This window comes from Schistocerca gregaria, chromosome 1 (genome assembly GCF_023897955.1).
Source record: "Schistocerca gregaria isolate iqSchGreg1 chromosome 1, iqSchGreg1.2, whole genome shotgun sequence".
In the NCBI taxonomy this organism is placed as follows: Eukaryota; Metazoa; Arthropoda; class Insecta; order Orthoptera; family Acrididae; genus Schistocerca; species Schistocerca gregaria.
The window spans coordinates 1,147,731,882-1,147,876,060 of NC_064920.1; positions in this window are offsets into that span (position 1 = coordinate 1,147,731,882).

The following is a 144,179-nucleotide window of genomic DNA, read 5'->3' on the forward strand; positions in this document are numbered from 1 at the left end:
GTAGTAACTTATATGTGAGAACATTCTCATACCTCTGACAGTGGAATATATGTGCGGTATTCCTGTTGCTAAGGTTATAGTGTAGGCAAATTTCACAAGTAGTAGCTTGGAACAAAACAAGAAGAAATGGCTAGCAAACATCGGCTCTGAAACTGTTACCTTACTGACGATAAGCACTTGTTCATCTTGGATACTGTGATACACACCTAATGCAAACCCTTTGATTTCCATATCATTGCAGGAGGCAGTATAGACCTAAATAAAAAAAAAAAAGTCAGTAAAGAAAGGCTCTAATGTGTGTATCTTAAGAACAAGCACTTATTCGACTTCGCCACTGTGACACACATCTCTTCTACTCAAAAAATGCTCACAGTTGTTAAGGAATGCTCTTCTGAGCGCTTGTTTACTGAATTCCTGTTTTTTTATTAGGTCCATACTGCTTGCTCCAAAAGTATGGAAACCAAAGAGCTCGCGTTAGAAGAGATGAGTTTCACATTACCGAAGACGAACAAGTGCACATAGATCTGAAGGTATATGCCTATACTAAAATCTTAGCAACAGCAGTCCCTGTACATGCATTCCACTAACGGACGTACTACATCGATATTCACTTATAACTTTCGACTCGGTCGTTACTGGACCAGAGTCCCTTACCTAAAACTGATAAATTTCCCATTCTCCATCAACACCGAAGGTTCTTACAATAGTCGCGGAATCATCCTGTGTACTGAGGCGAAATCTCTTAAAAATTCTGAACTGTATTTAACGTTTTTTTCTTTCTTTTTTCAAAGTATCGTAACTGGTAGTTGGCTAGAAACCATTTATTTATGTCCATGAAATTGTCACCTGCGCCTGCGCCTGTTACTGGTCGAAGCTTGTTGAAAGCTCGTTCATATACACAAGAAAAAGCAAAGGCCCTAGCAGTAGAGAAATGGAAGCCACGGGGCATCTCGCATCTTCGGTGTTCCTCAAACAACATTGGAATGGATGATTTTAAAGCTGGGACAGTCACAGCTAAAACAGTTATACGTAATTGACTGTCAATTCATAAACTGTATTAGCACAGATGCCAACATAGCATGTTTTAGAAAGGTGTATAGCAACTTGCCTACGGACGAAGTTCAGTATATTATTGCTGAAGATCTGTGTACCCATAGCAGTTGTCTACTGGACGAAAGTAATGAAATGTTGAAGTTGTTACAACTCGTAGAAATACTTGCTTGGTTTCGTTATGTTGATGACATTCACTTACTACATGGAGGTCTCAAAGAGTTCTGAAGTTCCTTAGTGGACTACCTGACTTCGAAGCAGTCTGGTATTCATTTTACAATTTGACTCAATGTTAATGCACACTCCCTTATATTGAATTCTTAATTACATTAAGAAACAGTACTTTAGTTTTCGACATTTACCGGAAACCTACAACCACTGACCTCGTGCACCTTCAAATCATCCCATGAACCATCAAAAGGCTGCCTTTCCTTCGCTTCTCTACCACCTCCTCCAAGTTGAAGATTACATTGGTCGGTCACATAACTAATGAGAAAGTGTTACGTAGAACTGGGGAGACAAGAAATTTGTGGTACAATTTGAAGGAAAGAAGAAATCGGTATATGGGAAACGCTCTGAGACATCAAGGTATCACCAGTTAAGTACTGGAGGGAAATGTGTGGAGTCAAAACCGGAGAGGGAGACGAAGAGTTGAATACGGTAAGCAGATTCAAAAAGATGTATGTTGCCGCCGGTATTCGGAGATGAAAAGGCCCGCACAGGTTAGAGTAGCATGGAGAGGTGCATCAAACCAGTCCTCGGACTGAAGGCCACAACAACAACAGGAGAGTGGGGATTTATTAGCGGAACTAATGTTGTGAGGGTCGGTGCAAGTCGTGACTCAATAGCTCAGTCAGTAGGATCAAAACACTAGTTTTCCCAAAACACTAGTTTCCAGGTACGAATACAGGTCTGGTGCATTGTTTTGATTTGCTGTGAAGTTTCAACTAAGATTACCGTTGCAGTAGTACAGCATAATGGCACTGGCGCATCCAAGTGGTGGTCCACTTGCAGATGTCCTAATAACGCTGCACGATCCGACCGGCAGCTATTACGCGTGGTAATATTCTAAATCCCGGAATGGTGGGTACAAGTGGCGGGCTACTGCCCTCGCACTGGCCATGAATCACTGTGCGGGTGTCGGCGCAGCGCCGGATTAATTCCGCCGCCAACCGCCCCCGCCGCCCCCACGCTCCGCTTCCTCGGCACGGTCGACAGGCTATAATGGGAACAGCGGCCGGACTGCTGGGAACCCCACTTGTTCCCACACGCCTGGCTGAACCCACCCCCTAGCGCTGGGGAGGCAAGCTACCTGCGAGATCTCATTAAAGCCTTAAATCGCCGCTGAGATTCAGTGTAATTCCTTCGAGTGGCAGCATTATTATCGGACCAGAGTTTATATTAATGCATCTCTTCCTCTCCCACAGAGATAATAGCTGTAGAGTGTAACACGTAGATCCTGCCCAGGCTCGCCTCATGTCGGGATGCATACATATACACTCCTGGAAATTGAAATAAGAACACCGTGAATTCATTGTCCCAGGAAGGCGAAACTTTATTGATACATTCCTGGGGTCAGATACATCACATGATCACACTGACAGAACCACAGGCACATAGACACAGGCAACAGAGCATGCACAATGTCGGCACTAGTACAGTGTACATCCACCTTTCGCAGCAATGCAGGCTGCTATTCTCCCATGGAGACGATCGTAGAGATGCTGGATGTAGTCCTGTGGAACGGCTTGCCATGCCATTTCCACCTGGCGCCTCAGTTGGACCAGCGTTCGTGCTGGACGTGCAGACCGCGTGAGACGACGCTTCATCCAGTCCCAAACATGCTCAATGGGGGACAGATCCGGAGATCTTGCTGGCCAGGTTAGTTGACTTACACCTTCTAGAGCACATTGGGTGGCACGGGATACATGCGGACGTGCATTGTCCTGTTGGAACAACAAATTCCCTTGCCGGTCTAGGAATGGTAGAACGATGGGTTCGATGACGGTTTGGATGTACCGTGCACTATTCAGTGTCCCCTCGACGATCACCAGAGGTGTACGGCCCATGTAGGAGATCGCTCCCCCACCATGATGCCGGGTGTTGGCCCTGTGTGCCTCGGTCGTATGCAGTCCTGATTGTGGCGCTCACCTGCACGGCGCCAAACACGCATAAGACCGTCATTAGCACCAAGGCAGAAGCGACTCTCATCGCTGAAGACGACACGTCTCCATTCGTCCCTCCATTCACGCCTGTCGCGACACCACTGGAGGCGGGCTGCACGATGTTGGGGCGTGAGCGGAAGACGGCCTAACGGTGTGCGGGACCGTTGCCCAGCTTCATGGAGACGGTTGCGAATGGTCCTCGCCGATACCCCAGGAGCAACAGTGTCCCTAATTTGCTGGGAAGTGGCGGTGCGGTCCCTTACAGCACTGCGTAGGATCCTACGGTCTTGGCGTGCATCCGTGCGTCGCTGCGGTCCGGTCCCAGGTCGACGGGCACGTGCACCTTCCGCCAACCACTGGCGACAACATCGATGTACTGTGGAGACCTCACGCCCCACGTGTTGAGCAATTCGGCGGTACGTCCACCCGGCCTCCCGCATGCCCACTATACGCCCTCGCTCAAAGTCCGTCAACTGCACATACGGTTCACGTCCACGCTGTCGCGGCATGCTACCAGTGTTAAAGACTGCGACAGAGCTCCGTATGCCATGGCAAAGTGGCTGACACTGACGGCGGCGGTGCACAAATGCTGCGCAGCTAGCGCCATTCGACGGCCAACACCGCGGTTCCTGGTGTGTCCGCTGTGCCGTGTGTGTGATCAATGCTTGTACAGCCCTCTCACAGTGTCCGGAGCAAGTATGGTGGGTCTGACACACCGGTGTCAATGTGTTCTTTTTTCCATTGCCAGGAGTGTACATATACCTATACATCAATATTCAAAGCATATTACTGCAGATTGTAGATCCTTTCTTAATTTACTAATACTCCCTGGAAAGTATCATCACTTGATCTGCAGAGTGACCCAAAAAAACCGTTAACATTTGAAAATTCAATAATTCACGAAATAATGTAGAGAATGTGGTAAAAATTGGTTGAAATGACATGGAGTTTCCTCTAAACCGAAATAATTTGCACAAAATGACCAACAGATAGAGCTTCATATGATACAAAACAAGTAAGTGGTACGACAATCGATATTAAGTAAAGACGACGTTGAAAGTGAACTATAAAGTGCCAGAGACATTTCGAAGAAACAGCTATGATGTCTATATGCAGACTGAAAATTGGTAGTACACCTATATCTACTACATCTGTATGGATACTCTGCAAATCACAGTCAAGTGCCTGACAGAGGGTCCGCCGAACCAGCTTCACAATTCTCTATCACTCCAATCTCTTTAAGCGCGCAAAAAGAATGAACACCTGTATCTTTCCGTACCAGCTCCGTTTTCCCTTATTTTATCTTTGTGATCGTTCCTTCCTATGTAAGTCGGTGTCATCAAAATATTTTCGCATTCGGAGGAGAAAGATGGTGATTGGAATTTGGTGAGAAGATTCCGTCGCTACGAAAAACGTCTTTCTTTTAATGATGTCTATCCCAAATCCTGTATCATATCTGTACCACTCTCTCCCATATTTCGCGACAGTAAAAATCGTGCTGCCTGTCTTTGAAGTTTTCCGATGTACTCCGTCCGTCCTATCTGGTACGGATCCCACACCGCGCAGCAGGATTCTAAAAGAGGACGGACAAGCGCCGTGTAGGCAGTCTCCTTAGTTTTTCTAAGTGTCCTGCCAATAAAACGCAGTCCTTGGTTAGCCTTCCCCACAACATTTTCTATATGTTCATTCCAATTTAAATTGTTCCTAATTCTAATACCTAGGTATTTAGTTGAATTTAGGGCTTTTGGATTAGACTGATTTATCATGTAACCGAGGATTAACGAATTCCTTTTAGCACTCATGTGGATGACCTCACACTTTTCGTTATTTAATCTCAACTGCCACTTTTCGCACCATTCAGATATTTCTTCTAACTCGTTTTGCAGTTTGTTTTGATCTTCTGATGACTTTGCTAGTCGATAAACGACAGCGTCATCTGCAAACAACCGAAGACGGCTGCTCAGATTGTCTCCCAAATCGTTTATATTGATAAGGAACAGCAAAGGGCCTATATCACTACCTTGGGAACGCCACAAATCACTTCTGTTTTACTCGATGACTTTCCTCCAGTTACTACGACCTGTGCCCTATCTGACAGGAAATCACAGATCCAGTCACATAACTGAGACGATATTCTACAAGCATGGAATTTCACTACGAGCCACTTGTGTGGTACAGTGTCAAAAGCCTTCCGGAAATCCGGAAATATCGAATAGATCTGAAATCCCTTGTCAATAGCACTCAGCACTTAATGTGAAAAAGAACTAGTTGTGTTTCACAAGAACGATGTTTTCTGAACCCATGTTGACTGTGTGTCAATAGACCGTTTCCTCTAGGTAATTCATTATGTTCAAACACAATATACCTCCTAAAATACTGCTGCATATCGACGTTAACGATATGGACCTGTAATTTAGTGGATTATTCCTATAACCTTTCTTGGATATTGGTTTGACCTTTGCAACCTTCCAGCCTTTGTGTACGGATCATTCGTCGTGTGAACGGTTGTATATGATTGTTAAGTATGGAGCTAATGCACCAGCATACTCCGAAAGGATCCTAATTGGTATCTAGTCTGGACCAGAAGACTTTCTTTTATTATGTTATTTAAGTTGCTTCACTACTCCGAGGATATTTACTTCTACGTTACTCACGTTGGCAGCTGTTCTCGATTCTAATTCTGGAATATTTACTTCGTCCTCTTTTGTGAAGGCATTTCAGAAGGCTGTGTTTAGTAAATCTGCTTTGGCAGCACTGTCTTCGATAGTATTTCTGTTGCTATCGTGCACAGAAGGCATTGATTGTTTCTTGCCACTAACATACTTCATATACGACCAGAATCTCTCTGGATTTTATGCAAGGTTTTGACTGTGATTCGGGGATTACCAAGAGGGCTAAGGCGTGAATGAGGGGTACTAGGCTACTCCGGGCACTTGTGACAAACCATTCAATCCGAATTCCATTTGGCGAAGTATTTTCTACATCTGCCCAATGAGCTGGAGACCCGGATTCGAATCCCAGCCTTTGTACAACGTTTCATTCGTCCCTTCAGTCTACATACGTAAATCAAAGATAATGTTCTTTATAAAAAATTCTCAAGATGTTAGCCGTCATTCAACAACAATACGTGTAGTCGAGGAACGATCATGTGAGCAGCACTGTACAGCTTGTAAGTAGATATAGTGAGAAACTGCCGTCACGTGTCTTTTAGCGTCCTTAATGAAGTCGGACGATCGCTGTAGCCTTGTCATTTCAAGCAACCCCACAACCAATAACCACACAGATTGAGGTCCGGGGTCCTGAAAGGCCAAACATGAAGAAAGTGTCTGCTGAGCGCCAAGCGATCCCCACCAAACGACGTGCTCAACAGATCTTTCTTAAGTGTTGCGATATGAGATGGAGTACCATCTGTTACGTCGTAAATCACAGTAGAGCAGCGATTAGCAGTCTAACAACACTTTATTACATAGTCACAGATCATACAACACAACAAGTCAAAGATACATTGTCCTAAGAGTAAACAAACAGTCTCTCACTTTCCCGAAGTACATAACTCTGTGACATCCTCCCCACCCTGGTCGACCTCCAAAGGTACGGCCAGCCGCACAGGGCGACTAATGATGTGACCTTCTGGTGTACGGAGTATTATCGTCCTTACCCTGCCGTCCCCTCCTGGTAAAACCTTTTCTATCCTGGCTTTCCTCCACATATGTCGTGGACGAAGGTTCTCTTGGATCAGCACGATGTCGCCAGGGCGAAAGGAGATGACTCGTCCCGATGGGCGTTTAACTTCATGGTAGTTCCGGTGCTCCAATAGGTAATCTTTAATCCAACGGTTCCAAAAACTGTCACAGAGTTGCTGTCTCAGTCAGGATTCCTTTGCTAAATTCCTGGTCGCTGAAGGCTCTGGTCCCGTCGGAATAGTCGTAAGTTTTTCTCCCGTCAGAAAATGGGAAGGTGTGAGTGCATCACAATCATCTCCTCGTGTGATGGGCCTGGAGCTCACCGCGGCTTCAATACTGATCAAGGTGGTGTTCAGTTGTTTCTCAGTGAGCTTTGCGAGTCCCAATACCTTCCATAGGCAACGCTTTATATTGCCCACCACACTTGCCCACCATCCTCCCCAACAAGCCGCCCGGGAGACAAAAAATTTCCAAGTAATACCGTGATGGGCGAGGAACTGATAAGTTTTTGCGGTAGTTAATGCCTTCCAAAGTTAGGCTAGTTCCATATTCGTGGCGTGGAATGTTTTCGCGTTATCTGTATATATCGTATGGGGTAGTCCACGTCTTCCGCCGAATCGCTGAAGTGCGTGGACAAGTCTGTACTGAGTTCGAGGTGTACAGCTCGTGTGGTAGCACATGTGAAAAGAGTGATATATGACTTGTGCGTTTCCTTCCCCACTTTGATGAATAGTGGGCCAGTAAAGTCTATTCCGGTTACAGCAAATGGTTTGGCAGGTGAAACTCGTTCAGGGGGCAGCGGTGCCTCGATCTGTTGCCCTCGTGGATTCTTCAAGATCTTGCATGCGAGGCATGAGTGTAGGATTCTTTTGATGGCCTGACGAGCTCTAAGGATCCAAAATTCGTTTCGCAGTTCGGAACGAACGCCAAAGTGATGGAGGCGGGTATGTGTCTCTCGAATAACCAATTGTGTGAAGTGGTGGGAACCGTCAAGGAGTACAGGATGTTTTTGTTCCCTATTTAGGCTAGTGCACTGCAGTCGCCCTCCTAGACGTATCAGGCCATCTTCTAGAAAGGATTGTATCGTGCGATTTTTGACTCTTTTGGCCGTGGTATGTTATTCTGAAGTGCATGTAATTTGCTGGGGAAGGAATCCCTCTGGCCCACTCGAATCCAATACATTTTGGCTGCTGATAATTCGGTGGCTGTAAGTTCTCCTGAAGATTTGTTCTTCTGACGAATTTTGTGTAGGAAGCGCAGAGTCCATGCTGTGATACGAATGAGCTTCCAGTAAGGGCTGAATTTAAGTAAGTCCAGAAAGCTGGTTGGCGTAGATATCGACAAGACTTGGCTCTGGGTTTTCTTCCTCTTTTCTTCAGGAGGAAGTCGTACTATCGTTGGAGTATCGTTTGGCCAGCATTCAGGAGGCCCATGCCGCCAAACATCCAGAGAATTAATTTGGTAGCCGAGGAGTCCACGTGAGAGGTGGTCAACAGGATTGTCTGGTCCTGGGCAGTGTTTCCATAGCGTGGGAGTCGTGTGTGTTTGTATCTCAGTTACACGATTACAAACGAAGGTCTTCCATCTGTTAGGATCACAGCAAAACCAACTTAGTGTTATTGTAGAATCCGTCCACAATGTCGCATGGGCAATTTTAAAGTCTATTGCGCTGCAAAAGTAACACAATACTCTGGTCCCAACTACTGCCGCTAAAAGTTCGAGTCGAGGCAATGTTACCTTTTTAATAGGAGCAAGTCTGTTCTAGTTGCAGACTAAATGGGCTACGACGTCATCATCTAAGACAGTACGAATGTACAAAGCTGCTCCATATGCCTTTTCCGAGGCGTCACGGAATACGTGCAGCTGAAAGTCTCTTCCATTAGCTGTAGCTATCCATCTAGGGATACGTACATGTGATAATGAAAGTAAACTAGATATCCAAGTGCGCCATAGTGCCCCTAAGTCCCAGAGAGTAAGTTCATCACAGCCAATTCCTCGGCATCATGTGTCCTGGAATAGCAACTTCCCAACAAGAGAAACAGGGGAAACAGTCGTAGTGGGTCATAGAATTTAGCCGTACAATGTAAAAGAAGTCGTTTGGTGGCTGGCTCTTCTGACGAGCTTCTGACGATTTCGCTAGGATCGATACAGAAGTAGTCACCTGCGGTGTTCCAGTCTACCCCTATAACTTGAGTCTAGGTGTGGAGTTCTCGCCCTTCTGCCCTCCAGATAGTGTGGAGTTGTTCAAAGCTGGTAGCCCATTTTGATAAGGGGAGACTGATCAATTTCATTAGGGTTACAAGTTCATAGTATATAGCTATCACCACATATCACCTTCTACTGAGATCACAAAGTAGTCTATTTATGCAGTCTTGTTTATAAGTGGCGCTACGGTGGGAAATGCTGTCATACACTTGTCGGCAAGTTGTCTTAGTGTTGCAGAAAGTAAAAATGGGCTGCAGGTCAGGCCGAATGGGAGTCTGTTAAAACGGTATTCCGTTAGTTCGTCCGTCGTTTGAAGATTTCCTGTTTGGTCCTGGCTAATTTTGAACCAGAAAAACCTGGTCAAGTCTTTGTCATTTTCGTTCAAGGTTAGCTGAAGGAAAGCTTGTGTGATGTCCGCGACGATAGCCGTAGAATATAGTCTGAAACGCAGTAAAATTTCCAGAATCCCTGGTAATAGGTTCGATCCTGCTTCTAATACCTCATTGAGAGAAGGTGCATTGTTTCCGTGAGATGAAGCGTCAAAGACTATTCTCCACTTAGTGGTTCCGTGTTTCTCCTTCCTCACTGCATGATGAGGGAGATAAAATAGCTCCTTTCCTGACAGTGGGGCGGGAGCGACCGCTACTTGCCCTTCGTAATGTAGTCTAGCATAAGAACGAAATACATTTGCTTAAAGGTCTCTTGACGTTGAAATCTTTCCCTAAGGTGCTTGAATCGTTTTTCCGCGATTGGTCTGTTACTCGAAAGCACTGTATGTTGCCTTTTGGGAAGTGTAACCACTGCTCGATGATCCTTTATAGAGAAAGACGTTCTAAACTCTTCATGAAGTCTCGTATCCTTGTTTCTCACAGGTAGATCCTGATCGGCAGTAATCCCTACAGTTTCCAAGTCCCAAAAACGTCTGAAATCATTGTCCGAGTGCAGACGAGATCGGTCAGTCTGAGCAAAATTTACCACGGTTGCATGCGCACGGGCTTGTGACTTGTTACCACTACGTATCCAGCCAAACAGAGAAGGAACTAACACTAAGGTCTCAGAGATGCGTATGGGTGAATCTTATCTTCCAATAAAAATTGCCTCCTACAAGAATCTCCACGGGAAGATGTGTTGAATTGGTTTTCGGATCTACTAGCGTAATCTTACGGGCATCTGGTAAACTCTTTATATGTTGTGGAACTGAAGGCTGATGAGAAATAACGTGAGTACTCTCCAAGGCAGTAAGTGGCACTGAAGAATTCTGCCAAAGCCCCTTCATATTAAACTGAACAAGCCTGCGGTGGCGTGGGCGTGTAGGGTTTGATTCAAAGGAACAAACGGTTAGTTCTTGTTGGTCTACCGTTTGCAGTTTGAGATGATCAATCAGCGATTTTGCTATGAAGCTGGACTGACTACCTGCGTCCAGCAGACATCGCGTTGTCCTGCTCAATCCTGTAGGTCCTGAGACGCGTACTTGAGCTGTCTGAGGGTACGTGTATCCGTGGGGAGCGACAGATACCTTTCCCACGGAAGTAACGTTTGTCTGACCCGCAGGACCCATAATATCCTTTCGTTCCTCACAAATGGACTTATTATGCAGTCTTTTACAGTTAACACACCGAGCGTTTTCTTTCTTTTTGCAATTTGACACTTTGTGGCCACGTTGAAGGCAAAGAAAACATCTGTTTGCTAGGTTCAATTTATCTATTCGATCATTAACGCGTACGATCTTCTTATAGTCTTACGCCCAATGACTGTCAGATTCGCAAAAGACGCAGAATGGTTCCTTTACGCTGGTATCCTTCGGAGTCGATATTTTTGATTTCGCGTGTACGTGAAGTGTGGAGGCCGTGGCAAGTTCACTAGAAGTGCTGGAAAATGCACCGCGTATCTTCTGCATCGTAAGTGCCCCGTCGACTTCCTCGTTCAAAAACTCCATCAGTTGCAAAATGTTCCCTTCGGATATTCCCGTACACTTGGCGTGAATTATCCAGCGGCGGCATATGTCATCCGGAAAAGCGCGTAAAATTTTCGGGGCGAGGACTCGGCCGTATCCGTTCACGTCTTCCCCAAGTGCCCGGAGAGCTTGAATACGTAGCTGGCATTCAATGAATGTTGAATTAAGTTCCTCTGGGGTGGACAGTTGAAATGGTTCTATGGCTTCGAGATAATCTAAGTGGGCTTGAATTATTCGATTCTTGTTTCCATAACGCGCTCGGAGAAACCTCTTCGTTTCTGCGTACGTCTCGGCTGTCACCGTCCACTAAATGTTTTGATTCTACCGAGAGATAACCGCGAAGAAAAATTTGTTTATTAATTGTAGCTACCGTCGGAACGTTGTCCACCGATTGCTCAAACTGCTCCCAGAATCGTGCCCATGTCTCGAGATCTCCTGAAAAAGGCTCAAGTTTGATCGGCGGAAGGTTTACTGAAGCTATGGGTACACTCATTGTTACTGTTTGTACCGGTGGATTGTCGGGAATCTTTATGTCTGCTACCGATTTCGCAAGCTGTTCCTCTATTTCGTGAGACAATCGAGAAATTGTGAGTTTCGCAGTGTCTGTATAATCTTCGCATTTAAGAACATCTTATTCGTATTCGTCATCGTCTAACAACTCGTGAATATCTTCATCTAATTTAACAAGGCGGTCCAGAACACTTCCCAATCTGTCATTGTAATATTTATAATCCGCGATTTCCGATGTGTCTGACAACCTTGCAACTTCCGCTACGAGCCGTGTAATGTTTGCTCTTTCTCTCATACGTTTTCTCTTTAGAGAGTGTAACTGTGCTTTTGGTTTGTGGTCTGGCATGTCCATTCCGTCCGATTACTCGAAAGTTTAAAGCACTGTCGGCTAGCAATCAGCTGGTCCTAGTAAGGCGTTAACTTTGGATCGCTAGTCGAAGTAGTTCAATTGATGGTCGCTAGATGGCAGCACTAGTCATAAACAATCTACAGGCGTAGCGTAGGATCTGATAATTCGTTAAAGCGCTAATCGAACAGCTACAATAGCAGTACACAGCGGCAATAATGTGATCAGTAGCCTTTACAAATGGCACTACAAAACATGTTGCGTGGTAATTCAATTGAACTTAGCTGTATGCAAGAGGTTGTCGAAGAAGAGCTGGTTGCGTGGTATGACAAACAAAGCCCCGTCGTAGTACCGCCGCGTGACCTGCGTCCAGAATTCGAGGATATTGACTCCGGCAAAGTCTTTCCCGGGTTTCGGCACCAAATTCTTACGTAGTGAATCACAGTAGAGCAGCGATTAGCAGTCTAACAACACTTTACTACATAGTCACAGAACATACAATACAACAAGTCAAAGATACATTCTCCTAAGAGTAAACGAACAGTCTCTCACTTCCCGAAGTACATCACTCTGTGACACCATTGTGCATAAAAATCGCACCATCCAGCAGGTGTCTATCGGTCAGGCCAGGGATGATGTGACTCTGTAACATACCGGTGTACGTCGCACCCGTCATGCTGACAGTTTGAAAAGCAGCATTTGGCATTTCCTCGTAGAACAAAGGGGCGATCACTACTCACCACACCACACCGTGACTTTCTCATCACGAAATGGCGTTGCAGCGGCATCACTAGAATTTCGGGAGGCCAGATTCAGCAATTCTGGATGTTGACAGAACACTGGAGTGTGACGTGGGTTTCCTCCGCAGCACTTTAGACAATCAGTCGCTATCGTCTCCTATTTTTTTTAAATTCAGGCACACTTTAAATGCAGTCAGTTTCACAAAATCTGTGGCAAACAAATCAGTTTGGGACGAGCCCTAATTTTGTGTGGATGGGGTTGGAGGGTTTCCTTTAGTGCTCTCCAAACAATAGAGCGTTAATTATCATTACAAATAGAGACTTCACGAACGCTGACTTGCCATTCGCAGATGAACCCGCCAAAGTCTCCGTTTCTTCACAACTGCACTATTAGCAGCAGCGCTTTAGTCTGGTCGTCCTCCACGTTGCCTCTAAACAACCTTCGGCTTCGAATATCGTCATCATTTTCAGCACAGTGACACTTGTTACAGGACATTTACGCATTCGAATACCCTTCTTACGCGGATATGATTGCAGAGCAGCAGTAGCGGATTCTCCGGTGTGATGGTAAAATTTCATTAGCACTGCCTTTCATGGTAAAATCAACATGCTGCAATTGCTGCTGCATCTAAATTTGTGTTTCATTACAGCTCATTTTATACACGATTGTCATGCAGCGTCACTGACTGGTTGTTATCCAGCGCCATCTCATTGTCGCTTTTTTTCACTTGTTTGCGGTTTCAATAATACCAGAGGTAATTTCAGGAATTTGTGTAAAGCTTTACTTCCCTACCAACATTATTCCGTGAATTACATCGTTTGCGAATGTTAACGGACTTTTGGGTTACCAAGTACAATGAAACTTCCTGGCGGATTAAAACTGTGTGTCGGACTGAGACTCGAACTCTGGACCTTCGCCTTTCGCGGCCAAGTGTTCCACCATCTGGTCTACCCATGCACGAATCACGCCCCGTCCTCATAGCTTTACTTCTGCCAGTACCTCGTCTCCTACCCTCCAAAATTTACAGAAGCTCTCCTGCAAACCTCACAGAACTAGTACTCCTGAAAGAAAGGATATTGTAGAGACATGGCTTAGCCCGAACCTGGGGGATGTTTCCAGAATGAGATTTTTCACTCCGCAATGAGTGTGCGATGATATGAAACTTCCTGGCATATTAATACTGTGTGCCGGACCGAGACTCGAACTCGAGTTATTGGCAGAAGAAAAGCTATGAGGACGGGCTGTGAGTCGTGTTGGGTAACTCAGACGGTAGAGCACTTGCCCGCGAAACGCGAAGGTCCCGAGTTCGAGTCTCGATCCGGCACACAGTTTTAATCTGCCAGAAAGTTTCATATCAGCGCACACTACGCTGCAGAGTGAAAATCTCATTCTGGAAACACCCCGTACTATATTTCAACGCTCCCGGTACTTTAAATGGAATTTCACCCGTTACTAGCGACGTACAGAAATGAGATTTACTGAGGAACAGTATTCTTGAATCGGATTCTCGACGCGATCATTCTGTGAGGATTTAATTACAATTTGTTTCCTTAAGACGTCCACACTCGTTAAATTCAGGCAAAACATGCATATGGCTCCCTTCTTTTTCTTTCAGGGGGCACAGTGATACTAAGAGGACTGCGTTTCGACGGTTGGTGCCAAGGCAGGGTGTGAAACCTCTGTGGACAGAATATGTTGTTTGTGCCAGCAGGTAGTCGTTGGCCACTGCTCCTCCAGTTGATACTGTGCTTATTTTTGGAGCGTGGTAGCTCTGTATCGAGTGAACACTGCAAGGTCATATAACACTAGAAGATAGTTGCCCTAGCGCCAATTTATGCCACCTCCTTTCCGGACCGGCGCTTGCAGCCAGAAGTCTCCAGTACAGAGGAGTTCTGTTCTTGGCAATTGGCGCTTTGAGTCAGTTTCAGTCAGCCAGTTCCTTACCCTGAACCAGAGGATAGTTGTGTTAGATAGAGGCAGGACAGCCTTCACTCTGCCTGTTGAATTACACCGACTGTTGTCATGGTATTAATATCTTCAGCGCTGTGGTAAGGCGTCTCAGCTACCACCATATCTCCTGTCCCTCATCCCAGTCCCCTCACCACACTTCTCTCTCCGTCTCCCTTTCTCACCTCGATAGTTGTCTCATGGATTCCGTCCTCTCCTACATGTTACGATTCCCTGCATTCAACTCTTTCTAGCTCGTTACTACAGGAGGTGGTGGTTAAGGAATTTTGTAGTTTCATTTATCTATTATTGTATTAAACGGTTCGTATCTCTGTCGGTGTTCCTCCTTCTTGTAAGCAGCATTAGGACATTAGTCATGGCTAGTCTAGACTTTGCGTTAATTCGGGTAGAATACATCTCACTTTTAATCTTTAAACTGTGTGACTTGCGTGAAGCGTCCTGTGAGCTCTAATCTCTAAATAATTAGTAACCCAAGAAGTTTCGATTAAGTGAACAAGAAAGAAAAAAAGTCATTAGGAATGTTGAAGAGCAGCAACAGTGAAATTAGCTACAAACCTAATGTCAAAATTGAGGCACAAGTAGCAGGCGAAGTACTTGTGCTCAGTTTGAACAAAATAGTTGGTGATGCAAGAACGTCATCGTAGCAGACAAGCGCAGGCATACAGCCTTCTGTATCAAGGAACCTGCAAGCCGTCTATTTAGAAATATTTCTAAGAACATACTTGCGGAACTCAATGTTCAGTGGAAGCGAATCATGAACTGTGGAAGAGGAGAGAACAGAGGCGCTTGTGATATGATGTTATTGAAGAACACAGAAACTCCCATGGACATATCTGTTAAGAGATGTGGAGATTCTGCACAAAATATTTGAAGAAATTTCTACGTAGAAAACACTGATTAAAAGACGGTACAGAATACGTTAACGCTACAGAAATGAGCTTTCATGGCTGTAACAGCAAACATGTTATGGGATGGCGGATAATGAACTATGTAGATCAAATCATTGAGGATACTGTGCATAGTTGCTTCAGTGATATGTAGAGTTTGACTCAAGAGAGGAAGTAATGGCCGGACATTGTGCTCTAAAGAAACAGAGCCATTCTGATTAGAAAACGTAAGAGCAGACATATATCTCACTATTGTAAATTCTCCTGTGTTCGTATTCCAGAAGAGTGAACTGAAGTTCATCATCGTAGGCAGTTCAGGTCCTTCCAGTCACCCAGATTAATATTTTCTATGGTTTTGTAGAATAACTGAAGCATAGCTTTGAAAATGGACGCTATCGACTTTCCTCCATATGCTTTCCTAATTCGAACTAGTCTTCCGTCTCTAATGACCTCGTCGCTGGAAACAAGACCTGAGGTTCCTGCTAGGCTTTAAACACGGATTACCTACGAAAGTAATTCGGGGTATGCCCTGAATTAACAGAAATAATCTCTACTCTACAATGTTTAAGCCCAGAAAACAAACTAGTAATGCGATCTGACTGCTAATTTTCTAGAATACAATCTATGCAGTGAACTCTTACATTGCGTAACGATTTACAGAAGGCATAGCAGAGAGAAATCGAATTTACGCGATCCTGAATAGATGTAAGAAACAAATCACTTCGCGAGGAAATATGTAAGCTAGGTGGCTTATGTCCTAGCGCAGCGCTGATGACGTGACTGACATTCCATCAGAATCGTTCTCCCAAACACATACCTCTTCTTCTGAAAGAGCGTGCATAGAAATGCTACATATAAAATCTACTTTGAATAATATTAGTTTGGATATAAATTGCAGTACGATGCCATTTCAGATTCTACTAACTGCTGAAGCGAATATCACACTTCGCATTAACTGATCGGATACTGGATGTTTTATGGGAGGTGGCATAAACTTGTGTAACCAGAAACGCTATTGGCAATTAAAAAATTTTGAACGTAATTTCAAATATAGTAAAACCAGGTGAGTGCATATAACATTATGTTCGAAAGGCGCTTGGTACACGATGTTCCAACATGGGAGAGAGTCGGAAAAAAGCAAAATCAGTACAATTAGCGAAACTTTGCCCAATGTTCTTTGATAGGGACTGTTCTATCAGTGGGATAAATGGGAAACTAACAGTATCTGTGCCAGGTATTGGCGTCTACTCCCGTCAGGAAAGCATAAAGGACACCTCCCCACTTGGGAAACACGACTCAAAGCCATAAAAGTTTCAGTCAAGTTATCTGTTTCATGGTTCAAACTAAGGAAATAACTACGCATGATCTACGCGATTTCTTCGAAAAACCACAAATGCATACTCTATGTCCACAATGTACATCTTACCACAATGAAAAGTTATAAATAGCTAACCCCTCTCTCAGACTGCATAACAGGTACCTCTGCTACGCTCGTCAGAAGGCGAAGTACTTGCTACAACCACTCAACTAGGCGCTCAGTGGCACGACTATTCTGCTGAGCTTGAGCTCGATAAATAATTTATGAATACCTACAAACTGAACCAAAGAAAAACTCTATAATATGCTCTCGATTACAAAGTAAGAACTGTATCTTTGCGGAAGAACTGCGTTGACTAACACTTAAAATACTAATGTGGTGAAACTTGTAAATTGATTAACGAAGATTGTGGATGTGACAACCAACTCTCAGTATTACATCACAATGTTGCTTCCTTCCTTTCGATACTGGGAGTTTATGATGTGATATCATACAACAAATCGAATTCAAGAAGATTACTTAGCTACGCTAGGTGGTAAGAATGGCTCATTGCAGTACGGGAGAATCATGTGGCTCTTCAATTCCAGCCAGCTGTCGAACGCTTTCCAGCCAGCTTGTGAAGTGTATGACTCAGTGGAGATTTCCATAAAATCCATAGTTGTCAGTAGGGTGATTTCCATAAAATCCATAGTTGTCTGTAGGGTGATTCAAGTTTCGAGCATTTCACTGCCCAACAAATTGCATTGTTTGTTGAGTGGCAGATAGAGGACGAAATGGTCGTAGAACACAACAACTGGATAAGTAAAGGAAAAGGCTGTACTGTGGGACAAAACCATTGATATTGATGAATATAATAGTACTACTACGAATTGTTGTGAGGAAAGTTGCACATGTCTTATCGAAGATTTTGAATCATTTGCACAGAAAAACTAATTCCACACGGTAAGATTTTACAGATTTATTAACATTCATGAAACATGCAAAACAGACGAGAAGTATCTCAGGCTCTCGGAGTGTGTTCTCTTACAAGAAAATACAGAATGTCTCAATAAATGCTTTTTGTACCTAAATAAAGTGCGCGTAAGGTGTCACTCAAAGACCATATAGTATGAAACCGAATGATATATGCATCACAGTTTTCCACAAGTATTAAGGCATCGACGAAAGATTTCAGTAGGCATTATGTCATCAGTTTCAAAAAGGAATATTACGTCAAATTATTAACAGGCAGAAACATTCCTCATATAATCAAGCTCAAGACAATTCAACACCTTCAGTTACCAATGACGATTTTAAATTTTGCTAAAAATATGGGGTTTTCGGCGTCTAACTGTTTTTTGTGCCCTGATCGAGCCACGGCTAGCCGTTGAAGATCTTGGTCATTGTATAACTCGGTTTCTTGCAGTGCAATGCCCCAGGGCTATGAATGAGGTAATTTGGAAATAGAAGGCTTGCACCAGGGGATTAGGCTGTTTTTAATTTAGTTCTGTAATAATTTTGTATCATTATCCATCTGACAATCTTCATACGGTACGCTACGACTTCTTCTACTGTATGAAGTAATTGTAAATGCTTCAGGTACGTTTTACTGTTATTTATTAGCACGAAGCATTTCAGCAACATTCTGCCGTTATCAGGTGCATTAGAATTACACATACATTCAGCTGAAGTGTGATGAGGATTATTTGTTGTTTGTGCCAGTGAGGTTACGTATCGGAATTTAACCTTGCACAGAACGTCACTGGCACACGCAGCAAATAATGATCATAATACTTCAAATTAATGTACATGTAACCTGATGATAGCAGCATGCTGACGAAACACACTGAGCTAATAAACATTAGTAAAATATGACGAAAGTAGTACAATTATTCCATAAACTTATGATGTAGTCACTGGCCTCCAACAGTTTCACAGAACATGGTAAACTTCAAATTCTTCTACTGTGACAATTTCTCAGAGAGACACAAATAACGTTCTCAGTTATTTGTTGGATGTCTCTGTCTGTCGCTTAGAACAAGTTAAATATTTCTTTGACATCTTACAATACATAAATATTGCCCTCCGTTCGTTAATTCTAGTCAGTATTTTTCAAATATTCGTATTCTTGGCGATTATGAGGAGGAACGTTTCATTTCTCATCCGCCCATTCAATTTTCAGCTTCTTTCCCTAACACTTATCTCGAAAACTTCGATTCTCTTCTTCTTCGGTTTTTCCACCATTAACGATTTACTTCCACACAATTCTGTACTTCAGATGTACTTTCTCAGATACTCAAACTGCGCCCTGTGTTTGGTAACAGAACACATCATTCAGTGTGGAACGCTCTCCCAGACGGACCTAGTTCGCTTCCTGTTCTGAATAAATATACGAGCGGAATTGCACGACGAAATGAGGCATTTATTATTGCGACAGTTTGCAGCCAGAGCCTCGGTATCAATAATTTAACATACAATATCCATGTGTGACGAAGAAGATTAGCCGGTAAAGTTCGTCGGTGCACGAAAATAAAAATAAAATTTTTGTCGACAACTCAAACGCATTTTCATTTGAAATATTGTAGCAGGCTGGCGCTTTGAAATGGCGAAGCCGGTTGCTGATGAAAAAATATAGAAATATGAACGCATAATAACGACTCCCGGTGACAGATGGCTAAAGCCGGGATCCGAATTCCCTTTCCATTCGTTATTAACTCCCGGACACTTCGGCATTGAACAAAAGGGCAGATGAATACATTTGTATCGAGTCGTTGCTTTCCTGTGCCCTATGATCTGTAGAGTCTGTGAGATCAGATAAGCAATGGCTACTTTTCTTAGTAGCAATAAACAGAGCTGACAGGAAAGAATGCGGATGTGTGTTTAAAGATGGTCTCTGATTTAGGCGATAGGTTTGTCATCGATACATCTTCCGTTATAGCTCCACGTCCTCAGATCTAATTATGGAGTGGAACTCCAGCATGAATTTTATTTCTTTTGTTAAATGGTATCTGTAAACCTCTATTATATCTAAATCTTATTATATTTACTTAAAGGAATGCATTATCTTCTGAGAAACCTTCAAATCGTGAGCTACGCCCGTTATTTTTCTATATGAAATTAGTGAATTTACTCTTGGCACATTTGTTGTCTACATCTGTGGTCACTTTCAGAACTCAGATTAATATTCAGATTAATAAATTTAATAAGACTAAACCTTAAATTGCTGGTATGCCCAAATACCACCATCACAAAATAAAAAAAACACTGAATAAAGTTTTTAACATGGCTGTCAATCAGCTACGGATGTATAATAGAAAATTTTCAAAAATACGGACCTCAGTCGCGAAAACAATTAATTTGTGACCTAGATTTCAGTGTCACAAGGGACACCTTCTTCGGACAAAATTAAAACTAAATGTTACAGCAAACGTGCCAAAAAATACGAAAGCTGTGGTCATACCTGACAGCGTCAGATAGCCAGAAATTAAAATAAAATGCAGCAGAGGTGCAAGCCACTAGGGGCTGCCTCTGCTATAATCAACACAAAACTTGCGACAGAGGGCTGTGTTTTTCAATATTTTGAAACACTGAATAGTTGAGGGAGCGTGAATGAGAACAGTGACGTGTTTAAGTTTAAAAAATAATGACCAGTTTTATTAATGATTTTATAGCATCAACGAGCTGATAAATCTTACACAAAAGCCAGGAAAGGGATAGTATACAAATTCTCCATTGAATTAATTCCTCTTACAATGCGATCTGAGATTGTTTACATGAATCCACTGTGAGGCTCAAATGTATTCAAATGGAATCAACTACAACCAAGTATAACACAAACAATGGTTCACCTGTCAACAGTGAGCTGTGAATATAATTTAATAACGCTAGGCTCTAGCAGCTGTATGTTACACTTTCACCTTGATGCAGGTACCAGCAGAAAACGGCGAGCTGTAGACGGGGAGCCGGCCGGAGTGGCAGAGCGGTTCTAGGCGCTACAGTCTGGAACCGCGTGACCCCTACGGTCGCAAGTTCGAATCCTGCCTCGAGCAAGGATGTGGGTGATGTCCTTAGGTCAGTTGAGTTTAAATAATTGTAAAGTTCTAGGGGACTGATGACCAAAGCATAGTGCTCTGAGCTATTTTGAACCATTTTTATTTGTAGCCGAGGAGCTATGCGCTGCGGTAGCTTCAATGTTCTGATGCGTCCACGGAAATTTTCAAACTACGCGGTCTGGTTCGCTGATTATCAGAACGCGGGAAACGTCCCTATCAGAAGACTCAAATTCCAACTGATTTCAGTTCACTGATCTGGTCAAACCAAGGCACTTGAGCCGGCCGTTATGACAGAGCGGTTCTAGGCGCTTCAGTTCAGAACCGCGCTGCTGCTACGGACGCAGGTTCGAATAGGGCATTGATTTCTGTGATGTACTTGGGTTAGTTAGCTTTAAGTAGTTCTAAGTCTATGGGACTGATGACCTCAGATATTAAGTTCCATAGTGCTTAGAGCCATTTGAACCAAGGCACTGACGCAGGTTCGAATAGGGCATGGATTTCTCTGATGTACTTGGGTTAGTTAGCTATAAGTAGTTCTAAGTCTATGGGACTGATGACCTCAGATATTAAGTTCCTTAGTGCTTAGAGCCATTTGAACCAAGGCACTTAAGTCAAAGGCATGACGGTACTTGTTGGAATTGTCAAACGTCAAACGGCCGATGCAGGACGAATAAGTTCACACTTGTGACACACGGTATGTCTGAAGTGATATGCGATTCCACTGTTGGTACAGTTGGAAATTGCTGCTGGCTCTTAGTCCACCACAAATACAGACCACAAGTCTTACCCACCAGGGAAAGACCAGAAGTTCTCCACCAGGGGAGGACCATAAAACGAAGAAGGTAAAGTATCGCCACGAATTTCCACCAAGCTTTGATATCAGAGCCGAATTAGCAAAAAAGATATCACCCCACAGTGTACAAACCAATGGAACTACTCTCTGCTCATTGACTGTTCTGTTGGCTTGGTAACCAATGCCGACACAGCACTGGGGGGTTCCCATGCTGGGAAACAAGTCTCCACTTTGCATATCCTCAGAGGAGACAATCATCGACTCCAAATCCCTCTAGTCTGAAAAATGGAGGCTTTAGATTAGGGAGGCGTTGTTCACACAGTAAGCATAGCCATGCGTTTGGCCAAAAAGTCAACTTCGATGGGACCACACTCCCCCATTTATGGAGAGATCTAATCAGTCCAGGCCGACAAATTTATGAAACAAGGCTGTTGAGCTACCCAGACAGTTATTCCAGTGAAATATATAAGCTTTCGAAACACACTAAAATAACGTGGCGATTTCCATGTGTCAGTGTTGTTACAGTCTTGCATCCACTAAACACGTGCACCAGCCACTCCGTCCACATCGCCAAAGCCTTTAACTTGAGAATGCCTGGAGGTTTATGACCTGCCTACTATTTGTAAAAATTCCCAATTTACAGTAGTCTTTCTGCCAGCTGATCGCCTTGTGGATGAATGCCGCCTGGCCCAGGTAAAATGTATTTCGAACCAGCGTTCTCCTGTCTACCGCTAAATGGAAGGAGGAGAGTGCTATGGCCAGAAGTCCGTCTGCAGGTACGATCCATGTGGTGCTGCTTTCCACAACCAAGCACACAGCCTGGCCGCTGAACTGAGGATTTATGGCCTCATTCCATCCCTCTCTCCCTGTTCTCTGTCGCCTCCACTCTGCCCTCAAAAATGGTTCAAATGGCTATAAGCACTATGGGACATAACATCTGAGGTCATCAGTTCCTTACAACCACTTAAGGGTAACCAACCGAAGGACATCACACACAACCATTCCCGAGGCAGGATTCGAACCTGCAACCGTAGCAGCCGCGTGGTTCCGGACTGAAACGCCTAGAACCGCTCGACCACAACGGCCGGCGCACTCATTCCTCTCAGGTATAAATTCTCTACTGGTTACACATGCAGTTATCAGAGAATTCATGCAAAAAAGTCATAAACCATGCGTACTAAATGTAGTTCTGGGTAATACTAAGATCATGCCCTAAAATTGGAAAGTTAATTTGACTGACGAGGTTGTTAAAATGAGAGTGTGACATGCCATCTCTCAAACAAACTAAAATATAGCACACGAATACTAAAATATAGCACATGAATGAGTAAATGAAGTAAATAATAACTTATATATACCATAAAACGAGGAGAAGCTTCAAATGTGGAGAAACCAACATACATCTACATCTACATCTACATGACTACACTGCAATTCACATTTAAGTGCTTGGCAGAGGGTTCATCGAACCACAATCATACTATCTCTCTACTATTCCACTCCCGAACAGCGAGCGGGAAAAACGAACACCTAAACCTTTCTGTTCGAGCTCTGATTTCTCTTATTTTATTTTGATGATCATTCCTACCTATGTAGGTTGGGCTCAACAAAATATTTTCGCATTCGGAAGAGAAAGTTGGTGACTGAAATTTCGTAAAAAGGTCTCGCCGCGACGAAAAACGTCTATGCTGTAATGACTTCCATCCCAACTCGTGTATCAAATCTGCCACACTCTCTCCCCTATAAAGCGATAATACAAAACGAGCTGCCCTTCTTTGCACCCTCTCGATGTCCTCCGTCAATCCCACCTGGTAAGGATCCCACACCGCGCAGCAATATTCTAACAGAGGACGAACGAGTGTAGTGTAAGCTGTCTCTTTAGTGGACTTGTTGCATCTTCTAAGTGTCCTGCCAATGAAACGCAACCTTTGGCTCGCCTTCCCGACAATATTATCTATGTGGTCCTTCCAACTGAAGTTGTTCGTAATTTTAACACCCAGGTACTTAGTTGAATTGACAGCCTTGAGAATTGTACTATTTATCGAGTAATCGAATTCCAACGGATTTCTTTTGGAACTCATGTGGATCACCTCACACTTTTCGTTATTTAGCGTCAACTGCCACCTGACACCATACAGTAATCTTTTCTAAACCGCTTTGCAACTGATACTGGTCTTCGGATGACCTTACTAGACGGTAAATTACAGCATCATCTGCGAACAACCTAAGAGAAGTGCTCAGATTGTCACCCAGGTCATTTATATAGATCAGGAACAGCAGAGGTCCCAGGACACTTCCCTGGGGAACACCTGATATCACTTCAGTTTTACTCGATGATTTGCTGTCCATTACTACGAACTGCGACCTTTCCGACAAGAAATCACGAATCCAGTGGCACAACTGAGACGATACCCCATAGGCCCGCAGTTTGATTACAAGTCGCTTGTGAGAAACGGTGTCAAAAACTTTCCGGAAATCTAGAAATACGGAATCAACTTGAGATCCCCTGTCGATAGCGGCCATTACTTCATGCGAATAAAGAGCTAGCTGCGTTGCACAAGAGCGATGTTTTTTGAAAGCATGCTGATTACGTATCAATAGATCGTTTCCTTCGAGGTGATTCATAATGTTTGAATACAGTATATGCTCCAAAACCCTACTGCAAATCGACGTCAATGATATAGGTCTGTAGTTAAATGGATTATTCCTACTACCCTTCTTGAACACTGGTGCGACCTGCGCAATTTTCCAATCTGTAGGTACAGATGTACAGATCTATCGGTGAGCGAGCGGTTGTATATGAGTGCTAAGTAGGGAGCTATAGTATCAGCGTAATCTGAAAGGAACCTAATCGGTATACAATCTGGACCTGAAGACTTGCCCGTATCAAGCGATTTGAGTTGCTTCGCAACCCCTAAGGTATCTACTTCTAAGAAACTCATGCTAGCAGATGTTCGTGTTTAAAATTCTGGAATATTCCATTCGTCTTCCCTGGTGAAGGAATTTCGGAAAACTGCGTTCAATAACTCCGTTTTAGCGGCACAGTCGTCGATAACAGTACCATCGGCACTGCGCAGAGAAGGTATTGACTGCGTCTTGCCGCTTGTGTACTTTACATACGACCAGAATTTCTTCGGATTTTCTACCAAATTTCGAGACAATGTTTCGTTGTGGAACCTATTCTAGGCATCTCGCATCGAAGTACGTGCCAAATTTCGCGCGTCTGTAAATTTTAGTCCATCTTCAGGATTTCGCGTTCTTCTGAACTTCGCAAGCTTTTTCCGTTGCCTTGTTGTTGTTGTGGTCTTCAGTCCTGAGACTGGTTTGATGCAGCTCTACATGCTACTCTATCCTGTGCAAGCTTCTTCATCTCCCAGTACCTACTGCAACCTACATCCTTCTGAATCTGATTAGTATATTCATCTCTTGGTCTCCCTCTAGGATTTTTACCCTTCACGCTGCCCTCCAATACTAAATTGGTGATCGCTTGATGCCTCAGAACATGTCCTACCAACCGATCCCTTCTTCTGGTCAAGTTGTGCCACAAACTTCTCTTCGCCCCAATCCTATTCAATACTTCCTTATTAGTTACGTCATCTACCCATTTAATATTCAGCATTCTTCTGTAGCACCACATTTCGAAAGCTTCTATTCTCTTCTTGTCCAAACTATTTATCGCCCATGTTTCACTTCCATTCATGGCTACACTCCATACAACTACATTCAGAAATGACTTCCTGACATTTAAATCTATACTCGATGTTAACAAATTTCTCTTCTTCAGAAAGGCTTTCCTTGGCATTGCCAGTCTACATTTTATATCCTCTCTACTGCGACCATCATCAGTTATTTTTCTCCCCAAATAGCAAAACTCCTTTACTACTTAAAGTGTCTCACTTCCTAATCTAATTCCTTCAGCATCACCCGACTTAATTCGACTACATTCCATTATCCCCTTTTTGCTTTTGTTGATGTTCATTTTATATCCTCCTTTCAAGACACTATCCATTCCGTTCAACTGCTCTTCCAAGTCCTTTGCTGTCTCTGACAGAATTAGGATGTCATCGGAGAACCTCAAAGTTTTTATTTCTTCTCCGTGGATTTTAATACGTACTCCAAATTTTTCTTTTGTTTCCTTTACTGCTTGCTCAATAAACAGATTGCATAACATCGGGGAGAGACTACAACCCAGTCTCACTCCCTTCCCAAGCGCTGCTTCTCTTTCATGTCCCTCGACTCTTATAACTGAAATCTGGTTTCTGTACAAATTGTAAATAGCCTTTCGCTCCCTGTATTTTACCCCTGCCACCTTCAGAATTTGAAAGAGAGTATTCCAGTCAACATTGTCAAAAGCTTTCTCTAAGTCTACAAATGCTAGAAACGTAGGTTTTCCCTTCCTTAATCTAGCTTCTAATATAAGTCGAAGGGTCAGTATTGCCTCACGTGTTCCAACATTGCTACGGAATCCAAACTGATCTTCCCCGAGGTCGGCTTCTACTAGTTTTTCCATTCATCTGTAAAGAATTCGCTGTAGTATTTTGGAGCTGTGACTTATTAAACTGATAGTTCGGCAATCTTCACATCTGTCAACACCTGCTTTCTTTGGGATTGGACTTATTATATTCTTCTTGAAGTCTGAGGGTATTTCGACTGTCTCATATATCTTGCTCACCAGATGGTAGGGTTTTGTCAGGACTGGCTCTCCCAAGGCCGTCAGTAGTTCTAATGGAATGTTGTCTACTCCGGGGGCCTTGTTTCGACTCAGGTCTTTCAGTGCTCTGTCAAACTCTACACGCAGTATCGTATCTCCCATTTCATCTTCATCTACATCCTCTTCCAATTCCATAATATTGTCGTCAAGTACGTCGCCCTTGTATAGACCCTCTATATACTCCTTCCACCTTTCTGCTTTCCCTTCTTTGCTTAGAACTGGGTTTCCATCTAAGCTCTTGATGTTCATGCAAGTGGTTTTCTTATCTCCAAAGGTCTCTTTAATTTTCCTGTAGGCAGTATCTATCTTACCCCTAGTGAGATAAGCCTCTACATCCATACATTTGTCCTCTAGCCATCCCTGCTTAGCCATTTTGCACATCTTGTCGATCTCATTTTTGAGACGTCTGTATTCCTTTTTGCCTGCTTCATTTACTGCATTTTTATATTTTCTCCTTTCATCAGTTAAATTCAATATTTCTTCTGTTACCCAAGGATTTCTACTAGCCCTACATGATCCTCTGCAGCCTTCACTACTTCGTCTCCCAAAGCTACCCATTATTCTTCTACTGCATTTCTTTCCCCCATTCCTGTCAATTGCTCCCTTATGCTCTCCTTGAAACTCCGCACAACCTCTGGTTCTTTCAGTTTATCCAGGTCCCATCTCCTTAAATTCCCACATTTTTGCAGTTTCTTCAGTTTTAATCTACAGGTCATAACCAATAGATTGTGGTCAGAGTCCACATCTGCCCTGTAAATGTGTTACAATTTAAAACCTGGTTCCTAAATCTCTGTCTTACCATTATATAATATATCTGATACCTTTTAGTATCTCCAGGCTTCTTTCATGCATACAGCCTTCTTTTATGATTCTTGAACCAAGTATTGCATATGATTAAGTTGTGCTCTGTGCAAAATTCTACCAGGCGGCTTCCTCTTTCATTTCTTTGCCCCAGTCCATAATGACCTACTATGTTTCCTTTTCTCCCTTTTCCTACTACCGATTTCCAGTCACCCATGACTATAAAATTTTCATCTCCCTTCACTATCTGAATAATTTCTTTTATTTGGTCATACATTTCTTCAATTTCTTTTTCATCTGCAGAGCTAGTTGACATATAACCTTGTACTACTGTAGTAGGTGTGGGCTTCGTATCTATCTTGGCCACAATAGTGCGTTCACTATGCTGTTTGTAGTAGCTTACCCGCATTCCTATTTTCCTATTCATTATTAACCCTACTCCTGCATTACCCCTATTTGATATTGTGTTTATAACCCTGTGGTCACCTGACCAGAAGTCTTGTTCCTCCTGCCACCGAACTTCACTAATTCCCACTATATCTAACTTTAACCTATCCATTTCCCTTTTTAAATTTTCTAACCTACCTGCCCGAATAAGGGATCTGATATTCCACGCTCCGATTCGTAGAACGCCAGTTTTTTTTCTCCTGATAACGACATCCTCTTGAGTAGTGCCTGACCAGAGATCCGAATGGGGGACTATTTTACCTCCGGAATATTTTACCCAAGAGGACTCCATCATCATTTAAACATACAGTAAAGCTGCATGCAGTCGGGAAAAATGACGGCCGTAGTTTCCCCTTGCTTTCAGCCGTTCGCAGCACCTGCACAGCAAGGCCGTTTTGGTTATTATTATAAGGCCAGATCAGTCAGTCATCCAGACTGTTGCCCCTGCAACTACTGAAAAAGCTGCTGCCCCTCTTCAGGATGCACACGTTTGTCTGGCGTCTCAACAGATACCCCTCCGTTGTAGTTGCACCTACGGTACGGCTATCTGTATCGCTGAGGCACGCAAGCCTCCCCACCAACGGCAAGGTCCATGGTTCATGGGGGAGCTGGTATACAAGTAATGAAAACACACAAAATAACAAATATTGAAATCGCTAATTAGTATTAAGCTACATATGTCAATTCTAGTTATCGATTTAAATCATTTCGTGGTTAATTATGTAGACAGTTTTTGCAGCATGTGTATGGATTGATATGTAATAAGATTTCTGTATTTGTAATTGCTGTCTGAACAATTGTGATAAAGTAACAAATATTGGACTTGGTAACTAGAACTGACCTATATAATTACAGATTCCAACCACTCATTGTTAGTTATTTAGATCGTTTTCTTTCGAATTTTGGATTCGTAATTGCTATCCGAGCTACTGTGAAAAAGTAACAAATATTGGATTTGGTAACTAGAAATGACCTATATAGCTACAGATTCCAACCATTCATGTTTAGTTATTTAGGTCGTTTTTGCAACTAGTGTATGTTCTATATTGTTACATTTCTACATTTATTATTACACTCTCCGTTATTATTAATGAAAAACACTGGAATAGTGACCTACAATAATTGTCACTTCTTCGCATTAGCTCCAAGAATAATTAAAGCTCTAGAGATCCTACAAATCAGAGTTCACACACATACTGCAAACGTGTCCACAATCATGAACCATCGAACTGTTGGTAACTAGAATTTACCTACATAAGATATTAATTGTAGTTACCGTTTACTATTATTGCTAGATTCATTATTTAGATCTCTTTTGCGGTAGTTTTGCACACAAATGTAATAGAATTTTTGCACTTGGTGGTGGTGGTGGTTAGTGTTTAACGTCCCGTCGACAACCAGGTCATTAGAGACGGAGCGCAAGCTCGTGTTAGGGAAGGATTGCGAAGGAAATCGGCCGGGCCCTTTCAAAGGAACCATCCCGGCATTTGCCTGAAACGATTTAGGGAAATCACGGAAAACCTAACTCAAGATGGCCGAAGACGGGTTTGAACCGTCGACCTCCCGAATGCGAGTCCAGTGTGCAAACTACTGCGCCAACTCGCTCGGTTTTGCACTTGCACTCTCTGAACAGTGGCGAGAAACTATTACTGGATTCGGTAACTCCAATTAACGAATAAATGTCTATTCTAGCTATCGATTCCAATATTTCAAACTTTTTGCGAAATTCCATTATTTTTTTTAGAATTTCTTTATCGATGTTTCCAAGCTCCATAATACAGTTTCATATACGTTATTATTAACCCGTTTAGCCATTGTTGTGTTACATTTCAGTTTCTCCCTCCGCCAAGCCCCCACATTCCCGCGGTAGTAACATTATATTCAATAATTTTTTATTATAAATTAAGGCTATTTTATAATATTACGACTTCGCCATATGCTACACTGTAATATCGAGTTTTCTCTATCCGTTCTTTTTCTTGCACAAATTAAGACAAAATTTATTCCACATTCATATAAGTTTTCTTTTGTTTTCTTCTTATTTATTCTCGTTATCTCATTCCTTTACGATACAATTCATGGTTTAGTAAATAATGGTGTAAATTGTGACTGTAATTTTATCGTATGCTACTTTCCTTTGTTTACGAATACCCTCCGCTGCTTTCAGAGATTGCCTCTTAAGTAATGTGCTTGCCTCTGGTATGACGTCATTGTTCAAAGCCGACGCGTGGCATCGGACACCAGAATTTGTCCCTGCTACTCCAAATCTCTCGGTGTTACCAAACGACAATTTGTCTTTTGTTCCTTACGTCGGGGTTAATAGTTCCGCAGTACAAGCTCCATGACAATATGTCGCCGTTACTCCACGATCTCAGGCAGAGTTTTAATGACGTCACGAATCGACCGTTGCGCAGCTGCCAAATAACGAGTTCGGCTTGTCCGCGTGTCTAGATGTCACATAGAGGCCCCGGTTTCGATTCCCGGTATTGTCAGCGATTTTTCCTTGGTTGGAGGGCTAGGCCTGGGTGCACTCAGCCACGTGATGGCAACTGAAGAGTTACTTGGCTGAGAAGAAGCTATTCTTAGGACAAGGAAGCCGACAGCTACCAGGAGTGGGGCGTGCTGACCACATGATCCTCCATATTGCATTAGCGGAGGATGACATGACGGTCGTTCTGTTCCGATTCACCTATTACTCCCGAACACGTTTTGCTTGTTTAATTTTGAAACTGTCGTCTGGCAGCAGTGTCAGGAGACGAAACGTTAGGCACAGAAATGTGCCTTGGACCAAGGCCTGATACCCATAAAACTTCACCAAGGACACTTACCATCAGACGAGAAAGCCTGCATTCCATCGATGTGACATTCTGATTTTTCGTTGGTTGTGAATGGCCGGAATAATAGTTAAGTTCTGCCCTACTTATGCGTAGATTTCACCATTACTACTTGAGCACTTTCTTTAATTCGCTTCTTCACAGTTAGACTCACCAACTCCTCTTGGATCACTTAGAGGATGGGTTTCATTGATTATGTTATTCTAAACATATATTCTGTAGATATCCTCTGCATTTAGTTTATTATTTGCATAATATTCTGCAATTTTAGTACTGTTAGAATATCTCTATTTCTTCTCCTATTTGTTCAGCTGTATACAACTACTTTTATACGAATCTTTTCTGTAAAACAAAACTGTCATAAAGCAAAACTTTATAAAATTGCTTAGTGAAATTTCAGTCGATCGTGCTTTTGTTTTCTATGTTTATTGAGGAGTTCCTTAGAAATAATTAAAAGCTTCCACTCTGTTCCCTATTTCTTTGTCTGAAACTGTGTAGTTAAATTTGAAGTGCAGCTATCCACAGACTTCCGGTGTAGGCTATAATTATCGTGAGGCAACTTAATAGATATTCCAATGCATTAATGCACAACTAAGTTATGCTGGAAAAGAAATGTTTCCAGTTTTGGCTACTAGGTGAATATCAGGCTCCATCGTCTTAATCTCCGGTCCTAATACTGACAACGTTGTGCGTCTGACAGTTGATAACCAAATCGAGATTCTGCCTTTCTCACTTGTACGACCTTTCCCGACCGTCACTCTCCTAATCCATTACATAAGGAAACAATTCTATACGTCTTTTTTTAATTCGCAGCGCCAGATTTGCACCTGGTGGCCCAAAACATTTTTCAGCGTAAATTTGTTTCGCATTAGTGAATCTCGCTGCTAAACGAAAATTATAGCCGACGAAGGACCCCTGTGAGTAATTGTCCTTTAATTACAAACGCGAGGTACAGATGTGATGTTGCAGCCTATGCATCTCAAATTACTTACTTGTACTTCAATCATTGTTGGATCAAGTCCTCTAGAGCTCATATTCCTCACCTTAGTAACAAGATATGCAGGTAATATTGTGTAGTTGTTTCATTCTACTTCAAATTGACTCTCTAAAAACCATCAAAAAGGGCATGATCATTGGCTTTCCAGCCGAGAGTTGAAGCATTACTGAAATGGCTATGTTTGTTAACTGTTACTGTGCCGCCCTGCTTAATATACAGGGTGTTACAAAAAGGTACGACCAAACTTTCAGGAAACATTCCTCACACACAAATAAAGAAAAGATGTTTTGTCGACATGAGTCCGGAAACGCTTAATTTCCATGTTAGAGCTCATTTTGGTTCCGTCCACCTACGCTCAATGGAGAACATTATCATGATTTAATACGGGATATTCTACCAGTGCTGCTAAAACATAAGCCTTTACGAGTATGACACAACATGTGGTTCATGCACGATGGAGCTCCTGCACTTTTCAGTCTAAGTGTTCGTACGCTTCTAAACAACAGATTCAGTGACCGATGGATTGGTAGAGGCGGACCAATTCCATACCCTCCACGCTCTCCTGGCCTCAATCCTGTTGACTTTCATTTATGGGGGCATTTGAAAGCTCTTGTCTATGCAACCCCGGTACCAAATGTGGAGATTCTTCGTGCTCGTATTGTGGACGGCTGTGATGCAACACGCCATTCTCCTGGGCTGCATCAGCGCATCAGCGATTCCATGCGACGGAGGGTGGATGCATGTATCCTCGCTAACGGAGGACATATTGAACATTTCCTGTAACAAAGTGTTTGAAGTGACGCTGGTACGTTCTGTTGCAGTGTGTTTCAATTCCATGATTAATGTGATTTGAAGTGAAGTAATAAAATGAGCTCTAACATGGAAAGTAAGCGTTTCCGGACACATGTACACATAACATATTTTCTTTCTTTGAGTGTGAGGAATGTTTCCTGAAAGTTTGGCGGTACCTTTATGTAACACCCTGTATAATGTGCATGGCAAAAAGGTGCCATCGAGAACAGGCGCCAAATGTACTGCGATGCTCTACGAACCCTAGATGACAGGGGTGAACAACGGAAGGGGAATATGTACAAGCGCATAAATTTGCAACTGCAGAGCAATTTATCGACCAGATGAACCAAGACAATATCAACGACTCTTAAGCAAAAATTGCTGCGTATGGACCTCCGAAGCAGGCGTCTGGCCCATTCACCAACGGTGACTGCTGTTCATCTGCCACGATGGGTGGAAATTACGCGCCATTGCCGCAACTGACGTCCACTGAGCGGCGACAGGTGGTCTTTTCAGATGAATCGCGTTTTCTGCTCCATCAGAATGTTCCCCGAAGACGTATACTGCCCTGCAACAAACGTCGAAAGGGTTCAGCGTGGAGGAGGTTGCACTTTGATCTGGGGAATATTTTGATGCCATTCTTTGTGTCACCTCGCCATGCTTCCTATCTATCCTTGGGGACCTCGTCCTCTCCTACATGCAATCTGGTTTTCTTCGGCACGATGGCATCTACCAGATGGAGTATCCAATGTGTCACTCAGCTCTCACTGTACTTATGTGGTTCGAAGAGCACCAGAATTGGCTTACCGTACTCCCCTGGACAGCAAACATTTCGCGATTAAACCCAATACAGAGTCTACTGGACCACCTCGATCCGCCTTTCGCGCCATGTATCCTCAAGTGAGAAACGTAGCATAGATGGCGACGCCCATTTATTTTATTGTAATCAGATTCATGCCATTAACTGCAGATCAAATTGGGTATCCTAGTCTAAATCTTTGCTTTATTTCTGTCAACATAATTGCGCTAGTTGCTTGTCAGTTCGTATGTGATAGGGTCTTCAATAGTCAACCCTACTGCCTATATAATTGATAAGGGGTCGTAATGAAACAAGAAATCTATAACTTCCACCGGTTCCTCGGTACAATGTATACATTTCATGATTGACATACAGTATAATCACAGCAAGGACGGGTTTTTATTTTTGACCGATGATAACAGCGATACTGAAGTCGCACTAAGCTTAGTTCAATCACATCGACGAAATATCGTTTGCCGAATCATGGCGATTTATGCAGCTGGAGATGATATGCGTTCTGTCTTCTCGTGACTACATGTACGCAGCGGGGTACGGTAAAAGACAGAGATTGTACAGACGTTTCTTGAAGTAGATGTAATAGAGATTCAGGTGGAGTTGTGCTGGTTTCGATTCTCCTTGAACGTCACTGATAGCGAATATTGTACCTTATTGTAAGCCCTTCTCAAAATTCTGAAGCATTATTGCTATTCACTTTTTCCACAGTTCTACGTCTGAAGCACTAGCACTTTGTAGGGAAATGTCAGGTAGTTTGCCACAACGACTAACTCTCCAACGTGGATGGCCTTCATAGACAAAATAATTACAATTCCGTTTGCTGAACATAGCAACGTGCCTTAATCGTACTGAGGCGGAAACGCTGTTAATGTCTGTGGAAAGACTTTACAGTTTGCATCATATGGTACGGAAAAATGTGATTGCTTCTTTCGCAGTATAAATGTTCAGTAGGGAAGTCAGTGACGTGGTATTCGATAGCATAAATATTTTGGAGAGCGCGGTGAGTATTGCAACAAGTGCGCGAACGAATGTTGATTTGCCGAAAGAGAAAACATGCGTAACGTTACGAGAACAGCCTCGAACTGGACTGGATGTAGTTCCTGGTGTGTTTACTGTTTATCGTTGCTCGGAGAAGCACCAAGGGTTACGGTCACCACTACACAATAACCAAAAAAGTCTTTTCTTGTATTTTTGCAGTCTCACGCAACACAAATGTTGTCAAATACGGTTTCGACTCTTACAAAGCTATCCCAAATGATCTGTCTGAGTTTTTCGAAAAAAAACTGTCAAACGTTTTGCGAAATGATTTGTCTAAATGTAAGATAGTAAGTAGATAGGAGAAACATTCAACGCACCTTTAAAAAAATGTTCAAATATGTGTGAAATCTTATGGGACTTAACTGCTAAGGTCATCAGCACCTAAGCTTTCACACTACTCAACCTAAATTATCCTAAGGACAAACACACACCCCAATGCCCGAGGGAGGACTCGAACCTCCGACGCGCCTTTGAATTATGCTTCGTATCATGTACAACAGATGATACTATACGTTATACATAATCCACCACATAAATGTCGTCTAGTACTCTTTGAAATTCTGCGTATTTAAGTTAAACATTGAACTTTACAGGTAAATTCTCAATAGGATATAACTTCCTGTAATGGACTTCGAGCATCATTCAAAGATGCATTAAACTTTTCTAAAATGTATGTTATTTCTTACTTTTAGGCTAATTATTTTATCTCAAATTTTAATATTTTCATTGACAGCTAAGTATCAGACTAATGTAACTTTTTATGAGCGGAATACCTAGGCCATAAAGTGATGACCTTTAGACACCCTTTTCATGCACTTTGCGGCAATTATTCATGTATTTCAGTTTTCTCTCAAATAACTAAATAAATTTTTATTGATTATCCAGAGTAGTTTCAAGCAATTTCAACATTCTTTGGAAAGACAGACCTTACTATGTTCAGTTTCATACCCCTATTATTCCATTTCCCACTCTTGGTTTTGCTATATAAAATCGGACTACAACGAACTGTGTGAGTTCTAATGCCTCTTATTTTCCCTTTGGTCAGATGTTTGAAAGAAACAAGGGAATTGTAAAATTATGAAATTCAATTCCAAACTCAGACTTTGTATACGCTACACTGTATAAGTTTTAAGCTTTTAACGATGATATCGTTAATTTAAGCTAAAATATTCACAACATAGAGTGTAGATGCACCGTTCTCTACGTAAATATTAAAAAACTATTGGTGAAGGTAAGCTTTCTTCATCGGAAGTTATTTGGATATTAATTTTCTTCATATATTACAAGTTCAGCTAAATTTCGTTTGGGTCCAGGCCAGTTACAATACTTTTAATGTTTCTGTAAACACACCCAGTCTCAAATATATTTTACAATCGATTGTAAAATGAGGATTGTAAAATGAGGATAGTTTTTTCAGTGGAAGCTGTATGTCTGTAGATTGTTCTGGGACTGTCAATAGATTGCACTTTTTCGTGGTCTTATAGGGAACGTCTTGCTGGCCTTCAAATACTTGCATAATTTTTACTAGGTTTTATTTTGAGAAGGGTATATCTTAAAATCAGGTATTTATTGTGAAATATTTTTCCTTGTATCTGTGATTTAGGAATCACTCTCCTTATACTAAAATCCTTATAATTATTTACTTCTGTGTCACCAATCAGAGCGCAGACATCTTTCTGCTGAGGAAGCGTCACATGGCCTGATCCATTGTACTTTGAGTTACTATGTAAAATAGGAAAGTACTTGTAGCTGTACGTAGAACTTCATGTAAGCAGTTATTACCCGTTTATCGGTTTTAAGCTTACTGCAGTCAAGGAGTGTTCCACATCAATCGCATTTCACTTTTATTTGTAAACCATTCTTTGTAGTCCTCCTGGAAATACGCATACATTAGTACATGCGTACATTTCGGTCATTAAAGATTAAAAACAACCTTTCAATAACGTTGGCGTGCAGTTTACTTACGGTTTCTCTGACTCTGGTTTACATACCTTGCAAACTACTGTTTCTCCATCGTTCCTAGCGAAGGATGAGACCGAAAGAATGTCGGCTGTACGTTCACTCTAGGCAGTTAGTAAGAAAAACTGGTTTCAAAAAGGCGAAAAATTGCTAAGAATTAATGTATTCCCAAATTTCTTTTGATCTCAGCTTCCACTAACAACGAAGGAAGAAGCAGCTGTTTGAAGTATATACGGACAAGAGGCAGAAATACTATAAGTAAAACGTGCGGCAACTTTATGGAAAATATAGTTTTTAACCTGCATTGACGAAAATGCAAAGATATATTATGTCCCCATATTTCCACAATGACCACAGAAGAAGTTTTGTAACTAAAAGCGAAAAGAGTCTGGTGTAAAATACTTTCTACCTCCAGTACGCTTAAGATAAAAATACCAATAACAATTGCTGTTGTAGGTGGCCATAAAAACAAAATTAATTGGTATGTGTATGTAATTTAGTTTCTCGGTAGTGTGCCATTTCTCTTTTCTGTTTTCGAACACATCATCTAGAATAACTATATGCAGTGATTATTAACAAATATGGATGTAGTAAAAGAGAAACTAAGAACTACATTGGCCAAGGAAGACAAGAAACCAAACAGTTAAATGATTTTTCTATTCCGTAGTTTACACACAGCTCGGGGAAACGGCTGTTTTGGAATTTTTGTTCTCTTTAATCTCCTGATAGGGAGCCTTTGTTCCATGACAACAGTGGGGTGGGGATGATCTCAGATGACGAAGTGACTTTATATTTAACCCAAGTTAATGGAAGTTTAGACGGTCGGGTACTCCACAGAAAACTTGTGGATTAAGGAACTGCCAGGCGGTTTTCTTCACTTTTCAGAGTTGTATGGAGAACAGGCATTACATCAGGAACGATGACATTTAAATTTGTTGTAGAAAGTAAAGCAAAGTATGGAGCACAAACATGCGAACAAAGTGAAAGTGTTGGGAGGCACTTACTGTCAAAGGAGATCGGAAGTTGGAGAATTGGCTGTAGGTGGACACTAAAGGATAAAATGCCTGCCCGCTTAGCCGAGCGGTCTAAAACACGGCGTTCCGGACTGGGAATTAGGGTCTTGTCCCCAGCACGAATCCGCCCGGTGGACCTATGTCGAGGTCCGGTGAGCAGGCCAGTCTGTGGATGGTTTTTATGTGGTTTTCCATCTGCCTCGGCGAATGCGGGCTGGTGCCCTTATTCCGCCTCAGCTACACTATGTCGGCGATTGCTGCGCAAACTAGTGCTCCAGGTACGCGTACACCCCCATTACTCTACCACGCAAACGTAGGGGCTACATTCGTCTGGAGTGAGACGTTCCCTCGGGGGCCGAACCGCACAATAAGCTTGAACGAGTGGTTCGGTGTGGGGCTGCGGAGGGGTGAAGTGGACTGCGGTAGTCGTCGTGGGGTTGTGGACCACTACGGCTTCGGCGGGAACGGAACCTCTCCGTCTTTTCTGGGCCCTCAGTTAACATACCACACAATACAATACAAGGGATTAAAACACACGTATTTGAATGATAGTGGGCAGCACTGTGATGGAAACAATTAGGGTGAAACGATTTATATGACATTGCAACGTATGCTGTTTCGGTGAGGAGGCCTAGGAAGGTCACAGAATGGATTCCAACTTACGGAAGAAGTAGACGGTTCTCGAACACGATACAGAGTGTCGGAAAAGCCACGCCAGAGAGTAATTTTCAGGCGGAAGATTGAAAAGACAGCCGGCCGGTGTGGCCGAGCGGTTGTAGGCTCTACGGTTTGGAACTGCGCGGTCGCTTCGGTCGCAGGTTCTAATCCTGCCTCAGGCATCGGTGTGTGTGATGTCCTTAGGTTAGTTAGGTGTAAGTAGTTCTAAGTTCTAGGGGACTGATGACATCAGAAGTTACGTCCCATAATGCTCAGAGCCATTTGAACCATATGAATTGGGAAGACAGGATACTTAGGAGGCTAGGATGCGAGAAATAACTGTACTATCCTATTAAGCCGCAATAAAAAAAATTAAATGAATTGTAAGAAGATTAGAAACTATTTGCGCGACGTGAGACTGGATAAAACAACTTGGTTTACAAAATGGATACTGCATTCCCCGATTTTCAGATGAAGTGCTACGACTAGAAATCATCCCGTAAGTGCATCTCTACAGATTGCTATTAAATTAAACGATAATATAGGACGCCAGTCACGTTTGGAAACTTGCACTTGGTATATGTTCGTGTAAGTAGCATTACTGCTGTGTAAAAACTGAAAAGTACCGTCTGGTGGCGTTGCGAGTAACTCGAGCCGATGCAGAAAGCTAACGCGGCCTGTATTTCTGGCGTTACCACATTGATTTCGGTAGAGTGCTGGCCATTTACAGTCATCCGTTTCACCTGGATTACAATTTTTGACAATAAATCAGCTGCATTTGAACATTAACGCCAATGTTAGCGTTTGATGTAACACATGCTACTCGACATCACGACAGCACTTTGTCCGTGCTGATTGATTTCATACCGGCTAATTTTTGTTCATACGGGCGAAGTTAAAAAACAAAACCAAAAAGGCTGAAAATATCTGCGACCAACTTTGTCAGTTTTACTGGGTGCTTTGTTTTTCAACTGCCATAAACAACGGCACATTAAAACTGCATATTTATGAGAGCGCATTAACACTCGAAAGCATCTGCTTTCACGCAACGTGCGAACGAACGTAAACCAGCTGGCAGTGACGACAGAGATTCACTGAAAGTGCCTGTCTATTGTGCAGATACTTCATATATTGGAGGAGAACATATGATACCAGTTATAACAGCTGCACTGTTTATACGACAAGTATTTTATTTACGGCACCAATCGTAGACCCCAAAATATAAAAATGAAAAAGAGATAATACCTGTGGAAATCCTACAACTGCAGAATTAACATAGAATATACCATATAAAAAACTGGATACTTAGTAAATTTGTAAAATACCTCTTTACCATTGCTAAATTTTAGCACCAGTTTAAGTACACTATCAACATATCAGAAAACAAGAATATGCAATGTTGTTTCAAATCATCAGTCAGCTTCTGTAAGATGAAATTTATGAACTCGCTGCCCTATGATACTGTGTAGTAGTGCACAAGCAATTTAAATATCGCACTCAGTATATCTCAAAATTTCTAAAATTTTTACTACCCGTGGAAAGAGGCAACCAGACCTGAAATTTTTGTTTCTAATTGACACACTGCTCTGGAATGTGCAGGTAAGAGTTAAGTGTCCAATATGAAGACCTGTGGGTACAAGGTTTGTTCCTGAGCTGTTGACAATCTACGGCCTTCATCTGTTCATAAAAGGAATCCAAATTTTCCATCGGTTCATTGATTACAGCTATCCTTATGCAATGTTTAATGCTTAATTGTTGTCCAACAGAACTACGAATTCCATACTCTCGCGGAATATGACATATACCTCCTTTTTTGCGATCCTCTTCCCTTGTTTTCGGTAATTTGTGGTATATTCTAGAATGATTTTAGCTATCACTGTGAGGCTCCCTGAAGTGTTTCGCAGACGAAGTTGTCGTACATAGCGAAGACGAAACGCTAGAGAGTTGTAACGAAATGGAGACAGATCCTCTGTAGGTCGACGCTTGGTAAAGTACGTCATGTGCTTAAACACTTGCCACATATTTGACGTAAATAGGTACATCGCTGATTTCTGTTTCAGTACATTCTTCGCAGAAAGGTGTAAGGAGTATATAGAGGGTCAATGCAGGGTTGATGATCTTGAGGACAATGTTATGGAAATGGATGAGGAGGTAGATGAAGATGAGATGGGAGATATGATACTGCATGAACAATTTGACAGAGCACTGAAAGACCTAAGTCGAAACAAGGCTCCGGGAGTGGACAACATTTCATTAGAACTACTGACAGCCTTGGGAGAGCCAGTCCTGACACAAATCTACCATATGGTGAGCAAAATGTATGAGACAGGCGAAATACCCTCAGACTTCAAGAAGAATATCATGATCCAAAGCCCAAAGAAAGCAGGTGTTGAGAGATGTAAAAATTACCGAACTATCAGTCACAGCTGCAAAATACTAACGCGAATTCTTTACAGACGAATGGAAAAACGGTTAGAAATACTTTGGGGAAGATCAGTTGGGATTCCGTCGAAATGTTGGATCACGTGAGACAATACTAACCCTACGACTTATCTTAAAAGAAAGATTAAGGAAAGGCAAACCTACGTTTCTAGCATTTGTGGGCAATGAAAGCTTTTGCAAATGTTGACTGGAATACTGTCTATCAAATTCTGAAGGTGGCAGGGGTGAAATACAGCGAGTGAAAGGCTATTTACAATTTTTACAGAAAACAGATGGCAGTTACAAGAGTCGAGAGGTATGAAAGGGAAGCAGTGGATGGGAAGGGAGTGTGACAGGGTTTTAGCCTCTCCCCGATGCTATTCAATCTGTATATTGAGCAAGCAGTAAAGGAAACAAATGAAAGGTATTAAAATCCATGGAGAAGAAATACAAACTTTGAGGTACACCGATAACATTGTAATTCTATCAGAGACAGAAGAGGACTTGGAAGTGCAATTGAACGGATGCTGAGAGAATTAGATTAGGAAATGAGACACTTAAAGTAGTAAAGGAGTTTTGCTATTTGGGGAGCAAAATAACTGATGATGGCCGAAGTAGAGAGGATATAAAATGTAGACTGGCAATGCCAAGGAAAGCCTTTCTGAAGGAGAGAAATTTGTTAACATCGAGTGTAGATTTAAGTGTCAGGAAGTCGTTTCTGAAAGTATTTGTTTGGAGTGTAGCCATGTATGGAAGTGAAACATAGACGGTAAATAGTTTAGACAAGAAGAAAATAGAAGCTTTCGAAATGTGCTATTGCATACGAATGCTGAAGATTAGATAGGTAGATCACATAACGAAGGAGGAGTTTGTGGCACAACTTGACCAGATGAAGAGATGTTCTAAGGCATCGAGGGATCACCAATTTAGTACTGTAGGGCACCGTAGCTCATACAACTCACAGAGGGAGACCAGGAGATGAATACAGTAAGCAGATTCAGAAGGATGTAGGTTTCAGTACTCGTACGTACTGGGAGATGAAGAAGCTTGCACAGGATAGAGTAGCATGGAGAGCTGCATCAAACCAGTCTCAGGACTGAAGACCACAACATCAACATTCTTCACAATCACTGATAACACTTGGAATAAAAATATGTAGAAACGAAAGTCTGGAGCGATCAAAGGTGGAATAGTTATATAAATCTCCTGTAAACGGCATACTGCAGACTGAAATTTACTGGGAGAATTCTAATGAAGGGGCTTTTACAAAGTAGGAATATCTCACACGACCAATTTTTGCCCATGAGTATTCAGCCTTAAGAATTGTCATTCATCTCGGATTTGTTTTATTGGGAGGCAGAATAGTTTTAAGTGGAAAAAAGAGGCATTCTGTATAAGGAAGGTAGTTATTGTTGAGATTTCGAAGGAAGGAAGAAAGAAATATAAGGTTTTAGTGTCGTTTCGACATCGACGTCGTTAGAGACGGAGTGCAAGCCGAATTGTTTCAGGGATGTGGTATGAAAACGGGCGTGCCCTTTCAATGGAAGCGTCCTGATATTTGCCTGAAGCGATTTAGGGAACTCCCGGAAACCTAAATCAGGACGATCGGACGCGCTTATGAATCGTCGTTCTTCCGAATTTAAGATTCCGTAAGATCACAGTCTAATACAAAGTGTATCACAATAAATGGTGGAAAGTGATACGGGTGGAAATGTATGGTAATAATACCAAAAAGATTGCAATGAAAAGGAATCCACGAAACGATCCGCTTGCGAGATACTTTCCATGGAATATACTTCACTGTTAATGGTCTCCTTGTTAGTTCAAATGTATTTGAAATGTACACTTTTCGGTTAAGGAATTTCCAGTATGCAGCGGCATGTACGCTGATCTTAAACTTCCTAACATACTGAAACTAAGTGCCTCACCTGAATTTGCCTTTCTCGATAGACGAGAAGCTGTGACACAGGGTCGTGAATCAGCAATTGATAACTTTGTCTGCACATCATTTTCCCGCTAAGAGCGATGGTTAAGGATTCTTCGTTCAAAAATGGTTCAAATGGCTCTGAGCAGTATCGGACTCAACATCTGAGGGCATCAGTCCCCCAGAACTTAGAACTACTTAAACCTAACTAACCTAAGGACATCACACACATCCATACTCGAGGCAGGTTTCCAACCTGCGACCGTAACGGTCGCGAGGTTCCAGACTGAAGCGCCTAGAACCGCTGGGCCACACCGGCCGGCGTTACGAGTGTCACTCCGTGTGGAGAACACAGTTTTAGTTTGATCCGAGGTTACAAGTGGATACATAATCTAGGACAGAATAACAATTCACACTGGATACAATCCCTAAGGCTTAGCCTAATCCACTTAACTGTGGTATTCCTTCGTCGAAGAGTGCTTGTCCCATAAGGTATACAGGCAACGTCTATAATGTCTTGAAAGGAGGAAGGTCCTGGTTAAATTAAACCCTTGACAATGTGACGGGAGTTGTATATAGATAGCTCAGTCGTTAGAATACTCTCCTGCAAGAGTCCCTCTCAAGTATACAGTCTCTTTGGCCATGAATTTTGAAGTGCCTATCTGTTTGGGCTCAAATGACTTACTTGGACAAGAAATATACAACTGCAATGTTTTATATGTATTTATTACACACTTGTACTGGTTAAGCGTGACAGCCTTACATTTTTCTGCAATGTTCCATTCGTCCTACAGTGAGTTACAGGTTTTTCTAACTTCTCCAGATCATCTCGTAATATGCTGCTTCATTTCTTCTTAATTGTTTCCGCTTAATTATTGAGACAACCCCAAATAGAAAAATCCAGAAGATTTAAGTCAGGTTACATTGGAGGCCAAATTACAGTCCCTTCTCGATCTAATCTACTTGGCCCACAGGTGGGCGTAAATGCCTAACATCAGCAGAAATATGTGTCGGTTCCTTATCACGTATATTCGTCGTTCTCCAAAGATGTCAGAGGAAACGTCCTTACTCAGTCCTGGAAGATTCCGCAGCAGAAATGGTACGGAATCAAGTTCCCTTGGAATAATGTACTGCCCCATGAGGCGACCACTTAGTACCCATAACCAAACAGTCAATGACAAACGATGCTAATGTGGTCAGTTGTAAACAGTATATGGGTTTAGGCCACTCCAAAGAATACTACCATCATCATCATTCGTCATCATCATCATTTAAGACTGATTATGCCTTTTAGCGTTCAGTCTGGTGCATAGTTCCCCTTATACAATTTCTCCATGATCCCCTATTCAGTGCTAACATTGGTGCCTCTTCTGATGTTAAGCCTATTACTTCAAAATCATTCTTAACCCAATCCAGGTACCTTCTCCTTGGTCTACCCAGACTCCTCCTACCCTCTACTGCTGAACCCATGACTCTCTTGGGTAACCTTGCTTCTCCCACGCGTGTGACTACTACGTCTATAGAGTTCATTCCCAGATTTTCTTTGATTCCCTCATTGTGGACACCCTCCTGCCATTGTTCCCATCTACTTTCATATCCGTAACCTCAACCGTTTTGATAAGGTAATCTGAATCCACCGAGATTTCGCTCCCATACAACAAAGTTGGTCGAAAAATTGAACGGTGCACAGATAACTTAGTCTTGGTACTGACTTCCTTCTTGCAGAAGAGAGTAGATCGTAGCTGAGCGCTCACTACATTGGCTTTGCTACACCTTGCTTCCAGTTTTTTCACTATGTTGCCATCCTGTGAGAATATGCATCCTAAGTACTTGAAACCGTCCACCTGTTCTAACTTTGTTCCTCCTATTTGGCACTCAGTCCGTTTATATTTCTTTCCCACTGACATTCGTTTCGTTTTGGAGATGCTAATCTTCATACCATTGTCCTTACATTTCTGATCTAGCTCTGAAATATTACTTTGTAAACTTTCAATCGAATCTGCCATCGCAACTAAATCATCCGCATATGCAAGACTGCTTATTTTGTGTTCACATATCTTAATCTCACCCAGCCAGTCTATTGTTTTCAACATGTGATCCATAAATAATATGAACAGTGGAGACAGGTTGCAGTCTTGTCTTACTCCTGAAACTATGATCTCAATTTACCGTCAACTCTAACCGCTGTCTGACTATATATGTAAAGACCTTTAATTGCTTGCAAAATTTTGCCTCCTATTCCATAATCTTGTAGCACAGACAATAACGTACTCCTAGGAACCCGGTCATATGCCTTTTCTAGATGTATAAAGCGTACATACAATTCCTGTTCCACTCGTAACGCTTCTCCATTATTTGCCGTAAGATAAAGATGTGCTCCTGACAACCTCTAAGAGGCCTAAACCCATACTGATTTTCATCCAATTTGTCCTCAACTAATACTCGCTTTTTCTTTTCAACAATATCTGAGAAGATTTTACCCACAACGCTGATTAAAGAGATACCTCTGTAGTTGTTACAATCTTTTCTGTTTCCATGTTTAAAGATGGCTGTGATTACTGCTTTCGTCCCGTCGGTTGGAACCTGTCCCGACTCCCACGCCATTTCAGTTATCCTGTGTAGCCATTTAACACCTGACATTCCTCTGTATTTGATGAGTTCCGACTTAACTTCATCCACCCCAGCTGCTTTATTGCACTGCAATCTATTGACCATTTTCTCCACTTTCTCAAATGTGATCCTATTTCCATCATCATTCCTATTCCATTCTACCTCGAAATCTGAAACATTACTGATCGTATTTTCACCTACATTGAGCAACTCTTCAAAATATTCCCTCTATCTGCCCAAGGCATCCACAGGATTCACCAGCAGTTTTCCTGACCTGTCCAAAATACTTGTCATTTCCTTCTTACCTCCTTTTCGAAGACTGCTAATTACACTCCAGAATGGTTTTCCAGCAGCTTTACCCATAGTCTCCAACCTGTTTCCAAAGTCTTCCCAAGATTTCTTCTTGGATGCTGCAATTATCTGTTTGGCTTTGTTTCTTTCTTCAACATAACCTTCTCTGTCTACCTGAGTTCTAGTATGTAGCCATTTTTGATACGCCTTCTTTTTCCTTTTACAGGCTGCCTTGACTGTGTCATTCTACCAAGCTGTTTGCTTCATCCTACTTTTACACACTACTGTTCCAAGACATTCTTTAGCCACTTCTAGTACTGTGTCCCTGTACCTTGTCCATTCCTTTTCCAATGACTGTAATTGAATACATTCAACTAAATGGTACATTTCTAAGATCACTGTTATGTACTTGTGCCTGATTTCCTTATCCTGAAGTTTCTCCACTCTTATCCTCCTACATATGGACCTGACCTCCTGCACTTTCGGCCTCACAATCCCAATTTCACTGCAGATTAAATAATGATCAGTGTCATCAAAGAATCCCCTGAATACACGTGTGTCCCTCACAGCCTTCCTGAATTCCTGATCTGTTATTATATAGTCAATGACAATCTGGTTCCCCCGCTTTCCCAAGTATACCGGTGAATGTTCTTATGTTTAAAAAAAGGAGTTTGTGATTACTAAGCCCATACTGGCACAGAAATCCAAGAGTTGTTTCCCGTTCCTGTTGGCCCCAAATCCTCTCCAAATTTACCTATAACCTTTTCATACCCTTCTGTTCCATTTCCAATCCTCGCATTAAAATCACCCATGAGCACAACACTGTCCTTGTCCTTTACTATAACAACTACATCACTGAGTGCGTCATAAAAACTATCCATCTTATATTGATCTGCCCCTTCACAATGCGAATATGATGACACAAACAGCCCGCAACGTTGTACCTGGTCCTCATAGATCATGAGCGAGATTTTTGTATTCTGCTTCTCGCTACGTGCAAACTGCCGAGCGGTCAAAAAAATGTGTCCACTGTTTAAAAGTCCCTACCTTGCAAACTAAATGATGGAGTTGTCTCATTTTTGGTGAAAGTGCAGCCTAAAGTCCAACGTAAAGATATCACTGTAGGTGTACGAAATGGTCACCATTGACATCCACACACAAACGATGCCGCCGAAGTGCAGCACGAACTAATGACTGCACTGTGTTCAGTTGGATATTTGCACATGAACGTACGATGGATTCTCGATGTTCATCCAATGTGCGTGTCTTCTGTCGATAAATGACATCTTTTAGTGATCCCCACAGGCAATAGTCGAGAGGAGTTAGGTCTGGGGAACGTGGTGGATACTTGATAGCACCTCTACGGCATATCCATCTTTCTGGTAGATTATCGTCAAGATACACCCTACCACGATTTTGGTAGTGGGCTGGGGCACCATCTTGTTGAAAACAAACACTTCCGTCCCCATGCAGTTCTCGGATGGCAGGTAAAATGGATGTCAGAAGCTTCTGATGGTACATGTCACCGGTAACTGTACCGTCTAAGAATAATAGCCCAATCAAGCCCCGGTAAGACAACCCACACCACACATCTACTCGTGGCAAATTCACGACTTTTTCTATACGTACCTTCTGATTTTCGGCGGCCCAGTAGATGCAATTGTGGCGATTTACTGTACCATTGAGTTTGAACTGTGCCTCATCAGACCACACAATGATCTCTGCAAACTCTTCATCGTTGCGCATCATGTTAGTAAACCACTTGCAGTCTCCATTCTACGATCTGGGTCGTCCTCGTTTATAGGTTGTAGCAATAGTTGGATGCAGCACTTACACTTTTCTGTCTTCAAAATTCGCCGAACACTTGAGAGACTCACTCGAATTTCACGGGCACACTGTCTCACATACTTATGTGGTGAAAAATATGTTGAAATGTGTGTGAAATCTTATGGGACTTAACTGCTAAAGTCATCAGTCCCTAAGCTTACACACTACCTAACCTATATTATCCTAAGGACAAACACACACACACACACACACACACACACACACACATGCCAGAGGGACGACTCGAAGCACCGCCGGGACGAGCCGCATAGTCCGTGACTGCAGCGCATAGACGGCTAATCCCGTGCGGCTTCTGTGGTGAGTGAGTGAGTTGTTGTAACACACGACGGGAGTTAGCTGGACTTGTTGCTGTTACATGTCGTCCAGATCTTTATTTATGTACATATTTTACACAGCCTTCGGCTTCAAAATTTTCTCGAATGCGAAAAATTGTTAAACGTGTTGGTGGCTCTGTTTGATACTCATTTCGACATTGCCGTTGAGCGTCATTAATGTTTCCGAACTTAAAATACCACTTCAAAACTGACTTCCTTTCATCGAATGTAAGCCTTGCGCCAGCCATGTTTACTCGAGTAACTAGGTGCAACTAAGAATAAAACACTGACTATCTGGCGACTGTCATCTGACAAAACAAAACAACGCAATACAACGCTTTTGTGGCGATTGCCGGATCTACAAACTATTACACTACCAAAGATGACACAACTCTGTCAATTAGTTTGCCAGTTTTGCAATTTTGGTCCCCTCTGTGTTAGTCCTATAGAAAATAATGAACGGGACCTTCTTGTAGGAAATTTAATGTAGTTGAATTTTGTACTGGAATACATTTCAGTTATCAGTCGTTAGCTTTAGTTATTCAAGAAGAATGTACAAAAGTGGGCTACAAACGCAAGCCAATTTTCCACCCCCATCCCCTATTAATCAGGATTCTTAGTATGTTGTTCATGGTACTCACTCCTACCATTGTACAAACATTTGCTACTGTTCGAATTGTTCCTCACAGTCGACGTTTTTTGGTCGCTATAGGCTCGGCTTAGAACGCCATCAGCTTAGTCGAGAGCTAACAAATTGTAAAATTGACTTTGGTGTAAATTTTCCTAATAATTTTGTGAATTGTATCAGCAAAGAATGAACAATTAGATCATTGTACTTGTGAGGCTTTCTGACAACGAAACTACAGTTTTTGTAAAGTTTATGTTAGGATCGAATTTTTGATAGTTTTGACGTAACATTTACAAAAGTTAGTTTTCGTTCATTACGCTTACAAGCTCATTTAAATTAAAAGTGTTAACGAAGTAGCAAACTATGTTGATGGCGTAATAACCCAATCAATGGAGAACAATCGGGAAATGTGGCCAGAATTTTTTATACACTGATAGGAGGGAGTGTCACGAACGAGATACTAGAACTCTCGACTGATGAGGGCTGAGTGTGGTCGAAGGTTTCTTCTTAACTTTTTTCTTAATACTTGAAAACCGTGGCCTCCAGGGTAAACGTATCCGAATAAAAAATTTTAATACTTTAAATGTCCTACAAAAAGGCCCGTTCATTATATTATAACACTAATAGACTGCTCCGAGCGCGGGGGGGAATTTAGAAATCTCAAGCATGGGTTATGAAGGCCAGCTATAACACTGCGGGTTACGTAAAACGACATAGCATCTCCGCAAATTTTTCGTTGCGGCTGCAAATGACTGTACAGAGGACATGACTGTGCTTTGTATCAATCCTATTCGTCTTGTACGGCTGCTTTGATTACTACTCTTTCTCTACACAGTGTTCACTTCTGTAAACAACATCACTTCGCGGAATGCGCCGGCCCTGGTAGCCGAACGGTTCTAGGCGCTACAGTCTAGAACCGCGTGACCGCTACGGTCGCCGGTTCGAATCCTGCCTCAGGCATGGATGTGTGTGATGTCCTTAGGTTAGTTAGGTTTAAGTAGTTCTAAGTTCTAGGGGACTGATGACCTCAGAAGTTAAGTCTTATGGTTTTCAGAGCCATTTTTTTTTCGCAGACTGCCTATTGTGTACATTTAGTACAACATAAAGATATTTTCGATGATTAAACGTCGAGGGCAATAGATAATCACTTATTCGCAGTCATCTTGCAAATAAATCGTTTGCGAGCCTATGTTTAATGGGACGTTTTTGATTCTATTGGCGTATATTTCCAACAGTGTTCTTTCGCTACTAATAATGGTACATCTTTTATATTAATGGATCCTTTATTACATTATTAAATCTTACTTGATCTCCTTCCAATTATGATTTCACACACATTTGTTTCAACAACCTCACCACATAATTTCAGTTCTCTTGTTATTTCTGCTTTCGAAGTGTTCTATCAGAAGCTAGCAACATATGTAGCACTACGCAGTTTATTGTTAGCTGAGCACAATTCTGTATTATCCACATTATAAAAACGTACCACATGATTCTTCTCCATTACCTTTATTTGGGGATATTTTAGAAAATTGCTTGTTTCTTTATCCCAAAGTTTCTACCTACTTTATTCATGACACTTGGAGCAACAATATATCGCCTCCGTTACTTTAATTATACCTTTGTCTATCCAAAATGAATCTCCAACTGCAGCAAAGTCTGCGTTGTGGCGAATCTTCGTAGGGGATAAAATGTCTCGGCCACACAGTTCCTCGAGCCCAGAACCCTGACTTCCGCAGGAAATTTTTCCTGCAGCACAGATGAATGGTTTTGGAATTCATGATGACCTTCGTACTCTCTGTTTCGTGTTCGAAGGATCACTCGATACACACGTTTGTCCTCGTTGGGACTGGGCAGATGATGTTTGTTCGTTCTCCCTGTACGTGGTATAAATCTTCGATATGGTTCCTGTCGAAACACCAAACACATCCGGGTCGTAGAGTGGAATGTCAGAAGTTTGAACATGGTATGGACGCTAGGAAATCTGAAAAGGGAAATACAGAGGCTCAGTCTAGACATGGTGGGGGTTAGTGAAATGAAAAGAAATGGAGAAAAGGATTTCTCGTCAGACGTATATAGGGCTATATCAACAGCAGTAGAAAATGATCTAACGGAAGTAGGGTTCGACATGAACAGGAAACTAGTCAAGAGAGTGTACTACTGCGAACAATTCAGAGATAGGATTGATTTCATCAGAATGGACAGTAAACTAAAACGGACAACAGTGGCTCAGGTATACATAGCAATGTCACAAGCAGAAAATGAAGACATAGATATAGCATATTACGATATTGAACGGCAGCATGTGAAAGTAGGTAGTACGGAAATGAATCGAAGAAAGAGTTACTGGAGAATATGGGCTAGGCAGTAGTAATGAGAGAGGTGAAAGACTAATCAAATTCTGGAATAAATTTCAGCTAGTAATAGCGTATACTCTTTTGAAGGATCATAAGATGAGGCAGTAACAATGATAGAGGTGAAAGCTAGATTGAGTTCTGTAATAAATTTCATCAAGCAATAGCGAATACACGGTTGAAAAATCACAAGCGCTGGCTGGTGCCAGTACATTAGCGCGGGGAAATTTGTGCCCGGAGTATCATCTCCCTCACCGCGCCGTCATTAACTGAGACCAAGATTTGCATTAAGTTCGTCGCGGGGTTCCTCTTCTCCACATCGCCGAGTTCGCACTCTGTGTCCTCCGGCACAGAAAAGTGCTTTGTTACGGTGTAAATAAAACCCAGGGACGGCCGGTGCGGTGAGAACGTGCTGGTGGTGTTGGCGCAGAGGGGAAGCGACGCCGGCGCCGGCGCGGATACGAGCACGACCGCCCGCCGCTGCCACGACCACGGCCACAAGCGCCGCCGCCGCCACCACTCAGCGGGTCCCTGCCCAGATTCAATTAATGCCCGCCGCGAATTAATTTGGAACGGCGCGCGCCGCACCGCCCCTCATCCCACGAGCCTCTCTCGCAGACGGCGTCTGTGGCGCCTCTGCCGGCACCGCAGGGTCGTACGTTTGTAGCAGCGGACCTGGCCGCCCTGCGTCCCCCCAAAAAATAAGCGCCCCAGATTTAATTGAAGTTCCTCGTGAGCATCGGTCCGGCAGCATAGTGGTCGCCCAATGGCGCTAGTGAGGGATTCCCCTTTTGCTTGCTATACGTGCAGGTTTCGAGCTAGTTTCTGTGTCTTTTTCGCCAAAGGAGAACAGGTAGACTCATTCCCGCTGTTTAGTTGGAATGTTTTGGAACTGTAGCGTCCGATCATGAGTGATATATTCGTAACAGTACTCAAAATTATACTATCGTATTCAAGAGGGTTGCAGTTGTAACTGCGCGGGTCTTCTTGAAATTGCGGAACCCGTCGTTGAGCGGTGTGCTTTCAGCATTCTCTCCCCCTAACAATTAACTAATCTATATAGCAGGTGTACCTCAAAACATTTAAGGTTATCTGTTATTATTGGTTGCTCCGTCTTAAGATTACCGAAGTTAACGAAAGAGAATTTAGCACCACACACATTTCGCTTTTATTAACAAAGCATGTATGAGACAGGTGAAATACCCTCAGACTTCAAGAAGAATATAATAATTCCAATCCCAAAGAAAGCAGGTGTTGACAGATGTGAAGATTACCGAACAATCAGTTTAATAAGTCACGGATGCAAAATACTAACGCGAATTCTATACAGGCGAATGGAAAAACTAGTAGAAGCCAACCTCGGGGCATATCAGTTTGGATTCCGTGGAAATGTTGGAACACTGGAGGCAATACTGACCCTACGACTTATCTTAGAAAATAGATTAAAGAAAGGCAAACCTACGTTTCTAGCATTTGTAGACTTAGAGAAAGCTTTTGACAATGTTGACTGGAATACTCTCTTTCGAATTCTAAACATGGCAGGGTTAAAATACAGGCAGCGAAAGGCTATTTACAATTTTTACAGAAAGCAAATGGCAGTTATAAGAGTCGAGGGGCACGAAAGGGAAGCAGCGGTTGGGTAGGGAGTGAGACAGGGTTGTAGCCTCTCCGCGATGTTATTCAATCTGTGTACTGAGCAAACAGTACAGGAAACAAAAGAAAAATTCGGAGTAAGTATTAAAATCCATGGAGAAGAAATAAAAATGTTGAAGTTCACCAATGAGATTGTTATTCTGTCAGACACAGCAAAGGACATGGAGGAGCATTTGAACGGAATGGATAGTGTCTTGAAATGAGGATATAAGATGAACATCAACAAATGCAAAACGAAGATAATGGAATGTAGTCGAATTAAGTCGGGGTATGATAAGGGAATTAGATTAGGAAATAAGACACTTAAAGTAGTAAAGGAGTTTTGCTGTTTGGGGAGCAAAATAACTGATAATGGTCGAAGTAGAGAGGATATAAAATGTAGACTGGCAATCGCAAGGAAAGCGTTTCTGAAGATGAGAAATTTGTTGACATAGTGTATAGATTTAAGTGTCAGGAAGTCGTTTCAGGAAGTATTTGTATGGAGTGTAGCCATGTATGGAAGTGAAATATTGACGATAAATAGTTTGGACAAGAAGAGAATAGAAGCTTTCAGAATGTGGTGCTACAGAAGAATGCTGAAGATTAGATGGGTAGATCAGATAACTAATGAGGAGGTATTGAACAGAATTGGGGAGCAGTTTGTGGCACAATTTGACTAGAAGAATGGATCGATTAGTAGGACATGTTCTTAAGCCTCAAAGGATCACAAAATTTAGCATTGGAGGGCAGCGTGGTGGGTAAAAAACGTAGAGGGAGACCAAGAGATGAATACACTAAGCAGATTCAAATGGATGTAGGTTGCAGTAAGTACTGGGAGATGAAGAAGCTCGCACAGGATAGACTAGCATGGAGGGCTACAAACCAGTCTCAGAACTGAAGACAACAACAACAATAACAACAACTAAGCATCTTCTGTGGTCATTCTGCAAATATGGATGCACACATTTTTACATTCTTGGCTGTCTCACATTAAAACCATGTCTTTTTGAAGTTGGAGTGCAGTTCACGAACGCCGTTTTTGTCTCTTGTTAACGTATTCTGCAAACCACTACTTCTTCCTCCCTTTTTAGCGGAGATTTAATTTGAAAGAAAAGTCGTTACTCGTATACACTGGGCTGCTTTTGCTTTCTATAACGCTGCTTGATTTACACTTCACCTCACTTTTGGAAATAGAACTACAGTGTTCGGTCTGAGCACAGTATTACAGTGTTTATGTTTTTTCATTTGTTTTGCGTGGTGAGCGTTGCCACCTTGTGAAACTTTTTAAATTATAATCCATGTGTGTGGGGGGGGGGGGGGGGAGGGTGGGTGGGTGGGTGGGTGGGTGGGTGGTTGTGGATGCGTGGGTGTGTCTGAGTTGGAGTAAGTAAGTGAAGATGTTTTGAAGTCCAGCAGAGATGTGAAGGGAGATAGGGGCGGGGTGTTCCAAGTTGTAGTTCACTTTTCTGTGGTATGGTGATAATACAAAAGAAATTGGGAGGTCACTGTACTGGTGACTGGGCCCTGTGTTTATATGTACGCATTTAATATTATGTGGCAAGTTAAAGAGAATGTAGTTTGCTAGACTGGTCTGATCATTTATGAGTTGGTTCTTTCTGTTATGGTTTTCTCAATGTGGTAGCTTTCTTGTTACGTGAGGAAGTGTTAATACTTTGTGTTTGTCCTTATGATTTCCATCTCTGTGCCTCTCGTGGTAATTTTATGTAGGTGATGGTGTAGGTTTAAGTGTTCTGTAAAATCTAAATAGTTTCTCCTGTACTTCTGTGCTCTTACAAGCCGGCCCAGGTAGCCGAGCGGTTCTAGGCGCTACAGTATGGAACCGCGGGACCGTTACTGTCACAGGTTCGACTCTCATGCCTCGGGCACGGATGTGTGTGATGTCCTTATTTTAATTAGGTTTAACTAGCTCTACGTACTAGGGGAATTATGACCCTAGCAGTTGAGTCCCTTCGTGCTCAGAGCCATTTGAACCGTTTTGCTCTTAGAATTTCTGTGTATCTGGTGTCCTGCTGGTTTGACCTATGTATTCTCCATGACATGTATTGCATTTAAGTTCGTACATTCATGATTTCTGATACAGATCAGTTTTTCTTATTTTCTAAACCTAATATATATGACAGAAGATACACAGGTAAGACCAAGGGTACATTTGACACCAGATCCAAAGAACATGTAGGAGCAAGGAAGCATGGCACGATTGATTCAATTTTTGCAGAACACTTCCATCAACACCAGCATAAAAATAGCACCAGAGACACAGACATAGAAATCATAAGGATAAACCACAACAAGAAACGCCCCCTCACCTTGCAAGAGATCTACCACACTCAGAAAACCACAACAGAAAAGAAGCAAATCATAAACGATCAGACCAGTCCTGCAGATTACACAGTCTTTAAACTAACTGACCTGTTAATATAACATTAAATATGCACGTTTAAAATACAACATTAAACATATAGATTTAACCACAGACCTCTTTAACCACTGCATCTCCTCTCAGTTTCTTTTCCTGTGATCACCATCCCCCAAAAATCTGAATCACAGTTCATAATCCGCAACACCACCACCACCATCATGAACGTTCACATCTCTGTCGAACATATAAGAAATCCTTACTAATTTTCACTAGCTCACCGATGCACACACGCAAGCGCGCACACACACACACACACACACACACACACACACACACACACACACACACACACACACACACCACACACACACACACACACGAATTATATATTTAAAAAGAAATGGCTTCATAGGCTGGCAACGCTCGCTCGCCACCTGTGTTATAAACAAATGAGCAAACGTAAACACTGTAACAGTGTTTTGTAAGTCCAGCAAAGATTTTATTTCCGAGAATGAGATAAAGTGTAAATAACGCAGATGCAGCTTAAGACAAAATGCAAAAAGTCAAAAACTGCGAAGCGTATAAATTGTGTGTAAGGAATCTTCTTTCACCGTCAAACTCCGCTGCCAAAGGGGGAAGAAGCAGTGGTTTGCGAAATATCTGAACTAGAGACTGAAACATCGCAACTAAACTGGACACCACTTTTGCAAAGAAGTACTGTTTTTTACTGAAAACAACAGAGAAAAACCAAACACTTGTATTCATGTTTGCAGAATGACGACGGAAGATATTAATCAATGCAAGCGATTCGTGTCTGTTGCAAAATTCTCTTTAACTTATTGAAGTAAGCTGAAGACGGAGAAACCAATCAAGATTGATTTTAACAACTTCTGCAGAAGATGGCCATGCAAACATACAAATTATGCTTACTAGCCAACACATTCTGGAGATAGTATTTTGGCATTTTATTAGATCTTATGCTGAGATATCTATATGGGTATATGTTTTAGTTTTTTCTGCCTATCTTCATCCATCAATTCGCCTAAGTATATTACGGCTAATATTAAAACGCGGTATGGCCGTAGCAATCATGCCTGTCAATTTACCGAGAGAAGATGAAGAACATTTATTTTTCTATGTTTGTAAAAGCTCCTATTGGATGTTTCATCGAACTTGTACTGTCTGTCTTTCCGCATCCATGATAGAGAGAGAGGACGTGGCTCTGTTTAGTTCAATAACAATGTGAAATATATTAACTCTTATGGTACGAGGTCAATGTCACTTATTAGTACCTTATTTCACGTGATCTATCTATCTGCGCTCCTGATATCTGTAATGCTCTGGAGGAACAAGAAGAAATTTAAGCTCGTCGTAATACCGTCTTCAAAGGAGAAGAGGAGCTAAATAACTCCAAGGCTCTAACAGATATCAGCTAATAATACAATATTATATGTTACAGATTTTTGGTTTATAAAAAAAATCATAATCCTGTCTCTCCTGAGTGAGTCGCTATGCGTAAATTAGCTGAGACACACGCTCGCGAGCAAACTCACTACCGTTGCGCGTCTTGTACGGAGCCCGCAAATTTCGATTGTACTTATCATCACCAAAATTATTAATCTATCAGTAGAGTACTTATTGTGCCAACGGCCTTGCCGCATTGTTAACTCCGGTTCCCGTCAGAGCACCGACGTTAAGTGCTGTCAGGCTGGGGGTGACCATCCGGTCTTCCGATCGCTGTTGGCGAGCAGGGTGCACTCAGCCGTTGTGAGGCAAACTGAGGAGCTACTTGATGGAGAAGTAGCGGGGGAGTTAAGGTTTTTTGTTTTTCGTTTTTTTTAGTATTAATTGTACAGGGCGTCCATAAAAGCGTATACCAGATACAAATTTTAATTGCATGAATTTTAAGCAGCCTTCAGCGATGGTGGAACATCACGATTAAAGAGTTACTGAAATGGTTTTTGGTAAGGTGCATGTGTGAGTACTGTCTCGGCATTGTTTTCGTGCTTACATCGGCACATCAAGCACATGAAACTCCAGAACGTACAGTGGTTTGTGTCCTGCGGTTTGACAAGAGTGAATCAGTTATTTCAGTTCAACGTGCGGTTCGTTTAAAGTTTGTGATGCCCCGTGTGACAATAGCATCCACCGATGGTGCAGTCAATTTGAAACATCCGGATGTGTGTGTGTGTGTGTGTGTGTGTGTGTGTGATGAGGGATTAAACGGGAGTGCACGTTGTGGGGTCCTGCCCACTTGTCGCTAATAGGATGCCTACGGGATGCAGCGTTCTAGCAAGGCTATACAACAATTCAAACAAATAACATTAATAGTTCCATTTCTATAAAGCAGTTGACAATATTTAACTTTGGAGATTTACAAGTAGTAAAACAGTTAGGGTCATGCTATAGACAAAGTAATTGATACGGATCGTAACAGTCTGAAAGTGTAGCGCAAATGTCCGCTGGAGACTCGGGCAGATCTCAGCCTCCGAGGCTAGCAGGAGCGGCGTTTATATTCACTTCGTCCACGTGTCGCTCCTGGCGCGGCACGGTCCAATTCCGCGCACCATTGGCCGATGTTTCCTCACCGCCTTCTCTGTTCTTGCGTTCTGCATCTTCGTTCCGGCGGGTGTGGTTACGCCAGAACACACATGATGACCAAAAGTGGCTGAAGAGAATTTTGAGCGAATCGTAGCATCTTACCTTTGTAGTCCTAAGAAGTCTGTTCCGAAAGCATGTCTTGAACTTCAGTTGCCCAAAACAACAGTGGGGAAGGTTTTTAGGCAAAAACTTTATTGATTACAGCTGCTACATGCCGTGAAGTCAGATGACTATGGTGTACACTATAACTTGGCAAGTGATGTGTTGCAGCGGGAAGATCATTTTCCTAATTGTGAGGTGCTCAGTGACGAGGCTATTTTTCGTCTGATTGAGAAAATAAATACTCACAACGTTTGCATCTGGTGACAGAACATCCTCCTGAACTTGTACAACATGAAAGAGATTAGACGAAGATAAACGTTTTTAGCGCTGCGTATCGATCTCAAGTGTACACACCATTTTTTCACAGAACCTACTGTAACAGGCGTGGCTTATCTCGATATGTTGCAAGACTGGTTCTTTCACCAATTGGAAGGTGATTATGAACGCTTTATCTGGAAACAAGATGCAGCCCCTCGTATTTGACACCTCTTTGTACAAGGAAGGTTGAAAGTCCAAATCCCTGACCATTGGATTGATCATAATGGCCAGTTAGACGCAGTAAGACAAGAGCTCATTTCCTTTGGTCTCCACGTTCGCCAAACCAAACACCGTGAAATTTTTCTCTTTGGGGCTTTAGAAAATACCGTGTCCGACCACCTGCCACTGCCTCATGACTTTTGAGATTTAGAACTGACGACACCCGTGTTGTAGGGGTAGCGTCTTTGATTAGCAATCCCGTATTCGAAACACGCCACTGCTCAAATCTTGATTAATAATCAGAATCCTCACTCTGCCAACTGCCTTGTCAATGAGGGCAGAGGAGCGGACATAGGTTCAGGGCACGCTCTTGTCCCAAAGGTAGAATAATCATCAATGATCAACGGCATGGGGATGCAGAAGGCAATGGAAAGTACTGTATTAAAGACAGTAACGTGTATACACAGGACATGTGACCTGTAATTGGAGAAGTGTCATGATGATCTGTCCATTGGCCAAAGATTCCGCAGTAGTCCATTAAGATCTACGGGAGGTGACCGTGAGAAAACGACTGAATAGTCAGTGAAAGTATAACGTTATACGAGATGGGATGCCGAATGTCACAAGCTTAAACGTAGTAGGGAAAGTAGAAAATGTGAAAAGGTAACAGCAAATGCTCAATCTAAATATAGTAGGAGTCAGTCAAGTGAAATAGAAAGATGAAAAGATTTCTCGTCAGATGACTATAGGATAATATCAACAGCACCAGAAAATGGTATAACGGGAGTTGGATTGATTATGAATCGGATGGTAGGGCAGAGACTGTGAACAGTTCAGTGATAGGATTGTTCTTATCAGAATCTACAGAAAATCAACGTCGATAACGATAGTTCAGGTATACATACCGACGTCGCAAGCTGAAGATGAAGAGATAGAGAAAGACCAAATACAGTACGTAAAGGCAGATTAGAAATCAGGTAGTATTGGGGGAGTGGAATACTGTTGTAGGTGAAGGAATAGCGGAAAAGGTTGCAGTAGAACAGGGCCTTGGGACAAGGAATGAGAGAAAAGAATGAATAATTGAGTTCTGTAATAAATTTCATCTGGTAACAGCGAATAAACTGATCAAGAATCACAAGAAGAGGAGGTATACTTGGAAAAGGCAGAGTGATACGAGAAAACTTAATTTAGGTTACATTATTATCAGACACAGATTCGGAAATCAGATACTGGATTGTAAGGCGTACCCAGGAGGAGATACAGACTCAGATCACAATATAATTGTGTTGAAGAGACGTTCAAGTGATTAGACAGGAAGAGACAATACGCAAAGAGGTGGATCACGGAAGTACTAAGGAATGACGAGATACTCTTGAACATCTCTAAGGCTACAGACACAGAAATAAGGAATAGTTCAGTAGGCAGTTCAGTAGACGAGGAATGGAAACCTCTAAAAAGGGACATGACAGATGTTAGAGAAAAAAATTAGATACAAAGAACGTAACTGCGAAGAAACCAAGGATAACAAAAGTAATACTTCAGCTGATCGATGAAAGTCGGAAGCACAAAATGTTCCTGGGTACTCAGGAACACAGAAATTCAAGTAGTTGAGGAATGAAATAAACAGGAAGTGCAGGGAAGCTAAGACGAAATGGATGCAGGAAAAATATGAAGACATCGAAAAAGATATGATTGTCGGAAGGACAGACCCAGCATACAGGAAAGTCAAAACAACCTTTGGTGACATTAAAAGCAACGGTGGTAACATTAAGAGTGCAACGGGAATTCCACTGTCGAAATGACTTCATGAAAAATGTGAAGAAATCAAACAAATGATTGTTGGAAGGACACACTCAGTATAGAGGGAAGCCAACACAACTTCTGGAAACTTAATGGCTCTGAGCACTATGGGACTCAACTGCTGTGGTCATCAGTCCCCTAGAACTTAGAACTACTTAAACTTAACTAACCTAAGGACATCACACACATCCATGCCCGAGGCAGGATTCGAACCTGCGACCGTAGAAGCCGCACGGTTCCGGACTGCGCGCCTAGAACAGCGAGACCACCGCGGCCGGCCTGGAAACTTAAAACCAAGGTTGGTAACATTAAGAGAGCTACGGGAATTCTACTGTTAAATACAGGGGAGAGAGCGGATAGGTTGAAAGAAAGCATTGAAAGCCTCTATGAGGGGTAAGATTTGTCTGATGTGATAAAAGAACAAAAATGAGCCGATTTAGAAGAGATAGGAGATGCTGAATTAGAACCATGGTCTAAAAGAGCTTTCAATGACTTAAGATCGAATGAGGCAGAAGAAATGTATAACATTCAATCAAAGACAAGCTTACGCACAGTAAACACACACACAACCGCAATCCCTCATTTAAAAAAGAAAGAAAGGAAAAACCCTAGCGCATTCTGAAGTCAGATGTACGACAAGAACACCCATAGCCTCGTAGCGACTGGTTTTAAGAACATTCCGGACAATTTGATCGGACGGTTTGGCCACCAAGATCACTCGACATGAATCCCATCCACCATTTAGGGGGTGTCATGGGCAGAATCCTAGGCCGGTATCACTTCCGCACTTATGGACGGCTGTAAAGGCGGCATGGGTCAATATTTCTGCAAGGGACTTCAAACGACTTATTAAGTCCATGCCATGTCGAGATTCTGCACTGATGTGGGCGAAAGTAAGTTGGACACGATATAGGAAAGTATTCTGTGGCTTCTGGTACCTCACTGTATACCTGTTCCTTTGCTCCGTTACTTAGAGCCTTCTACAATCCGTAACTACCAGTTAAAAAGAGAAAAAAAACGACAATTGCATCACTTGTACTCACGCATTTAGAAATGATGCACAGGTGTCCCACTTGTGCAACATTCCGTCTATAATAATTTTAAGAACTAAAAGTAAGTGAAAACGTCCATAAACTATACATTTTTATGCTCTGCATGAAATGCGCTTTTATATAGTGCAGAGGTAGTTTTTTTCAAACTTTTTGTCATTTTTCAAGCGAAAGTCCGCTTTGTCATTATCCTTCTGACTGCCTCTCCTACGTGTCAGCGTAGCACTTGCACACAACGTTCTCAATTAACTGCCGGATATAATACCATCTTTGGCTTCCCCTACAGCATTTACATTCTCTGGCACCCTGTTGTACCACGGCAGTTATAACATTTCTTAGGAAATATCCTATCATCGTGTCCTCAGTGCGCTCATTACCTCATCGTTGGGAACCACTAAAGCGCAAACACGACGTTTCTTGTCATTGTTTACCACATATTCGTTCCCCCTATTCTGAGCAGTACCTCCTCATTAATGGTGTGCTTCCCGAAGTCCACCGAGTTATTGCACTACTCGGTTGAACAAGCCATTAATAAATCACGTCGAGAAATCCGGAGGGATCACAACTTAGTCATTTCTTATCCAATCACCTAATGTGGCACATTCTTCAAGTCTTCTTTTCATGTTTTGTCATTGCGGTTCTTGTAGTTAGTGTATATTATCCGTCTTTTCTATGGCTTAAACATTTTTTTCTGAGAATTTCGAATGACTCGCACGATTTTATGTTGTAGAGTATGTACTATGTGCGAAGAAATCCTATGAAACTGACTTGATTTTTCTCAAAACCTATGAAAGTTACTTGATTTTCCTTAAGACTCACTGTCGTTATCAAGCACAACACCACGCATTCCTCTCTTATGCCTTTACCTTTCCTACAGCCAAACTGAACATCAGTTTCGTTTACACTCTTCTGCATATGTCTCTTGTCAGCAACATGGATTCATGAACCGTTGAGCTGGTCGTGAGGCAGATGTGTCTGTTATCTGTCCTTGCTGACAGGAATTACGTGAATGATGCCTCGTAGATTCTACAGGCAAAGTTGAATAGTTGTTTAGTTGCCACTCTATATACATTAACTGACTAAATTTAGTAAAGAGTGCAGATTACGCTGATACAATAGCTCCCTACTTAGCACTCATATATAACAGCTCGCTCAGCGATAGATCTGTACCTATAGATTGGAAAATTGCCCAGGTCGCACCAGTGTTTAAAAAAGGTAGTAGGACTAATCCATCTAACTACAGACCTATATCATTGACGTCGGTTTGCAGTAAGGTTTTGGAGCGTATACTTTATTCAAATATTATGAATCCCTTATCATTTAGCTACAAAATAGCAGGTCAGCAACTGGAAGCAGTTAATTCCATAAATTATCTGGGAGTACTCATCAGGAGTGATTTAAAATGGAATGATCATATAAAGTTGATCGTCAGTAAAGCAGATGCCAGACTGAGATTCATTGGAAGAATCCTAAGGAAATGCAATCCGACAACAAAGGAAGTAGGTTACAGTACGCTTGTTCGCCCAATGCTTGAATACTGCTCAGCAGTGTGGAATCCGCACCAGGTAGGGTTGATAGAAGAGATAGAGAAGATCCAACGGAGAGCAGCGTGCTTCGTTACAGGATCATTTAGTAATTGCGAAAGCGTTACGGAGATGATAGATAAACTCCAATGGAAGACTCTGCAGGAGCGACGCTCAGTAGCTCGGTACGGGCTTTTGTTAAAGTTTCGAGAACATACCTTCACCGAAGAGTCCAGCTGTATATTGCTCCCTCCTACGTATATCTCGCGAAGAGACCATGAGGATAAAATCAGAGAGATTAGAGCCCACACAGAAGCATACCGACAATCCTTCTTTCCACGTACAATACGAGACTGGAATAGAAGGGAGAACCGATAGAGGTACTCAGGGTACCCTCCGCCACACACCGTCAGGTGGCCTGCGGAGTATGGATGTAGATGTAGATGTAGAAGGAAACGATCTATTGATACATAATCAGCATGGTTTCAGAAAACATCGCTCTTGTGCAACGCAGCTAGCTCTTTATTCGCATGAAGCAGTGGCCGCTATCGACAGGGGATCTCAAGTTGATTCCGTATTTCTAGATTTCCGGAAAGTTTTTGACACCGTTTCTCACAAGCGACTTGTAATCAAACTGCGGGCCTATGGGGTATCGTCTCAGTTGTGCCACTGGATTCGTGATTTCCTGTCGGGAAGGTCGCAGTTCGTAGTAATGGACAGCAAATCATCGAGTAAAACTGAAGTGATATCAGGTGTTCCCCAGGGAAGCGTCCTGGGACCTCTGCTGTTCCTGATCTATATAAATGACCTGGGTGACAATCTGAGCACTTCTCTTAGGTTGTTCGCCGATGATGCTGTAATTTACCGTCTAGTAAGGTCATCCGAAGACCAGTATCAGTTGCAAAGCGATTTAGAAAAGATTGCTGTATGGTGTCAGGTGGCAGTTGACGCTAAATAACGAAAAGTGTGAGGTGATCCACTTGAGTTCCAAAAGAAATCCGTTGGAATTCGATTACTCGATAAATAGTACAATTCTCAAGGCTGTCAATTCAACTAAGTACCTGGGTGTTAAAATTACGAACAACTTCAGTTGGAAAGACCACACAGATAATATTGTGGGGAAGGCGAGCCAAAGGTTGCGTTTCATTGGCAGGACACTTAGGAGATGCAACAAGTCCACTAAAGAGACAGCTTACACTACACTCGTTCGTCCTCTGTTAGAATACTGCTGGTGTGGGATCTTTACCAGGTGGTATTGACGGAGGACATCGAAAGGGTGCAAAAAATGGCAGCTCGTTTTGTATTATCACGTAATAGGGGAGAGAGTGTTGCAGATATGATACGCGAAGTGAGATGGAAGTCATTACAGCAAAGACGTTTCCCGTTGCGGCGAGATCTTATTACGAAAATTCAGTCACCAACTTTCTCTTCCGAATGCGAAAATTTTTTGTTGAGCCCAACCTACATAGGTAGGAATGATCATCAAAATATAATACGAGAAATCATAGCTCGAACAGAAAGGTTTAGGTGTTCGTTTTTCCCGCGCGCTGTTAGGGAGTGGAATGGTAGAGATAGTATGATTGTGGTTCGATGAACCCTCTGCCAAGCACTTAAATGTGAATTGCAGAGTAGTCATGTAGATATAGATACGAACATGTATCGATTCCCTCCATTGTCATAATTCCCCAAACGGAAACTATATTGGAAAAAATATTAGCCATAAAAAAAGAGGACGACTACCACTTTCAAAAATTTTTCGAAAATGGTCGCCATTGCAACTTTGATAGTAAACAACTGTAATTTTCAGTATACTTTCTGAAATTCTCTTTCAAATTACAGTAAATACAAACATACCGAAAAGAGTAATGCATCACTTTAATCAGAAAAACTCCTATAAGTTATTTTGAGGAGAAATGAACTCCATCAATCAAACCACATTCTTGTAGCAATATGCACAACTGTTACTAATTAACGGTAGTTTTATATTTTCCGAAATGTCTCATCAGAATGTGAAATCGCAATAGAACAGTATACCCAGTGAGTCCAAAAAGTTACGAGATTGAATTAATGAAAACTAGAATAACACTGAGATGGCGATTTTATAGCTCCCGGTATTCTACATACTCTATGCCCCAACTCAATACAACGCACAGAACTTTTGTACAAGCGTGTCAGAAGAGTCTTTATTTGAGATTTTGTTCAACTCGCCAACCTCATTGACTCCATTGTCGATTGTGCCGTCAAGGCGTTAAACCTTCATGAGAATTTCTGCACTTTGTCTTTTTGTGACAGTTCGCATTCGTAACACTAACTGTTGTCTCTCACAGTGATTTTTTCCTAGGAAAGAATTTTCCACATTTGCATTTCAATTATGAGTCCATGCGATTCTTCTCTTCGGTAGTCAAGGTGCCTGAGACAAAATCTGCACGATATTTTCTATTCTCAAAACATTGTGGAGAATATCTCGAACGTGTGATTTAAGAACGTTGCACAACTATCATTTGTGTCACAACAACACTGAGTAGCTAGGCCGCACGTCCACTACCTAACAGTCCCCGTTCACAGCTCATCTGTTGAATGGACATTTATTTTTTACAGCTCTGAGTTCAAGCTTCCACAGTAGTTACTGTGCTAACACAACTTCTGAGACAGGAATAAAATCAGTCTTGGAATATTTTGAACGGACGCCGTATATTCGTCTAAAACCTTTCAATATCTCCAGGTTCCGTCCGCATATACGACCTTCTTTCATGCTTCTTAAGCCAAGCGTTAGTGTTGATTAAACGCTGCTCTGTGCAAAGATGTGCGAGGTCGCTTTCTCTTTCCTTCCCCTTCTCCTCGTTCTCCCCCTACATTTCCATCTCTTTCTTTTCCTTTTATCGAAATCTGTTTTACAACATAATAACATTCTTCCTTAACTATTTGAATGCATTATTTTATCTTATCACAATTTTCTTCCATTCTCTTCGTAATTTGCAAAGTTTGCTGGCATATAATCTTGTACTACTATAGTGGGTGTTGGCTTTGTATCTATCTCGGCTACGAGAATGTGGTTTATAGTACTTTACCCTCACCCTCTTTTCTAATCTCTTAAGTATTAGAGTTTTTTGCAACTAACTCTGTGCATATCAGAGTAAGTAAACACGTTTGCTTCTTGCCACTGACCTCACCAATTCCTTCTGTATCTAACTACAACAGAACAACAGATACATTTCTCTGTTTAAGCTGTCGAACCTTCCTGCCCAATAATGGTATTTAACATTCGAGGCTGTGGACTGTACAATGCCAAGTTTCTAATTCCTGATGACCACAACATACTGAGTAGTCACAGCCGGAGATCAAAACTGGGGATCTATTTTACCCAACAGCATGCCACCATTATTAAGCTATACGGCAAAGTTCAGTACCCCTAGAAAATATAGTAGCTTTACTGCCGTCTTATCGTCAGCCATTCACAGTACAAACCAAGCAAGACCATGTTGGTTGATTTGTCAGTACACGTCCGTCTGCCATCGCGATGTATACTTGAAAGATCTCGGACACGCCTGTCAGCTACTAATCTCTTCTTCGGCTCTCCGTGCATGCATCATTCCTCCTTCACTGACACACCTTTCCTCGTTCAACCACCAACGGCAATGGACTGATAAGGCGTTTGTTTGTGACATCTGGTGTACCATCCTCTCTTTCGAAAACAGTGACGAAACTACAGTCGGAACACCTCTCGTACGTGACTAGTCTGCCATTCACACTTAAATGTTTCGTACTGTAAGACTTTGAGGCCATTTTTCGACCGTCCTATTTCCTACTAGCACATAGGATAAATGAACACCAAAAGCTTATTGTTCGAGCCTATACTTCTCTTTGTTTTATTATGATGGTCATACCACTCTACAGATGGGAGTCAAAATATTTTCGGACTTGGAGAAAAATGTTGGCGACTAAAACTTCATGACAAGATCTAGATGCAGCGAAAACGTCTTTGTGTTAATGCTGGACACTCCAACAAGTGTATCATACCCGAGGCGCTCACTCTCGTATTCCGCGATACCGCGCAGATATGCTCTAGAAGAGGACGCAGAAGCGTAGTGTAGGCAATATTTTTAGAAGAATTGTTGTATCTTCAAAGTGTTTGACAGTAAAAGGCAATCTTCGGTTCATCTTCCCCACTGTGCGATGGTTTCAGAAAAAGTCGTTTCTAATTGTGATCTCTAGGAACGTAGTTGATTCGAGCAGCTTTAAATTTGTGTATCTGAGATTTAACGGAACGTTGTTTAGTACTCTTGTGGAGGACTTCCCAATTTTGTTTAGGATCGATTACCACATATCACAGTTTACAGATATGTTGCCTAATTCTTTCTGAAATTCGTTTTGATTGTTAGAAGACTGTGATCGAAGGCAGTACCATCTGCAAACAATCCAAGAGGACTGGATAAGGAACGGAAGAGGGTCTACAAGTATAGCCTATTACTTTTTTGTGGAATTCTAGGTATTACTTCTGATTCACTCGATGACTTCTCTTAAATTACTATGAACTTTGGTTATTCCTACAGGAAATCACGAACGAAAATGCATAACTTAAAAGAACTTCATAGGCAGGTGATTTAACTGGAACGGTGTAAAATCAAGAAATAAGGTATCAACTTGAGAGTGCGTGTTAGTTATTTGTCAATAGATAGTTTTATTCATTTCATGACGGTCAAACACAGCTTATATTCCAAAATCCTTCTGCACATCGATGGTAATGAGGTGGTTCTGTGCTTCAATCTCCTTTCTAGTGTATTTGTATATTTCCAAATCTTAAATTGCTTCGCAACTCAAGCTATGTACTTCCAAATTACAATTGTGCAATACTGACTACATCTTCTTTGATGAAAGAATCTGGGAAGGCCATGTTGTGTTACTAAACTGTCGCTGTAATCAGTAAAAAATGGTTCAAATGGCTGTGAGCCCTATGGGACTTAAATGCTGAGGTCATCAGTGCCCTAGAGCTTAGAACTAGTTAAACCTAACTAACCTAAGGACATCACACCCATCCATGCCCGAGGCAGGATTCGAACCTGCTACCGTAGCGGTCGTGCGTTTCCAGACTGTAGCGCCTAGAAGCGGTCGGCCACTGTGGTCGGCTGTAATCACTAATATTATCATACTATCGCAAGTCGAAGTCATTGATTAGGTCCTACGCTGGTATACTTTGCGATACGACCACAATGTCTTTTCTTTTTCTATTGACAAATAGCGATCAACTCGTTTCAGATCAAGATTTATCTTATGGGATGAACTTCGTTTCTGTGAACAGGTGTGGCACGAAATGTTTTACAAGAAATGTCGCATATTTTTGGCCGCTGTAGATGTGTTCATCCAATACACGCTCGGCTGTACTCGTAGTAATTGACCAACATTAGAAACATCGTTATAATGGGACGCTCGAACATTACCTGCATTATACTTCAGCTGTATGTTGACAAGGCTGCAGGCAACGATCGAATCAGCCATTACCGTTAATTTCTCTCGCAGACTAGTCGGTAACTGAATTCCCTTCGATTATGCCGCTTATCGGATAAAACGGTGATGACACTGATTACTGCTGCGGGGCAGATGTTGTCTCTGGCGCGGCCTGATTGACGGCGCAGTTTAACTATAATTTCTGCAATTAGGTTCGGCGTGCAGGCATTAACGGCTGCCGGCGTAAAAGTGACACATTTTTCACCGTTGTAACAGGACGTCAAGGCAACCGGAACAGGATAGGCAGTTGCACATGACAGCACTGACAAATGGAAAGTTGTGATACATATAAATTGAATTAAGAGTAGCGAAACATAACAGCAATATTTCGCAGTGTCGAGTAAACCCTCGAACCTCAAACCGCTTGACACATCTGTTGTTCTGTAATTATTCAGTCTTAGCGAATGTTATCAACGTCTGTATCATTTGAGAACTGTAATTATGAGAGTAAGTAGCACGAGTGTGTAACGAATAGTCTTCCGTGGCCAGATTCGAGTGACTTAACACTTTTCTTGGTGTATTACCGCTACGTATTAGTAAACACTATTACCTGTGAAATTAACGTTGCGATCCCAGTTAAAACGGCTTTCTTCTGAGTCTACTAGTATGTTTTTGCTGTCCAGAATCAGATATATTTTGTCACGGTTTATCACCGAGGACCACATTACGTCCTAATGCTTCTTAAAAAAATAAATGAAACGTTGATACCAAACAATGGAAAATCAGGATGGAATGTAACAATATTTTGAAAAGAAAATTTGCTACTCAACATCTAGCCGTGATGCTGAGTTTAGATGGGCACAACAAAAAGCCTGTCACGGTATAAATTTTAGGACAACAAGACGTTTCTCAAGAATAGACGATATGAACACACACACACACACACACACACACACACACACACACACACACACACAGAGACACAGACAGACACTTATGCAAACGCAACTCTCCCACTCTCACACAGATGACTCATGTGTGTTTCAGTTGCTTTTGCGTGAGCGTGTGTCTGGCAATCGTCTATTTTTGATAAAGGCTTTGTTGGCCCAAAAACGTATTCTGGGACAGGCTTTTTGTTGTGCCCATCGCAACTCCGCCAGATGTTGAGTAGCAACGTTCCTTTTCGAAACCATTGATGTAATTGACTTGGTTCTTGTAGTGTATCGCCCCACCTAGACAACGCCGTTACTCTCTAGTGGCATAAGTGGAATATGTCATATGTTGTTCCAACCATGCTCATATCTGTTAAATTATATATGAAAGTTTACAAGGAGGAATTCAGCAAGTTCAACTGAAGTACTTATAAACCCCTGATGTGATCCTTAAGCTGAAAGAGAGCCATTCATATAAGAAGGACTGAGGTACGTTTTAAACTGTGGATAGTAATTTCGAAAGAGGCTTTAGCATTTGTCAAGACAGTGCTAATACTAGTTTTATATTTAAAGTATAAATAACCCTCGACTCTTCGGTATTACCGTGATTACATCTACAGTAAGTGTGAATTATTTCAGAGTTTGGGTTCACCCTATCGCTAAGCTGTACATGTAGCCCTTACTCTAAGCTCCCTTGTCGCCGAGGGCTGGGAGTCTATTGTGCCGCCAGCGGGGTTGTGTTCGATCTGACGTCGGGTCGATTGAATGTGATTTGTTAATGTTTAATGTGTTTTATGTTTTGTAATCCTTTTAATATTGTCAAGCGTGTCTAAATTGAATGATGTCTGGTATTTGGAGATCAGTATTTTTTTTCCTAAAAAGAATTTGTCGTAATCTTTTTCTTTTATTAACTACAAAAAAAAAACATTGATGGATGCACCTTGTTACAGTTTTGCGAAAGAAATTCTTGTTGCTTAATTAATTTCTCCTCAGGCATGGATGTGTGTGATGTCCTTGGGTTGGTTAGGTTTAAGTAGTTATAAGTTCTAGGGGACTGATAATCTCAGATGTTAAGTCCCATAGTGCTCAGAGCCATTTGAACCATTTGAACCAATTAATTTCTGGAGGAGGTGCTTAGCAACAAATGGTGAAATGTTGGTCAGTGGTTTTCCCTAGCCCTTCCTCCAAGATCTGACTTTACGTCCTCAAGCTACAAACATGCTCTGGAAGTTAGAACACAGTTACGACGCTTGCATTACGTTCTAGTCTAACCATGATTTTACTGTAATATGGATTTTTTACTGTGTAACATTTTATCGCTTGGAACCTATTGGCGCCTGGTTGTTGTTTCAGGTACTCTAGGCAACCTAGATGCTCTTGCCTTGATCGACATTGGGAGCTTCAAGAAGCAGCAGCTGAAGCATGAATTGCGAGTACATGGCCAAAGAGAGGATGGCGATGTCAGTGAGTTACTCGCACGTGCCCGTGTAACGGTCACGCTTCCCGTACAGGTCACAGCGGTGTGTATAGGCCAGGTTAGTGACGCGTTTGCGAATTGCTCAGCTTCCCTGTCATACTAGATAGACAAGAATGGGGAGTTCTCTCACTCGCTAATTTATCGCTTACAAGTGCAGACGACGCATTTGTTCGGCCGAGTAGAGTTCTTGAGATCTGTAGTTACTGATGTTCCCTCTAGGAGTAAATTGAATGAATTACTGGTCGCAGAGAAGGCTGCGGACCGTAGGTGCAGAGAAAGCTGAATGGCTCAATTTTGAATTGTGGAACTGGGGATCCCGAGTGATTAAAAGTAGTGGTGTGGCAAAGGAGCGTCCAGGAGAAACTCACAGTCCCGTGGAACGGAATATGCCTAGAGATGCTGCCTGTTTTATCGAACTTCGTTTCTTAGTCCGATAGGGTATAGATTATTTTGCTACAGATACTGCTAATTAGGCTGGCCGTTGTGGTCGACCGGTTCTAGGCGCTTCAGTCCGGAACCGCTGTGCTGCTACGGTCGCTGGTTCGAATTCTGCCTCGCCCATGGATGTGTGTAATGTCCTTAGGTTATTTAGTTTTAAGTAGTTCTAAGTCTAGGAGACTGATGGCCTCAGATGTTAAGTCCCATAGTGCTCAGAGCCATTCGAACCATTTGAACCACTTATCAATTGGTGAAATTTTGTGGTTCTCTGTAAACCTAGAGAAGCAAGTCAGTGTATTTGTTACTTGGGCTTCTGGTTACCCTTTGCTTAGGGCCCTTCAGCTGAAATGCTGAACAGTGACCTGGTCTACAAGGGCGAGATGCATGAGCTACTCTCCATGAACAATCAGCAATGAGTGTCTGCTCAGATCAGGAACGAGTTAATTTACCAATTTGTGTTTCGGGTACAGCAAGTTGGGGGACCCCTTACCGATTACATGTGAGAAATGCGTACTATTTCCCTTGTGTTCGATGCGCAGACGCAGTGGCTGCCACTGTGCAGAGCATCAATCAAGATGATCGCGCTAGGATTTTGTTTTTGGAAAGGCCTGCCATGAATCAAGGCTTCTGGTTTCTGACTTCATTGGTATTGCTGAAGAGGGGACGTGAGCTTGGTAGGGAAGACGGGCCTCTTCCGGGTGATATACGATAGTTGCTAAAAGCTTCACTCGGAATAGGGGACATAGGGGACATAGTTTCCACTGTGGATTGCCTGCGCACTTTTCTCCATCATGACACCGAAAATCCAAATCGGCTCAAAATAGCTGAAACCAGAGGAAAGGCACATGCCGAGCAGGAATTGCATAATAAAAAATGATGTTCAATGGTTTTCCCCAGCAGTTCCTCTAGGACCTGACTGTGTGTGTGTCCTCCAACTAGGTACTCTCACTTGTTGCCTTTTCTAGTCGATATTCACAAACGTGTCAACAGAAAACTATTCAGGTCATAAAAGAGCATGTCCCGCTAGACATGCGCCTCCTGCATGTGTTATGTTTGTCATCAACGTAGTTCAAATGGCTAGGAACATACAACGAGCGAACTGACGGCGAAGCAATGGGTTCCCCCCTATCCTTTTAGGAGTCGACCTATTCGTAGAGGCCTTTAAAGGCACAGCACCTACTTCTGCTCTTTTACGCCCACGCTGGTGGTTCAGATTAGTGAACGACACGCTCGCTATAGGGACCCTCGATGAGATAGAGGTACACAGATTTCGTAATAATTTGAACAAAACACGCATAGATTGAATTCCCGCCCGAAATAAGGAAGAATAGCGCCGTTAGATTTCTATAAGTACCGGTTGATCAAATAGTCAGTATAAATTTGAAAACTGAATAAATCACGGAATAATGTAGATAGAAAGGTACAAATTGACACTCATGCTTGGAATGATATGGGGATTTATTAGAAGCAAAAAAAAAATAGAAAAGTTTAAAAAATGTCTGACAGATGGCGCTTCATCTGATCAGAATAGTAATAATTAGCATAACAAAGTAAGACGAAGCAAAAAGATGATGTTCTTTATAGGAAATGCTCAACATGTCTACCACCATTCCTCCACAATAGCTATAGTCGAGGAATAATGTTGTGAACAGCACTGTAAAGCATGTCCGGAGTTATGGTGAGGCACTGGCGTCGGATGTTGCCTTTCAGCATCTATAAAGAAATTGGTCGACCTCCATACACTTGCGACTTGAGGTAACCCCAAAGCCAGTAATCGCATGGACTGAGGTGTGGGGACCTGGGAGGCTAAGCATGACGAAAGTGGCGGCAGAGCACACGATCATCACCAAATGACGGGCATCTGTCGGACATTTTGTGAACTTTGATTTTTTTTCGTTCTAATAAAACCCCATGTCATTCCAAGCATGTGTGTCAATTTTTACTTCTCTATCGACATTATTCCGTGGTTTACTAAGTTTTTAAATTTATACTGACTTTTTGATCACCCGGTATATAGGAGAATTGGCGGCACATAAGAGCACAGACTCCTACACATACGGTCAGGCGACTTCCACGCCAAAACCAACTACCACCGAGCGCAGGAGAACACAGTCATCCCTTTTCTGCCTATGGCTATCCACGTGTAGTGCCCAAGTGGTACCCACAACAGGACAACTGAGCTCAAAGGTCTTTGAAAAAAGTTCTTGACCACTGATTATAACAGTAAATTTATGTCCAAGATCATGGCAACAAAGGAAAGAAAACAACAAGGGCACGAATTCGACAAACTGCAGCCTGTCTCTTACTCCACCTGAAAGATATCATTGACTGGATTGGTGAAAACACCTTCGCCGATTTGATGACCGGCCTGTCTTCTACAGAAGCATCAAGGTCGAGGATATGCTAGGCTCCACCAAGGACAAGGTAGCGCTCTGCACTATGAAGGCATATGGAGAAGGATACACAGCGATGACAAAAATTACGGGATAGTGATATGCACATATTAAGATGGAGGTAGTTTCGCGTGGACAAGGTATGAAACGGCAGTGCAGTGGTGGAGCTGTCATTTCTATTCGGTTGGTTCATGTGAGTTGAATTATCAGTCTATGGAAGAAGAATGATAAGTGCAGCTAGAAGCAAGGTATGTTTCGGATATCTTCAGGGAATTCAATATTCCGAGATCCACAGTGCCAAAGGTGTGTGCCGCCAGGAGCGGCCGAGCGGTTCTAGGCTCTGCAGTCTGGAACCGCGGGACCGCTACGGAGGCAGGTTCCAATCCTGCCCCGGTCATGAATGTGTGGAATGTCCTTGAGTTAGTTAGGTTTAAGTAGTTCTAAATCCTAGGGGACTGATGATGTAAGATGTTAAGTCCCATAGTGCTCAGAGCTATTTGAACCATTTTTTAACGACCGAGAATAGCAGAGATGCGTAGATTTGTCTGTGCTAATAGACAAGCAACAATACCTAAAGTAACCGCAAAAATCAGTGTAGAAGGGACAACGAAGTTATTTTTTACGACAGTTCGGGGAAATTTGTTGTTAACGGGCTATGGCTGCAGACGACCAGCGCGAGTGCTTCTGCTAACAGCACGACGTCAACTGCAGCCCCTCTCCTAGGTTCGTGACCGTACCGGTTGGACCCTAGACAATTATAAAACCTCGGGCTTGTCAGACGGGTCCCGATTTCAGTCTGTACTGGCAAGGTGTTACTGTGCCGCAATCCCCACGAAACATATGGACGAAAGCTGTTCAAATGTGTGTGAAATCTTATGGGACTTTACTGCTAAAGTCATCAGTCCCTAAGCTTTCACACTACTTAAACTGAATCATCCCAAGGACAAACACACACACCCATGCCCGAGGGAGGACTCGAACCTCCGCCGGGATCAGCAGCACAGTGGATGATTGCAGCACCCTAGACCGCTCGGCTAGTCACGGGCGGCAACGAAAGCTGTCAACATGGCATTGTACAACCTAGTGGTGGCTGCATTAAGGTGTTACCTGTGTTCACATGAAATGGACTCGGTCCTCCGGTCCAACTGAGCGGGCAGTTTACTGGAAATTGTCGTGTTCGGTTGCTTGGAGACTATTTGCAGCTATTCATGGACTTTAGGTTCTCTTACAACGATGGAATTGTTGTGGGTGGCGGAGCGCCATATCACCGGGCCCTAGTTGTTCGTGACTGGTCCGAGGAACATTCTGGACAGTTCGAGCGAACAGTTTGACGACACAAATCCTCCGACATGAATATCATCGAACAATTATTGGACGCAATCGAGAGGTCAGTTCGTGCACAAAATCATGTACCGGCAACACTTTCGCAATTATGGTCGGCTATAGAGTCAGCATGGCTCATTATTTCTGCAGGGGATTTATAAGTCCATACCACGTCGGGTTACTGCACTACGTTAGCAAAAGGACGACCAACACGATATTAGGAGGTATCCAATGACTTGTATCACATCAGCGTTGCCTTTTATAACACGTCGCGGTGGCACACCCAGAAGATTTTTACGTCAAAATAAAGTTAGTGACATAGATTAAATAGTTATATGGTCACGTGGATGAAAGTATATGGCGAGGACATATGCCGATTTTATCATGGCGGCCTTCCCTGCTTCACTTTTGAAAATTAATACGCTTCCAGCAGTGGAACATCAAACAATGAAATTTGAAGAAATCCTATGAAATAATAAACATAAAATTAATCTGACAGATGGTTCAAATGGCTCTGAGCACTGTGAGACTTAAATTCTGAGGTCATCAGTCCCCTAGAATGTAGAACTAATTAAACCTAACTAATCTAAGGACATCACACACATCCATGTCCGAGGCAGGATTCGAGCCTGCGAGCGTAGCGGTCGCGTGGTTCGAGACTGTAGCGCCTAGAACCGCTCGGCCACCTCGGCCGGCTAATCTGGCATTCGTCGTGGCCTACAAAGTAGAGTTACATTACAAGAAAGTATTGGTTAAAGTTTCGAGCAGATGTGCTGAAGTGAAAAATTAAAATGAAACACGTTCCAGTCGTTGGCACTTATGCCTTGCGATGAACATCATACTAATCAGTCCAGTGGCTAACATTGCACGCACAAAAACAATACAACCACCGCCGCCTATCGGACGCGCACAGTAACTTGTGCCCATTTGAGACATTGTAACAGAGATAACTGAATTAAACAGTATTTAATTCTAAAAACTAAATCCAAAGAAAAAGAGAGCTTAAAGTGTTTTTGAAAATACAAAAACGTCAAGAAAATGAAATATAAGAGAGCCATCTGTTAGACAACACATAAATTACCATTACGTAAAACACAAGATATTATAGAATATTTCTACAAGCGGCTGAACAATCAAAAAAAAAAAAAAAATCTGGATGAGATTTTAAGAAAAAGACATTTAGGAACTAGAGGTAGGGCAACATAGTAAAAGTAAAGGAATCAAAATTCTGGATGTAGTGGATTGCTGTTGAAAAAAATATTGGTACCTAATTGTAAGTGCTCATTGAGGACTAGAACAACGTTTTTAGAATTTTAAAATTTCCAGCTCGTCGAGTGCAACGAGCTTGCAGCATTTGTCCTGCCTTTGCAAAATAGAAATTCCTTCGACCCATTTGGGCTTGTGACCGCAATGAGCCGTGCACGGCTCGCGTTTATCCCATTAATTGTTTGTCATTTTCTAATGCGGTACTGTCACCTCGTTGTCTTATTCCATTTACTGGCGTCACTACTTCCTGCCTTGCTTGCCCATGAGCGGAAGCAGCAGCGCTTATCGATAAGTGCACTGTGTACCATCACTGGAGCGAACGATGGTATTTCTGGGTCGTCGTGTGTCTGAAGTCAGTTCGGGACCGACCAGCAGCGCAGTCGGGACGCAGCAGCAGTGAAGTCGAGGACGGAGCGCAAGTGAGGCGCCGACAGCCAGTGCTCGCCGACCGCTGGCAACACACATGAACTGCCCAACGAAGAGAGACTGGAGAGGGACGACCGTTGGTTGATCGTTCGGTTGGTCGTCTCATCGGCAGAAGTAGATTTGGTCATTTCACCGTTTATGGGCCTGGGAATTGGTCGGTAGGCGTGGAGCAGCGAGGAAAACTCCTTGACGCGTTGTTTGACCGGGCCCGCTGGCGGCCCATTGCGGTGTCTGTGTGTGTGGTACTGTTTCCATTGCTATGAGGTTCGTGGCTCACCGATCCTCAACATGAAAGTTGAGTTTTGACTTTATTTACCAGCAAGTCATGACTGCTCACATTATGTCGTTTGGAGTTCGTTGTTGGGATATTCCTGCGAGCAACAACGTGTGTTTTCACTTTTTGGGAAATTTTAGCCACCCTCCGGTGGAGTTTAACTGCATTTGGTTATTTTAGTTGAAGTGCAGTAGCGGAATCTTCTGCCTTGTGGCCGTTAATGTTCCGGTTACCTGCCCTGGACGTTCACGTAAATTCAGGCAGTGTATTTTCAACGTCGTGTTGTTGCTGACCAGCAAAGTGTGTAGTTTGAAAGCTCGATGTATAATTGGTTGTCGGCGCCAATGCCCTCTACATCGTTCTATTGAACTCCCTGTTGGGTGCTGGTTGGGTGAAGCGGAGGTTATTTTGTCAGTGGATCCGTTGACTGTGTCGGTTGGGTTGTCGTCGGATCTACAATGGTTGGGCTGACTACCTGTCTCACCGAAGTGAGCGTTAGTGTTTGAATTACAGGCTGACCCTCAAAACTTCTGAGCGGCCTTGGGTGTAATGCTTTCCTTGTTTGTTCTTGTTGTTTGAAATTGTATGGCTTCTATCCGATTTTTAGATTACGGTTGTTTGGCCCTTAAGGCGTCAGATGGTTTGCACCTTCAGTTTAATTTAAGAACTCTTTTACGTACAGCCTTTGACATTTTTAAAATTAATGTTTTTGAGTCTTAAGTGTTGGGCTTCAGATGATTTTCAGTGTAAATAGTTTGCTCTGAAAATGTTATATTCTTTGGGCCTTCAGCCTAATTAATTAATTGTTTTAAGGTAAGGCTTTGGCTTTTAAATTTCTAATTTTGGTTGAGCTTTAAGTTACTGGCTTTCAGCCGTTTTTACATTTAAGTGTTCTTGCCCTTAAGGCATGAGATTGTACAGCGCATTCTGCCGCTAATTATGTTCCAAAACTAAACAAAATTTACTTGGCTATTTTAATGTTTGATCAAACAAAAACTTGTATGTTCGAGTGTAACTGACAGCCGCTTATTTTGGCCCCTTTCCACAACATAAACTACCTGTCCTGTCCTGCGGGTTTAGCAGGGTGTCTCACGGAATTACCAGATGATCAGCTGAAGTGGAATTATAGACAACAGTGCCTCTTTTTCCCAGTAAATGTTCCTTCTAGCTGACACTGAAATGTCTTCCAGTTCGTTCTCTACAGTAAATGGCCTAAGCAGGACATGTATCACAAGTGATTTTGTCAACTCCTGAACTGTGAATAAGAACAACTGATTACGTCTCAAATGGCACGTGTCACTGTCCGCACCCAATGGGCGGCGCTACTTGTATTGTTTAAGTGGCAGCAATGTAAGCCATTGTGTCGATCAGTCTGCTGTTGTTCCTCGCACGACGTACGTGCCAAAGACAGGAACGCGCTTAACTTGTATTTTTGACTTGAGCATATCTGCTCCAAACATTCGCCATTGTATTGTATTGTATTGTATGGAACTGAGGATCTAGAAACGACATAGAGGCTCCGTCCCCGCCAGAGCCCGCAGTAGTACACAACCCCTCAACAAGCTACAGCAGTCCACTCACCCCACCGCCGCCCCACACCGAACCCAGGGTTATTGTGCAGTTCGGCCCTCCAGTGGACTCCCCAGGAACGTCTCACACCAGACGAATGTAACCCCAATGTTTGCTTAGTAGAGGAATTATGGTGTACTCGTACATGGAGAAATTGTTTAAGCAGCAATCGCCGAAATAGTAACTGAGGCGGAATAAGGGGAGCCAGCCCGCATTCGCCGAGGCAGATGGAAAACCGCCTTCAAAACTAACCACGAGCTGGCCGAGACACCGGACCTCGACACTGATACTGCGGGCCGATTCGTGCCAGGGACCTGAACACCTTTATTTTGACCATTATTTCCCCGCAAAGCACCTTTACTTTGTAAGCTACGACGAATGTGTTGTTGGTTAATATTTTTCTCAGATTTAATTTTCTATTTATTATTTTACAGAGTTTCTTAAAATTTCATTCTGATGAAGACGTACTTAGAGGTGTCGAAACCTAAGTCACTGTACCAAACAGTTATTTGCAGCCGAACGGTTAGCCGTGTGATTCCTGCGCTGGAAAGAAAGATAACACAGAATGTCGCAGTGGGTCCATTTCATGTCCTCCAACAGACACAGGGAAAGTGGTTGGTTCACTATACGATGATGCTCCCTTGCGTTGCTCAGACATGGTTGACCTGAGACTTGACACTGAGTATGTCCGTCCTCATGTTCTTGGGCATTCCAGCATTGGGCACTGACACATCAGAATCCTCTACATACAATATTTCACGACCAATCAGTCAGCCATGTAGACTCCTTCAAATGGTTCAAATGGATCTGCTCACTATGGGAGTTAACATCTGAGGCCATCAGTCCCCTAGAACTTAGAACTACTTAAATCTAACTAACCTAATGACATCACATGCATCCATACCCGAGGCAGGACTCGAACCTGCGACCGTAACGGTTGCGAAGCTCCAGACTGATGCGCGTAGAATCGCTCGACCACACCGGCCAGCTAGAGACCCTCAGTAAGTCACCTTTGAAACTCTTTCATACGTTGATTCATCAAACCAATCTCATACGACTACGCAACATCTCAAATTATGGCGGCAGTTGTACCTATCACAGATAATTGCAGGACTAATCATTTACTTACCCGCCGATGGCGATGTACGAGGCAAATGTCCTTTTGAAAGCGCAGGCATTAGAGACGGAGCCCAAGCTCGGATGACGAGTGAATATAGAAGAAAATCAACCGTTTCGCTCTAAAGGAATTATCCCGGCGTTTGCCTGGAGCGAGTTCAGAAAATCACGGAAAACCTATATATGGATGCCTGAATGGGGATGTCAACCGTCGTTCTCACTAAAGCGAGTCCAGTTGTATCGCGCCCGTGGGTACAATTGGGTGGGGTGTCTTTTTAAACTGGATGTCGTTTCTGCTTTTCTTGACCGTGTGCCCCGTCCACACCATGTACCTGATAATCCCGCGGCGGTCATACTGTTCTGCTCCACAGTGCTGCTGGCTTGCCTAAAATTATCTATCTAGATATGCAAGCGGGTTTAGGGGAGCCTCTCAACGTAAAGCACAACACTGTTCTGCTTCTGGTATGAACATCTACATTCTGAGGCTGAGGCTGAGGTTGCACTGTTTACACTCTAAGTCGTAAATGTCTCGATGATTATTCTTGCACCTTCCGCCGCGGAAGCCGAACACGCGGGAGAACAAATGGTCGTGATCAGCCCATAGATGGCTCCGCCTCTGCGGCGGCTATTCCGCGCAGCGGCTCTCACGCAGCGAGGGCGCCACCGCTAAGCCACGTGCAGACAGCGGCCAATAGCCGCTTCCTCCTGTTTCTTATATAGGAACCCGCTCTGCCCTAGTCCAGCCAGTCTGGTTCTCGATCTGGATTTCGTTCCTATCTCGGCGGACTGCGTTCTGGTCGTTGCTCGTTGTTGACATTTGCCTGGCTCTGGTTCCAAGTGGATTTACGTTTTGTGTTTGGTGCTGTGGTTTCCAGAAGCCTCTGTTGTTTATCTCTTCCTCTTGGTGTCGCTCATAGTCCGTCGTGGTCGGTTGTTGTCAGTTGTCGTTGGTCTGTCGTCCGACTCGTCCTGTGGTTACCCGGTGGTACGTGCTCCACCGCCGGCGGCTTCCCAGCCTGGCGGCTCCGATCCGCAGCCCAAGGCGTTCCCGCTGTTGGTTGTGGTTACTACAATTATATGTCCACAATATCACTTGGACAAGCAGACGCGCACCGAACACGGCGCGGATGATTGTTGATTATGCGAAAGCCGAATAATCGAACTGAAGTTCTTACGCTCGCCACGCATACACAGATTTCTCTTGGTACCAGGCCTCCTTGACACTAGTAATGATATGACACTGTCCGTAAAGTTAATTTTTCAGTTCTCAGTTGTAAGAACGTGCGCGTAACCGTCGCGGTGCGGCTGATTGTTGATAATGCGGAAACACGATAATCGAACGCACATCCTCACGCTCGCTACAAGACACTGGCACATGTTTGCACTCCTTTGTGGTAACTAATTTATGGTGATTCACATTAGTTCATTCAAAGGGACCGAAGACGGGCGGATGATTGATACTGTATGGTACGACACGCAACGAGAGGATACACAAATACGTTATCAGCAGCACTGCTTATTTTTAAATTACTTCTTGACGCACTTTCCTCTAAATCATTTGCATACTTTATCACTTTATTGTAGTAGCACTTGTAGCAACACTTCAGCTTCCTTACTAACAATGCCTCTCACATGCAGAGATACACACTACACGACATAACAGTTCCGTGTTCCACGCTCGACTCTGCAGACGCGGCTTCCCGCAGAGATACTCCACAACTAAGCCTGCGATATGACAATACGCGTACACAGTGTACTAACCATTGCGTCCCCTCGCCCGGTGTTGCCTTTCCAAACTGACTGATGTTCTCTTTTAAGGGCGTGATTAATATTTAGGGTGGAGAGCTTTTTTGCAAAGCAACAAATGGCAATGGTGGTGACAGGATGAGTTCCCAAAACGTTCAGCGCCTGCCAATGGAATATCCCCTTACCCTTAACGGAACAACTGTGTCCGCGGCGCAGTTCTCGACCCACTTACAACCACCGACAGCCGTCCTCCAAGGGGGTCTGCCCCACACCGTCACACGAAAGCGAGCGGTGCCTACCCACCCACCCCCCCCCCTTCCACCGCCTTGTCCCAGGCTCGTTCACTGTAGCACCTAGCCGAGACCTGCGAGGCTCCCACGAAGACAAATCCGGACGCGCTTGTAGCAGGCGTGACTATTGCGCGCCATCCGGTAGGGTGGCCTCTCGGGGGCGAAGAGGCGGCATGCGGTGCCCGGGGCGGGCAATTGAATATAAAGAGCCTGTTTGTCCCCGGCCGGATGGAGGCCGAATTATCCGCGCGCCTCCACTGTCATAACAATAAAACAGACGGCGGCGAATCTGTGCGTCCCCGGCGCCAGGGGCGTAGTCGCGGAGGCGGGTCGCGGCTGATACGGCGCCGCCTCCACCTCCGCCGCCGCCGCCTCCACGCTGCGCCCTCAGCACACCTGCGCCGGCTCTGCCCCCGCTATCTTTACGGGGCCGATCGGCAATTACAGACCATCGCCCCTCCGATAGGTGGTCGTTCGTTACGGACCCGGATTTGCCGGGAGGGTCCGCGAGCTGTCCCGGAAATACTTTGCGCACCTCTCCGATAGAGCCATTTGCACGTACTGCAAGCGGACGGAATCGCTTTGAATGTCTCCCCCCATAGCTGTGGTTAGTTACTGTTATATGAAAACCGGCAAATATTGGAGAAAAAGGCAACTTCTGATATTATCGCATTTAGTATGGCTAACAATCAGCGCACTGCACGTACTGATTCACTACAGCCAGCACGCTTCCCTTTTACGTTTGGCATTATTATTGCCAGTTACAATGTGAAGGAAGTTGGTTGTTGTTCACGGATGGTTTAAAAAATTAGTAGGACAAATATCAGAGGGAAGACGACTATTTTCATACTTTAGATCAGTATTTCATTACACCACCTAAGAGAGGTATTTCGGAAAAACGGGTACAGTGAAACACAGATTGGTAGGGCCTTCAAGAGGACACAGGCTGACAAATTTCAGGAAGGTTGAGGAAGTTAACAAGAGACTCGCCTTTCTTCAATATTTGGGGCCCATATCAGCCAAAATCGGGAGGTTACTGAGAAAATCGAACATAAATATCGTCTTCCGACCACCGCCGAAGACGAAAGAACTGATGGGCTCAGCTAAAGACCCACTCAAACTCAACACGCCTGCTATATACAGCATTGCCTGCGAATGTAGTATACAGTACATTGGACAAACGCAGCGCTGCATCTCGAAAAGGTGCGAGGAACACACCAGGCATGTCTGACTTGGACAGATAGAGAAATTTGCTATAGCTGAACATAGCATCAAAGAAAACCACACCTTTGATTTCGAGAACACCAGGGTGCTGTGCCGAGCCGCGAGCTATTGGGACAGCGTCATTAAAGAATCAATAGAAATTCGGGTCCACGAGAATCTTATGAACAGGGACGAAGTTTATCAATTGAGCGCGGCCTGGAGTCCAGCATTAGCCCCAATACGCCAGGAACGCTCCAAGAATCGTACAGCTCACGAGACGCGACCGGAATGCTCTGACGGAGACACGAACGACGCACCCGCTTCCCCCTCCACCCCGCCCGCCGGCTCCTCTGCATTCAGCCTCCCGCGGCCAGGTGGTGGGAGGCACTCCGCAGGTATAAAGGGACCGGCATCCGCAAAGTCTCGTCTTATGGTGCAGACCATGAACCTCGTCATGGAAATTATGAAGGACTTCAGGGGAGCCCAGAAGCAGAACACACAGATCCTCGTTGCCCTTCAGCCAGCAGTCCAGCAATCGCTCCCCTCTGCGACTTCCTCAGTAGTTTCAAAACCCCATCATGGATAGACGAACAAATATCCAAGGCCTGACAATGTGCATCTTTAACGCAGACGGCATTGTTAACCAAGAGGTCGAGTTCAGGGAGCTCACGAAGGAGTCCTCCATCGACATATGCATGATGGGGGAAACCCACCTAAAACCGGGAATAAAAGCGACAGTTCCCAACTACGTTAGCTACCGCAAAGACAGGCCAACCCAAGGAGGAGGAGTGGCCATATACATAAAAAGAGGGATCCCCCACCACCTGGTATTCTTACCAGCTACCAATAAAATCGAAGCAGTAGCGGTGGAAGTAGCCACTGCTCCTGGACCCCTAACAATCGTTGCAATTTACCGACCCACACAAGACCAGATAGATGAGGGAGAGGTACCTACCCTAGGGCAAATCGAAGGCAAAGTCGTAATAGGGGGCGACTTCAATGCCAAACATCCTGATTGGAATTCTAGAATAACCTCCAGAGCAGACACCAGGTTACAACAACCAGCGCGCAACCACCATTTCGAAACATGGGGTCCAGTCGAGCCCCCACATTTTCCAAAACATGGAGGCAGGCCAGACGTGTTAGACATAGCTCTCACCAGGAGGATAACAGGATTTGTGACTGCGAGGACAATCAACAGAATGTCCTCCGACTACAACGCAGTGATTCTAGAGGTCTATGTGGGAGAATGGGTAGCACTCCCACGGTACCAGACGTCTTACAAACGTACAAACTGGGAGCGATACCGAGAAACTGTAGCCTCTGATATCGCTCGCGCTCCGCCACCTACTGCCGAAACAGTAGAACAAGCGCTACAAGACCTTACAGGTACCATCCTCCAGGCAACAGAAGAGGCCACCCCTCACAAAGGGATGCCCCGCCGCGGCAAATACAGCTCCCGGAACACTTGATAGCTGAAATTCGACTTAAGAACAGAGGGCAAAAGAGTGGAAGATAACCAGAAACCAGGCCATAAGGAGGCTGCTCAATCACCTACAGAGAGAGTTGAAGGTAGCGCTCAATGAGCACAGAAACCAGCCATGGCAAAACCGCCTCACAACCCTCAAAGTAGACGATCACACACTTTGGCGAGCAACCAAACAATTCACAAAAACACGCGCTAGGATGCCGCCACTGCACGGCGAGCGTGGTCTGGCCTACAGCCATGCTGAAAAAGCCAACGCCCTCGCCGACACTTTCGAGAAGCAGTTCCAAGCGGCAGAAGCCCAGGATGATGAGCATGAAAGAGTGGTCCGTCGTCAACTGGCTGTCTTCCTCAATGCTGAGGAGGGTGCAGAAGATGAGCCCACAGTTTTTGCCCCTGAAGACGTGGCAAAAGTAATCAGGTCTCTCCCCTTCAAAAAGGCGCCAGGACATGACAGTGTCACCAACCAGTTGGTCAAAAACCTCCCACCCACGGCGATCGAACACCTCGCTAACGTCTTCAACGAGATTACTCGTACCCCCGAGTTCCCAGCTTGCTGGAAACACGCGGAAGTGTTCGCGATACACTAACCAGGGAAAGACCCTTTATTCCCACAGCACTACAGGCCGATTAGCCTCTTGCCAACTCCCAGCAAGATCTATGAGCGCCTCCTGCTAAGACACATATAGGAACATATTACCAGAGAGCAACTTCTGCCGGATTTCAGTTCGGATTCCGGCTGAACCACTCTGCCCCACAACAGATCATGAGAGTGGTCGAAGCAGCCACAGAGGGCTTCAACCACAGAGGCTACTGCGGGATAGTGCTACTAGACGTAGCCAAAACCTTTGATTCAGTATGGCATAGAGGGCTGCTCTACAAGTTGTACACACAAGGGTTCCCCAGGAGCATAGTTAAGCAGATCAAAAGCTATCTCTCGAACAGAACTTTCTCTGTCAAAGTAGAAACAGCCACCTCCACCAAGAGGCGTATTCGTGCTGGGGTGCCGCAGGGATCGGTCTTGGGGCCCGTTTTGTACAGTCTGTACACTGCGGACACACCAACGGCCCCCCCTGGTGCACACCGCACAGTACGCTGACGATACAGCCTTCTACACAAGAAATGCGAACAAGGACCTGGTCATCCGTAGGCTACAAAGGGTTTTAGATGACACACAAACTTGGGCCCGTCGCTGGCGAATCACCATCAACTCCGAAAAGACGCAGGATTTGCTGATTACCCGTAGGCTCGGAAGGCGCGAACCTCCTCAACGCCCCCCCCCCCCCCCCCTGCCACCTTCACCTAAATGGATCCGAACTCCCCTGGCGTAGAGCCGCCAACTATCTTGGCGTAACCTTGGACTCTCACCTTTAGATGACACAGAAACTTGGGCCCGTCGCTGGCGAATCACCATCAACTCCGAAAAGACGCAGGCTATGCTGATTACCCATAGGCTCGGAAGGCGCGAACCTCCTCGAAGCCCCCCCCCCCCCTTTCCACCTTCACCTAAATGGATCCCAACTCCCCTGACGTAGAACCGCCAAGTATCTTGGCGTAACCTTGGACTCTCGCCTTACGTGGAAATCCCACATAGACGAGGTCTACAGGAAGGTCTGCGCCAGAATGTCCATCCTGTACCAAATCCTCAGCTCTTCCAGGTCCCTTCCCTACTCAGTAGGAGTGAACGTATACCAGGCCCTGATCCGGCCAGTCATGGAATACGCGTGTTCTGTCTAGGGATACGAGGCGAAGCAGCATCTGGACAAACTCCCTGCAGAAATCCCACACCTGTAAGAGCGTTTTCAAGACCTGGCAAGGGCCTTCTATGAAGGTTCTTCCAGGTCGAGAAACGCCCTCATCCACTCCCTAGGTTGGTATGACATGTCCCGCGATAAACATAATCTCCCCATGACGATCTTCGACGACTAAGTCGAAGAGTAAATCCCAATATCCTTTCCCAAATCCTGCTCCTACCCAAATAACCACAATTATCTCGCCAAACCTCAGGCAAGTACCAGACACACACAGAACAATCATCATATTTCACAGACACCAAAAAGTACAGACATAATCACACACACAAGTACACAGGGGAGTAAAAGCCTCTAGGCTACAAACTCCCTCGCACACTTCCCCAAAGAGGGAAAAGTAATAGATGTGAGCAGCAGCAAAGTCTCGGCACTTCGCCAGAAGGTAACGAGTATGTCACTCGTCGAAACGTCGCAGTTTGAAGTCATCGCCACCCGGCTGGAAGCCCGAGAACTCTTCGCCAGCTGTATGCACCGGGAAAGCATACATTTACATTTATTTCATTATTGTTTATTCCAGGCATGCTGCAACTGAATAGTGGCTCCGCAACTCTTAAGTACTGAGAAAGTTGTACGATTTTTTGTTTCATCCCTACGAGTTGGGTTGATATAAAATTCAGCTGTAGTGGTTACCGCTTTCTGTCTATAGTTAGATTGTGCCAGTCAGTAGTGGGGTCAGACCAGTGAGGGTAGAACTTATTTCCCATTGTATACATTCCTGTGTCGTTAGGCAACATGTTATGTGAATAATTACCGTTAATTTCAAGTTGCGTGGTTTGAAAATGGGCGTGTCAGCCAGAAATCGGTAACCATTGGAGACGAATTTTATATCTATACAACTAAGATGGGCGACAAAAAAAATATCCAATTTCTTAACCATTTTCTTGTCATTTGTAGTGAAGAAATTTGGTATACTGGCACAAGTGAAGTCAAAAGTACGGTGTTGTTCATCATAAAGTACCAACAAAATGCTATTAATAACAAGTTCGGCAGAAATAAACAAAATAGTAAGTGATGCGACAAGGGAAGTAGCGGTCGGTCAGTAGGTGAGAGGGAAAGGCAGGAGCTGAAACAATGTTCAGAAAGAAGTGGCTTGGAGGGTAATAGTATAAAGGAAATTATGCAGCTTAGTGTTCAGACACGCGCACAGTCCTCTGTATAGTTCATCAGCTGATCACTACCTCCCAGCGAACTGTATTTAAACTTTCAGGCTAGCGCGTTCTCGAACTTGCTTCGGAAGTTTCACTTACTCGACCATTTTTTAAAGTAAATGCGCATTACATTTAGAATTGTGAGCACTTCCAAAAATTGGGGGCATTTTGCGTCCAGCTTAAGGCTTACGCGAGACGATCTTGAAGCCCACAGATTATGAACAAAGTAAGAGTATATGGACTATCAGACCAATTGTGTGATTGGATTGAAGATTTCCTAGATAACAGAACGCAGCATGTCTTTCTCAATAGAGAGAACTCTTCCGAAGTAAGAGTGATTTCAGGTGTGCCGCAGCGAAGTGTCGTAGGACCGTTGCTATTCACAATATACATAAATGACCTTGTGGATAACATCGGAGCTTGACTGAGGCGTTTTAGGGAAGATGCTGTGGTATATTGAGAGGTTGTTACCATGGAAAATTGTATTGAAATGCAAAGGATCTGCCACGAATTGACGCATGGTCCAGGGAATGGCAATTGAATCTCAATGTAGACAACTGTAATGTGCTGCGAATACATAGAAAGACATATCCTTTATCAATTAGCTACAGTATAGCAGATCAGCAAAAGGAAGCAGTTAATTCCATAAATTATCTGGGCGTAGGCATTAGTAATGATTTAAAATGGAATAATCATATAAAGTTGATCGTCGGTAAAGCAGACACAGACTGTGAGTCATTGGAAGAATCCTAATGCAATGTAATCCGAAAACGAAGGAAGTAGGTTATAGTACACTTGTTCGCCCACTGCTTGAATATTGCTCACCAGTGTGGGATCCGTACCAGATAGGGTTGATAGAAGAGATAGAGAAGACCCAACGGAGAGCAGCGCGCTTCGTTACAGAATAATTCAGTAATCGTGAAAGCGTTACGGAGATGATAGACAAACTACAGTGGATGAATCTGCAGGAGAGACGCTCAGTAGCTCGGTACCGGCTTTTGTTGAAGTTTCGAGAACATACCTTCACCGAGGACTCGAGCAGTATATTGCTCCCTCCTACGTATATGATCATAAAATCAGAATGATTAGAGCCCACACCGAGGAATACCGACAATCTTTCTTTCGACGAACAATACGAGACTGTAATAGAAGGGAGAACAGATAGAGGTACTCAAGGTACCATCCGCCACACACCGTCAGGTGGCTTGCGGTGTATGGATGTAGATGTAGATCATGGCGGCATTTCCCTACAAATATGGCTACACTTTCGTATCACGTTAAGTGGATCACACGAAAGGAATACTTGGAACTGAAAAAGAAAGAATAAAGCGTATATACTTCTATTTAGCACTTGGCTACATGATACAGAAGAATTTAAAAAGTTTTTAAAAATGCACATATAATAGGAACTATGCTATAACCAACTACTAGCTCCTTATACTCATGAAGTAATGAATGCTATTGACAGGGCATGTCAAACAAATCCCACATCTTTATATTTTCAGAAGGATTCAGTACCGTTCGTCACAAACGGCTTGCTACCAGATTACGTGCCTATACACTATCGTCTGTTAAGCGACTGGATTCGTGACTTCCTGTTAGACATGTGAGAATTCGTAGTAGTTCATGGAAGGTAAACGAGTGAAACAGAAATGATATCGGACGTATCCCAAGGAACTGTCAGAGGTCCTCAACTGTTCTTAATCTATTTTAACAGTTTAGGGGACACACTGAGCACCCATCCAGACTGGTCGCTGATGATGCCGTCTTTTACCGGCTAGTAGAGTCACCCGAAGATCTGTGCTAATTGGTAAGTGATTTAGACAGGATATCTGTATGTAATAAAGTGGAACACCTGCAGTTGTCCTTACGATGTTATTTATTATATGGCTACCAGTTTCGATGCTTTAGCGCAATGTCTTCAGTCTTAACTGACGCTGTGGCGCTTAAGCACAATCGTATACACGATTCATCAGTAGCCAACATCTACAAACTGTTTATCGCAGACTACCTATAACAACGATGTTGTGTCTCCAAGCATCAGGTATCAAATGAATCACCTCAGTTGATAGCAGACTAGCGTAACAACGATGTTGTGTCTTCAACAATCAGCCATCAATTGACTCAGCTTAGTCTAGTCAGTTGTTAGTTGATGGAGACACGACATCGTTGTTACATGTTGGGGATATTGGCCACTGACGAATCGTGTATGCAATTGGTGTAAACCCCTTCAGTGTCAGTTGACCTGAATATATTGCACTGAAGCACAGAAACTGGTAGCCACGTAATAAATACCATCGTAAAGGTGTTCGATTTTATGAGTTAAGAGAATGGTACAAGTTTCTCAAATCTCCAATGAGGAGGATGGACACAAGAAAAGCTAGATATCTGTATGGCGCGAAAAGTGGCAACAGAATCTAAAAAATGAAAAGTATGTGGTCATCCTCGTAAGTAGTGAAAGATCTGTTTAATTTCGGGTAAAAGATAAATCACACAAATTTTAAGGCTCTTAGTTCAACTAAATAGCTAGGGATTACAAATTTGAACAAATTAAATGTAAATGGTCGTGCAGGTATCCTTGTGGGAATCCCACCCAAACACTGCGTTAATTTCAGAACACTTTTAAAAATACAACTAATCCACTAAAAAGACAGGTTACACTTGTTTGCGTGTCATCTAGTAAAGTATTTCTGTTCGTTATGAGAACCTTGCAAGACAGGTTTGACGGAGGACTACGGAAAAGTTCAACGAAGGGCAGCTCGTTCTCCATTGTCGCGAGGGGAGACTTTGTAATAGACAAAATGCAGGAACGGAGGTGGCAGGCATTAAGAAAAGGCGTTTTTCATTACGACGCGGTCTTCTCATGAAATTCTCTCATGCAAGAGCTAAAATATTTCATTCACGCCCACCTACACAGGGAGAATTGTCTTGTTAAATACGAGAAACCAGAGCTCACACGGAAATATTACTGTTCTCCCTTGCTCTATACATAGTAGAACGGTAGAGAAGTAGCGTGAAAGTGGTATGATAAACACCCTCCCAGGCATTTGAGTTTCAGTTACAGAGTACTCGTGTATATGTAGATGCAGATGAAGTGGATGACATTGTAATAATTACCTCCAGTACAGCCAGACTTCAGTTACGAATGGATCGTATTAGTAGACCCAAAGCTGTGTAGTACTGGGTGTAGAATGATATACAATCAACATATCGATAAATTTTACAATTTCGTATTGACATTATACAACAAATTGATGATTTTCTTCATTTGCAGCTGTTGAAAAAAACTACCGGAAGGATATAAAAAGAAATATATACATACATATATACATATCGACGACCACGGACCTCAATATCATACTCCGACCTCACAATGTTCCTGTATAAAGTGGAATCTTCTGCATTTTGGATACAGTATTCACACAATTAAATACATATCAAATATGAGCTGAAGTATTTTGGCAAACTAAATGCAAATCTAGAAGGAAGAGTCTGATGCGTGTAAGTCGTAACAAATAACTAACAGTTAGAGTTGCGGCAGAGAGGAAGGAGAATGACGATTTAGGTATGACGTCCCATACACTATGGAGCGCAAACTCAGGTCGTAGAACGCTGCGAGAAGTAAATCGTTCGCTCTCATTTCGAAGAAATTGTCCCGATATTTGCTTTAAGTTATTTAGAGCAACCGTGGAAAACCTAAATCTTGCTGGCCGGATGGTGATTTAAACCTTCATTCTCCAGCACGCGAGTCCTACTGGTTTACCACTGCGCCATCGTGCTCTGTTGTGTGGTACTAACTAAAGTAGTGGTTCAGAAGCGATCGCTGGTCAACGAATTATGGAGACACGCAAGCTGGAACTGCTGAAAGGAATATTTAAAAAAAATTGTTCAGAAAATAATCTGGAGCGAAACATGCAATTATGAACGTAATGGAAATTACATATATGAGAAGTGCAGCCATGAAAGTAGACGAACCAAGTTAATTTCTTTGCTGTATTCCGGACCGTGAGAAAAGACCCAATGGGAGGCAATTACAAGACACGGGAAATCAAGAAGGAGACAGTTATTCATAGGAAAGATCTACAAAGGATTTTTACCGAGAAATGGTTCACAAACGGCGGATGACTATCAGTTATAACGTTGACCCTTACGAAGATACTTACCATTTGGTTAGGAAGAGCTTTAAAAAATAACAATCTTTCGTTCTCTCTCAAAGGACATATTAAAAAAATCTGGCGTGTTGTTCATTTTATGAACACCCCACAGAAACCAATATCTGATAGTTTCTGAAACTATCCGAGATATTTACAAAGGTTAAAAATGAGCAACGTTAAGAATAGGAAACTGAAATTACGTTTTACCTGAGCAACTAAAGTTTAATTTTATTTCGTCTTCGTGTATTGTGTGCTACGTAGCAGCTATTTGAAATTGTACTCTAGATAACCCCTATAATGTCAGGCAAATTCCTCGATATACAGCTACTGGAAAGACACTATTAAAGGAACAGACTACTGCATAATATGTGTAAAACAAAGCGTAGGACTATAGATAGCGAGATGTTGAATGAAATTCGGTTGGCTTTCAAGAGAAAATTACGTGATGTCTTCTATCACTACCGTAATAAAATATTGTCAAGTGATATTTCAGAAAACCCAAAGAAATTTTCTACATCTACATAGATACTCTGCAAATCACATTTAAGTGCCTGGCAGAGGGTTCATCAAACAACCTTCACAATTTTCTATTATTACAATCTCGTTTTACGCGCCTAAAGAATAAACACCTGTATCTTCCCGTAGGAGATCTGATTTCCCTTATTTTATCGTGGTGATCGTTCCTCCGTATGTAGGTCGATGTCAACAAAATATTTTCACATTCGGAGGAGAAATTTGGTGATTGAAATTTCGTGAGAAGATTCTTTCGCAACGTAAAATGCCTTTCTTTTAATGAGGTCCAGCCCAAATCCTGTATCATTTCTGTGACACTCTCTCCCATATTTCGCAATAATATGTTCCGTGCTGCCTTTCTTTGAATTTTTTCGATATACTCCGTCAGTCCTATCTGGTAAGGATTCCACACCACGCAGTAGTTTTCTAAAAGAGGACGGACAAGAGTAGTGTAGGCAGTCTCCTCAGTAGGTCTGTTGTATTCTCTAAGTGTCCTGCGAATAAAACACTGTCTTTGGTTAATCTTCCCCACAACGTTTTCTATGTATTCCTTCCAATTTAAGTTATTCGTAATCGAAATACCTAGGTATTTGGTTGAATTTACGGCTTTTAGATTAGAGTGATTTATCGTGTAACCGAAGTTTAACGGATTCCTTTTAGCAGTCATGTGGATGACCTACTTTTCGTTATTTAGGGTCCACTGTCACTTTTCGCACCATTTAGATATATTTTCTAAATCGTTTTGCAGTTAGTTTTGATTTTCTGTTGACTTGATTAGTCGATAAACGACAGAGTCATCTGCAAACAACCGAAGACGGCTGCTTAGATTGTCTTCCAAATCGTTTGTATAGATAAGGAACAGCAAAGGGCCTATAACACTAATTTGAGGAACGCCAGAAATCACTTCTGCTTTACTCAATGACTTTCCGTCAGTTACTACGAACTGTGAACTCTCTGACAAGAAATCACCACTGCCCACTCGTCACGTACAGGGTGCATACGGGATACTGCCTTCTCTGAATTTTATACTACAATTAAAACAAAATCACATTGTTGTTGTTCTCTTTAGTCCTGAGACTGGTTTGATGCAGATCTCCATGCTACTCTTTCCTGTGCAAGCTTCTTCATCTCCCAGTACCTACTGCAACCTACATCCTTCTGAATCTGCTTAGTGTATTCATCACTTGGTCTCCCTCTACTATTTTTACCCTCAACGCTGCCTCCAATGCTAAATTTGTGATCCCTTGATGCCTCAAAACATGTCCTACCAACCAACCCCTTCTTTTAGTCAAGTTGTGCCACAAACTTCTCTTCTCCCCAATCCTATTCAATACCTCCTCATTAGTTACGTGATTTACCCATCTAATCTTCAGGATTCTTCCGGAGCACCACATTTCGAAAGCTTCTATTCTCTTCTTGTCCAAACTAGTTATCGTCCATGTTTCACTTCCATACATGGCTACACTCCTAACAAATACTTTCAGAAACCACTTCCTGATGCATAAATCTATATTCGATGTTAACAAATTTCTCTTCTTCAGAAAGGCTTTCCTTGCCGTTGCCAGTCTACATTTTATATCCTCTCTACTTCGACCAGTATCAGTTATTTTACTTCCTAAATAGCAAAACTCCTTTACTACTTTACGTGTCTCATTTCCTAATCTAATTCCCTCAGCATCACCCGATTTAATTTGACTACATTCCATTATCCTCGTTTTGCTTTTGTTGATGTTCATCTTAAATCCTTTTTTCCAGACACTTTGCATTCCGTTCAACTGCTCTTCCAAGTCCTTTGCTGTCTCTGACAAAATTACAATGTCATCAGTGAACCTCAAAGTTTTTACTTCTTCTCCATGAATTTTAATACCTACTCCAAATTTTTCTTTTGTTTCCTTTACTGCTTGCTCAATATACAGATTGAATAACATCGGGGAGAGGCTACAACCCGGTCTCACTCCTTTCCCAACCACTGCTTCCCTTTCATGCCCCTCGACTCTAATAACTGCCATCTGGTTTCTGTACAAATTGTAAATAGCCTTTCGTTCCCTGTATTTTACCCCTACCACCAACAGAATTCAACAGAATTTCAAAGAGAGTATTCCAGTCAACATTGTCAAAAGCTTTCTCTAAGTCTACAAATGCTAGAAACGTAGGTATGCCTTTTCTTAATCTTTCTTCTAAGATAAGTCGTAAGGTCAGTATTGCCTCACGTGTTCCTACATTTCTACGGAATCCAAACTGATCCTCCCCGAGGTCCGCATCTACGAGTTTTTCCATTCGTCTGTAAAGAATTCGCGTTAGTATTTTGCAGCTGTGACTTATTAAACTGATAGTTTGGTAATTTTCACATCTGTCAGCACCTGCTTTATTTAGGATTGGAGTTATTATATTCTTCTTGAAGTCTGAGGGTGTTTCACCTGTCTCATACATCTTGCTCACCAGCTAGTAGAGTTTTGTCAGGACTGGCTCTCCCAAGGCCGTCAGTAGTTCTAATGGAAAGTTGTCTGCTCCGGGGACCTTGTTTCGACTCAGGTCTTTCAGTGCTCTGTCAAACTCTTCACGCAGTATCTTACCTCCCATTTCGTCTTCATCTACATCCTCTTCCATTTCCATAATATTGTCCTCAAGTACATCGCCCTTGTATAAACCTTCTATATACTCATTCCACCTTTCTGCCTTCCCTTCTTTGCTTAGAACTTGGTTGCCATCTGAGCTCTTGATATTCATACACGTGGTTCTCTTCTCTCCAAAGGTCTCTTTAGTTTTCCTGTAGGCAGTATCTATCTTACCCCTAGTGAGATAAGCTTCTACATCCTTACATTTGTCCTCTAGCCATCCCTGCTTAGCCATTTTGCACTTCCTGTCGATCTCATTTTTGAGACGTTTGTATTCCTTTTTGCCTGCTTCATTTACTGCATTTTTATATTTTCTCCTTTCATCAATTAAATTCAATGTTTTTTCTGTTACCCAAGGATTTCTAGCAACCCTCGTCTTTTTACCTACTTTACCCTCTGCTGCCTTCACTACTTCATCCCTCAGAGCTACCCATTCTTCTTCTACTGTGTTTCTTTCCCCCATTGGTGTCAATTGTTCCCTTATGCTCTCCTTGATACTCTGTACAACCTCTGGTTCTTTCAGCTTATCCCGATCCCATGTCCTTAAATTCACACCTTTTTGCAGTTTCTTCAGTTTTAACCTGCAGGTCATAACCAATAGATTGTGGTCAGAGTCCACATCTGCCCCTGGAAATGTCCTACAATTTAAAACCTGATTCCTAAATCTCTGTCTTACCATTATATAATCTATCTGATACCTTTTAGTATCTCCAGGGTTCTTCCACGTATACAACCTTCTTTTATGATTCTTGAACCAAGTGTTAGCTATGATTAAGTTATGCTCTGTGCAAAATTCTACCAGACGGCTTCCTCTTTCATTTCTTAGCCCCTATCCATAATCACCTACTATGTTTCCTTCTCTCCCTTTTCCTACTGACGAATTCCAGTCAACCATGACTATTAAATTTTCGTCTCCTTTCACTACTTGAATAATTTCTTCTATCTCATCATACATTTCATCAATTTCTTCATCATCTGCACAGTTAGTTGGCATATAAACTTGTACTGCTGTAGTAGGCATTGGCTTTGTGTCTATCTTGGCCACAATAATGCGTTCACTATGCTGTTTGTAGTAGCTTACCCGCACTCCTATTTTTTTATTCATTATTAATCCTACTCCTGCATTACCCCTATTTGATTTTGTATTTATAACCCTGTAGTCACCTGACCAAAAGTCTTGTTCCTGCAGCCACCGAACTTCACTAATTCCCACTATATCCAACTTTAACCTATCCATTTCCCTTTTTAAATTTTCTAACCTACCTGCCCGATTAAGGGATCTGACATTCCACGCTCCGATCCGTAGAACGCCAGTTTTCTTTCTCCTGATAACGACGTTCTCCTGAGTAGTCCCCGTCCGGAGATCCGAATGGGGGACTATTTTACCTCCGGAATATTTTACCCGAGAGGACGTCATCATCATTTAATCATACAGTAAAGCTGCATGTCCTCGGGAAAAATTACGGCTGTAGTTTCCCCTTGCTTTCAGCCGTTCGCAGTACCAGCACAGCAAGGCCGTTTTGGTTAATGTTGCAAGGCCAGATCAGTCAATCATCCAGACTGTTGCTCATGCAACTACTGAAGAGGCTGTTGCCCCTCTTCAGGAACCACACGTTTGTCTGGCCTCTTAACAGATACCCCTCCGTTGTGGTTGCACCTACGGTACAGCCATCTGTATCGCTGAGGCACACAATAGTTAAAACAAAATCACATTAATAGCTTTTATTACGAAAAAGAAGAATGACAATACTCAACTAATACGAACAACAACTGGTCGCAAGCGATGAACCACACACACATAAATGTACTTTGCCAAATACAGTGTTCATGCAAGCCACTGATATAGGTAACACGTCACTGCTATTGTAGCCCACTCTGCTAGGCCGTGCTAATTCTGTTCAAATACTGAGCGGCCGAGGCTCGCAGGAGCGGCACTTAAATTCCCTTCTTGTAGACGCCGCTCCTGTCGTGGTGCGGTTCTAATCAGCGCACCATTGGCCGACCTTCTCACCGCCTTCTCTTCTCTTGCGTTCTTCATATTCATTCCAGTGCTTTTGTTTACACCAGAATATCCCCCCCCCCCCAAGCGACGGACTGTCGTCATGTAAGGAGTGCGACCACGGCAGGGGAGGCAGCAGTATAGCCACATCTCCTGGCCGGAAGCTGTGGCTGCAGGGACGTCAAGCTTCCAGCCGTACCACGCCATGCGGCCTGCACTTGGCGGAAACGTCCCCTGGGAAACGACCAGAAGAGTACGCGTTCACCTCCTACTGCGATGAACCAGATGAAGAAGGCGGCGACTGCTGCGTTGTGGGCGGGTTCAGATGTCCAGATCCGTCGGTAAGACGAGAGGACGCGGCGAAGGGGAAGGCTCCGTCTCCATGGGGTCGTCCCGCGGTGTTGTGATTACACCCTCTGGCAGCTGCTGTGGCCGCGCTGTCCTCGGGATCCGTGAATCTGGGGGAAGCGAGACTGAAACATCATTGTGTACAAGACAGAGGCAAAGTTGATTTTAATGGCGGCGCTGCAAGCCATCTGGAGATGGAAGAATATGCATGCAAGCCCCAAGTCGACGGAAGATATCACATCGAGCCCACTTTCTGCTTCCGCTAAAAGACAAAATCATGCGGCGCGAAGCGATATTAGTGGCCTTCCTTCGGCGTAGGATGCTGGGGAGGGTGGAGCAAATGAAGCAGTGTCCGATTGCGGTTGCCGTGAAGCTATTCTGCCGGCGATGGTCTATCCTTTGTGTGCGAACGATACGAGGCGAGAAACGGTTGCAATGTATGACCCCTGGTGTGTGAGGAGCGAGTATTGGCCATCTGCTGCTTGACGTTTCTGACAGAACGTTTCGCTTCGCCGTTTGACTGTGGGTGGAACGGTGCACTAGTTACGTGCTGTATGCGACTACGTTCACAGAATGTTTCAAATTCCTTTGACGTGAACTGAGGTCCGTTGACTGACACTATGACTTCAGGTAAACCTTCTAAATTGTGCTACGTGACATTGTCGAGTTCATTGCAAAGCTAAAGGAAACCTGCTATACGAATCAATCACAATCAACCATCAAGTGTTCTGTAAAGGTACCGCAAAGTCTGTGTGCACCCGTTGCCATGGCGATTGCGACGTAGGCCAAGCAGTGCAGTTTTGTTGAGTTGCGGACTGATTTTCCGCACATGCGTGACACTGTAACGTTATCTGTTCTAGTTGGGTGTCCATACCATGCGAAGTACATAATCGGCGCGCTTACTGTTTCGTACGAACAATCCCCCAGTGTCATTGGTGAAGTAACTGCAACACTTCTTTTTGCAAAGCCTTAGGGATCAACATACGGGACAGTGCACTGTCATTCTGAACAAATATCACACCTTTCTGTACAGAGAGACTACGCAGACGGGCAAAGTAACGGCGAACCGCAGATTTCTTTATGCTATGCTAGGAACGACGCCAAGATGTTCAGATGTATGTTAGAAAATGTTTAAATCTGGAGCACCTTCCTTGGCCTTTGCAACATTACTGTATTCCGGACGAAAGACTGTAGCAATTCAGAATCCTAAGAATCGCTGTGACATAAAGATGCAGCACCAAATCTCTTCCAGGGCCAATCGGAAGACGTTTAAGTGCGTCCGCATTACCTTCAGTGAGAACGCTCAACGCCACGCCCGAACCGTTCGCCGTTGCCTAAATGCCTCAACAATTGATCAGTTCGCTACCACGTCCTATTCCTTGTCCGTTCGGATCAAGAATCACGGGTTTGGTACTTTTATTTCGTATTTCATCACATATGATAAAGACATAAGAAAACATACACACAAGCATATGCCAAAATACACATACAAACATACACATACACACACACACACACACACACACACACACACACACACACATTGATAAACACACACATCCAAGAAAGTTGACAATATACACACGATTCATACAAAGCTCTAACCGAACAATAGTAGATACTTCCGTACAAGACGCGATTCAGTGTCATACCAACAGTAATCGTAATAACAGAGATCGGGTTACACTAGATAAGCTTCATACGACATTGCGTGTAGCCGACTTTTTGAAGGCTGCAATTCATCGTCGCAATTGGGCACCATAGTTGTAAATGTAGCTGTTAAGCCAGTGTTTTGTTTTGTTTTAGGGCGCAAAACCAATGGGCTCATACGGCACTACGTCAAAACTATAGAACACGAAAACAGAGAAAAGTTAAAAAACGACTAAACGTCAATCCCAAATGAGATACGCGAAGACAGGTAAAAACAGGAAGTGGAGAAATGTCTACTATGATATCATACAGAAACGGAGGTCCATAACTAAAAAAAAAAAATGCCTGTCGTTGTGGCCGAGTGGTTCAAGGCGTTTTATTCCGGAACCGCACTGCTGCTACGGACATGGTTCGAATCCTGCTTCGGACATGGATGTGTATGATATCTTTAGGTTAGTTAGGTTTAAGCAGTTCTAAGTGTAGGAGACTGATGACCTCAGAAGTTAAGTCTCTTAGTGTTTAGAGCCATTTGAACTAAAAATTAATTAGCCTTCAACATATTGCTTTGACAGATAAAAAGAAAAACGCCCCTGGTAGTCTACGCGTCATTCGCTAAAACGGCTGATAATTCAGGCGGTAAACCCAAGCGGGAACGTAAACTGTTAAAAAACGGACATTCCGTCAGTAGGTGGTGGACAGTTGAAACTTGGGCACAATGTGTACAAAGTGGTCGGGGAGCGCCTCTTATCAAATGACGATGGCTACGCAATACGCAACCTAGTTAAACTGACCTACTACTGGAGAGAGGGCCTAGAGGAGGTCGTCCGATCCACTGGGAGAGGTTTAAAAACCCTGAGCTTAGTCCCATGAAGGGAAGACCAAACGCGATGCCGAAAGGACACCACCTCCTGACAGACTGCAACACAGAGATCACTGGAGGGAATATAGGAACTAGTGGACTGAGGTACGAGGACTGCAGCCTCGGCAGCAGCGCCAGCAGCCTCGTTTCCTGGCAGACCGACGTGACCAGGAACCCACAGAAACATCACATTGGCTCCAACCCAGAGTGAGCAAGTGACGGTTTTCCTGGACCCGTTGCACTAGGGGATGGGCGATGTACAGCGCGCATACACTCTGAAGGGCGCTGAGAGAGTCCGAGCAGAGCACACAACTGAAAAGACGGTGTCGCCGGATGTACTCCCTGGCCTGATACATGGCGAAGGGCTCGGTTGTAAATATTTAGCACTGTGCCTGGTTTAGAATATAAACTTGACGTGTAGAACGTCGAAGATTCGAATCTCTTCGAACACCATTTTTTTTATTTCTATTCCCAATAAAAAGAGTTTGATTATTACTTTTTCAATGAATTGGTTTTAAGGTTCTCTTAATTTCTAATTCGTTGCCACGTAATTTCCACCATCGTATCGACTTTTTATTTCTACATTTCTTTCATTCTGCCTCACGTTTTTCTTTTTTCGTCTGGAGTCGTCTGTGTTGCCTAAAACCTGCAACAAAGCGGCAACTAGGGCTGCTCCTCGGTTGACACTAGTCGATGTAATATAATTGTGATTTCTGTATATTAAATGATCAAATTATGAGATGAAACATATTCTTTGAAAGACATTTGTTTTATATAATTTTCAAAACTGTAAAAATGCGTATCTAGCGCGGACGCTAATACATCGATTGCGCAGTGAAAGAAACATTTTAACAGAAGCTGAACTGACGTTCCGCTTCGATCTAAATAAAAGATGATAGTAAAAAACTTTTGTAGATCTTCAGCTTTTTATGTACTTCTGCCTGTAATGTGAAAACGTAAAGAAGGTCGACTTTAAGCTAAAAAAGTGGGCGGTCTTGCCAGCGTGCAGAGAACAATATTAATTAATAAAACTGAAGTAATTTATCTTCGAAACTGTAAATCGGCAAGTTATTGTTATGAAAGTATTGAACGGTGCAAGAATTGTCTCGAGGGAAAGGAGAAATGTAATGACTGTAATTTGTGACAAAAACGTGAACCAAGGAGCTAGTACAGGACAGGCTGAAATCGGATCGCATCATACAGTTACAAAAGTACTTATGTAAGGTATACTGTTTATAAAGAAGCTCTAATTGCTTGTGAGAATTATTAGAATGTATTTAGTGTTTACCAGATTTTTTATTCTATTCTTTTTCTTTATTTTTTTACCTCCATGTCATATTATTTTTATTAATGTCAAACAGCCTTTACCACAGCAGGGAATACTGCGGCATCCTCGTCGTAGACAGAAGGCCGCTCCTTGTCTTCTATACAACTCATAGCTGTCCCATTTATTAATGATTTCAATTGCAAATGCAATTTTTATATTTTTCATAGTTAAAAGTCCCTTAGGTAATTATAAAATTCATACTGATTACGTAAAGAAATCCCGGTTGTTCATTTCCAAATAATAGAAGTCTCTGAGTAATCAAAAACTAGCCTCCTTCTGACAACGATCAGGAGCCGACCAGATGACGGACGTCTTCGACCGCTTTCTTGTCTCCTGTGGCTAAGCTGTGCCATACTGCAAACTGGGAACACTAAATCAATAAAGCTGCCATGCCATCTTACAACCGCCGGCCGCGGTGGTCTAGCGGTTCTAGGCGCGCAGTCCAGAACCGTGCGACTGCTACGGTCGCAGGTTCGAATCCTGCTTCGGGCATTGATGTGTGTGATGTCCTTAGGTTAGTTAGGTTTAAGTAGTTCTACGTTCTAGGGGACTAATGACCACAGCAGCTGAGTCCCATAGTGCTCAGAGCCATTTGAACCATCTTAAAACCGGCAAAGGCAGAGATAGCAACATTACTCACCGACCTCATATGTCACGTAGTACCAGAGACATCCTTGCATATATCTTTGGGCATCGAAAAACTTACGGTATTAGAGAAAAAAAACAGTGTGATGTGCATGGACGTACGGGCGTCTGCAGAAATTTATCCAGCGAATTAGGGGGGTGGTGGTGGTGGAGGGGGGGGGGGGGTGGGAGGGTCTAGTAAAATTGCCATTTTTTATAAAGAAATAAGTTGGTCGACCAGAACGAAATTTTGTGGATGACTAGGTGACATAAAACTGCGTCGCAGAGAACTGAAGTTTATCTACTCTCTTCTAGAGGTGTATAATGATTCTGTGAAGAATGAAAACTTTGTATAGAAGTAACTGTCCACATTTGTTCACGTCCCTCATCTCCCCTCCTCCCTTGCGGGTGCCTATGGCCATGTGTACATAGCAAGAACCGAAAATACAGATGAAAGGTTTCTCTCTCATATTTAAAGAAACAACCAATTTTGAAGCTTTCTCACCGGCGACAGTTTTTGTATTTACTTCGTGTATCAGTAGTGAGTGTGTCTACTGCCGACAATAACACTATATAATCTTGTTGGTTGTACATCAATAACAAAAAAAGAACAAAATGGGAGAGGAATCAGCTCACGTACAACGTTTATTGTAGTAGCAGAACTGCTTAAAACTATGAAAATTCTACAGATGTCGAAGTTTTGTATCTGGAGGGCTGTTTACGGTCCAAGTTGCTTGGGGTGCCAAAAGTTGTGTACAGATTGCACTCCAATTCGCAGCGAAGACTGACATAGATAAAAGAATGTGATGATAATAATAATAGAAGAAACGTTTCAATAAGTATGAGTCCGCAAACTCGCGTGTACGAGATAATGAAGAAGATGTCGTTATGGAATGTCTCTACCAAATCTTTTCCAGTTAGCATAAATGTGTTTTAAATGGAAAATTTTCAAATAGGGATCTAATTGAGTTCAAATTTCACTCAGGGCCTACCTTACTAAGAAACAGAATACAACTTTATTAGTTACATGTTACAATTTACTGATGACCTTTCTACACATGAACGTGGAACTTACGCAGTTAAACAAGAGTCTTACGTTTACCATGTCAGCATAAAACTGGATGACTTCAGTGAATTTCGCTCTCATTTTTACAATGGAATACGAAATAAATTACAAATAATAGAATTAAAAGTTTCAATTATTATATTTGTTAAACATCATGATTACATTTTAAAAAATGATTCAAATGGCTCTGATCTCTATGGGGCTTAACTTCCGAGGTCATCAGTCCCGCCGGCAGCGGTGGTCTCCCGGTTCTAGGCGCTACAGTCAGAAACCGAGCGACTGCTATGGTCGCAGGTTTGAAACCTGACTCGGGCATGGATGTGTGTGATGTCCTTGGGTTAGTTAGGTTTAAGTAGTTCTAAAGTTCTAGGGGACTGATGACCACAGATGTTAAGTTCCATAGTGCTCAGAGCTATTTGAACAATTTTTTTGAATCATCAGTCTGCAACGCCTGAAATGCATATCCTCCTATTTCCATCTATTGTACTATAAGTTTGTTTTCCTTATTTTGTTACCTGAAGATATGACTTTTCTGTGTCTTTATATAATGTAATTGTTTCACTATTTGTACATATATATTTATGCATTTATGTCGATGTACAATTGGTGTGTTTTTAAACTATTTGTACTTTTACGCTGGGTATTGTCTAAGGAAAACTATTCTATCGATCGATTACATCGATAGGTCGCATGGAGATCGAAAGTGATTACGATCTCTGGTAGTGTTAACCGTGCCGCGTGGACCGCGGGCAGAGCGGAGTCTGGCTGCAGTAGGGCAGTGGAGCAGGTGTGTTGTGTGACGCTCCCGCGAGTTGCCGCGCTTTCGGGATTTGGCAGCATGTAATTACGCTTGACTTGCTATGATAGTTTCTGACACGGTGTCAAAGACGGGGAGCATCAGCTGGCGCACATCAAGAGCCTGTTTCGCCTGGTGACCATGTCGAGAAGAAGGTGCGCCAACATCCAGCTTCTGTAACGGCAACGGCCGACAATGAGTGACTGTCGCCACCTCCTCGATGGACGACTTCAAAACTTCAATCAACCAGCAAGGAAGACTGGAAGCACATGAGGTTTTAGAACTGTGTGGCAGACCTCAGCTTTTAAAATTGTCCCATTTGCCTCTTTAAATTACAGCAGCGTAGCATGAACCTTTGTGGCTCATTGTCCCAATTGCATTACCAAGCAGGGTCCCTTCCTTTTCCGGAATCAACCATAGTGTCTTTGAAATTCAAACGCCAGCATCAAAGTAAATCATTCGATTTTACTGATTTAATTTCAAAGTTCAGTTAAGGCATTCATAGCTGGCTACAATATTTAGACTACTCAAGCACAAATTAAGAGTGCGACTTTTGTTACCATATTTTAGCTTACCTGTGACTGCAGCTCAGCATGGTACGTACTAAATTTTACTATTGTTATTTGTTCAAAGTCATTAATTCAAGTTCAAAGTTAAATCTCTTATTTCTAAATTGCGTAGATTCAAGTAGCTTTTGAAATGATTGTTGAGGTAGCCCAAGACTAGCCTTATTTTATTGAATTTCGTAGTGCTTCAGAAACAATGTTCACGATTAATTTCAGTCACTAAATTAACTTTTAATTTTCCTTTCTTATTAACTCTTTTGCTAAATTAAGTCAGAGTGTAGCGAAATTTATTACTTCTGACAAACATTCAGTTTTCACACAACGAGTGTCAACCTTCAGTTGCCAGGCTTTTAGTGCTAATTATATGTGCATTAATATTTCATTTTCAGTTATTATAGTAGTTGTCCATAGGACTGGCGACCGTAATTTTCCCCAAATCTCAAATATCTAATTAACGTCAATTAATTGTTAACGTAACGACCGCACGTTTACTTTCTTTATTAATTTTACCCTTTTCTCAAAATTAATTTCCACCTATTTTATTTGCGTTTTTCCTTTCATCTAGATGTAACCCTTTCCTCCCTCTTTACCGACAGATTTACTTCGGTGACGATTGCTTTTCCCACATTTCCATTAGGTACACGCGGTTTAATTTTTCACTATCATTAAGGTCGATAAGTGAGGTGGAGCTTACAAGTCCCCTAGAACGTAGAACTACTTAAGCCTAACTAACCTACTGACAACACACACATCAATGCCCGAGGCAGGAATCGAACCTGCGACGGTAGCGGTCGCGCGGTTCCAGACTGTAGTGCCTAGAAATGCTCGGCCACTCAGGCAGGCTTACATTCCCATCCAGCTTACAAAACTATATACGTACAGATCTCTTCAGTGCTAAAATAATGATTAACGTTATTGTAAAAACCTAACCGTACGGCAGAGACGGTATTATTTTTAAGATGTTTGAAATTTGCATCGCTTTTGAAGAAACTTTTATTTTGATGGTACACATATGAAACTTACACCTTAATGGAGAAAACATCTGTAAAAATATCGTGTTGTTATTAAATTTTTGTCGAAATTATAAAGAAGAATATATAATATGGCGGGGAAAAACTGCACAAGAATTGCCCTTCTACTGTACGAAGCTTGCGAGTTTACTCACTCCCTTGTCTGATGGTTGTAAGTTTTACTCTTTTTATTAAATTACTTGAATAATGATTGCAATAACTCATATACTCCCATGTCGATCATTTCAGTTGTAGCACCTATCCAATTTCTTTTGATGCAAATAATTTTCCTTGTGTTTTTAGAATTTCATTTCAGTTTTCAAATTGGAGAGGTTGGTGACGACTTACTAGACGACGCATGACTGACCGCTAATTGTGGCGGTTCAAATGGTTCAAATGACTCGAAGCACTATGGGACAACAGCTGAGGCTTTGAGTCATCTAGACTTAGAACTACTTAAACCTAACTAACCTAAGGACATCTCACACACCCATGCCCGGGGCAGGATTCGAACCTGCGACCGTAGCAGCTGCGTGGTTCCGAACTGAAAAGCCTAGAACAGCTCCGCCACAGCGGCCGACCAGCTAATTGTGTTCTCCCTTAACAAATTCCTATAAATGGAGCTAAAGCGTCCCTCTGAGATTTCGTACCGGTCAGTCTTCAATAGCTTAATGATATTTGTCATAATTGTGGTATTGTAAGTAGGCTGTTTAGGTTTTATTATTGGTAACGCCACATAGCGCTCTGTATGAAAAATCACTGATACATAATTTTCTTTTCCAGTACTTGGTAATTTATTTCATAGAATAAGTTGTGGTCCACCACTTTAATTACATAGACATTAAGATGTGATTATAACTTTCCCTTATCTGCATTGTTGTCTTTAGTGTACTATTTTTTCTGCTTGTGGGTTTGTCATGTTTAGATATAAATTATTACATTTATTGCTGCTCGCTATGCTTACTTGCATTTTTTTTATCATTGCTGTTTGTGTTAATTGTTTTGTGCTGCTGCATTGCCTCGTCCCTTAATTTAGTATCTGAGCTCAGTAGATTTAAGTTAGCTTAAGAGGGGGTAGCCTATATAAGAGAATGAGTTGCGATGGATGTGAAGAAATGCACTGAGAGATTATATGAGAAAAGTACAGAAAGCAGGTATAGGTAGGATTTTCTTGGAAATAAATGATGAGGTAAGATACTGGAAAATAAATGATGAAGTAAGAAATATGTGAACATATAAATACAGAAAGCATGCTTGGATAGGATTTTTTTGGTGGAAACAAATGTTGAAATAAGACGAAAGATCTAAGGAATGAAGTTTTGGGTTGGACTGCAGTACCAAATGTTACACTGAAAACGAATCCTGCCCTTTCCTCTTGTGTTAACCCACTATGTGTTTGTGTACCCTTGGGTACTTGTGTTCTTCCTGTGTTTATGTGTTTATCTGATGAGAGTTACGTAGTAGAATTTTTATGATAGTGTGTTATTTACTTTGTAAAGATGTTTAGACATTATTTATCTGTTCTGTTTTATTGCTCATGTGTGAAGTTGATGTTTCAAAAGTTATTCAGATCTTTTATGTATGTACTTATGTCATAATTTTTGCAACACCGATGTATTTGTTATTTCGATTTTTTTGTAAAGCATGTACTACTACAAATGTTATCTGTATTGTTTTGTTCTTTAATGATATATTTTGTACCTTTGTTATTGTATTCTTATGTTATAAAATTGTAATTGACACCAGTTCATCAAATTAAGTAACTTGTAAATTACATTTCACTGCACGCGTTTCTGTTGGTCATAGTATATGGACAATATGTGAGAAGTAGGTGAAGCAAAGCAAGCGCTGTATCATGTATAAGATACAGAGGCGAGCGAGTGCACGGGACTTACCGTAGATCACTGCTAGTAGCGTCACGTCATCGTAACGCGCCTGCATATAGTATTGCACCACATTTAACATAAAAGTAAAAATTAAGATTTGTGTGTAAAACTTTGTTAAAGTATAGTTCTATGTAATAATGTTTCAGATAACAAATCTTAATGTTATAAAATTAGTAGTTTACGTAAAATTCACGTTTTGAAAGAAAAATAGGAGGCGCTAAATAATGACGCTAGGAAGCCAAAATTTGGTGAGAAGGTGCAGTAAGAAGTCATTAATGAGTGGTGCTGGTTTCCAAAACCATAAAACTAAAATTGACTCCAGAATCCGCGTTTTTCGGAAAAATCAGAGGCGCGAAATAATAGAGCTACAATATTGAAAATTGGTAGGATGCTTCAGTTCACCCTAATAATAATAATGGAAATACCACAATCAGTTACCTCTTCTAGTTTTTTAGTAATTTAGTAAAAACTACTTTTGTGAGTAAAATGTACATAAGCATTATAGATTAAGTACTTTAAATTTTAATGATAAAACAAATTCTTTAAGACCAATGATCAGATAGGACAATTAACAAAGCTACACCAAGTTTTAGTCTTGTAGCATAATTAACAGCTGATACAAGTCTTGATAAAGCTATGGTTCAGAGGTAACAATCTACCGTTAGTTCCATTGTAAAAATTCTAGAGAGTAAAGTTTTAATTTTAGCGGGCTGAGATTTTCTACGTGCTTCTGTACTGCTCAGATGTATGTATACAAAAATTGAGAAGTTTGTAAAGCTATTATTAAATGTGATATTTAAGATTATGTGCCTGAGATAGCGATCATTTGGAGGCTGCAGGCATCTGCATAGGAACGGAAAGAACAGATGCTCTCTTGGCGGTACGCGCCGGAGCTATATAAAAAGAGCGGCAGAGGCAGTAGGAAGTTCACTCCGCATTAGACCAACGCCTAGTCCACGCGAGCTTAACGTCCGATCGCGCCTCGCCTCGGGTGACGTCATAGCGGGCTGTGACATGCGCGTACTTAGCAATGTAAACGGACATTGAAAATCGCGAGGACTGTACACCGTCCTGGATCGTTTAGACTTCGGTAACAAACTGTTATTGTGCCGTCCGTGTGAAGTATAATTCCGCGTGGCAAGTGGTGACTAACTCCACTTTTAAGGCGAGCATTAATCTTTTTTTTTTTAACATTATTGCGAACTATTAATAGAGCACCGTTAGTTAGAGTAATGAACTATTCGGGAGGAACTTGCTGTAGAAGTCGCCTCTGAACTATTAAACGATTGGCTGAATTAACAATATTTAATGTCTTTAGCATTTTCAGAAGTTTCGAGTAATTTGTGTGAGCCTTTAAGATAATAAAATCTTGTTTGGAACTTTAAATTTTATTGAAGCAGCCCTAATCCCGTGAAGAACTATGGATATTTTTTCGTTTAGCTGGGCTGTACAGGAATGTGGCCGTGCAGACTGGGAACTAAGGTCAGTAAGTTTCCCTTCGCTTTCTGACTGGCCACCAAATTAGTTGCCAGGCTCGCGTGATTTAAGGTGGCAATGTTCAACTTTCATTCAACATTAAACAACGACTTCTTCGCCGTCCCACATATGTTGCATCGGCAATAGTCTGTTACGTGAAATGAACATTCAAACAACTCATTCGACAACTTCTTCGCCGCCCCACATATGGTGCTTATCGGCCGGGAAAACTGAATTAAAAGCAAATAAAAGTGCTCGAAGTGTGAAAGCGATTGGTATAAATTAACGAACTCGGTAGGCAATAACAGGACACTGAATTGAACTAGTGTGGGAACAGTGTTACCAGTAAAGGCGGGTGTAGTGTATAAACAATAAGTGTCTACCGCTGTACGTTGGTTAGTAACGATGGTGAGGAAGACGGTGCGTCATCGCGGAGCTGCGCTGATCTGCGAGACAGCTGCCGGCTGCGCCGAGCGGTCAACGGTGCCTTGCTGCCCCCCCTCCCCCCCCCCTGGAGCTATTGCAGTAGGCGATTCCTGTGGCGGTACTCGACGCTACAGCTGCTGCTGCTGCCTTCAATACGTCGCGACGCGTCGCATCACGATTGCTGGTACACCGCGACGACATCATTCGTCGAAATCAAGCATTTAAGTTAAGTCAAAGACTTTTAAAATATTTATTAACTGCTGCTAACAAACTAAAAGATATGGAAAGTAGTGTACATTTCAGAAGGGAACCGGTCTCTGACCAAGAATCCTCAGGATCAGGAATTGAGTTTAATGAGGATGGTTCCATTAATCCCTCAAATATTGAACTAGAACGTAATTTGTCACCAGTAAATTATGACTTTAATTTAAATGAGAGTGCAGGGATGCAATCAATAAGTGAAATAGAAGTCAAAAGGGAGCCAGTAGAGTTGCTAACTTTGTCAGGTAGTGAAACTGAGCTCAATATATCTCCAGCTCAGTCAAGTCAAGAGATACAAAGTATCAAGGTAGAAGCTCCGGATTGGATGCAAATACTGTTTGCCAAACTCGAATCAAACCAAAATAAAATTGAGGCTAAAATTGAAAATAGTAATAAAGAACTAAAAGAAGAACTGCAATCAAAATGGAATAGTTTGAATTATAAGATAGATGCTATTCATCATGACATTCAAGTAAAAGTAGGGCAACAGTTAACTAAAATGCATAGTACTTTCAAATGTGAAATAGATCAAATTCAAAAAAATTATCAAGAGGCAGATGAACTTTTGGAAGTGAGGTTGTCCGAAAGATTGAGCAACGAGTCCAAACTTTGCTCTGACAAAGTTAAAGAGGTACAAATTAAAGTAGATACTTGTCAGAAAAACATTGAGAAAGTAAAAGAAACCTGTACCGAAATTCGTGGTGCAGTGGAACAAAGATGTTCTGCCAGGATAGAAGCAGTAGAGTCACAAGTAGAGGAATTAAATACTAACATTGCTAACCTAGAAAATAGAGTAACCTCTGTTAATTCTAGTCATTCTACTGTACAGCATGTGACTTCAGTTGACGCCGCTTTTATAGGGTGTCGACAGTTTTTGCGCTTTGATCCTGATAAGTACATTCACCCTCTTGAATTTTGGAATGACTTTGAGGATGTTCTCCCCAACACTTGGTCAGAAAGAGAAAAAATTTCATTTATAAGAAGTCATTTGTCAGGTGATGCTTTGCGATGGTCAGCGGATGTAATGATCAAATGTAAAACTTTATCTGAATTTAAGTCTGCATTTCTCAACGAATACTGGTCACATAACAAACAAAATGATGTGTTAAGGGAATTCTGGAGTGGTAAGAAGTTTTTCCCAGGGCGTGAATCAGTAAAGGATTTCGCTAGGAAGTGGGTTTCAAGACTGTCACATTTGACAGAAAAGATGAAGCCAGATATGATCATTATGGGTTTAGAAGGGAAGCTGCCGTGGTACTGGCAGAAGAGGATCATTTCCGCCCCTAGAGATAATATAGACAAATTTATTGAATATCTGGAAAGAGTGGAAAGAGTAGCTGCTGCTGAGGAGCAGGTGCAGCAGAATAACAAATCTTCTAACAATCACGTACAAAATAATGGAAACGTGAACGTTAGAAATATGGAAGTTAGGCACACCAAAACAAACTATCGAAACCAAAGCCGTGGCAGAGGAAGAGGGGGTAGGTACTCACCACGCTTTCGTAACAACTACTATGACGAAAGTGGAGAAGTAAATACTATGCCATTAAGACAAGAAGGGAGTCATGATGCTACTATATCTAGTGGTGTCACAGATGAACACAACAGGCCGCGTGTGGGAAACTAAATCCCGTCTATGAGGAAACTGGCGCTCACCAGGCGGTAACAGTAACACAGCCAGTAACGGAAACACAGACAATCAGCCAACATACACTGACTGACAACGTGGATGACGAAATAAATACAGATAATACCAGTGATGTGTTAAGCCACTCTCACAAAATAGTGGATAGTATTTTGGATACACTAGAAAAATGGGTCAAGGAGGAACAGGAACTCAAGGTAGATAATGGGGAAGAAATAGATAATGGGTTTGAGTCTGATGGGAATAATGATGAAGTAAAAGCTTACATCTTCGATGAAAATGGCAATCTAAAAGCTGAAGTAGAAGTAGCAGAAGTAGAATCAGTACTGCAAAACTTTAGAGAGGAGGAAATGATGAATGAAGGGGGTAGAAATAGTAACGAGGTTAAAGAATCTAGTAGCTGTATAAACGTGCCACAAATGGTTGAAGGTGACGACATTCTTATGAACAGCAATATTGCGCAGGGACGCAGTTGCTCAGAGGTAGAGGATAGTTTGGCTGATGTGCAGCAAACAAAAGTAGAAAAAGTCGTCAGATGCTTCGATTTAAAGTTAGTGGACAGATTAGAGAAAGCAGCTAAGATTATAGAGCATGATGAGCCCCAGGATGTAAATGTAAATGTAATTGCAACTGATCAGAATTACTTTAGCTGGAAGAACATAGAACGAGATATATTAGACGAGGTGTGTGAGCAACCTGTTCAATGTAAAATAACTCACCCTGTTATCAAAGTAAACATATCAGGAGTCACTGTGCGTTGTCTGCTTGACAGTGGCAGTGAAGCAAGTGCTTTATCACAAACATTTTTTGACACCATACCCAATAAAGAGAAGTTAACAGTTATGAAAGTAAGTGGCTTAAAGATTATAGGTGCTACTGGAAAAGTATCTAGACCAGTTCAACACGAAGCTTTGATACCCATTGGTATAAATGACGTAGTAATAGATCATCCTTGTTTGATTGTGCTAGGCTTAAGTGTTGATATGTTGATTGGTACTGATTTCTTATCAAAGTACCAGGGAAAGATCAATTTTGATCAGAACAACTTAATTTTAACTTTACCTGACTCTAAAGTGATAAGAGAGTCTTTTATAGGAAGTCATATAGGCGGTAGTAATGAAACTTGGGAACTGCCTATTAGAGTAATAAAGAATAAGGAATTTAAAATTAACAGTAATTAATTACTGTAGGGAGTCTGCCACTCTTTGGCGGATACACGGTTTGGCGTACCGTGCAGTCCCAGCTGGGTGAAACTTTATTTCCTTTTCAAGTTTCATTCCCTTCTTCTGGTCTATCATAACAGGTAAGAATCACATATGTCTTCATGTTGTATATATGCTATTAGGTTTTAAGTATTCTTAGAAAGGATCTACCTAGTGAATGGCAAAACAAAAGTCTGAGTACCAATAAGAGGCAAACATGGCTAAAATAAATAAATTAAAATATTTCATGTAATTGTAAAGGGTTAGAAACTACAACTAAGAGAGACACTTTGCAGTATACGAAGTACGGTATGAATATGAATAATCCATGAGATTATGCAGAAGGTAGTATGTTGCTAGAAATAAGGTTGTCTGAAGGAAAACAGCGTAAGAAGGTAATGCTCAAAGAGGCAAGCAATGGCGTTTTAGAATTAAATAAATGGAGATGTGTGGAAGTGGTGTGAGGATCGCACCAAATATATAGAAACAGGACGTCAATAGGCTGACAAAAGGAAAAGGGAGAAAGAAGTGGAGAAATGAAGTATTTTGAATCTGGAAGAAAAGGGAGAAAATGAATAAGGTGAAGAAGTGAAGTAAGTAAATTGAAGTAAATGATGTAGGATTAAAGAATAATTCCCTCATGTCTCGTGAAATGGTGAAAAACGCTAAATCTTGCTTGAGGCAAATAAATAGTTAAACAGACAACAGAAACACACAAATATTGGAAAATGCAGAAATTTGGAATCGGTATACTGAAAATAACTAATTTCTTTAGTAATTCATACAATAAAGCAAAGTGCTGGTCAGCAAATGACTTCTTTGATGAACTAATCCATACGATAATTAAGCCAGAGTACATTAAAACTAAAAGGTTACTCAATTTTCTAAGTTGAAGCAAGATCTTAATATATTAATTTGCTAAAAGAATTTTCACTATTTAGGAACCTAAAAGATTATTTATGAAAGAAGAAAGTAGGAGCTATTGTATCAGATACGACTTAGTGCTAAATGTCTTTCTGACAACTTCACAATTAGTAAAATAGTGCCAGAATATAAACTATAAAATGTACTTTGTCCTACCTTAGATATAAGTTGAAAACAGAAACTTAGACTGTATTGTCTGTTTCTCAGGGACATGCAGGCTGCATGAATGACTGACAACAAGCGGTAGGGAGATTGGAAGTAGAGACGCAAACCACAGTGAATACAATTTCCTCCCACAATTTTGTCAATCAGTGAAATTAAATGAGTGTTACAATAGGACACCCACCACAGTGCCGAGTATTATAGTAAAAGAAAAATGTGAGTGCGTTGCAGTGATAAAAGTCGTGTGTATTTTCTTTTTCAGGAAGAGACTGATTTTAAAGAAAAAAAAATAACTATTTTGTAACCATTGAAAAATTTATATTTCCATGTAAATGTATGTAAATAATTTGTGAATGTCTTCTGTACTAGGTTTTCTATGTGTATATGAGTATGGTTATTTTGTGTATGTAGTAATAAGGAATTTCCTAAGAAGAAGCAACTTAAGTTGAAAGAGGTATACTAAAGTAATCCATCGCTTGTTTGTTCTTTTAGAAATTTAATTTTGTTCAAAAATAGATTTTCACGAAAATTAAAAAGGGGGTGATGAAGCAAAGCAAGCGCTGTATCATGTATAAGATACAGAGGCGAGCGAGTGCACGGGACTTACCCTAGTTCACTGCTAGTAGCGTCACGTCATCGTAACGCGCCTGCATATAGTATTGCACCACATTTAACATAAAAGTAAAAATTAAGATTTGTGTGTAAAACTTTGTTAAAGTATAGTTCTATGTAATAATGTTTCAGATAACAAATCTTAATGTTATAAAATTAGTAGTTTACGTAAAATTCACGTTTTGAAAGAAAAATAGGAGGCGCTAAATAATGACGCTAGGAAGCCAAAATTTGGTGAGAAGGTGCAGTAAGAAGTCATTAATGAGTGGTGCTGGTTTCCAAAACCATAAAACTAAAATTGACTCCAGAATCCGCGTTTTTCGGAAAAATCAGAGGCGCGAAATAATAGAGCTACAATATTGAAAATTGGTAGGATGCTTCAGTTCACCCTAATAATAATAATGGAAATACCACAATCAGTTACCTCTTCTAGTTTTTTAGTAATTTAGTAAAAACTACTTTTGTGAGTAAAATGTACATAAGCATTATAGATTAAGTACTTTAAATTTTAATGATAAAACAAATTCTTTAAGACCAATGATCAGATAGGACAATTAACAAAGCTACACCAAGTTTTAGTCTTGTAGCATAATTAACAGCTGATACAAGTCTTGATAAAGCTATGGTTCAGAGGTAACAATCTACCGTTAGTTCCATTGTAAAAATTCTAGAGAGTAAAGTTTTAATTTTAGCGGGCTGAGATTTTCTACGTGCTTCTGTACTGCTCAGATGTATGTATACAAAAATTGAGAAGTTTGTAAAGCTATTATTAAATGTGATATTTAAGATTATGTGCCTGAGATAGCGATCATTTGGAGGCTGCAGGCATCTGCATAGGAACGGAAAGAACAGATGCTCTCTTGGCGGTACGCGCCGGAGCTATATAAAAAGAGCGGCAGAGGCAGTAGGAAGTTCACTCCGCATTAGACCAACGCCTAGTCCACGCGAGCTTAACGTCCGATCGCGCCTCGCCTCGGGTGACGTCATAGCGGGCTGTGACATGCGCGTACTTAGCAATGTAAACGGACATTGAAAATCGCGAGGACTGTACACCGTCCTGGATCGTTTAGACTTCGGTAACAAACTGTTATTGTGCCGTCCGTGTGAAGTATAATTCCGCGTGGCAAGTGGTGACTAACTCCACTTTTAAGGCGAGCATTAATCTTTTTTTTTTTAATATTATTGCGAACTATTAATAGAGCACCGTTAGTTAGAGTAATGAACTATTCGGGAGGAACTTGCTGTAGAAGTCGCCTCTGAACTATTAAACGATTGGCTGAATTAACAATATTTAATGTCTTTAGCATTTTCAGAAGTTTCGAGTAATTTGTGTGAGCCTTTAAGATAATAAAATCTTGTTTGGAACTTTAAATTTTATTGAAGCAGCCCTAATCCCGTGAAGAACTATGGATATTTTTTCGTTTAGCTGGGCTGTACAGGAATGTGGCCGTGCAGACTGGGAACTAAGGTCAGTAAGTTTCCCTTCGCTTTCTGACTGGCCACCAAATTAGTTGCCAGGCTCGCGTGATTTAAGGTGGCAATGTTCAACTTTCATTCAACATTAAACAACGACTTCTTCGCCGTCCCACATATGTTGCATCGGCAATAGTCTGTTACGTGAAATGAACATTCAAACAACTCATTCGACAACTTCTTCGCCGCCCCACATAGGGACTGATAGTGTTTGCACGTGTGTTAATAATTCAGCAAGGGACTGAATAACAGCATTGCTGGTTCTAAGGACATTTCAAAAAAATTCTTTGTGATTGGACAAGTGGTGGTTTATGGACTTGCTATATTCTTCGCAAGACTCTTCGAGGGTGATCGTGCGCCTGCACATTCGCAATAGATGGCTGCTGGCCATCTCTACAAGGACTACAGTGGGTCTACACCTTTGATGACCCACCAATACCATTATTTCTACAAGGACTACAGTGGGTCTACACCTTCGATGACCCACCAATAACATTATTTCTACAAGGACTGCAGTGGGTCTGCACCTCTGGTGGCCCACCAATAGTAATCTCTACAAGGACTACAGTGGGTCTACACCTTTGACGACCCACCGGTACCATTATTTCTGCAAGGACTGCAATGGGTCTGCACCTCTGGTGGCCCACCAATACCGTAATCTCTACCAGGACTACAGTGAGTCTGCTCTGTGATGACCTACCTACCGATAGTCTTCAACGTCGACTGACTCTGTTGTGGCCCATTACCTGTCTGCATGTCAATAGTCAGCACTGTCTTTCTGTTGGAAGGACAACACTACTCCTTCAAGACTGCATGGAAATCCACTACTTCCGTGTGCATTTCCTTTTATTGCTCAGTCTTTGAGAAAAACACTACTATTTTACTGTGATGAATGATCAGGACTGTCTATATGGACTGTGAGAAAATTTTAGCTTTTGACCAACATTGTATCAATAAGTGTGTGCATTTGATATCTTTGTTATAGTAATTATGAAAAAATTTATCAAATCATTATTGGCCACTGCCCAAAACAATTTGTAAAAATTTGTTGTGGGGAGCATGGGGGCTATGTAAGTAAGCTGTTTAGGTTTTCTTATTGGTGACGCCACATAGCGCTCTGTATGAAAAATCACTGGCTGTGCTGTGCGCAGTCTGTGGCTAGTTTGCATTGTTGTCTGCCATTGTACTGTCGGGCAGCGGCAGCTGGATGCTAACAGCGCGTAGCGTTGCGCAGTTGGAGGTGAGCAGCCAGCAGTGGTGGACGTGGGGAGAGAGATGGCGGAGTTTTGAAATTTGTAAGAATTGGTGTCATGAACTGCTATATATATTACGACTAGTGAGGTAAATACATTGTTTGTTCTCTATTAAAATCTTTCATTTGCTAACTATGCCTATCAGTAGTTAGAGCCTTCAGTAGTTTGAATCTTTTATTTAGCTGGCAGTAGTGGCGCTCGCTGTATTGCAGTAGCTTGAGTAACGAAGATTTTTGTGAGGTAAGTGATTTGAGAAACGTATAGCTTAATGCTAGTCAGGGCCATTCTTTCGTAGGGACTTTTGGAAGTCAGATTGCGTTGCGCTAAAAACTGTTGTGTGTCAGTTTAAGCACAGTCGTGTATAAATTTTCTAAGGGGACGTTTCAGTATCTTGATCAACCATCCGCCGTCTAACGAGCGTATTAACCAAGTTATTCACTAGTTTGATATACGACTGAGTCAAATGAAACCCTTAAATATTTTTAAATATTAATTGTGCAGAGCCCGTATTACCTCTATGGAAACACTGTTGTCTGAGTTTAATAGACAGCCCGTTCCGATTTGAGATAGAACAGCAAGAAAGCTCTTGAAGGGATCTCAGGAATTATCTTAGATGAAAACGATTTTTTCTTGTTTTCATAGTGAGCAATGGAATGAGATATAAACAGGGAGAAGTTGTGTGGAACTACGAAAAAAGTAAGCAAAATATACAAACTGAGTAGTCCATGTGCAAGATAAGTAACATCAAGGATACTCTGAGTTCAGGAGCGCCGTGGTCCCGTGGTTAGCGTGAGCAATTGCGAAACGAAAGGTCCTTGGTCCAAGTCTTCCCTCGAGTGAGAAGTTTCATTTTTTTGTTTTCGCAAAGTTATGATCTGTCCGTTCCTTCATTGACGTCTCTGTTCACTGTAGTAAGTTTAGTGTCTGTGTTTTGCGACCGCACCGCAAAACCGTCCGATTAGTAGACGAAAGGACGTGCCTCCCCAATGGGAACCGAAAACATTTGATCGCAAGGTCCTAGGTCTACCGATCCCTCCACAGGAAAACACGTCTGATATATTCTATACGACACTGGTGACGACATGTGCGTCACATGACAGGACTATGTTGTCGACCAACTTGTACACTTGGCGAATGAGTAAAAAGAGTCTTCTGTTTTGCCCGATTTAGGTTTTCTTGTGGATGTGATAATCACTCCCAAAAAAGTGATGAAAACATAAGAGTTTGTCACATAAACTGCAACAAATGAATGCAACAGTTTCACAGTCACACAGTTTTCCTATGCTGTGTCAAAACATCGGTTTTTAACGTTTTCAAACTTTTCCGTGTGTTGACCGTCAAATCCTGCATATGTCCAAGCAAATCTGAATATGTCCTGGAATCTAGGAGAGCGATGTTGATTATGTGTGAGTGCCTGAACTTTGATAATTGTCTGAAAATAAAAAGTTGCACTTTTCACTCGAGGGACGACTTGAACCAAGGACCTGTCGGGCCGCACCTGTCATGCTAACCACAAGAACACGGCGCTCCTGAGCTCACACTATCCGGAATGTTGCCTATCTAGCGTATGAACTACTCAGTTTGTATATTTTGCTTTTTTTTCATAGTTCCACACAACGTCTTTCTGTTTTCTCGATTGATCTCTGTTCAGTTTTTCAAGGCCTATCCATTGTGCCAAATTATAACAAAATCTGAGGGGGGTGCGATGGGTAGCTACCCTTGTAAGGAAATGCAATCTGAAAACGAAGGAAGTAGGTTACAGTACACTTTTCGGCCACTGCTTGAATATTGCACACCAGTGTGGTATCCGTACCAGATAGGGTTGATAGGAGAGATAGAGAGGATCCAGCGGAGATCTGCACACTTCGTTACAGGATCATTTAGTAACCGCGAAAGCGTTATGGAGATGATAGATAAACTCCACTGGAAGACTATGCAGGAGAGACGCTCAGTATCTCGGTACGGGTTTTTGTTGAAGTTTCGAGAACATACCTTCACCGAGGAGTCAAGCAGTATATTGCTCCCTCGTACGTATGCCTCGCAAAGAGACTATAAGGATAAAATCAGAGTGATTATAGCCCACACAGAGGCATACCGACAACCTTTCTTTCCACGAACAATACGAAATTGGAATAGAAGGGAGAACCGATAGAGGTACTAAAAGTACCCTCCGCTACACACCGTCAGGTGGCTTGTAGATGTAGATGTACTGTCTTGCAGCGCTGTTTCAATCTACGAACCCGGCAGTGTTACTGCAAGGTGCTTCCACACCCAACTTGGGATATAATACAGTCTACCCCCACGACGTCTAAGAAACAGAAAGGCGAACGAGTGGAGCAGAATCAGCGGCGGGGCCTCGGCTGGCGCCAGATAACAGCACCGATGGTTGTCGTAAACACGGGGGCGGCGCAGAGGTTTACGGCAGGCGTGATGCGGAACTCGGCGGTGAGCGGCCGTGTTCATTGTCTGCGACGCGCCGGGGCGCTCATTATGAAGACCGCCGGCTCTGTTAACTGCCGGCAGGCCTAGGGCGGCGTGGCGTGGCGTGGCGCACTGTTGTTTACCCAGCGTCCGCCCGGGGCGGCGCGTAAACAAAGGAGGCGCGCGTCGGTGTAAGGGAAAGCTGTCAGCGTGGGCGCCCGGACGCCTCAAGTCCGAAGCCAGCTCACCACTTCCGCGTATTAATTACTGCTGGAGCGTGACTGTTATCGAAAGCAGTGGGCTAGTTTAATAAAGATAACTAGCATCAACGCTAATTTGTACACACAGCGGAACTGAAAAATATTGGTTTTATTTTCATTTTTTATATTCTGTCAAGCAAATCGTCAACTTTATTGTGGTACTGTGTTCATACCCCCATTAGACTTTGTCATGGAAGCATTCGGTCCTGATTTCATTATTATGACTTCGAACAGCGCGAGCGGAGACTCGCTTGGAACGAGAGAATATTTGGCGAACAGATTGGCCTGTTCGCTCCATCGAGTTGAATGAAGTCGAGTCGGCGTGTGACGCGTTGCGGAGGCGAGTTGCATCACGTCCAAAAAAAGTGTCTACTACAAATGGCTCTAAGCGCAATGAGACTTAACTGCTAAGGTCATCAGTCCCCTAGAACATAGAACTACTTAAACCTAACTAACCTAAGGACATCACACACATCCATGCCATAGGGAGGATTCGAACCCGCAACCATAGCGTTCGTGCGGTTCCTGACTGTAGCGTCTAGAATCACTTGGCCATGTCGGCCGGCTCATCACGTCCACATGTCCTCCTCAAGCACACTAGTAGAAGAATGGAACGCCCTACCACATAAACTTCTTACCAATTTTGTGTCCATCATGGAAACGATACTCTGCTGTCTCTGCTCGTCACACAGCCTGTTAAGAAACATGTCCGGCATTTTTGATGTCCAGGGGAATACCATAAGCTACAGTCACTTCATTGTGATTGTTGTCGTTCATAACTGAGTCTTTTCTTTTCGTCTCGGTGCGTATTTCTTTCAGTTACCTTCTGTCCTATACAGTAGCAGTGCTTCCAAAGGATGGTTCAAGTTTAATCGAGTTATGTTACTTCGAAGAAACACGATACGAAAACTATTTTCGATAATGTTGAGCCACAGTCATGTAATACTGTTTAAGAGACTAAACCGTCATTTGACCCTGTATTTTTATATTAATTTTTTTTACTATCCATATTTCGATATTTTATGCCATTTTCGAGTACAATGCTGGAAAACGCAAATAATAAGACAAATAGTAAAAAAATTGAAAATTTCTTACAAAATACGCACAATATAAAAGGTTTTGCATGACCTTGGTTCCGAGAGTTCCGGAACCTGTACTGAAAATTGGAATAGAGATCAACATAAACATCATTTCCGTCTTTTTCATTGCTCACGAAAAACACACATTGCATTTTGTACCACCATACAGCGAGACCTTCAGAGGTGGTGGTCCTGATTTCTGCACACACCGGTACCTCTAATAACCTGTAGCACGTCCTCTTGCATTGATGCGTGCCTGTATTCTTCGTGGCATACTATCCACAAGTTTATCAAGGCGCTGTTGGTCCAGATTGCCCCACAACTCAACGGCGATTCGGCATAGATCGCTCAGCCTGGTCGGTGGGTCACGTCGTCCACAAACAGCCCATTTCAATATGTCTTAGGTATGGTCAATAGGGTTCATGTCTGCAGAACACGCTGGATACTCTAATCGAGCAATGTCATTTTCCTGAAGGAAGTCGTTCACAAGATATGCACGGTGGAGGCGCGAATTGTCCTCCATAAAGACGAATGTCTCACCAGTGTGCTGCAGGTATGGTTCCACTATCTATCGGAGGATGGCATTCACATATCGTACAGACGTCACGGCGCCTCCCATGACTACCAGCGGCGTACGTCGGACCCACGTAATGCCATCCCAAAACATTATGGAACCTCCACCTTGCTGGGCAGTGTGTCTAAGACGTTCAACCTGACCGGGTTGCCTCCAGACATGTCTCCGACGATTGTCTGGCTGAAGGCATTTGCGAAAATCATCGGTGAAGAGAACGTAATGCCAATCCTGAATGGTCCATCCGGCATGTTGGTGGGCCCATCTGTACCGCGCTGCATGGAGACGTGTTTGCTCAGATGAACCTCGCCATGGACGTCAGGAGTGAAGTTGAGCATCATGCAGACTATTGCGCACAGTTTGAGTCGTAACACGGCGTCTTGTGGCTGCACGAAGAGCATTATTCAACATGGTGGCCTTGCTGTCAGGGTTCCTCCGACCCATAATCTGTAGGTAGCGGTCATCCACTGCAGTAATAGTAATTAAGCGGATTGAGCGTGGCATGTCATCGACAGTTTCTGTCTCTCTATATTTCCTCCATGTCCAAACAACATCGCTTTGGTTCACTCCGATAGGCTTGGACACTTTCCTTGTTGAGAGGCCTGCCTGGCACAAAGTAACAATGTGGAAGCGCTGGAACAGCGGTGCTGACCGTCTAGGCTTGGCTGAACGAGCGGCATACCTTCTTCCTGGTGGAATGACTGGAACTGAACGGCTGTTGAACTTCTCCGCCCCGTCTAATAGGTGCTGCTCATGTGTGGTTGTTTAGACGTTTGAGTGGGTTTAGTGATGTCTCTGAAGAGTAAAAGGACTGTGTCGGTGATACAATATCCGCTGTCAACATCTACCTTCAGGAGTTCTGAGAACCAGTTTATTGCAAAACTTTTTTGGTGTGGTATTAGATGCACACTCATATAAAATTATGAGATAATCACTTATTCGCTAGACTTTTACTATGTCATATCTTGTAAGTAGGCCGTTTAGGGTTTTTTTATTGGAAACTTGAACGTGGTAGGGAAACTAGAAAATCTGAAAAGGGAAATGCAAAGGCTCAAGCTAGATATTGTAAGGGTCAGTGAAGTGAAGTGGAAGGAAGACAAGGATTTCTGGTCAGATGAGTATCGAGTAATACCAACAGCAGCAGAAAATGGTATAACAGGTGTAGGATGCGTTATAAATAGGACGGTAGGGCAGAGGGTGTGTTACTGTGAACAGTTCAGTGACCGGATTGTTCTAATCATAATCGACAGCAGACCAACACCGACAACGATAGTTCAGGTATACGTGCCGACGTCGCAAGCTGAAGATGAACAGATAGAGAAAGTGTATGAGGATATTGAAAGGGTAATACAGTATGTAAAGGGGGACGAAAATCTAATAGTCATGGGCGACTGGAATGGAGTTGTAGGGGAAGGAGTAGAAGAAAAGGTTACAGGAGAATGTGGGCTTGGGACAAGGAATGAAAGACGAGAAAGACTAATTCAGTTCTGTAACAAGTTTCAGCTAGTAATAGCGAATACCCTGTTCAAGAATCACAAGAGGAGGAGGTATACTTGGAAAAGGCCGGGAGATACGGGAAGATTTCAATTAGATTACATCATGGTCAGACAGAGATTCCGAAATCAGATACTGGATTGTAAGGCGTACCCAGGAGCAGATATAGACTCAGATCACAATATAGTAGTGATGAAGAGTAGGCTGAAGTTCAAGACAGTAGTCAGGAAGAATCAATACGCAAAGAAGTGGGATACGGAAGTTGTAAGGAATGACGAGATACGTTTGAAGTTCTCTAACGCTATAGATACAGCAATAAGAAATAGCGCAGTAGGCACCGCAGTTGAAGAGTAATGGACGCCTCTAAAAACGGCCATCACAGAAGTTGGGAAGGAAAACATAGGTACAAAGTAGGTAGCTGCGAAGAAACCATGGGTAACAGAAGAAATACTTCAGTTGATTGATGAAAGGAGGAAGTACAAACATGTTCCGGGAAAATCAGGAATACAGAAATACAAGTCTGAGGAATGAAATAAATACGAAGTGCAGGGAAGCTAAGACGAAATGGCAGCAGGAAAAATGTGAAGATATCGAAAAAGATATGTTTGTCGGAAGGACAGGCTCAGCATACAGGAAAGTCAGAACAACCTTTGGTGACATTGAAAGAAACGGTGGTATCATTAAGAGTGCAACGGGAATTCCACTGTTAAATGCAGAGGAGCGAGCAGATAGGTGAAAAGAATACATTGAAAGCCTCTATGAGGGTGAAGATTTGTCTCATGTGATAGAAGAAGAAACAGGAGTCGACTTAGAAGAGATCGGGGATCCAGTATTAGAATCGGAATTAAAAGAGCTTCGGAGGACTTACGGTCAAATAAGGCAGAAGGGATAGATAACATTCCATCAGAATTTCTAAAATCATTAGGGGAAGTGGCAAGAAAACAACTATTCACGTTGGTGTGTAGAGTATATGAGTCTAGCAACATACCATCTGACTTTCGGAAAAGCATCATCCACACAATTCCGAAGACGGCAAGAGCTGACAAGTGCGAGAATTATCGCACAATCAGCTTGACAGCTCATGCATTGAAGCTGCCTACAAGAATAATATGCAGAAGAATGGAAAAGAAAATTGAGAATGCGCTAGGTGACGATCAGTTTGACTTTAGGAAAAGTAAAGGCACGAGAGAGGCAATTCTGACATTGCGGCTAATAATGGAAGCAATGCTAAAGAAAAATCAAGACACATTCATAGGATTTGACGACCTGGAAAAAGCGTTCGACAATACAAAATGGTGCAAGCTGTTCAAGATTCTGAAAAAAGTAGGAGTAAGCTATAGGGAGAGACGGGTCATATACAATATGTACAACAAGCAAGAGGGAATAATAAGTGTGGACGATCAAGAACGAAGTGCTCGTATTAAGAAGGGTGTAAGACAAGGCTGTAGCCTTTCGCCCCTACCTTTCAATCTGAACATCGAGGAAGCATTGATGGAAATAAAAGAAAGGTTCAGGAGTGGAATTAAAATACAAGGTGAAAGGATTTCAATGATACGATTCGCTGATGACATTGCTATCCTGAATGAAAGTGAAGAAGAATTAAATGAACAGTCTAATGAGTACACCATATGGTTTGAGAGTAAATCGGAGAAAGACGAAGATAATGAGAAGTAGTAGAAGTGAGAACAGAAAGAAACTTAACATCAGGATTGATGGTCATGAAGTCAATGAAGTTAAGGAATTCTGCTACCTAGGCATTAAAATAACTAATAGCGGACGGAGCAAGGAGAACATCAAATGCAGACTCGCTATGGCAAAAAAGGCATTTCTGGCCAAGAGAAGTGTACTAATATCAAATACCGGCCTTAATTTGAGGAAGAAATTTCTGAGGATGTACATCTGGAGTACAGCATTGTATGGTAGTGAAACTTGGACTGTGGAAAACCGGAGCAGAAGAGAATCGAAGCATTTGAGATGTGGTGCTATAGACGAATGTTGAAAATTAGGTGGACTGATAAGGTCAAGAATGAGGAGGTTCTACGCAGAATCGGAGAGGAAAGGAATATGTGGAAAACACTGATAAGGAGAAGGGACAGGATGATAGGATATCTGCTAAGACATGAGGGAATGGCTTCCATGGTACTAGAGGGAGCTGTAGAGGGCAAAAACTGTAGAGGAAGACAGAGATTGGAATATGTCAAGCAAATAATTGAGGACGTAGGTTGCAAGTGCTACTCTGAGAAAAAGAGGTTAGCACAGGAAAGGAATTCGTGGTGAGCCACATCAAACCAGTCAGTAGACTTATGACCAAAAAAAAAAAAAAAAACGCCAAATAGTGCTGTGTATGTAGATTACTGGCTGTGATGTGTGCAGCCAGTGGCTGGTTGGCATTGTTGTAATACTTGCCATTGTAGCGTTGGGCAGCTGGATGTTAACAGCACGTAGAGTTGAGCAGTTGGAGGTGGGCCACCAGCAGTGGTGGATGTGGGGAGACAGATGGTGGAGTTTTGAAATTTTTAAGAAAGGATGTCATGAACTGCTATATATTTTATGACTATTAATGTAAATACATTGTTTGTCCTCTATCAAAATCTTTCATTTGCTAACTATGCCTGTCAGTAGTTAGTGCCTTCCGTAGTTTGAATCTTTTATTTAGCTGGCTGTAGTGGTGCTCGCTGTATTGCAGTAGTTCGAGTAACCAAGATTTTTGTGAGGTAAGTGATATGTGAAATGTATAGGATAATGTTAGTCAGAGTCATTCTTTTGTAGGGATTTTAAAACTCAGATTGCATTGCGCTAAAAATATTGTGTGTCAGTTTAAGCACAGTCTTGTATAATTTTTCCAAGGGGACGTTTCATATGGCGACCCTGCCAGGATACGTCACTAGAATCTTCTGATTTTTTCTTGTAGTTTGTGTAATTAGTGTAGCTTTTGTTTATTGCTAGCGTGTAATCATAGAGAGAATTTCCTTTGTAGTTGCAGTTTTTCATTGTTGTACAGTAAAACAGTTGTGGCATGCATGTAGATTTGCAGGAAGTAATCCGCAGCTGCGCTTCCAATTAACTAGATATTATTTTCAGTGATAGCTTCCAATTAACTAGATATTATTTTCAGTGCTATGTTACTGTGTTCTCTTATTTTTGCTCTTCAAATTGTGTTTTTCTGTGTTGTCGTTTGAAATATTGTGACAATAATCTTGTGTGAAAAACGTAATACTATGCTCCAAAGTAAGCTGAGAAATGACAGTGAAGACGAAAGCAGTGTGTTAGCGCCACCATATATGTGAATCAACTAATGTTCAAAGCAGTAATTTGGTAATTATGCATAGGGAAATGGTGTGGGCTGCAAATAATGGCGTAGGCAGTGAAACAATTAGTGAACAGACGACACAGTGTTGTTATTGGTACATTCTTGCTTGTTAGTTGCACCATTACATAACGACTATCAGGTTTACATACTTAGAACATATACTGTTAAAGAGATTTTAATGCAACGTTTTGGTTTACTTGAAAAGATACTCTTTATTTGAAGTACATTCGGTGAGATCAAAGACGACTTAGGATTTGGTTTCTTTCATAGCTACACAATTATATCATGATGCTACTAATGAGTGACAATTTACAAGGTTGCTTTTGCGGTATTTCTGTTTTATATCAGCAAATTTTTCTGGAAAGGAAAACATGTTCTAGTAGTAACTTTTGTGGTATAGCTACAATGAGACAGCTTTTTCCTTAGCACAACTATATATTACAGCACAGTACTTTCTTCATCATGGCAATGAGCGTAATAACTAAGATATTTATGCGCAAAGCATTTCACTTTTGCTTATCATGAGGTAAGTACATTGACTTCAGCAGAACTTAGCTTTCGGAGGACCATAACTACGACACTTCCACAGAATTATCTTACAGCAAGAATCATATTTAGCGCTACAGGACACACATTTGAGATTAATTTTGTACTTGAACCATTTATTTTTCAAGATTATTGAATTATAAAGAAAGTTTTCCGTGATACATTTCGTTCCCTTGCTGTCATCTGTAACACCTGAGGGTATAATTACATTAATCCTCAGGGGGGTACACGCTTACTTTGTGTATCATGTGTATGGCAAGCATAAGGAGCCCTAGCTAATATGGTATTTTACTTATACAACTTTACACATCGGTATCATATTTCTCTAACACGGAATTACTCAGCTATCTGATTATTTAACTGAGAGAGAGACATATTTATATTACTACGTCAGTGACAGTTGTTTACGTAATTACACGGTTGGATAACTTCACACTTATGAAATTGTATTTTGTCTGTACTTTGTGAAATTTTCATATTGTTTTCGGAACCATTGTGATACTATGAGAGCTTTGAATGATGTATTTGGTATGGGGTCATGATTTTTAAAGTTCTTTTGAGGCTGAAGACACTTTTGACATGAGCAGAGAATTTTTTTTAGGTTTTGAAATTATTGGCTGAAACTACGACGATTTTGAGAGTTGACTGAGGTGTTATGAAGTTATTATTACGATTACTATGTGTATTATGCTGTTGTGGTATGTTTATGATCAATAAGCTTATGCTATATGAGTTATTTGATTATGCTACGTATCTGTTATGATGAAATATTGAAGAAGTGTCGACGAATATGGTAAGGAATAATGAGTAGTGGTTAGGGACTCTGGTTTGTGAAAAAGGTTGTTGGAAACCAAGAATCGTACTTAAAGATCTATGAAATGCGTGAATGTATTACAATGCTGACGAAAATGTTTTGGACACTATTATATCAATAGGATTTTTTTTCTACAGATGAATAACGCAAATTCTTGACCTGTGAAATTTTTTATATGAGACTGCCAGTGTAGCGGAATCTGGTGTCGTAAATATTTCGGTAAGACAGTTAAGTGACCACCTGCATGTAATGTGTCGTGGGCACCCAGTTGCGCGACAGCCACCTGGCAAAAGAAAGTCATTAGGAAAAAAAAAGTAGCCCATTATTCTCGCTATTGACATTCCTTTGTAGAAAGCATAGCACAACGACACGCTCATTACTTGGAAAGTTACTTTCTTACATCTGCACACCTGAAAATGACAAGCATCTTTCTACGAGAGTTGAGAGAATTTGTACTAACTTATGAAATGTCACATGACTATTGAATGATATTTTTATCCTTTGCCTTTCATAGTTTCTTATTTCATTTGATATCTGGTTTCCAGCTGTGTTGCAGCCTTCATTTTATAAAATAAAATTAATTGAATTTGCTAATGTGAAAACTTTCTGTCAACAGAACTGTTAAATAATAATTTTATGATCCACATTCTTCAAAAAAGGAGCACCTGGAAAGGAAAGAACAATAAGAAGGGAGTAGTAACAGTAACTGCATACATAAGTTTCTTTTCAGGTACTTGGTAATTTATTTCATAGAATAAATTTTTGTGGTGCACCACTTTAATTATATAGACATTAAGATGTGAATATACATTTCCCTTATGTGCATTGTTGTCTTTAGTGTACTATTTTTTCTGCTTGAGCTTTGTCATGTTTAGATATAAATTATGACATTTTCTGCTGCTGTTTGCCAGGCATAGTGCTACTAAATTTCACTTTGTATTACTCTGTTAAGCTAATTTTACTTGTGATTTATTTTTCTTGTTGCTGCAGATTGGCTCATATTAGTGATAATGTTGCATTTTCTTTCCTAACTTATATATATTGCTGCGTGCTTTGGGAATTTGGATTTTTATGTTTTATGCCGCTGCATTGCCTCGTCCCTTAATTTAGCATCTGAGCTCAGTGGATTTAAGTTAGCTTAAGAGGGGTAGACTATATAAGAGAATGAGTTGCGATGAATTGGAAGAAATACATTGAGAAGCTTTACGAAAAAAGTACAGAAATAAGGTATAAATAGCAATTTTTGAAATAATGAAGAACGAAGGGAGATCTCCAAGAAGTAAGGAAAGTTTTGTTTGCGAGATATTGCAGTAAAACAAACCCTGTCCTTTCCCTTTCTGTTATTCAGCTATGTGTTTGTGTACTCTTGTATATTTGTGTTCTTCCTGTCTTTATGTGTTTAGCTAATAAGATTTACATTGTAGAATTTTTCTGATGTTTAGACATTATTTATTCTGTTTTGTTCTAATGCTCACATCTGAAGTTAATGTTTCAAAAGTTATTCTGATCTTTTATGTATGTACTTACGTCATAATTTTTGTAACACTGATGTGCATGTTTATTTCTATTCTTTTGTGAAGGCTGTTTTACTACAAATGTTATCTGTAGTGTTATGTTATTTAATGATGTATTTTGTGCCTTTGTTAATGTATTCTTACGTTATAAAATTGTAATTGACACCAGCTGATCAAATTAAGTAATTTTTAAGTTACATTCCACTGCATACGTTTCTGTTGGTCATAGTATATGGACAATATGTGAGAAGTAGGGACTGAGTGTTTGCATGTGTGTTAATAATTCAGCAAGGGACTGAGTAACAGCATTGCTGGTTCTAAGGACAATTAGAAAAAAAACTTTATGAGTGCACAATTGGTGGTTTATGGACTTGCTATATTCTCCACAAGACTCTTCGATGGTGATTGTTCACCTGCACAGTCGCAACAGTTGGCTGCTAGCCCTCTCTACAAGGACTACAGTGGGTCTGCACCTCTGGTGGCCCACCAATAACATAATCTCTACCAGGACTACAGTGGGTCTGCTCTGTGATTTCCAACCTACCAATATTCTTCAAAACTTCCACTGACTGTGCTGTGGGTTTGCTCTGTTGTGGCCCATCACCTGTCTGTATGTCAAGAGTCAGCACTGTCTTTCTGTTGGAAGGACAACACTACTTCAAGACTGCATGGACATCCACTACTTCTGCATGCATTCTCTTTTACTACTCAGACATTGAGAAAAACACTGCAATTTTATTTTGATGAATGATCAGGACTGTCTTCATGGACTGTGAGAAAATTTTAGCTTTTGACCAACATTGTATCGATAAGTGCGTGCATTTAATTTCTTTGTTATTGTAATTATGAAAAAATTTTCAAATCTGTATTGGCCAGTGCCCAAAACAGTTTTTAAAATTTTTTGTGCGGAGCATGGGGGATATATAAGTAGGCCGTTTAGTTTTTTTATTGGTAACACAACTTAGCGCTCTGTATGAAGATCACTGGCTGTGCTGTGTGCAGTCAGTGGCTGGTTGGCATTGTTGTAATACTCGCCATTGTAGTGTTGGGCAGCTGGATGTTAACAGCGTGTAGCGTTGCGTAGTTGGAGGTGAGCCGCCAGCAGTGGTGGATGTGGGGAGAGAGATGACGGAGTTTTGAAATTTGTAAGAATGGATGTCATGAACTGCTATATATATTATGACTATTAAGGTAAATACATTGTTTGTTCTCTACCAGAATCTTTCATTTGCTAACTATGCCTATGAGTAGTTAGTGCCTTCCGTAGTTTGAATCTTTTATTTAGCTGGCTGTAGTGGTGCTCGCTGTATTGCAGTAGTTCGAGTAACCAAGATTTTTGTGAGGTAAGTGATATGTGAAACGTATAGGATAATGTTAGTCAGGCCCATTCTTTCGTAGGGATTTTTTAAAGTCAGATTGCGTTGCGCTAAAAATATTGTGTGTCAGTTTAAGCACAGTCATCTATAATTTTTCCAAGGGGACGTTTCAATCTGTTAAATCAACGCAAAGTAGGTAAATAAGACTAACATATGTTTTTCAGACGTAACTATCAGAAGAAGTAGACTCTAGAAGACGTAGTAAATATAGAAGTACCACAGATTTAAGCGTACAAGTATTAAGTGTCATGTGACTCAGTGTGATAACCTTTGGTGGCAGCATTGTGAGGTGACACTTAACGTTATGGTAAGCGCAAGTTGTAATGTAAAAAGTACTAAATCTATCAGTGAAAAATAGGCGAATAAAGTACAGAAGGCAAGTAATCGCAGTTAACGATATACATACTCTTGTTCTATAGGCATTCCTCCTTCGACGGTGGAGTGGCTTAGACGTACATAGCGCATCGGCCGTGCTCCGTTTAGCGACAGCTTTGTTTACATCCGTGAGACTTAGCATAGTGATGCATTGATTATTACGGATCCCTATGGCTCTTTCTTACCGAAAGACGACTATCAAGTTCACGTTTGATGTACAATACATGAAATCGAAAATGGTGAAACTACATCCCCAGGAGTTGATTGGAAGTCACCTATCAATGTTGGCCACTGTCGCATACGTAAAGCTCACAGACGAGGCAGCGTGCGACTGACTCTCTCGCCGATTCATCGATGATTACTTTTTTTGCCACGCCGACTCTAACGTGGATGTGGTTTCTGTTGACCATGCCCGTTCGGATTGAGGGATTGAGAACTGTACGTGTATTCAAACTTCAGGTCAAAGTTCCTGCGGTCATGGTTAGCATAGGACTTCGCACCTATGGCACGGTCCTTAATCATGATGCAGAGAAATGTAGCAGCTTCGAGACGTATCATGTTCTCAACGGAGAGGTCCAAATAAGAATTGAGCTCTGGAAGCCCATCCCATCTTATGTGACAATAGATGGCACTCGAGTCATCGTTATATACAATGGTCAACCGAGAACCTGCTCTGATTGCTGGCAGGAAGGGCATACCCGAACTGACTGTCTTCAGCGACGTCTAGTACAGCTACCTCAGGACATCCAGCAGCCGCCACAACAGATGACATCGCTGCCTATTACGTACGTGGAAACGCTATGGAGCGACGTGGCCGACGCACATTATAGGCCGTGGCCCTTAGATGATGATGACGATGATGATGTTTGGTTTGTGGGGCGCTCAACGGCGCGGTTATCAGCGCCCGTACATTTTCCCAACCTCTGCTCAGCCCATTTTCGCCACTTTCGTGGATGGTGAGGAAATGATGAGGAGAACACAAACACCCAGTCATCTAGAGGGAGGCGAAAATCCCTGTCCCCACCGGAAATCGAACCCATGACCCCGTGCTCGGGGAGCGAGAACGCAACCACCAAACCATTGCCCTTAGAGTTTGCATGTATCACCCCAGCCAGATCCCACATGACTGACAGCGCATATAACCTTTGGACACCATCATCCAGACGCCCCACGACAGTTGAGGAGTTTCGATTGTACCACGCTCCAGTCGACGTGGAAGCCCCACCACGAAAACCGAGGTCGAAGAATTGAAAGAAGTGGCGGCTATCCACAGAAGACGAATACCGCATCTGAGGCGATGAACGAGACATTTGGAACAATAATAATTCCCTTCCACCGCCAGGCCAGGACGACGTCACATGCGCATCTTCGGTGCTACAAACCGTGGAGAAGACGCCACATCAAAGAGAACTGATGGATACAGTTGTGCAACACGATGACGTCTCACCTGCAGCTGAACGCCCATCAGCAGCGAAAGTCCTTACCAATGCATTAGGAGATGGGACACAAGAAATAGAGCAAACTGATGATAAGCGGGAGATGGGCGTTCAGTTACTGGCTCCCAACGACGAGTCGGGAGGTAAAATTGTCCATGGTGGCCAATGAGGCCATGTCATATGGCCTCAGTCCAGGAAGAATGCTTTGCAGATAGCCGACTCGAAGATGCGTGACTTCCTGGCAGTGCACCACCGATGCGATGTCACACGTTTACCATACTCGTACAGTTAACGTCACTGGTATTCGAACCCCAGTGAAGATCCAAATGCTACAAGATATGCTGTTTTCAGCGAACGTCGCCATATATTTTATGCAGTAGGGAAGAAACGATGCCTCGGTTGAGTCTTATGGACATGACGTCTGTAGTCGAACGGGTTACGACGGTAGCGGTGGCACAGCCGTACTGTTATGAGAACGAATAGTGGCGGAAGATGTGGAATACTTACCAACTACTCGTGGTGTTGCCCTGACTGTAGGGGATGTCAGCTTGGTGAGTGTTTACGCAATATCTGGCTCAAGAACGCAATGGCATCAGGTGAGTTCCGAATTTTATTTTACAGACCGAGGTGGGTTGGCGACGGACCACCGTCTCCAGAACGTCAGCAGGCTATCCAACTTATCAAAGCACAACTGCTGTGTCTTACGGCAGGGAATATGGAAGGAATTACAGTACGTTCTAGGATGCACGATGGATTACGCAAGGAACGGGCATCATTACACTATATAGTGAGAGAAAGAAGGCAGTGACACCTTATACTGGATATTGGAATGGCCGATGGATCGAGGGCTACGTTACAGAACGATAATGCTCGTGCTTTCGCTCATCACTAACTCAGTTGCCTTGTCGAGGACCAGCTGGAAAGAGCGGGACTGGCAGGCGTGCTACGCAAAATGACAGTGGACAGGGATCCCACTGAAGTGGACAGCCTTATGGCTGATATCATTATAGATGATCTGGGCCTTGCCCTAAAATGTGGTGCATTAAACAAATCTCCTTGACCTGGTCTGCTCTGTCCTGAGTTCTACCGCACCATTGCTCCTCTCATGGGACCGACGTGGATACAGATGTGCAACGAAATCTTAACACCCACCTTTCGTCTCCCTACCGAGTTAATAGAGGGTATCGTGATACCAATTCCAAAACCAGTTGGTCGTCATAGATTACAAGGCTATTGGCTTTTGACATTACTGAACGGAGACTACAAAATTTTAGGGTGTATCCGTCGTGCTCGCCTTCAAGCGATGATAAAGGACAAATCACGTTTTGATCAAACTTTTTAGGTGGGAAGAGCATTATACAGACAGCACTAGGGGCATACAGGGATGCCATTGCATTGGTATCGGCATGTAGATTACGAGGAGCCCTAGTGGCATTGCATTTAGATAACCCATTCGACCGAGTGGACCATGTGTTCTTACATGGGGTCATGAACTAGATGGAAATCTCTCTCTCATTTATGGACACGATCTTGAGTTAGATTCATGGCACTCACTCAGGAGTCTTGATGAACGCTGCTAGCTCAGAACCCATCATGATCCAGTGCTCAGTGTAGCAAGGTTACCCCCCTCAGCCACCTAATTTACAGTCCCTCTTGAACCTGCACTACACGCTTCCGACTATAGCTCGAAAGCATCCAGGTGCAGACCACCTCTTTCCAGTGCTGCATAAATATCTATGACGTCGTTCTTTTACTCAAGAAGGAGAGGACATCCAGGCGGCGAAGGAATGGTTTCAATGGTTTGGTGCAGTAGCGAATAGTGTCATCGACCTACGAAGTATGGAAATGGGCAGAGGGCTGCCACCAGTGACAGCGGTTCCCATTACCAGGGTTCCCAGTCTCAAGTTTTTTGGAGTGGTACTCCAAGGAAACATAAGATGTACAGTGGCGGATAATTGTCGACAGTAGTAAGGCAAAGAGAGTGTCACCCCCCCCTCCCCCTGCCTCACTGCATTGATGCCAAACTTATTCAAGATGGCAGGTCCAAGATAGCGGTGATAGATGGGGCAGTGTCATAATGATGTCATGGTGGGAAGTTCAAATTTTTACAGGAAAAAAGTCACCTAGGTTACCTCCACTAACCTAAGAAAATGGTGAGAAAAATATCATTTTGGCTAATCCACTAACCTAAGTCATCTGGCCACCATTTCTTCCAAGGAATTGGTGGAGAAAAGACTCAGACTGTGCTGGGCTGCTAGGTGGGATGGATGTAAGCCTTTATTTGGCATGCTGTGTTTATTTGAACAATTTTAGGCAAGAGCTCCATCAAACGCGTTCACCATGAGGTACAGAGTACAACTGACCTACTATGCATTACTGCTACCAGAGGGAGCCATCGTCCGATGGTGGTCTGGGAAAAAATCGAGTTGGAAAAAACTCACCATGTGTGGACTGCTGGACAAAGGAAGCTGTGTACTTGATTTATTAAGGAACAATTTATTTAGGGACTGACTTCATGTAGTTTAATTATTACACGGATACAAAACGCTCAAACATGCTTTGGCCCACGCTACTGAACTAATGCATCACACAGTATACAGACCGTCAAACAACTCCATATCACAGAAATAATGCAGTACACTGATTTGCAAACACTAAAGCAACTCGTAAATTACCGAAATAATACAGAACGTACCATACAGACACGAAAACAACGCGTTAATTGTGAAAACAATGCAACTATAAAGCTGTGCATACACATTCACTAATTATAAAATGTTGAATTAATGCAGTACACAGCATACACAGCTGCAAACTACACGCTAATTATCGAAATAATGCAGTACACTAACGTGCAGACATGCAAACAACTCGTAAATTGTCAAAGTAATGCATGTAAAAGGCTCTGCAAACATGCTCACTGTCGAAAGAGTACACTGCAAAGCCTATAGACCTGTTCACAATGTAATGTAACAGACACAACCCCTATGCGTAAAATGTGCAAAATTATGCTGTATAACGCTCTGCCAACACACTCACAAAGCTTATATAACCGAAAATAATGCAGTGCACAAACACTGACTGCAAGTAAAATCGTTTTCTAATTACCGTTAAGAATTTTTGACTGCGTCATATCAGTGAACTACTCCCTAGAGGCCTCAACACATGCACACACGAATGCCATCTGGATGTGGCCAGCGCCAGAGAGACGAACGCCGGGGCGTTAAACATCGCTCTGACGCCTCTGTCGATTACAGCCAGCAGGTGGAAGTCGTGTCTGTTTTCGGGTATACAGTTAGAATTCTTTGAGTGTTGTATCGACGTCACATGTCTATGTAAATAATAGCCAAGTCACCTTCTGGAAACACACCTGTTCACCTGACCACTGTGGTTGAGATGTACCTGCCGGTCCAGTGATGAGATACAAGTTTGCATAGCAGCTCACCCAAGCAGATGAAGCGTAAAGGTTATCAATGTTATGCTGACGTCACGATCTAAGTAAATAACAGCCAAGTCTATCTCTCTGAAATTGTAAAGTGTTGCAGAAACAGTTAACGGTCGCCTTTGTAGGAGCTTCCTAATGTCTTAGCTTGCTGCAAGGAAATTCTTGTTCTAATGGGACCTCTTTATGAAAATAGTGCAGAATAATGCAGAATGCATTTGTCCTGGTGGTACTAATCGGCACACCCTCCATCATGTGCTACACTGTCTAGAAATCATTAAGTCCTGCTTTCAACATCCATCTCTGAATTGCCAACATTCTCACTATTATGTAGAGGCTCCTACATCCCGACACAAAGGATGTTTTGTGAATGAATTGAGCATTATGACTGGCTCTTACTGAATTTGCCCACCAAATTACTGTTGCAGCCGGTGTGGAAGAATTGTCTGCCTTGGTCTGCAGATGAGACATTCAGTAGTGCTTTGTAGTGCTTTGTACTGATCGCCATATTGCACTGGCAGTTAAACTCTGCAAATGTGGCCTATAGATTGTCAAATATGGAAAGACTCTTGCTAAATTACACTGCTCTGAGAGTGAGGATGGAAGTTTGAATATTAGAGTTTGAAACCTATCTCCAACCCAGCAATATATCACCATGTACCATGTCGATGTAGTAAACGTACACTTCGTATCCAGTGCCACACAAATCGCCCCTTTTACAATATGCATATAGCTATCGACTGCTAGACACTCGTGCATATACTGCTTAGCCAGACATCATAAGCACATGCACTGTAGGTATACTCCTAACAGCACTAAATATTTCCTGTAAGGTCGAGCGGTCATCCATCGCAGCCGAAGGCCACAAGTCATCCATTCCCGACAGGTGACCGGGGAGTCCTCAGTGGACCGATGTCACTGTAGTACAAAGTCAGGCTCGTTTTCCCTCGGCACACGGGCGTTAGTCTTTCTCCTGCTTGGTGGCTTGCTTTCAACACCTCTCTCCAGACTCTGGGATTACAAGAACACACGTATTTTCACATGGTTTGCCAGAATATACCATTTACGTGACACTTCTCGATATCAAGCACATAACAACATCAGTTGCATAGCAATATCGTTCATACAGTATAATTTCGAAGATGTTGTTGTTGTTGTGGTCTTCAGTCCTGAGACTGGTTTGATGCAGCTCTCCATGCTACTCTATCCTGTGCAAGCTTCTTCATCTCCCAGTAACAACCGCAACCTACATCCTTCTGAATCTGTTTTGTGTATTTACCTCTTGGTCTCCCTCTACGATATAAACTAGAAATTATTTCTCTAGAAACCCGAAGCTTTAGTAAGGTGGAGCGTTCTGTAAATCACTGTGAAGACCTTTAAGTGAAAACTTGGCGAAACTCCTATTTCCACTCGCGAATACCGATGTCAGTGATTCCAGATCACCCCCTTAGTTTACAAAGTAAGCTAAGGTGTTTCTCATGTCTAGAGAACCATCAAATGCATCTCCTACCTATGTTTCATCTGCTAGATGCGCACACCACAATCGATGTTCTCTCAGCCCAATAAAGATGGGAAATGTGCAGAAGCATTCAACCAGACAATTTACATGGGAGGGAATAATAGTTCAGCGTAAACACACGCCCATATTGAATCTCCTCAAATTTCCATGTGATCACGAAGACTATCCAACATGATGAGTAATAGTTCACTATTCACCCATCTAGAAGATGGCACAGTTAAGCATGCTACAATCCTGCATCCCAACAGGCCTCTCCATTTAGACGGCTCCTGCCGTTAGCAGGAAACATAAATCATTCCCACCACATGCCACTGCAGGCAGGCCCAGACAAAATCGTGCTAAGAAACTGGCTGCATATATATTTTATCACTGTACTTACTATTAAATATTACGATAACTGTCTCAATTGTACAACAATCGACAATGAGCAAAGTATCAGAACTACACCCTGTTGGTGGCTGTGGTCCTGGAAATAAAAATATATCTGCCTTTCTTATGACTTCCCTTTGCTATCACAGTATTCCACATCAAATCCATACCTTCCATACGACTTGACATAGTCATTTCCTTTGCACATGTCAGAACACACACATACTTTATAAGCCTGATGCTCAAAGCGAACCTATCATGCATCCCCTACCATTAAGTACAATACTTCGCCAATAGCTGTTTCCTGTTGATACGAAACAATACTGGCCGAAAATCAGGGATAGGTGGACATGTGTCATAAGTTTTTCTTGCAAGTGGAACCAATTTGTCATAGAAAAAGAGGCGTAATCATCTTATAAACCTACAGATATTAAAATCACAAGCAGTCTTGGTTCAACAGGTGCACACCACTACCCATGTTAAAAGCTATAATGACTTTATAAATTGAGATATGGCATTACCTCCGAATAAACTGGTATACAAATACTGCGACACTGGATATAAATGGTGATCGCTGGAGTGTATATTATCAGACGAACAGTGTGGTTACATGTCACCGACGGTACAACCTCCTAATAAAATTACAGAATTTAGATAGTGATTCGGTTATGGAATGTGATATGAAACCAGTAGTTGCAACTCCCTCATGCTGCTGTTAGATAATTCTCCACTATTTGTAATGCATTCTGTCTTAAAGCTACGTCAGAGTTTTGGTGATATACACACTGAGTTACAGGCGATGGTTGATTGAGGAGAATCACAAATAGTAGATGGTGTTCTGATTGAAGTAATGTAAACCTAGGTTTTCAGGTGTCTAGTGCTGCGCTTACCAGTAGAAAAGATGCCTATGATTTGAATCAAATCTATCCATTGAACCACATACCTGCATTCTATATGATGGATACAGCCACTAGTTAGTCATATTTGTGGCACTCTCATATTTCGAAAGGAGCCACCTTTTTCCAACCTGTCTGCTATAGTAAAATATTAGATTGGCCCTAAGCCTCTTGCAACTATTGCCATTTCTGCAGCTTTGTACATGTTATTGTTCCAGTTTAATTCTAAACCGAGTAGAAGCCTGAGAGAGCTGTAGCTACCACCTTTTGCAACCCATGTAGAAACAGAGTTAGTGTGACAGGAACCTGTGGTTGTTGCTCTGCCAACAGTGTACGGTGTGTAAGGTCAGCGCCAAACGAAGTCTGCTCCTGCAGATTGAGGTAGTATAAAAGGCAGTATGGCAACTCTGGGAAGGATGAGGATTTTTCTGCTACATTGTGGTGCGTCCCTAAACTACATACAGGAACTGTTGTCCGAAACAAATCTACATCCCTCAGAGCTGGTTCATGTCTACCACTCCAACATGCTAGCTTTCTTACTCTGTACAACCCAACAGAGAAAAATTACGAACTATAAATGCTCCACTAACTTCATCCAATAGAGAAACCAATAATATTTTTACCGCAACTCTGTCTTCGCATATATCGAAAACAATTATCTTGTGTGTGCCACCATTGAATACATGTGGCGGTCCTATTAAATACACAGGTATTGATCCATTGCATGGACCAGTGTACAGTTGCATTATCTGTACTGTAGGAGGATGACCATATCCCACAAGCTATACCATAAGTCGCGAGAGACGCTCCCTGTGACCCTGTTGTTTGAAAAATTGTTTTCTTCAGCTGTAACACGCTTTGTAAGCTGCCATACACTGTGTTTTTTCCGCCAGGTTCTAATATGACATTAACACATTCTGACCTATTGCTTCTCACAGAAAACTAGACGTCACATGATGTGAATCATGTTGTTAGTACTGCTACCATAACACGCCACACACACTGGTCCTGAGGGCTGTCGGTGACATTATCACATAAACACACATACAGAAAACAGAGCAAACTCAACGGCAAATGTGCAATATGTGGGGTAGAGGCGACTGGATGCAGTTGAGTACACTGCTATAGTGTGCCTCCCGATTAGTGAATTTGCGCTACTAGTTGGCAGCTGTACTACATTTACAAGCAATTTTATAACACTGGAAGAGACATCATGTCATGATCAAATTGGTAGAGGTACAAAAATTGAGAGAATTGAGAAAAATGACGGAAAATAGGTATAAATTTCTTCTCACCCACATCCCCACCTTCGCTATCGTTACTATACTAATCGAATCACATGGATTACTCCCCTTTCTCCACCAGCGATTGCTTAATATCCTTGTATATCATAATGTGCCCCCACTCAGGCGCGATCTCACCTAACTGCCACCGAATCATATATTCATTCATGTTCCTTACACTGTTTTCGTTTTAAATAACATCCCCTCGTACGTCCCCTCTACCCTTCCCTCCCCTTTACATATATCTAACACTAAATTATTTACTTACCCATTCCATTAATTGACCTCTATTACTGGGCCACCCTTCCTCCCACAATTTCCTCCCCCCCCCCCCCCCCCCACCCCTTCGTAACCTTCGAATCACACTCTTCACCTTCACTTAATACTATCTAGTTCTATTTCTTCTCCCACTATTTCCTCCTCCTCCCCTCATCCCGCAACCTTCACATGGTCTGCCTCGTTTTTTCATTCATAATTTGATATTTAGTACTTTTTCTATTAGTACTATATCGTTATGTACGATTCATTGGATTTTGAATTTTATTCATTTGTCTTTCATTCACATTGTTATGCTTAGTAATTTTTTATTGCTACCTGCACTTACTATATAGTTAAGTGCGAGTCATCGGCTTCTGTTCTTCGACTATTCCTCATAGACATCGTTTTCCTCATGCTGCGTAATGTATGTTCACTTCGTGTTATTAAGGATTGCATTTATACAAGTAAGTGTAAAAATGATGTTCTCCCCATGTTATTAACGATTTGATATATACATGAAAATATAAAGATGATGATTCGAAATATTTCCTCCCAACGTAATTACGTGTAGTCAGATACCCCCTAACACTTGTAAGCTTGTATCTCTGATACTTTTGTAATTACCCTGTATTATGTCTTCTAGAGCCTACATTCCTTGATAGTTACATCTTAGCCCTGCTTTTCACTGCCTGTACAGGCATGATATTATAATGGTCCAACAAGTAAGCGGATACCTCGTAATTTTATATCAGTGTGAATTTAACTTTTTTTTTTACATTTGTTCTACTATGTGTTTTATTCATCAAAGAAAAGACGCGCTCTGCTGCTGCTTTTGTACCGGGAAGACATAACACACATTCCAAAATCTTATATATACAGGGTGTAAACTTTAAGTTGACAAACCAGAATAACGTGAGAATTAAGCTTCACACGAAAAAACGTGTAGAGTCCAAAGTTGATTATTTTCGAGGGTGACATCTGCTGGTGCTAAAATTAGCCGGCCAACCTAGCCCCTAGGGATGGGACGCAGGCAACTTCAAAATTTCGAAAGGGAACCCCATTTTTATTGCAGAATTAGACTCTACATAAAAAACTACGTACCTTTTGTCTTAATCGTTTGTTTTGACTCTTGGTGGTTGGCACTGTAATTCAAGAAAATCCATGGTAGAGCACTTGCCCGTGAAAGGCAAATGTCCCGAGTTCCACTCTCGGTCCGGCACACAGTTTTAATCTGCCAGGAAGTCTCATATCAGCGCACACTCCGCAGCAGAGTGAAAATCTCATTCTGGAAACATCCCCAAGGGTGTGGCTAAGCCATGACCCCGCGATATCCTTTCTTTCAGGAGTGCTAGTTCTGCAGGGTTCACAGGAGAGCTTCTGTAAAGTTTGGGAGGTATGAGGCGAGGTACTGGCAGAAGTAAAGCTGTGAGGACTGGGCGTGAGTCGTGCTTGGTTAGATCAGTTAGTAGAGCACTTGCCCGTGAAAGGCAAAGGTCCCGCTTCGAGTCTCGGACGGGCACACAGTTTTAATCTGCCAGGAAGTTTCAAAATCCATGTTCTCATTTTTGCGTGAAAAATGGTTACAGAAAAATAAAAAATACTCATTTACTTCGCAAATTTGGCTTCGCTGAAACTAAAACCCTTTCTCTCTCCCAATACGGCGGGGTTTGAGAGAGAGATTTTAGAGTTTTAAAAATGTTTACAAACAAAACTTATCCGAATATGGGCAAAAAAATTTATATTTGTGTCAACATCTGTAAAACTCTAATTCCTCTCTCTCTCAAACCCCACCCTATAGGGAGAGAGGGAGAGTTGTAGTTTTAGTGACTCAAAATTTACGGAATAAATAAGTATTTTTTATTTATCTGTAACCATTTTTCACGGAAAAATGAGAACATATATATTCTTGAAATATATCACCAACTATCAAGAATCAAAACAAATGTTTCAGACAAAATGTACGTAATTTTTTTTATGTAGAGTCTGCTTCTGCAACTAGAAATGGGGATTCCTATTTGAAATTTTACAGCTGCCTCTCGCCCCTCACCCAGGGTAGTGGGGTTGCGGGCTAATTTTAGCATCAGCAGATGTCCTCCCCGAAAAAAATCAACTTTGGATTCTACACGTTTTTAGTGTCAAGCTTATTTTTCGAGTTATTCTGATTTGTCAAATTAAAATTTACACCCTGTATATTCATAAGAAATATGTTGACGTGAAGTGGTGGAACATGTGTACCCAGCGCATATCAGAGACAGATTTTTTCTTTGCTACAGTTCCCTTCTACTACACAGAAGGCCCGTGTAACTTCCAAAGAGGTCTGCGAAATTTCTCAAACATGCCACGCTGATATCTGCCAACTATGTTTGGCGGTTTTCAAGTGATACTCTGTATCTTTCCTCTCTCCAAGGAGAACAGAAAACTCGCCTCCAAATATCATCTGAAATACATCATAGTCTGTTCGACTTCTCTTTATTATGAATGCATATCTATTTTAAAAATTAATAAACTGTTATTTATGAGAGTTTATTTCACTAAGCGTGATGTAATTAGAAACAGATTAAAATCACATTGTTTATGGCACTGGATTGTGAATAAGTTACTCACTTTCCTTGAAGTTGCGAATGGAAAGTGCAGTGGCGTTTGGACATTGCGGAGTTGTTTACAATCCAAGCAAAGTGAATAAAGAAGCTATTATGTGTGCTTTACGCCTTGCGATACCCACGCCAACGAAATTCACATAAAAACATTAAGTAAATTCATCTCAGTAGCATCAACTTCAGTCCACGTGCTACTGTGATGTTGTAATTAAACGCCACATCAACAGGCTCCATGGGCGCGTTTCATAATACAGTGCGTCATGGTATGTTGTATTATGGATATTGCTACTGTGAAAGTGCTATAAATATAAAAATGTTGCATTTTGAAACCTCACATGACTGAGAATTGGATTTGATTTCCATGAACCAGCACACTCATGCCTCCCGCCAGAACCCGGTGGGGATAAGGGGGCTGGACCTCAAAAATCGGCTCTGTCCCAGAGAAACCGGGACGTCTGGCAAAATTAATCCGAAAGCACTCATAATATCTGTCCTTGTTTGCTCTGTCTCTTGACATGTGTACACCCATATACACGCCACTAATCGCTCTTCAACAGTGTTAATTGTGTCCGTTCATAACAGCTACGGTTCAACAGTTGAAACATTAAAATACTGAAACAAACTAATACAATACCGACAACAACGTTCATTAGTTTCTGTGCAGGGATTCCAACAAAACAACTATTTATTTCGGTATTTTTTTACAAAGACCAATGCGGGGATATCTTGGGCGGTAAACGTTGTATCAAGAAAATGTTATTTTGTACAGGGTAGCTGTCGCCTTGAAAAAGTAGTCGACAAAACCTCACACCGATGAAAACATTATGCGAACTGAAGACTGGTCAGAGTCCAAAACGCATCTGGGCGTAGATCAAGTTACTTAAAGGTGTAGTAAGACCTCTAAAAATACACTGTGCGTTTGCGACAGGAAACGCGTCAGCGAAATTTAACAAGGAGTGCCCAGTTTTTGGCTGAGTATGAACTGTTGCCCGAAAATCAGAATAATTATTGAGGTATAGAAGTAGAATGTTTCGAAGTTCAAATCTGTGCTTACATCTAACTTCGGACAGACGTCTCAAAGTTGAACGATGTTCTAATATTACCCTCCACAACATATTATTGGGAATACTAAGTCATTCATTTTCAGATTTCAAACATCCATTTAGTACTTGGGTGCCAAATTACGGACACATACTCCAGATTCTAATTACTACATTGACTCGTAAAAAGAGTAAGATACTATTTGTCTTGATGCCTTAATCTATGGATATTTTAAAATTCTGAATTAACTTCCTACCATTGTAAAGTGTTTCAACCAAACCGATCGACTGAAAGCTAATTGACAAGTTGTTCGCAGCAGATGTTGGTCAGACACAAAAGAGACGCAGAAAATCGCTCTGTTTTTTTTTTTTTTTTTTTAAATATATATGTTAAGTTACTACTGTTCACCTGTGAAGTTGGTCAAATTGGAGTTCCCATAAGCTTGGCTTAGTTTTTTCTACTTCTGAAAATATTTCTGCAGCTCTTTCCCTTTGCAACGGCTCCGCAGTGTACATAGTGGTTTTAATTAAAATCTCGCTCCCTGAGAGAATCCCAAAGAAAACAGAGGGTTGATTATATGACAACGAAACTTCGTGGAAACATCTGCAAGGATATCCAGAAGAGAAATAATCACTAAACCAGTGAAAGGAACAAATTTTAATTTTCACGTGAGAGGGTAAGGTATGTTCACTGCGTGCCATGTTTAAGTTCCAGCTATAAAAGTTGCTAAGTGTGATGACCAGCTGCATTCACCACCGCCTGGAAGCGCACAAGAGGTTGCTCTATTGATGCTCAAAAAAACAGTGACCGACTGTATGTCCAGCTGTCGTTACACAACTCGGAGACTTCTTTAAAATCGCACATTGCGTCAAGTAGTCGTACAGTCCACCAGCGCAACAGTAATTTCTTCAAGATTTTTTCGGCAATTTGCCGTAGGTCTCTCCCAGGAACAATTCTCATATCGCCATTTAATTCAAACTTCCGAATCGCATTCTTTAACCTAGGTGCGGAAAGAGGGCCTCTCACTATTCCTTATAGGTCGATACTGGCGAAGAGTAGCAGCACTATCGCCAGTGCTTTGGTAGAACAGTCTCCTGCTCACATTGTCCAGACCCATGTTCACTGACAGCAACTGTAATGCTGTCTACCGTACCTCGTCGTAGCAATACAGGCGTCTGACGGCAAGCCATAACACTAGAACTAATAAAAATGTTGATCCTTCAGCGCATAGTCTGAACATGATTATTACACCTTTGAGTATCCATATGGTAAAGAGATTCTCGTCTACACTGGCTGAAGTAGGGAAAGTTTTACTGCGACCACACTGCATATAATCCGGCGTAAAGCATTTCAAGACTTCTGTGGTCAACTGCTGGTCGTCTAACATTGAACTGTAATGTGGAAAGGGCCAAGGAAAAGGAGTTATGGTCAGATTCATTTCACAATTATAATTTATTATCATTTAGTTCAAAAATACACCTTTGTAAGAATTGAATTTACTTCGCGGCTGAAGGCCTTCAAACAGATGCTTTAGAATAAGTTCAATTTTGAAACGACATGACAGATAGTTAAATTTACTAATAAGATAAAATCGTATACATTGAAACGTCCCCTTGGAAAAATTGTATGTGACTGTGCTTAAACTGACACACAATATTTTTAGCGCAACGCAAACTGACTTCCAATAATCCCGACAAAAGAATGGCCCTGACTAACATTAATCTATACCTTTCACAAATCACTTACCTCACAAAAATCTTCGTTACTCGAACTTCTGCTATACAGCAAGAGCCACTACTGCCAGCTAAATAAAAGATTCAAACTACTGAAGGCACTAACTACTGATAGGCACAGTTAGCAAATGAAAGATTTTGATACAGAAACAACAATGTATTTACCTCAGTAGTGTTCAAAAGTCATAATGAATATAGCAGTTCATGACATCCAGTCTTACAAAATTTCAAAACTCCGCCATCTCTCTCCCCACATCCACTATTGCTGGCGGCTCACCTCCAACTGCGGAAGGCTACGCGCTGTTAACAGCCATCTGCCCAGCACTACAATGGCAGACAACAATGCAAACTAACGACAGACTGCACACAGCACAGCCAGTGATTTTCATACAGAGCGCTAGCGTGGTGTTACCAATAAGAAAACCTAAACATCCTACTCTCTCCCCACATCCACCACTGCTGTCGGCTCACCTCCAACTGTGCAACGCTACGCGCTGTTAACATCCAGCTACCCAACACTACAATGGCAGACAACAATGCAAACTACCCACAGACTGCGCACAGCACAGCCAGTGAATTTTCATGTAGAGAGCTACATGGCGTTACCAACAAAAAATCCTTGAGAGCCTACTTACAACATATATGACATCAGCATGCGGAGCGGTTGACGGCTGCTTGATTAAATCTTCTAAATTCCAAATATAATATGATGATTACTGAAGGCAGAAGGCCACATTGTTTTAAGATGCTAACAGGGCCGATGGCCCACAGCGTGCACAGAAAGGCCGGCCAGTGTGGCAGCGGTTCAAGGCGCTTCAATCTGGAACTGCGTGAGCGTTACGGTCGCAGGTTCGAATCCTGCCTCGGCGTGGATGTGTGTGATGTCCTTAGGTTAGTGAGGTTTAAGTAGTTCTAAGTTATAGGCGACAGATGTTAAGTTCCATTTGAATTATTTGCACAGAAAGAGATAAACAAACGCAATAAGATGGC